The sequence below is a fragment of the Corylus avellana genome, chromosome 11, assembly GCF_965113065.1.
Source record: "Corylus avellana chromosome 11, dhCorAvel1.hap1.2, whole genome shotgun sequence".
In the NCBI taxonomy this organism is placed as follows: domain Eukaryota; kingdom Viridiplantae; phylum Streptophyta; class Magnoliopsida; order Fagales; family Betulaceae; genus Corylus; species Corylus avellana.
This window is the reverse complement of record NC_142500.1, coordinates 12,834,746-12,978,924: the sequence shown is the minus strand read 5'-3', so window position 1 is coordinate 12,978,924 and position 144,179 is coordinate 12,834,746. Positions and strand designations below refer to the sequence as shown.

The following is a 144,179-nucleotide window of genomic DNA, read 5'->3' as shown; positions in this document are numbered from 1 at the left end:
ATATGTTTAGTAAAAAATCTAAAGAGTAATTTTTTTGACTTTTTTTTTACTCTAAAAATAGCCAAAAGGAACTTTTAACAAAAACTTAAAAATAAAACATTTGCCAAAAATTACTTTTTAACTTAAAATCTCTATTTCTCAAAAACAATCTCAAGCATGCTCTTAAATCTTAACTCAAGTTTATGTAAGTCTTGATCAACCAAAACTTCCAATTTGGTTACATTTGACTACCTCAACACATGTGTAAGCTTTGCTTCATTTCTATTGGTTGGGTCACTACTTATTTTACAACTTTGGATAAACTTTAATAAAGTCAAAGGAAAATCTAAAACATAATAGCCAACCCAGCACTTGCACCATGCGATGGTCGATGCCATGCCTCTACAAATAATTGCTTGGATTTTATTTTTTTATTATTTTTTGAATGCATTATTTAACCAACAGTGAAGCTCTTTTTGTTTTTGTGACCTATTTTTACATTCTAAAACAAATTAAGCTTATAGAAAAATCATTAATTTGCAGACAATTCTCAAGACATCACCTGACTTGATTAAGCGCGTGTTTGGAATTGCGTTTGATAAATAGAGTTTTTAAGTCAAAAAACGTTTTTGAGTAAAAGCTTCATTTTTAAGCTTTTACCAAAAGTGTCTTTTAGTTATTTTTAAGCTTTTTGTACCATCAAAATCGCTTTTGGATAAAAGTTTCATTTTTAAACATTTGCCAAAAGTGCTTTTGGCCATTTTTAAGCTTTTTGTACCCTTGAAAACACTTTTAATTTTTTACCAAACGAGTACGTTTTTCTTCAAACGTACTTTTTTAGTGTTAAAAGCATTTTTAGGCCCTTCAAACGCAATCTTAAACAGACCCTAAGTGTATAATGTAATTATGACGAGATTAGAGTATAGTATTACCTCACTCTCTTGAGGGCAACCTCAAGATTCTCCTTCCTTAGCATTCCCTTCTCTCTCACTCTCTCTCTCTCTCTCTCCGATGGTTTCTGGACCAGAAGAGGAGAAGATGGAGTGCGTAACTAATGTTCTTCTTATAGGCAAGCTAGAGGGATAAGAAGCACTAAGGTGTCCAACATTTAAAAAAAAAAAATGTTGGCACACATTTGAATGTTCAATTTCAACTTCGATCATTGAAGGAAACTTCAAATGTTCCCCGTTAATCTTTCGAACTGGTAAAAGGCCAAAGTTTTACCTCCCACACTTGAAATCCATCTCAACACTTTCATATTAATCCAAGTAGGACACACTTAATGCTATAGCCACCAATTCTAGTTACCATTTTTAATGACAGTAGATAATTTAGCTTCTAGTTTGCTTTGTGCTTTAAGAATCACACAAGGACCCTATTGCTCATACAACATACCAGCAGGTGCCATGCAACAATCAAACCAAATATGAATATTTCTCCCATCACCCACCTCAAACTTCATAAAACCTTTGGCTACCTTTCTTTATTTGAGTAATTTTCCCAGCTCCATGAACAACTTTAGGGAATTTTCATATGTCAGAAAGTTTTACCCCTCAAAAGATTATCCTTCACCAGGCAACCCAAATAGAACTCTATTTGACTAAAAAGACTCCAAATGAGCCTTGTTGTTATAGTTTCCGGTATGGTGGACCCAAGGGCAAATCAACGATTCTCTCTTATTCGCTTTCCTTTGATCTTGTAAACAAGAACAGACGACAAGAGGATGCACCGGGTGGTGATCGGCGACTCCTCCTCTAATGCTTAAGTCAGTATCTGTGTAAACTCAGTATAAAGCTTAGTACGGTATCAAGTGTGTTCCTGTCTCTTTGGAGATGAGGTCTTTTATAGCTGATCATGTTGGTGCAGCTATGATGATCAGGCGGAGAATCTGAGATCTGGGCATAACGGCTGGAGGAGTTAATATTCATGTTCCCTATCAATTATAGTTGATATGAAACTGTTATTGCCATTAGTAGTATTCCGAGGATGGCGCATAACCGTTGAGTTCTTTAAGGGCAAAGTGAACCGTTCCGAGGATCTTGACATATGTGGGTTGTCCATATAGTCGGAGCGTGTTTTGACTGTAATGGACATATCTGGTCATTAAGTATAGAAGATTCGGTCCAATGTATTCTCGGATTTGAGTAAGTGGCCTGGGCATTCAGGAGACGACGTCGTATCTATGGACTTTGTGTTGGATCGCATCTACAAAGCCCACATAAGCGTCCTGGGTTTCCAGGGGATGTCGGATCCTTGGCCCATGGGTCTTAGTGGTGGATTTATGTGTAACAATTACCTCCCAAATTCCTTCTGCTGAGACTTTGAGAGAAGAGAATTCAAATCTTTGGCATTTTTGTGCCCCCTTTCCCTTTTTTTTTTTTTTTTTTTTTTTCAAGCGCGAACTGTTCGAGTATTCTGCTCGATTTCCTGTACCCATTGACTTTGGCTTCTTAACCACTTATGGGATCTGACATCTGTTCGCTCTGAATATCCGATGGGTAACTGCAATCTTTTGATTTTCCAAATTCTTTGTTTTTACCTGCATAAATGCGATGTTGCCTGTCCATGTGTCCTTCTGGGTGTGGCTTGTATCTGAGCGCAAGAACCAGCGAGACAGGTATTGGTCTGTGGGTGGCGCCTTTGGTTGCATCCTTTGAAAGGAAAAGACGGCTTGAGTTTCTTCGGTTCAGGCGTGACTGCAGGCTCATGATGTCTCTGCATTAAATGCTCTGTTGCTTCACCTGAGGTTTCTCATTCTATGAAGGTTTTATTGTTGGTATTCTTTGCTCAAACCTCCAGAACTTCTAAATTTTTGTTCCACTGAAGCTTAATGTGTTTTGGCTTTCTTTGTGGTCATGTCTTCTCAACAACTTCCACCTCTTGCAGGTAAGACCACCGATGAGCAGTCGCTGGAGGTTCCTCTGGTTCGTCGCTCAGGTGGCTCATCTACCAGAGTGCGTCTAGTTGGCGAAGCGTCTTCCTCCTCCTTGCGCTTGGATTTTCCCCGTCGGCGAAGATCGTATTTTTTGGTGGCATATGAGAAGGTACTCCACCATAACTATGATATTCCTTCATCAATTTCTCTACATTTTCCTGATGGCTCCATCGAGATGATTGACGGGCCTGGCGACATATGCGTTTATAAGCGTATGTTTATGGCGGGGTTTCATTTGCCTTTTTCTCCCATCATAAGGGAGATATTGTCTTTCTTGGGGGTAGCCCCTGGGCAACTAATGCCAAACGGTTGGCGGTATTTTCTAGCCACGTTCCTACTGTGGCCTTCCGAGTTTCCAGGGAAGACCTTGTCGATCTCCGAATTTCTAAACATATATGAGCCCCATTTTTATCCTACTTTCAAGACAGTAACTTTCATGGTTCACGGGAAAAACCAATTTATTGAGCTCGAGAGTACGTATTCCAACAATAAGCACTGGGCGGAGTAGTTTTTCTATGTTTCCAAAGCTTGGGAGGCGTCGGCATCCGAGGCCCTACCCTTGCAGCATTCCATTCCTTGAGAGTGGGGTGTTTCCCGAGAGAGCTGTGAGTGTTCTCAATTTTGTTCTCGAGTTCCTCGTGATTCTGACGCAGAGGTTGTAGGATTGCGCCTGTTACTAGAGACACGCGAGCAAAACCTGGTAGATCGTTCCAACCAAGTGGTGAAGTTGATGTCTGATATTGAGGTAAAGGACTATCAAATAGCATGGAAAGATTGACAACTGGAGTCACGAGACCGTCGGATTGCAGATCTTGAGGCCTATATTGTCTGTATTCATGAGAATAGGTGGAAGAAAGCCTTCGATGTTTATTCTGCCACCCGATTGTTTCTGAAGGAAGAGGAGAGGTGCATGAGACTTCGGAGAAAATATCGGCTATGGAAGGCCAGGACTCTTGAAAAACAATCTGCCACCCGATTGTTCTCGAGTTCCTTCGGACTATCAAATAGCATGGAAAGATCGACAACTGGAGTCACGAGACCGTCGGATTGCAGATCTTGAGGCCTATATTGTCTGTATTCATGAGAATAGGTGGAAGAAAGCCTTCGATGTTTATTCTGCCACCCAATTGTTTCTGAAGGAAGAGGAGAGGTGCATGAGACTTCGGAGAAAATATCGGCTATGGAAGGCCAGGACTCTTGAAAAACATGGTGCACCAAGTGAAGGTCATTAGGAGTAGCCCTTGATATAAATGGCAATGGCCCTTCTGTGGCCATATTTTTTTTTTTTTGTTCATCATATTCTTGGGTGCATACCCGAAAGTGATTCTTTGTACAACGTCCTCTCGAATGTGGAGTACCAAATCGAGTTCAAGCACGCCTTTCTGAGAGGGTGTCGATTCATGCTCTTTGTAATCGGTTGTAATGCTTGTGGGAGTTGTTCTTGAGTCCTCTTGTAATGAACTCATAATGACAGAGTATTTTGTAATGAAAATATAAGTCTACCTTTTCTCTTGTTGATCTGTTGAACGCTTGCACAGAATTCCGATTGCTTGACATGTTCATTTCCTTATGCTTATTGATATGCCAATTGATGTGTTCTCGGTGGTGTTGTCTCAGAATCCCCGATTGCCTGGTTGAATTCAGGGCTTGAATCTTTTTTTTTTTTTTTTTTTTTTTTTTTTTTAATGAAGGGTTTTCTCCCTCTCTTCCCTGCAATACATGGAAAGCGTTACCGGGCCCGTTGGTCGTTTGACCAAGGTCCTTTGACGCTCAAGTAAGGATTGATTCATGAATAAATACTTTATTGAAGAGAGACGAGTTATATAAATAAGTAAGGTTAATAACTTTTTTGGTACCTCAGTTTGACAGTTTTTATTTTTTCCCTCCTAAGTTTTAAAACAAGGCAAATCTAGTACCCAACCTATGAAAAAAGACAGAATCAATACGTCCGTTAATTTTCATTAGTCCCAACTAACGGAGTTTCCACATGTCACTCCCTTAATATGCCACGTGTCCTAAAAAAATAAAAAATAAAAAATAATAATAAAAATAAAAGTAATAAAATGATAATTAAAAATAATAATATAATGAAAAAAAAAAAAAAAAAAAAACCATTCTCTCTTTGGCTCTCCAATTAGCTTCTTTCGTTGGAAATTCCATGAATCCGGGTGTACATCGTAATCAAAGTCCCACAGATCTGACTGTAATTCTACGTTGCTGGTGGATCCGTATATCAAACTTCTTAGTCTTTCGATGACTTTTGTTGCTCCAAAATCTAATGAAGATCCGGCAATCTGCACAAAAAATAGCCTACAAATTACAAGGTTTCAATTGATTAATTTGGTATGGAATTGAAGGGGGATTTAGGGATTATATTATGGGCATTTGATGTAGATGGAGGACGGTTTGAGATCTGGTGGCCAGTCAGGGCTTGCGGTCAAGAATAAGAATTCTTTAGGTTGCTTAATTGTTAGAAAGAAAACTCTGGATGGAGTGGAAGGGGTTGGTTCGTCGAGTTCTCGGAACGTTTCCGAGTCGAAGAAGAAAAAGAGGTTGAGGTTGGTTATGAGTAATTCGGGCTCAAGTGAAGAGCTCTCGCTGGCACCTAGGAGAAGGCTTGGCCATGAAACTGTAAGGGTGTGTCGAAGGTAAGAGAATCACCTTCAATTCAAAATTAAGTCACTTGTGTTTACAGAATCACCCACTCCACCCAGAAGAAAATCTTGATCACAGTCACCTGGTGCAAGACAAATTCTGCTCAAGGCCTAAGCATAAGCTTCGGCGATGACCCATCGATGGTGGCCTTCCGGCTCAACTTGATGGAAGAAGAAAGGAAGCAAATCGATGGAATCCGGAAATTCGAACATCGAAGTTTTCTGGGATCTCTCTAATGCCAAGTACGAAGCAGGGCCTGAACCTGTCGAGGGATTCCATTTGCTGATCATGGTTGATTTAGAAATTGGCCGAATGCTATGTTGGGGGCATAAATTTTTTACTTTTTACATTTTTATTTTTATTTTTATTTTTTTCATAATTATATTATTATTTTTAATTATTATTTTATTATTTTATATATTTTTTTTTACTTTTTAGGAAACGTGTCGTATTATAGGAGTGACATGTGGAAATTCCGTTAAGTAGGACTAACGGAACTAACGGAGGTATTGATTTTGTCTTTTCCCATAGGTTGAGTACTAGATTTGTCATGTTTTAAAACTTAAGAAGGAAAAAATAAAAAAGTGAAAACTGAGGTACCAAAAAAGTTATTAACCCAAATAAGTATTACATAAATAAATTGTGGAAACTCAGAGGTTACTGATAATATCGTTTCAAATGCTCAGCATTCCAAGGTCTCTGTAATGGCTTCCCTTCCACATTTTGTAGGTAGTAGGCTCCTTGTCGATGGCTCTGAACAACTTTATATGGCCCTTCCCACATTGGTCCCAACTTACCTTCCGCTGGATCCTGAGTGGCTATGCTAACCTTCCGAAGAACCCAGTCCCCTATCTTGCACTGTCTCGGCTTGACCTTCTTGTTGAAATATCTAGCTATTCTTTGTTGATAGGAAGCCAGCAGTGCTTGTGCGTCATCCCTCTTTTCGTGGAGCAAATCTAGGCTTAACTTGATGCTTTCTTCATTCATTTCGGGATTGTAGTGCTTTACCCGGAAGCTGATCGAACCAACCTCTACAAGAATGACTGCCTCGAATCCGAACGCCAATAAGAACGGAGTTTCTCTCGTTGGTGTTTGGATTGTAGTTCTGTAAGACCAAAGTACCTCCGGAAGGAACTCTACCCATGATCCCTTCTTATCCTCGAGCTTTTTCTTCAATGTCTTTATCAGGGTTGTTAGTATTTTTGTTGGCTTAATTCGGTTCCAAAATGCAAAAGCTACTGTTTATAGGCTCTAACACTAATATAAAATGCTCAGAATCAAATCTCCACCATTCATAGTGTAGATTCATGTGTCATAAACGTCCCTGGAAAGTTTCAGCTCAATTGGACCACAAACACCCATCGATCGAAGCTGTTGATCAAGGACCGACGAAATTTCCAAATTGCAGATGATTTCTAATTTTCACCCTCGCAGTCCCTGTCTGGACTGGCCCTCCCCCTATCCGGAAAGCAGTTCCAGAAACTCTATTTCTGCTCCGCAAGGCCCTCTCCGGACAGCCCGTACCTATTATGCCAAAAACGTGTTTTTAGTGGGCCTAGTTCTAGGGTTTGATGTACTGATATATATACACCAGTATAGAAGCGAGAGACACGAATTTTAGAACCCTAGAATTCGTGTGAGGCTGTGCTTGAGTGATTATTTTGTTGTGAGCCAAATTGATTCTTCTTACAGGATTTTTGTTAGTTTTGATTGTGTGCTTAATTGAAGTCTATCGGAAGAGTCCGATAAAAGAGAATCACGTTGAACAAAATTGTAAGCGAGGAGACAAGTTGGAGGCTTGTCAATCTTACAGAGCCAAGGTCTTGCAAAGGGTTGTAAGTGTTCTTAGTGTTTGTAATCTTTGGATAATCTTTTGATAGTGATTTCCTGAATTTGGCTGCCTTGGAGAGGTTTTACTTTTATAACGTTTTCCAAAAGGTTTCTTCTTCGTCACCAAAATCTTTGTGTTTGATTTTACTTGTTTTTGGTGATTGTTTGCTTAGATTTAAGTATCCGTTAATTCTGCAGAAAATTATGATATTTTCTCTGTTAAGCGTCTTTCAATTGGTATCAGAGCAGGTTCACCCTATGAAGGATTAAATTCCTGAGTGTGATCTTTGTCTCTTGTTTAAGATGTCTCAAACCCTTAATACTGTGCCTAATTTTAATGGATCAAATTATGGCTATTGGAAGTTCCGTATGAGATTTTTCCTAAAATCTATTGACGTTTGGCATGTCATTGAATCTGGACTTAAAGCTATAGATAATTAGACAGCCGAATGATCTAATGTTGAAAAACAAACTCGTATAGGGAATGATAAAGCTATGAATGCTCTCTAGAATTTCAAATTATGAAAGTGCCAAGGATGCATGGGAGATCCTAGAAACTATGTATGAAGGAACTAATCTTGTTAAAGTTTCAAAACTTCAAATGTTAGTTTCTCAATTTGAGGATATTAAAATTAGAGGATGAGACATTCAATGATTTTTTTGGTAAATTTAACGAAATTAGAAATTCCATGATAAATCTAGGAAAGAAAGTTTCTGACACTAAACTTATTAGAAAAGTTATGAGTTCACTCCCTGAAAGATTCAAAATGAAGGTAACTGCTATTGAGTCATGCACTGATCTTAATACCATAAGGATAGAAGAGTTAGTTGGTGCTCTTCAAACTTATGAGTTTTCCTTGCTTCAACCTAGGAAAAATAAGGATATTTCCCTTAGAACTCTGATGAGTTATCTGATGAGGATTCACCAGATGAGGAGGAACTTGCCTTGATAGCTAGAAGGTATTTTAGGAATGAACATAAAATTTTCAAGAAATTTGGAAAACAAAAAGAGAGTACTCAGGATAGAAATGTAAGAGACCCACGTGGTCCAAAATGTTATGAGTGTTCTGGCTATGGTCATGTGCGAAAGGATTGTGCTAACCTCAAGAGTAATAAGCCAAAAGATCAAAAAGCCTTCAGTATTACCTTAAATGACATTGATGAGGAAGAAACTCCTAATTATGTGGCATTTGTTGCATCCTATGATTCTGATGATTCTAATCAATCAGATGTTTAGTCTACCTCTGATAATGAATCAAATAGGGTTAATGATTTTCAAAACTCCTTTAACAATTTAATGGAAAATTTTTCTATGCTTAGAAATACTAACTTGAAAATTGTTAAGGATGTTAAGAATCTTGAGCTTGAAAGGGATAGTTTGTTGAAATCTTTGAGTGATTCACATGCTGTTTGCAATACTCTCAAATCTGAAAATCATGTGTTAATTGCTAAAAATAAATCCCATCAAAATGATCTGATTGCATCTAAAAATCGCTTGAGTAAATTCTCTAGTGAAAAGCTTGATAAAATGTTGCATATTCAAAAGCATTCTAGTGACAGATCTGGCTTAGGGTTTGATAAAACTGCTTCTTTGTCTTTTAACCGTGCTTCTACTTCAAAGACTGTTTTTGTTAAACCAGCGAAAGTAGAAGAATCTTCAAGTGAAGAAAAGCAAGTAGTTGCTCTGACTCCTCAAGGTAAGAAAGGTAAGAAAATCTACATTGAACTTCATGCATCTTACCCTACACCTAGAGTCGTACATCATCCTAGGAAATTACCTTCTCAAATGTTTGTCCCTACATGTCATCATTGTGGAAAAGTGGGTTACATTCGACCTCACTGTTTTAATTTGAAACCTCATGTGCATATAAATGAAAATTTATATTCTAGGAAAAAAAGTGAGGGTTTGGTCATAATGATGAGAGAAGTGCTATCTAGGCTAGATAAGTTTGAGCAAAGTCATAAGTCTAAACCTAAGATTTCTCAAGTTTGGGTTAGGAAGGATGATACCATTTACCCCTTGAGGGGAAGTGGTGATGATCTCACCTTATGTTAGGTGAGTTACCCACATGCCTAGGATTGATTTTCTTACATATCTTTGCATATCTTAGAGCATGTTGTTTTTCGTTTTGCATTCCATTTTTGTTTTATTTGTTTTGAAATTGTCTTTTGTGTGTGTGCATTTCTTTTGTGAAAAATAACAAAAAGACAAAAATATTTTTCTTTGGTTGTTGTTCTTTTCTTTATTTTGTCTTATGCACCTAGATAATCTATTAATTTCTTATGTTGCTTCTATGGATTTAATTCCTTGTGTCTTGGAATGTTCTTAATATGCATGATGTGAAAATTTGTGTCAATGGACTTGTTTTTGTAGTTACCTAAAGCTTGAGCTTATGTGGTACATTTTGCTTATACTTTATCCCTTGCACACATTTAAGCTTAAATTGATATTTTGTTTCACTTTATTTGTGAGGTCTGTTAGGTAACCATATGAGATTTTTGACTAGTCATATTTTTCAAATTGACTATATGCTAGTTTAACCTCGAGCTTATAAATTCTCGTTTTCTCTTTTGTGATTAGCACCACAAGTTTAAGGACACTTTCTCATAGAGAAAAATAAACCAAATAGTGAAACAAAACAAATAAAATCAAAAGATCATATTCTAAAAGGAATTTGTTTCACTGTGTCAAACTTGTGCAAATTGTTTTACAAAGAGAAATGTATATGATGAGAGTGACTAGGCCCTAGTATGATAAAGTTTGACTTTTGATTTGAACTTGTCAAAACCCTCATGGTGGTGAAACTTTCTCCTCATTTTGTAAGTTGATCATTTTTCTCTTTGAATAGCTTACACACACACACAACACACAAGCATGGGTTGACTGAAATATTTTCTTTGCTTGGGTTAAGCAATATGAATTTCTTGTCATTTCTAGTTTCATATATATTTTGCATATTTGGAGCATGTTTGGGATATTCATTGTGCGATACATGAGTCATTGATGTATGTGTCATGTGGATTCATTGGACTTTCGAGGGGGAGAAGTCTTGTTCATTTCAAGTTTCTTATTGTTATTAAGTCATGCATTGAGGGAGAGTTTTGTTTATGTGTTTCATGATCTTGCATTTTATATTTTTTATATTTTTTTTTAAGTTTTGATCATGAATATTTTTGTGATGGTGACACTCTTATACCTGTTCTCCATATGTTTGATATGTTTTGTGAAGTGTTTCAGGAATCCTTTTGTCAATTTGTGACAAAAATGGGGAGAAAATTGAATTGACAACAACCATTTATCATGTATATCCTACATTTTGGTTGTCTTTGGATTCTGCTTGGTTTTGTCCCCAAATTGCCAAAGGGGGAGTTTGTTAGTATTTTTGTTGGCTCAATTCGGTTCCAAAATGCAGAGGATACTGTTTACGGGCTCAAACATTAATATAAAATGCTCGGAATCAAATCTCCACCAATCATAATGTATATTCATGTGCCATGAACGTCATTGAAAAGTTTCAGCTCAATCGGACCACAAACACCCATCCATCGAAGCTGTTGATCAAAGACCGACGAAATTTTCAAATTTCTAATGATTGCTGATTTTTACCCTCTGCAATCCCTGTCTGGACAGGTCCTCCCCCTGTTTGGACAACAGTTTCAGAAACTCTATTTTTGCTCCGCAAGGACCTGTTCAGATAGCCCATTAACCTGTGACACCCCGTACCTATTATGCTCAAAAACGTATTTTTAGTGGGCCCAAGTATAGGGTTTGATATATATATATATATATAGAAATAGAAGAGAGATGCACGAATTTTAGAACCCTAGAATTTGTGTGAGGCTGTGCTTGAGTGATTATTTTGTTGTGAGCCAAATTGATTCCTCCTAGAGGATTTTTGTTAGTTTTGATTGTGTGCTTAATTGAAATTTATTGAAAGGGTCCAATAAAGGAGAATCACGTTGAAGAAGATTGTGAGTGAAGAGACAAGTTGGAGGCTTGTAATCTCTGCATAATCTTTTGATAGTGATTTCCTATGTTTAGCTGCCCCGAAGAGGTTTTACTTTTAGAACATTTTTCAAAAAGTTTCCTCTTCATCACCAAAATCTTTGTGTTTGATTTTACCTGTTTTTGGTTATTGTTTGCTTAGATTTAAATAGCCGTGAATTCCGCATAAAATTATGATATTTTCTTTGTTAAGCGTCTTTCAAGGGTCTTATTCGTTGCTTTTACTTGACTGTTTGCTTGTGGATGTCCCGGGGATGAGAAGTAATTTCTGATGTGTAGATTTGCAGTCAAGTTGCTTGCCATTGTCGGTCACAAAGGCGTGAAGAATATCGTACCAACAAACGATCGATATTCAGAGAAAATTCCTTATGTCTCCGATAGTTATGGTAGCCAATGCTTCAGCTTCCACCCACTTTGTATAGTAATCAATGACGACCACGACAAACCTACATCCTCCCTTTCCCGCCAGAAGTGGCCCCACTAGGTCGACCCCACATTGCGCAAAAGGCCATGGTGCCGATAGAGGACATAGCTCCTTAGGTGGACTGGTTGTTGCTTTGTCAAATCGGTGGCATTTGTTATAGTGTTTGACCATTTCATGGGAGTCCTTGTTCATCCCGGACCAATAATTTCTTACTCGGACAACCTTATGGGCCAACATTCTTCCTCCGAGTGACTTCCACACACACTTTCGTGAATCTCTTTGAGTATGTAGGTGGCTTTGTCCTTTGACAGGCACTTGAATAGGGGACGAGTGAAGCCTCTTCGATAGAGGATTCCGTCTATAGCGGGCGGCCTGGATGCTATGACAATGAAGTACAATGAAGTACAAATCTTCAACGTATGATTGATGCTATGACAATGAAGTACAAATCTTCAAGCATAGGAAACTCCTGGCTACTTCAATTCATGTACTGGTCAATTTATTGTCTGTCTTGTTTTACATTTTCCTCAAATTTCTTGAACGTGTCAAGCAATCAGCAACACAACTTTTTGTCTCTATAGAAAAATGTGAGATGCCACAAAATAATACAATTCAACAAGTCAGTCTTTATCTAAAATTGTAGAACAAAAGATTTTAAAAATACAAAAAACAGTTTTGATTAAAATCAGCAAGAAACATCGACCGGGTCTCTATGGTAATTATCTATTCTCATTTCTCTTTTCCTAAGAAAAAATTGACATTTATTTCTATTTTATATCACATCAATTAATATTTTTGAAAAAATTTTACTTAACCTCAACGAATTGTTATCACTTTTAAAATATCCTCCTGAAAGTTCAATTTATTTTAATTTATTGTATCGAATTTTGAATTCTTTTCAATATCCTCCCGGTTAGAATTTTGCATTAAATCCCAACAAAATTCCTAAAATACTCCCCTTTGTTTTAGGAAAAAAAATTGCAAATATTAAAGCGTTGGTATAAATTTAACAGTATTTCTAAAAATACCAATGTCTCAATCTTTGCAAAACAATTTAAATATTTTTTTATTTAAAAAAAGGGTATTTTGATAATTTTGTTGAGATTTAACAGAAAATTCTAACGAAAAAAGACATTAAAAAAAATTAAAAGTTGAATACACTAAATTAAAAGGTTTTAAACTTTAAAAAATATTACAAAATGACTGACAATTTATGAGATAAGTTTTCCATAATTTTTTCTTTCTTTCTTGTATCAAAACTCTTTGTCAACCACACCCGCTCCTCGGCAAAGTTAAAGATCACAAATCTATAAAACATTAGTTTCTTCATGAAATAGAATTAATTTTCTAAAATATCAATGAATATTTTTTTGTTGCCAGCAAAAATATCTAATAGTTTCAAAAAATAAATTAAAAATGAACAAATCTTCTTCCCAATAATGTTTTTTACTCATTCAAAGCTAATAGATATTTTGAATAGTCACATCGTCTCATTCCCTAACTCAATTATTGCCAAAAATATAATAAAACATGTTTTTTCCACACATCCCCCCCGAATCGACAAGTGCCATTTTAGAACCTTCAAGGAACATCTTTGCCTTAAAAGGCAACTATCTAGAAGTATCTACCGTCGCAAAGATCTGTCTGGAACCAATTATTTCTGACCCAAAGTTAACGCACACTTTAATTTATATATATATATATATATATATACATTTATGATCTGATGCGGCACGTCACGATTAAATGTTATATGTCACGTTAAATTTGTTGGGCATAAATTCGTTCAATCCCGATGATATCACAAAGATATCCCAATATCATCTAGATGTGGTCGGCGGAGATGAGTGGGACCCTTATACAATGCCCAAATCACTGTCACGGTCAATACCCTGCCATGTATTCACTGACAATTAGGGTGGAATATTGGGATTTAGCTTACATATTGTTATTAAAATAACAGCATGTATGCTGTAGTTTAATCAACGGTTAAGATTCAATTTCTCAAAATCTCTTTTCATTTTCTCTCTCTTATTAAATGTTACTAAAACTAAGTCAACTTTAAAATTTAATCATGACCGTTGATTCAACTTCAGCATACATGCTGTTATTGCAATCAAATGCAATCTTTTACAACGAAGCTGCTGCCCACACTACAAAAATCAGGTGAATTTTATACTGATAGTTTTTGACGTGTCAATGGGTATTGACACGTCAAAAACCCCTTTTGACGTGCAGGTTTTGACGTTTTTCAACTGTTAAAACGGATGGTGTCAAAAATTACAGATTTTTGACGTGTCTATAGTGTCACGTCTGAATTTTTTGACGTGGCAGCACTGTCACGTCAAATTTAGCACATCAAAAACATTTTTGAAAAAATTTTGGCCATTTTTTTTTTCAATTAAAAATTTTATTAATTTAAATATTTTTCAATTATATATATATATATATATATATATTTTTTTTTTTTTCACCCCACGGTGGAGAGCTGGCCAGCTCTCCCTCTCTTCTTTTCTCCATTTTCTCCCCATGGCCCAGCTCTCTCCCTCTCTTCTTTTCTCTTTTCTCCATTTTCGTTACTCCCCCCCCCTCCCCCCCCCTTTTCTTACTCTCTCTCTCTTCTTTCCTTCATTTTCAAAAACTCAAACCCAAAAAATCAAAAACCAAATAAAAAAATCAACCTGAAAAATCAAAAACCCAAACGTGAAACTCAACAAATTTTCAAAAACCCAAAAAATCTTCTTATCTTCTTATCTCTTCTTCTTCTCTTTTCCTCCTTTTTTTTTTTTTTTTTTTTTTGGTGCAGATATGCTTCTCTTCTCCTTTTATTTTTCTTCTTCTTCTTCCTCTTCTTTTTCTTCTTTTTCTTCTTCCCTCTAGAGGGAGCTGACCGGCTGCAGAGAGAAGCTAGGGAGATTGAGAGAGGAGAGAGAGAGCTGAGTTTGAAAATGAGAGAAAAATGACCAAAGAAGTTGAATATATAAAAGAATTATAAAGGGAAAAGAAGAGGGAAAGAAGATAGGAAAAAGAGGGAAAAAGTTAAAAATCCCGCTTTTTTTTTTAGTGACGTGCCAACATTTAACACGTCAGAAATTTCTGACGTGCTAGTTTTAACACGTTAGAAAAAGTTTTTTTTTCCTATATTACTGCATTGAGAATAAAAGAATTTTTGAGCATAAATAATTTTTGACGTGCTGGTTTTATCTGACGTGCTAAAACTTGCACGTCAGAAATAAACCAGATTTAAAAAAATAAAAATAAAAATAAAAAATAAAAATAAATTTGAAACAGAAATAATTTTTGACGTGCTGGGTTTTGCACGTCAAAAATTTCTGACGTGCCAAAACCCAGCACGTCAGAAACTATATATATATATATTCAACACAGAAAATAAACCAGATTAAAAAAAAAGAAAAAAAAAAAAAAAGAAAAAAAAAAAAAAAGAAAAGAAATTTTGAAACAAAAATAATCGTCAGAAATTTCTGATGTGCCAAAACCCAGCACATCAGAAACTCTCTCTCTCTCTCTCTCTCTCTCTCTATATATATATATATATATATATATTATAACCATTCATAATTATAATACCTAATTATAATTATCATTCTAATAACAACAAAATATCATCACCCCACCTTTGTTAGCTAACTGTCTAATCTAACCACTTTTCCTGGCATACATTAATATATAGCATGATTATGTTTAATTAGTGTACATTAATTAATTATATAATATACATGTGATATTAATTGGCATGCATGTGATATATATATACATATACATATATACCAAGTAATTTATACTAATTAATATGATAAACTTAATTTTTCTATCCAATCAAAATTAATTTGGGGAAAGTCCACATAACCCCTTCAAACTACCACTCAATTGACAATGTCCTCCCCAAACATTCAATTGTGACAATGTCCCCCCCAAACTATCAAAAATTGTCAATGTTCTCTCCAATGACGAAATTACCCTTAGTAAAATTAAAAAAAAAAAAAAAAAAAAAAACACTAAAACTTCTAGAAAAAACCTAAAACTAACTAAAAAAAAAAAATCAAAAGGTTGGCCAATTTTTTTTTTTTTTTTTAAATCAATTTTATAAGAAAACAATTTAAAAAATTTCAATTTTTTTTTTTTATAAAAATTGAAAATTTTCGTTTTTTTTTTTTAAATTTTTTATTTTTGTTTTATAATTTTATTTAAATAAAAATTTACGTTTAATAAAATCTCATTTTTTTCTTTTTAAAACTAAATAAAAAAAATAGTTTTTTTTAAAATAAAAATTTCCGTTTTTTTTTTAAAAAAAAAAATTAAATTTTTTTTTGTTTTAAAAAAATTGTTTTTCTAAAAAATATTATTTTTAAATTAAATTTTTTCGTTTTTTTAAAAAAATCAATTTTTTTTGAATTTATAGGGGTATTTTTGTCTTGTTGAGAAGTCTATATGGGCATTTTTGTCTTATTGCTTGTTTTTTTGGGGGGAGGGGGGGGGAGGGACATTGACAATGTTTTGGTAATTTGGAGGGGGCATTGTCACAATTGAAAGTTTGGGGGGACATTATCAATTGGGTGGTAGTTTGAGGAGAGTACCTGGACTTTACCCAATTAATTTTTTATGCCAATTAAAATTAATTGTTTTTTAATACATATTTTTTATATCAATTATTTCCTAATTACAATAAAATGTTAATTTTTTTTTTGACGTGTTGGTTAGACACGTCAAAATGTTTTGACGTTTTAACTACAACACGTCAAAATATTTTTGACGTGCCACACATGGTACGTCAAAAACATATAATATAATATTTAATTATATTATATAATTTAAAATATAATAAATTATATTTATTTTAATTTTATTAAGATTATATATTAAATTATATTTGTATTAAAATTATATTTACTCTATCATATAATTTATTCTATTATATCATTTTTTTTTCTTCTTATATGTCCACATTATATATCCATAGAAGTATACAACACAATTACAATTAATTAGAGAATAAATAAATTAATATTCTAGATGTATAGATAATTAGATGTATTCACTCACCGACCACATATTTTGTGTTGGCCGAGTTCATGTGAGGTTTGCGAGTCTTATAAAATAAATGTATTCAGTATGTTTTATATATTTTTAAAAAATTAATATGGCTATCATATTAATATTACTATATATATATATATATATATATATATATATAATATCATGTTCAAATTAATATTAATGAAATGGTTGAATTAGATGCATGCATGTGATAATTATATTAATTGGTATACAGTATATAAAATGATTATACATGTGATATTAATTGGCATGCATGTGATATATATATATACGTATACATATATACCAAGTAATTTATACTAATTAATATGATAAACTTAATTTTCCTATCCAATCAAATTTAATTTTTTATGCCAATTAAAATTAATTGTTTTTTAATACATATTTTTTATATCAATTATTACCTAATTATTTACAAATGTTAATTTTTTGTTTTTTTTTTTACGTGCTGATTAGACACGTTAAAATGTTTTGACGTGTTAGGATGACACGTCAAAAACTTTTGATGTGTCAAAAAGGCACGTCAAAAACTTTTGACGTGTGAAAATGCAGCACGTCAATAATATTTTTTTTGACATGTCTACTTAGACATGTCAAAAGTTTTCGACGTGGTAAACATGAATTACTGTTTGCCACGTTAGAAAACATCAATTTTTTTATAGTGACAACTAAGTTCTTACACGTAGATAGGGCTGTTAAGTGAGCGAAGCGTCTCGCGAGCAAGCTCGGGCTCGGCTCGCATAAGATCGACTCGTGCTCGACTCGAATATTATATGAAGCACTTCGTGAACACAAATCCTAGCTCGAATATTAAACGAAACAAGCTCGGCTCGACTCGGCTAACTCGTGAGCAGCTCGTGAGCTCGGCTCGTATAAGGCTCGCCTCGCTTATTAAGCTCGGCTCGTATATTTTTTATTAAGTAACAAATAACAATATATAATCAACATTACTCATTTACTCAATAATAACAAATATATTATATACCTTTGTTTTTTTTTTTGTTATTTATGTATATGTGTGTATATATATTATATATATAATATATGTATATATTAATATAAAAACATATAAGAAATATATATATATATATATATATATATATATATATATATATATGATATTGTCATTAATCATTTTATCATATGATATAATCATATAGTACAACCGCACAAGTTATTGTGTCATTTAATACAAATATTATAATTAGATAGTTTATACTTTGGAAATTGGAATCGTATATATCACATAATCATTAATCATTATATAATCATATGGTATATCTGCATAAGTTATTGTGTTATTTAATCAATACATTATAATTATATACTTTATTCTTATAAAACATATATGATGTATCACATGATCTTAGATCTAAGATAATATTAATATTAATTGTGAGATAATATGATCATAAAATTTAAGTATGAGTATACGACCATTAGATCATATGAATTTATTACTTAGAGTTTGAGTATTTCGGTTTTCTTGCTTCTGTTTTGTAATAAGGCTTGGCCACTCGATCTGCCTACTTGGATGTGAACTGAAGTACTGAACTTTGATCTAGATCTTTTAGGTCGTAGATGTGAATTTTAGTCCAAACCTTCGAGTTGTGGACATGAACTTCATCCTGGCTTTTGGGTTGAAGAGGAATTTGCGCTACCTATGCATTGGATTAAGTCTGTCTTATGTTTGTTTAATGTTCTTTAACATTTTAGTTGATTTTGTATGGATGATTGTGATGTTGGGATTAATCTATTATATTTGTTTAATGTTCTTTAGCATTTTAGTTGATTTTGTTAGTTTTAATTATAAGGTTGACATTAATCTAATATGTTTGTTTAATATTCTTTAGTATTTTAAGGTGCAAATTATTCTGGATGATTTTTATAATCTAATACATCTAAATTACAAAAAAAAAAAAAAAAAAAAAAAAAAAACAAAGTCGAGCTCGAGCTCGAGCCTGGCTCGAGATCGAGCAAAATAGTCGAGCTCGAGCTCGAGCTCGAGCAGGGTACATAGCCTGTCGAGCCGAGCTCGAGCAGCATAGTCGGGCTCGAGTCGAGCTCGAGCTCGAGCTCGAGCCTGACTCCAAAATAAACGAGCCGAGCCTGGACAGCCAAAGCTCGCCCAAGCTCGGCTCGTTTACAGCCCTACACGTAGACGGTAGACCCCCAACAAAGAATCAGAGCATCAGCGATCTCAAGGGGACTTTCTACGTGGGTAGATCAGAACCGTCCGCGTGGCAGGACTTTCTACTCGGAGTCATAGCGTGTTGGGATTTTCTTGCCCTGCGGCCGCCCCTATTAAATTCCTGCCCAGTCCCAAAGTCTTTTCCCAAAGCGGCCCCTTGGTTGGAGAGCGGTGGCCAACACTTGCGCACGTGTGGTTTTCAAGTGTGTGGCCAGCTGTGCCGTGGTTGACACGTGAGTTTGGCTTTGCTGCACAAGTTTGACACATGTTAGAAAATGGGAAGGAAGTGACATGGTTGAGTACTAATGTAGGGAGGAGCATCTTGGCGAAGAAATCATTGGCATTCATGAAAATGCATGGGCATGTGTATCTGTGCATAAGCTGGGTGCGTGAACGTGGAAAGGAAACAAAAGGTGGGCAATGAAGTGATCAGTGCACGTGGGGGGCAACGCCTACTGCCTACAGGCTAACACCAGCAAAAAAGAGTTTTTGTGTGGGTTTTGCTTGAATAAAAAAGCACAAGAGGACGCAGGAAAACAAAGCTTCGTTTGGCAAGGGAAGGTCCAGCACTGTAGCTGGAACGGTACTGTTCCAGCTACAGTGCTGGCTGACACAGAACTGACTTTTTTAGATTAAATTTTTTTTTTTTTTTTTTTTAAGCAAAATAAAAAAAAAAAAAAAAAAAAAAAAAAGAGGAAAACGCTGGGGTGGCTGGAGCCACCCCCTGGCCGATCTGGGGGTGGTCGAACCACCCCCGTGGCCAAGGGGGTGGTCCGGCCACCCCCTTGGCCCCAAAAAAAAAAAAAAAAAAAAGGATCGGTGCATTTGGGGGTGGCCGGAGCACCCCCAAGGGGCTGGGGGTGGTTTCGGCCACCCCATACCGGCCGTATGGGGTGGCCGAAACCACCCCCAGCCCCTTGGGGGTGCTCCGGCCACCCCCAAATGCACCGATCCTTTTTTTTTTTTTTTTTTTTTTGGGGCCAAGGAGGTGGCCGGACCACCCCCTTGGCCACGGGGGTGGTTCGACCACCCCCAGATCGGCCAGGGGGTGGCTCCAGCCACCCCCTTGGCCAAAAATGGGGTGGTCCGGCCACCCCATTTTGGCCAAGGGGTGGCTGGAACCACCCCATCTCTTCCCCTCTGTTTTCTTCTTTTTTTTTTTTTTTTTTTTTTAATATTTTGCTTAAAAAAAAAAAAAAAAAAAACGAAAAAGCTGCCAAATGTCAGCCCCGCACTGTAGCTGGAACAGTGCCGTTCCAGCTACAGGGCGGGGCTTTCCTTTGCCAAACGAAGCTCAAGGCTCGAGAACAATAACATGGCTGCAGAATCTGAGAAAGAACTTGGTCGGGGGGCTAGCCCCAGGCGCACTGCTAACGTATACGTCCTAGGATTCTTACACGTACGTGTATTTTATTTTATTTTTTATTTTTTATGAGGTGCGGTGATTATTATTCCCCAGTCATACAGAAAGAGATAAGATTGGTCGCTTCCGTTGGGCTGGGTTCGGCGTGTTGAAAACTAAACAAATCAAAACGTGATAGTTTTTTTTTTAAAAAAAAATGATAGAAATTATGACTGTATTTGGCAAGGGCCGAACCAAATGTAAAAATTCAATTTGTTTTTTTTTTTAAATTAATTTTAATATTTTTATTTTTTACATCGCATCAATAATTTTTTATTATTATTTAAATAAAAAAATTACTACAAAATATTTTTTTTTTTTATAAAAAAAATCATTATTATTATTATTATTATTATTATTATTATTATTTTTTTTTCATTTCATTGCCAAACACAACCATTGATTTCTCCAAAAGTCAAAAGAGGTCATAATCTTAAAGTTATGTTTATCCAAAATCTTGATCAACCCAAAGTTCCAATTTGATTAGTCGTAGATTCCGAGATTCAAATAATCCTGTGTACGTTTGATTCCTACTCCAAATTAATGGAGAGGGGGCCATCTTAGTCGCACCCCGTATTGATTGGGTTATTGCTAGCTACTACATGGGCACGGCCTATTCTTTCAACTTCGACTACTACACAACTTTTTAAACTTTAATGAAAACAACTAGAAACATCAAATTATTATTTGATTTTTTTTTTTTTAAAAATAATAATTGAAAAAATAAAGAAAAAAAAGGTTACAAGGTGACCTAACTGTTTGTCACCTTGTGATTTTTTTTTTTTAATAATAAAATTTTAAATTTTATAAAAAAAAAGTCAAGTTTTAATGGCTATTTTATTACCTTTAATGTTTAAAAACGGACGAATGTGATACTTTGCATCAAATTAAAAATTTAAAGGATAAAATTAAAAGTTTTTAAAATTAAAGAATTTTCTCAAATACGTAAAAGTTTGTAAGTCTAGAGTTAAGGTTCTCCAAGGTTTTTTCTATGAGGTAGGTCAAAATAGATTGCATACCATTTCAAATATGATAAATGTTATTTGAGAAATAATAATAATAATAATTTAGGGGTGTCAAAAATTACCAGGAAACCGGAACCGGAACCGAGAAACCGAAGACCCGGTTCCGGTACCCGGTTTTTACCGAGAATATCGGAACCGGGTTTATATATATAATTTTTTTTACGCTTAGGTTTAGGTCTCTAGTTCTCACTTCTCCCCTAAGTCCCCTAATGTTTGTGAACTATTTTTATTGTGAGTGTATTTCTTTGGTTGGTAGATTATTTAAATACTTGTTTTATTTTTTATTTTTTTGGATTCTGAATTGTTGTAGTAAGGAAGTATTTATTTCTTGTGCATGTTGGTTTGTTTACATACTTGTTTTTACTTTTTATTGTTTTAATGTTTTATTTATGTACCTAATTTAAAATGATTTTTAGGGTATTTAAAAAAAATTGAATTTTTATTTTTTTTAGGATTTTTGGGCTTTTTTAGGTTATTTTTTAATTATTTCAAACAATCACAACAAAACCTCTTTAATTTAAACAAAAAGACTACTATTTTTTTTTTTTAAAATGAGCTAACTTATGGAAAAAAAAAAAAAAAAAAAGGGCTTATTTTAGGCCCAATACCTAAAATAAGCCAAAAAAACTAATTTTCTTCAAAAATTGGTTACCGAACCGGGTAAAACGGAACCGGCCGGTTAACCGGAGTTCCGGTTCTGGTTTCCCAAAATCGAGAATCGGGATACCCCGATTTCGATTATGATTTTGGCCAAAAACCGAAAAACCGGACCGAATTTACACTCCTGAGAAATATCATGTGTTTTCCTTATATATATTCTTTTGTTCTTTTAAGTGAATATTATTTTTTTTACTATAACATTCTTATTCAAAGCAAGGGTGCGGCGATAAATTTCTATCGTCACGACAATTCTTTTAACATGAGTGGATAATTCATATTCCTCGTGTCAGTAGGTCCCAGAGTGTGGTCATCACATCTTGTGGGTTATGTGGAACGTCAGAGATTTAAATTTTAATGCAGAGCCCAAATTTAATCCGACTGACACGACACGATGCAAGTGGACTGGACTGACGCACACGTAACCATCGCAGATCTCAGGTGGGCCCATATCTTTCTGTTTTTTTAGATAGGTCCGGCGATTATTCGTTCAAGTTTGGCAAAACCTTTTATAGATTATTTATTGTTCATGTTACTCTTTTCGGAAATAATATAAAAATTTACCCGATTTAAAATTAACTTTATAGGGTATTAAAATAAACATAGAAATCCTCGAGATATGTCCAAAAAATAAATAAAAAACAAAATTTTCCTTCAACCTAATAATGACATGTGAGAAATATGATTTTTTAATAACTCGTAAAATGCACGTATTTTTTTAATAAAATGTTTTTCAAGTTTGTCTCTACTATTAAAAAGTCATTTACAAGGTTGGAGAAAATTATTCTAATCCTAATTTGGAGAAAAATTCTATAAAAAAAATAAAAATAAAAAATAGTCTCTACAGTCAAATTTTGTTAACTGACTTAATCTATTATAATAGCATGAAATGTTAGAACCAATAAATTTGTGACATATATTATAAGATATGTAGCACTTCTCAAATATCAATATAAAAATCCCTTAACACTCCCATAAATCTTACACCCCAACCCCTCCCCCCCAAACTTTAAAACAAAACAAAACAAAATCAATATGCTAATTCAGTCCCTCAAAATAATTATATGAAACGGGTCTCTTACAATAATATAATTCATGAAACAAAAAAGTTTGTGGGATTTTTAAGCTCAAAAGCTCATGGGCGGGTGGATTAGGATCTCTAACAATATATATATATATATATATATATATAAAATAATAGATTCTTAAATTACGTAATTTATGTTGTTTATATATTAAAAATGTGGCATGTTATTAAGGTAATTAAAAAGAATTTTCCTCCAAAAATGTTTCCTCTTCACTTTTGTAGAGATACTTTTTCTTCATAAAATCAGAAAATAATTTTATAACATAGAGAATAAGAACTTGATAAAAATATACTTAATTTTCAATTGAAATATATCATATGTTTAATATTTAGCATTTCCCAAGAGTTTCAATATCTAAAAAAACCAAAAATACGTTTCAAGAAAAAATAAATTCCATAAGGAACCCCAAAAGTCCAAAAGACATAAATTTATATAAAAATGACATCTCAAAACTAACTCTTTCGGCGGAAAGCTAGCCGGATCCGGTCTAATGTGAATCTGATATCACCTACGGGCTACCGCCCATATATTGATTTGGCATTCAAACGTTAATACACAAACAATGTCCTCTTACCCTCCGGCAGGCAGCAAAAAGTTTGAAATAAATACATTTTTTTCATTGGCTGATCGAAACTGCTTGCTCTATTTGCACAAGTACTGTCTTGAAAAATGAAATGGATTGAAACTATAGCAGATTTGATTAATGTGAGATAAAAATAAAAATATTTTGTATGAAATGGTAAAAAAGTTTGTTCTGTAGTGAATTTTTTATTTGAATAATAATAGAAATTGAGTGATAAGATATAAAAATAAGAATATTAACATTAATTTGGAGAGAAATAATTGAGTTAAGTCCTTGACAAACACATCCTTTCAATTATTACCAGTTTACCACTCTAGATGTACGGCGGCACCGCCTGAAAAAAAAAAAATATATTATATGTCCCATTTGTCGTTTATTTAAATACTTACCAGATCCGTCTCTTCTTTCCTTGCAACGCATTTCTTCTTCTTCTTCTTCTTCAAATATTTCAATCGCTTTTTTCTTTTATTTATTTCTTATTTACCTTCTTAGAACATGGAATGGGAGAAACCCATTTTGGATTTCGAGCAACTCATGTCGAGAGAGGTTGTTTCTGCTGAAAAAGTCAACAAAAACAACAGCAAAGCATGTGCCAGCTGGAGCACCGATGCCGCAAACAGACCAAGGACTGCTCTACCATCCGACGACCGTTGCCGTCGCTCCGAATCCTACAGGACACTGGAAATGGGTGTGCCATGGAACTACTCCCCGGAGGAAAAACTAGCTTGGGTGCGCTCTCAAATCATTGGCGGCGATGCAGAAATCGATTCTCCTTTCGGGAAAAGAAGACTCACTTATGCTGATCACACCGCCTCCGGCCGGTCTCTTCTATATATAGAAAATTACGTCACCGACAACGTTCTTCCCTTTTATGGTAAGTCCTTTACAATCTCACTCTCCCTAATTAATCAAATTCTTTTTTACCCAAAAACATAATATTCAACTCTCAACGTTCAACTACTTCATTCATGTTTGACTTAAATTCTTGCCTACTACTATAAATGTTAAAGATAATGAGTGATTTTCAAGCATTATCAATTTTTTTTATTCAACTTTTGAATACCCAACTCTGCATACATAGGAAACACTCACACTTGCGACAATTACGTGGGGCATCGGACCACAAAATTGGTGCACGAAGCAACCAAGTACATCAAGAAATGCTTGGGTGGTGGCCATGATGATGCCCTCCTGTTCTGCGGCTCTGGCACGACTGCAGCTATTAAAAGGCTTCAAGAAGTAATGGGTATTGCCGTGCCATCAATTTTGAGAGACAGGGTACTAAAATGTCTCGGTAAGGAGGAAAGGTGGGTGGTTTTTGTTGGGCCTTATGAGCACCACTCAAACCTTCTTTCATGGCGGCAAAGCTTGGGTCAAGTAGTAGAGATTGGTTTGGATAATGACGGTTTGATAGACATGGAGGCTCTACAACTGCAACTTGAATCGTATAAACACGCCAACAGGCCTATTTTGGGTTCCTTTTCGGCTTGTAGCAACGTCACTGGAATTTATTCGCATACACGAGCAATTGCTACACTTCTTCACCAATATGGAGGTTTTGCATGCTTTGATTTTGCAGCAAGGTACAAATAGACATAAGGAGCCATGATATCTTACGTACACGTCATTCTTTTAATTATCTTTTAACAATTTTTTTTTTTTATTTGAAAATTCAATCAATTATGTTGGGGTTATCTCATATTGGTTGTGGAAAGGGCTAGTGATTACTTTATAAGTGTGAGAAAAACCTCACCTCTTGAACTAGCTTTTGGGGTTAAGATAGGCTCAAGACCACCTAACACTGGTATCAGAGCCCAGGTTTACCAACAAATCTCAGCTCAACAATCCACAGGAAAAACGGGTTGTCGCTGCTCCAACCCAAGGCCTGATGTGTGAGGGGAAAATTATTGAGATTATCCCACATCGGTTATGGAAGGGGCTAGTGGTCACTTTATAAGTATGAGGGAAAGCCTTATCCCATGAGCTAGCTTTTGAGGTTGAGAGAGGCCCAAGACCACCTAACACTGGTATCAAAGCCCAGGTTTACCAACAAGTCTCGGCCCAACAGTTTAAGGGAGAAACGAGTTGTCGTTGCTCCGACCTAGAGCCCGATGTGTGGGTTATCCCACATTAGTTGTGGAAGGTGTTGGTAGTTACTTTATTAGTGTGAGGAAAAGCCTTATCTCTTGAGGTAACTTTTAGGGTTGAGAAAGGCCTAAGACCACCTAATACTGGTATCAGAGCCCAAGTTTACCAACAAATCTCGGCCCGACAGTACAAGAGAAACGGGTTGTCGTTGCTCTGACCTCGAACCTAATGTGTGAGGGGGAGATTGTTGGGGTTATCCCACATCGGTTGTGGAGGGGGCCGGTTGTCACTTTATAAGTGTGAGGAAAAGTCTTACCTTTTGAGCTAACTTTTGGGGTTGAGATAGGCCCAAGACCACTCAACACTCTCTACATCGATTGTGGAAGGGGCTGGTGGTTACTTTATAAGTGTGAGGGAAAGTCTCACCTCTTGAGCTAGCTTTTGGGGTTGACATAGGCTCAAGACCACCCAACAAGTGGTATTAAAGCTCAGGTTCGAGAAATCAAATTGACAGCAAATATGACGAGTACCAAGTTTGAAGTTGAGAAGTTTAATGGGAAGAACAATTTCTCTCTTTGGTAGAGAAGAATGAAGGATTTACTAATTCAGCAAGGAGTTCATAATGTGGGCTGCTGTTTGAAGGGCAGCAGAGTAGTGTGCCGCACCTCTTGTATTTTCTTCTTGGTTTCATGAGTTAGAGACAAGAGAAAAAATAAAGGAGAGAAGACAAAGAGTGCTGATTGTTTTCTTCTTGATTTTGAAGGTGCCAAAATATGAGAGAAAAATAAAGGGTGCTACTACGGGAGAGAAAAAGAAATAGAGAGACCAACTACCATCGTATCCTAGCAAAAGAAGAAGAGTTTGTATTCCTGTCTTTTGTTTTCTCATTTGAGAATAATCTCTATTGTGTGATAGTGAGATTTGGGTGTATTGGAGTTTTGGGTCTGAGTGATTTTCTCTCTATTATATTTTTGTACTCCATCTTTCATAGTGAATTTCTTTGTGATCGCCTCCGCCAATGGACGTACCTCACATTGAGAGAACCACTTAAATCTTGGTGTTTGTGTGTGATTGTTCTTGCATTATTTAACCATAATTGTGATTGTGTGTTTTTTGCACAACAACTTATCCATTAAATTTGTAGGCTCACGTGGGTTCCGTACAAATTTAATGATAAATTTACCCAAATGAAAGATAATTGAAAGAAATGATTTTTATAATTTCAAGTTTACATTCGTAATTGAATCAAGGTGCTAGTGCATTTAATTACTTGGCTTGAAATTTTAATGTGTTTATAATTAGCGGTCCTTACGTGGAGATTGACATGAGGTCCGGAGAGATGGATGGCTATGATGCCATTTTCCTTAGCCCACATAAGTTTCTCGGTGGCCCTGGATCCCCTGGCATTCTTCTGATGAGTAATGCCCTTTATCTCCTAAAATCTTTTCCACCGTCAACTTGTGGAGGAGGAACTGTTAATTATGTCAACGGCTTTAATGAAAAGGTAAATTGATCCTCTTGTTTGGATAATTCTGTTGACTTGTCTGCTGGACCCAATTGCCTGAAAAGTTCCAAGCAGCATGTTTATCACATGTACGTTAATCTACCATGCTTCGTCAATTGCAGGAAACATTATATGTGGATGACATTGAAGAAAGGGAAAACGGTGGCACGCCACAAATAATCCAAACAGTTAGAGCAGCATTGGCTTTCTGGGTAAAGGAATACGTTGGCTACCAAGTGATTGAAAAACAAGAGCAAGCCTACATACGAAGAGCGCTTCAGAGGCTTCCCCCAAACAAGAACATCTGCATTTTAGGAAATACAACCACGAAACGACAAGCCATATTGTCTTTCCTCATTTATAGTACAACCAATTCCACCTTGTCTGGCCTCAAAAACAATAGCAGAGAGATAAGGGATGCGCTTAACATGTGGGGAGAGAGTGGGAACAAGAGAGATAAGCCTCTTCATGGACCATTGGTTGCATCACTCTTGAACGACTTGTTTGGCATCCAGGCTCGAGGTGGGTGCGCTTGTGCTGGACCCTATGGTCACATCCTGCTTAATGTCGATGGCGCCCATTCACTTGCCCTCAGAGCTACTATTTTAGAGGTAATTCCTGCATGCATGCCTTGAGACTATGAAAATTATCATGCGGAAAATCACAATGATTTTCTTACCTTTTTATAGGGCTACGTTGGAGCAAAACCCGGATGGACTAGAATCAGCTTTCCCTACTACATGTCAGAGGAGGAGTTTGAGTTTATTTTAGCTGCACTGGAATTTCTAGCTATTTATGGGCAACGATTCCTTCCTCTGTACTACTTCAATTTGAGAACAGGAAGCTGGACTTTTAAGAAAAAGGCACTTAAGGAGCTACTGATCAGGAAAGAAAATAATTACAATGTTCACGTCTTAAACTTAGAAGATTGCAATTCTAAAGCGTCTGACGACGATGAACAAAGAAATAAGATATGTAAACATAGAAACTATTTAGAAACGGCGAAGCACATTGCCAGTTTGCTTCCCAAGTTCCCTTCTCAGCCTAGACTTCAGGAGGATATGGATACCAACCTTCTTCAATTCAGAGTCTAGTTTAATTAATTCCAATTGTTGTTGTTGTTGTTGTTGTTTTGTTTTGTTTTTTTTTTTTTTTTTTTCATCTTCTTTTTGGTGGCCTTTTTTAAATTTTACTGCAAACTTATCATCTTCTCTTCCTAAGAGCAACTCTAACAGAATAGGTAAAAGAGCAATATTAGTTATATTTAATTATTATTGCTCCTTTTTCCGCTCCAACAAATTAGCTTCAAAAGAGTTAAACTAACCTTTTCGCTACAGTAATAGCAATTTCTTGTTATTTACTCTAGTACAATGTTCATATTTTTTTAAAAAAATTTTCCTCTCTTCTCTCTCCCTCTCCCTCTCCCTCCCCCTCTCTCTCTTCCTCTTCCTCACCGAGGCATTCTTAGTTTTCTGGACAAACCCATCCAACAACCCATCTTCTCATATTTCTTTCTAATATCAAATCATTCTTCTTCACTTACACCCCATGAGACTGACTCAATTCCTCAAGATCAAGCTTTTGATTTTCTCTTGTTTGTTGCAGTAGCTTTCAATTCCATATGGTTTGCGAGTAAGACAGTTGTCCATTACAGAGAAAGCACCCAAGCCATGAATTTCCCAGCATGAGCACCAAAACTAACAAAATATATGAAATCCAGCTCCTAACTTCATATTAACCACATTTTAAATCATCCGAAATTCAAACAAAAAATTTCCCAACATGAGCACCAAGCCCACCGTCGTAGTAGGTGTTCAGATCCACCATAGGCCGATCGTATCAAATCCTTTTTTCTTCTAGTATCAAATCCTTCTTCTGGTAGCGTTATTTAAGCTCCAAAAATTAAAGTTTTCTTGGGTTGTGGTGGTGTGGAGGGAGAGAGAGGAGTGGGAAGAGATAATTGCAGAGGTTGGCCACGGGGGTTTGGGTTAAGTCGGAGGGAGAGAAAGAGTGTGTGAGAGAGAGAGAAAAGTGAAAAAAATAAATAAATAAAAAAGATTAAATAATAATATTTAAAGAAAAGTAGAGATTGAAGTAAAGAATATGTTGGAGCTTATATAGAAAAATGAGTCGGTAAAATAAAGAATAGTGCTTTTTCACTAGGTAAAATATGTGCTGGAGATGGTCTAATACTACTTCTATATACAAAACTAACACCAAATGTCATAAAAAACTATTAAGAAAAAAAAAAAAGAAAAAAAGAAAGAAAGAAAGGAGACATATATATATAAAAGAAACCGACTTAGTAAATACTATGGCCAAGAAAGTACTGAATACTGGGAATCTTGGTCCGTAGCATGCTAGCATCCCTTTCCGGGATCAGGATCCCAAGCAATAGTTGGAGAATTGCCCATTAATTTTTTTTTGAAATTCTGGTCATTGAATCTCATCCAAGGGTCTACAAGCCGCCACATGTCCCAATAATTAAACAATAATATTTTGTTATTTAAATTGTAAAAATAAAATATAAAAAAAAATAAAAAAAAATATGGGGTGACCGGCCACCCTAGCTGAGCCCTGGGGGTGTGCAGGAACAACCCCCAAGGACTAGTTGGGGGTGGTCGAACCACCACCTGGGGCCCTGGGGGTGGCTCTGACCACCCCCAACCGGCCCTTAGCGGTGGCTGGAGCCACCCCCATGACTCAGCTGGGGTGGCCGACCACCCCAATTTTTTATTATTTATTTTATTTTATTTTTACAATTTAAATAATAAAATATTATTTTTTTAATTAGTGGGACACGTAACGGCTTATAGACCTTTGATGATATTCAATGACCAGGATTTCAAAAAAAAATGATGGGCAATTCCCCAGCTATTGCTGGGGATTCCAATCCCCTTTTCGGAGTTAAACTCCATCTTCAATGGGATTGAAGTATAACAATATCTATGATCCTATTGTCTCAGACTTTGTGACAACTTATGTCCCATATGCTCTTTTTGGTAAAAGGCATTATTTTTTTTCTCTTGTAATTTTTTGCAGTAAAAATTGATTGACGTCAAAAAAAAGGTAAGAATGTTTGATATGAAAGAGTTAAAAAAAAAAAAAAAATTGCTTTGTAGTTATTATTATTATTTATTTGAATAGGGCAAATGCTACACTTTTCAATTTTTATTTATTTATTTTTTCAAAAGTTAGTTTCCAAATAATGTGTCATCATCATATGAGATTTATTATTTTAAGAAATGTGTCACTAATTCATGAGATGGTAATTGGTAACACAGCATCTGTGAATCAACTTTTTAATTTTTTAATTTTTTAGAAATGTAACATTCTTCTTTGAGATAGTAATAAAAAGTAAAGGTAAATATATTATAAGTCTCTAAGTCAATACGCCAAAACTGTAAAATGCCTAAGTTGATTTTTTCAAATTTTTACTTGGTCTATCGAAACTACAATAAAATTCATACCATTAGATTTTTCCCCAAAGGGTTAACGTGCGTCAGTTTCATTGAAATGCACCGTTTTGCCACGTTAGTATATTAATTTTTTATTAATTAAATTTAAAAATTAAATCTAAAATATAAACAAAAAAAAAAATTTGAAGGGGTGGCCAGGGGTGGGGCTACTACCCTTAGCCACCCCCAACCGCTATGGGGTGGCTTCTAAGTGGTTTAGGGTGGCTGGACCACCCCCATTGGGCGATAGGGTGGCTTCGACCACCCCAGACCAATCGTAGGCCACCTCTAACCACCCATGGGTGACCGTGAGCCAAGGCCACCTCAAACCACCCATGGGGTGGTTGCGAGCTACCCCATAGGTGTTGGGGGGTGGCAGCCCCTGCCGCCCCATAGCTGGCCACCCCTTCAAATAAATTTTTTTTTTTTTAAAATTTATTTAATAAAAATTTAATATGCTAATGTGGAAAAATGGTGCGTTTCAATGAGATTGACACCCGTTAACCCTTTGGGAAAAAATCTAACGAAATTGATTTTATTCTAGTTTCGATTGACCAATGGAGTTAAAAATAAAAAAAGAAATAAAAAAAAGGGGGAAAAGTTCACATAACCCCCTCAAGTTACCACTCAATTGACAGTGTCCCTCCTAAACTTTCAACTGTAACAATGTCCCTCTCAAACTATCAAAAATTGTCAATGTTCCCCCAAATGACGAAACTAGCCTTAATAAATTAAAAACAAAAGAACACTAAAACTTCTAGAAAAAACCTAAAACTAAAAAAAAAAAATAGAAAAAAAAAATCTAAAGGGTGGCAAATTTTAATTTTTTTTTTTTAAAAAAATCCTTTTTATAAGAAAAAAATTAAAAATTTTCCAATTTTTTTGTTATAAAAATTGATTTTTTATTTATTTATTTATTTTATTTATTTTTATAACTTTAATAAATAAAAATTTTCATTTTTAAAAAATTAACAATTTTCGTTGAAGAAAATAAAAATTTTCGTTTTCTAAAACAAAATTAAAAAAAGGGAAAAATGCAGTTTACCCCCCTGAAGTTTCAGGAGTTTTGCAATTTTAACCCCGAAGTTCAAAAATTGGCAATCTAACCCCCTAAAGTTTCAAAATTTGGGCAATTTAAACCTTCCGTTTGATTTTTCCGTCTAAATGGACGAAACTCGGCCCACGTGCTCCTCACGTGACTTTTTCACTCAATACCTTCCAATTTTGCCCTCAATATTATTACATGCTGACTGACCCTCCCCTTTTGAACCCCACCCACACACTTGCTCGACATTTTCACTCCAACAAACCCACACACCCCACACACCCACATGCTGAAGCACGACAAGGTGAAGAAGAAAGTTCCAAAGGCGTGGTCCCCTCGTGTATTCAAGCAGCAAATCACGTGGTCTCCTTTGGTTTCTACCCCACCCACGCGACACATCACGACAACACCCAGCCGAAAATTTCGTGAAGTTGTTCGTGGTCCCCCGTTCGTGGTCCCATTGCGTGGAGAAAGGGGACAGTAGAAAGCAAACAACTTGTTCCCATAAATTTCGCTTGCTATCTAGGTATGCCCCAATTTTACAACTAATTGTCAACCATCTACTCTAGGGTTTTTTGTAAAATTGGGGGTTTTGGGGGTTTAGGGTTTAGGGTGTTGAATTGTTTTGGGGTTACAATGCCCCAATATTGTGAATTGTTGAATATTTTAGGGTTCATCATTTTTGTCGGTATGCTCGAATTTAGCAAGTAATTTTGGAGCATGTACTAGGGTTTTTTGTTAATTTGGGGTTTTGGGGTTATTTGTGAATTGTTGAATATTTTGGGTTCATCATTTTTGTCGGTATGCCCCAATTTTGCAATTAATTTTGGACCATCTACTAGGAGTTTTTTGGGGGAATTTTTTTTAGGGTTTAGGCTTCTTCCAATTGAGTTACAATTTTGAACCCCCATTTCTGAAAATGGCAATGGGAAATGTCAATTCTCTTTTGTGAATCAAACTTTCTTTGGAAGAGATGCACACACACACACACACACATATATATATATACTTGGAAGTTGGATGAGGGACAAATGTAAGCAACCACATATTGGATTTTGGTTGGAATTTAAAGTAAAAACTGTATTGGTGTTTGGCTATATATATCTCCCTGTTTTTATAATGAAGGTACAATCTTGATAGACTCGAAAAATGTGACTTACAAATCATCATCATATGCTCCATCTTCTTGTTGCACTTGTGATTATATTCACTTAGAATTGGATTTTTTTTTCTACTCCTTTCTATTGATTTACAATTTTGAACCCCCATTTCTGAAAATTGCAATGGGAAATGTCAATTCTCTTTTGTGAATCAAACTTTTCTTTGAAGAGATGCACACACACACATACACATATAAAATATGTACCAGATAAAATGAGGGCCACACACTAATATAATTCACGTTTGTTGCTGGCATGCACCCACTAGGTGGATGATTCGGAGAATCTTAGGGTTTCTGTTTTTTGGCAAACCACCATTTGAAGGAAACAAAAGAAATTAAGAAATATATATATATATATATTTCTTAATTTCTTTTGTTTCCTTCAAATGGTGGTTTGGGTTTGTTGGCTTTTGGATGGAATTAACCATGTCAATTTCTAATGCATCTCCTATATGTGACATGTTATTGAGTTTGAAATTAATTTCAAATTATTAGTTTAGGATGGCCAATTGAATCAAATTATTCACTAAAAAATGTTTATTTCACTTTGTAGGATAGCCAATTCAAGGTTATTGTTTGAGGTCCACCATGGTGGTAGATTCAACAAGACACTTAGATGTGAGTACGTGGGGGGTGATGTGGTAGTACATACAGAGAGTGTTGACCCTGATGAGTTGTCATACTTCGAATTGGAAGGCATATGTCGACAGCATGGGTACAGCTTGGGGGATTTAATCTTTTTTCAAGAACTTGGTAAAAGTCTAGTCAATGGCTTGCATTTGATTACATCTGACCATAATGTACTATTTATGGTTGCTACGCACACTGGTCATAGTGTAGTTCACTTATTTGTTGTTTCTTTCGAAGAGGGTGTAGTTGATAAAGAAGATGAGGAGGATGAAGATGAGGACGGACGGAGGGTTGACCTTAATGACCTTTGGTGGCGTGATAGGATTAGTGATGATGAAGATCTTTTTGATGTAATCTTGATGACATTGATAGTGGGGCTAGACCATCAAATACAAAACCAAATAGTCAGGAAGAGGAACAGGATGGGGATGAAAGAGGTGTTGAAGAGGGTGAGGATGCTATGGGTGATGAACATGATAATGACGAGGGTGAGGGTGATAGAGGGGATGAACATGATAATGATGAAGGTGAGGGTGATGATGATAGAAGTGATCATCGTGGTAATGATGGGGGAGATGCTGGTGTTAACGGATGTGAAGGGGATAACAATAGCCGTAAATTGAATACATCTTGTGACGGCGACGATGATGATGATGATGATGATGACAACTCCGAAATGGCTAGGGGTGATATACTTGAGTTGCCAGTCATCAGTGATGAAGATTGTGAAACACAATCTGCACGTGCAGTCGACTTTCATGCTATGGATCTAGTGGATCCAGTCATTAAACTCGAGATGAAATTTCCAAACATTCAAATGTTTAGGGAAGCTGTGAGGGTGTACAATGTGAAGAGGGGAAAGGATGTCAAATTTACGAAAAATGAAACAATGAGGTGTGTAGCGGTATACAGGGATGCCAAATGTAATTACAGGGTGTATGGAAGGAAGATGCCTGATGAAGAATCATTTCAGGTAAGATCAGTACACTCTAAACACATATGTGGTCAAAAATACCGAAACACCATTGTCAACTCTTCTTGGATAGCACAGAATCTAATTGAGAAGTTTAGGGTTCAGCCCAACATGCCGTTGGATGTAATCCAACATGAAGTGAAGGAGAAATGGCGTGTTGATGTGAACCCAAGTATGATGTACAGAGCTAGGAGGAAGGCCAAACAAAGATTGTATGGGAATCTTGAGGACCAATATGGGAGGTTGTGGGACAATTGTGAAACCTTGAGACATACTAATAGTGGAAGCTGTGTTGTTATGAAAGTTGACAGACCAAACCCAAATTTGCCTCCAAAATTTGGAAGACTATATGTTTGTTTGGCAGCCATGAAGAAAGGCATTTTGGAGGGTTGCCGGCCGATCATTGGGGTAGACGGGTGCTTCCTAAAAGGACCATTCAAGGGCCAACTCCTTTCTGTAGTTGGAAGGGATGGGAACAACAACATGTACCCAATTGCCTTTGCGGTTGTCGAAGCCGAGGTTAAAGATAGCTAGATCTGGTTCCTTGAAACCCTTCTCTCTGATCTTTGTACCCATGCCAGGCATGCTAGGCCTACATTCATTTCAGATCGACATAAGGTAAATTGTTTTCTTGTTCACAACTTAAATATTCATGCAATTTGTTTGACTACTGTTTTGCTAACATAATATATATATATATACATATATATATATACATATATATATATACATATATATATATACATATATATATATATATATATATATATATATATATTTTTGTAGGGTCTAATGCCAGCTTTTGAGGTTGTTATGCCCATGGTTGATCACAGAATATGTGTTAGGCATTTATATGCCAACTTTAGAGACATTGAGGAGCATCGAGGGTAGGCACTGAAAGAATAGTTGTGGTCTGTAGCATCTTTATACACAAAATATGAATTCAATGATCATATGGAAGAGTTGAAGAAGATGAATGAACCCGCATATGAATATTTGAGTAAGGTTGACCCTAGTACATGGTCTAGGGCATGGTTTAGTGACTACCCAAAGTGCGACCTCCTAGTCAACAACATCTGTGAGTGTTTCAACTCATATATTTTGAAGGCTCGTGACAAGCCCATCTTGACCATGTTGGAGATGATACGGAAGAAGCTGATGCGGAGATATCAAGCTAAGAGGGAAGGGATAGAGCAGTTGACTGGGAAGTTAACCCCCAGGATTGCTGCAAAGTTGAAAGAAATTGGGTTACAAGCAATTGACTGCATTGCACAGTATGCTGGTGATTCTATGTTTGAAGTTACTTGTCCGGATAATAGACAATATGTGGTAGACCTTGGTAGAAGGAGGTGTGATTGTAGGCAGTGGGAAATTACTGGAATCCCATGTCCCCATGCAATGGCTACTATACTCTATGATTGTGGGGACCCTGAAGACTATGTTGATGAGTGCTTTACTATTGAGGTCTACAAGAAGGCATATGCTCCAGTAATATACCCAATGCCCAGTGAGGAACAGTGGATAAAAACAAGTCATGATAAGTTGGAGCCTCCAAGAGGAAGAATTCCCCTGGGTAGGCCAAAGAAGCTAAGGAGAAGGGCACCCGATGAGAGCAGGGACCCGAGAAATCCATATAGGGTGAGGAAGTACGGAGCACGAATGAAATGTGGGAAGTGTAACGGCGTTGGACACAATAAAAGGGCATGTCCAACCAATAGAAGTGAAGCATCTAATAGCAAGAAGTTGGATACACCAAATGTAAGTTTCTCATACATATAGCTCATATTTAATAAAGATATGTTTTATAATATTTATAGTTCATTGTTATACATGATACTGAACTTGTCTTTGATGTTGTGTGTGCAGTCACGAAGTATTGGTTCAAAAACACCTAAAGCGACAAAAGGCAAAGGCAAACAAACAATTGTGCAAAAGGTAGTGGAAGGAGTTCCTATTTACTTATATACATGGTAATATTGTGATACTAAATCTAATTTCGTTTTTATGTGTGCAGTCACAAATGGTTGGTTCTAGTACACCTCAAGCGAGCAAAGGCAAACAAAAAGTTGTGGAGAAGGTACTTTAAGGACTCCCTATTTATTTACTTTTATACATGGTAATATTGTGATACTAAATATATTTTTGTTCTTATGTGTGTAGTCACAAAGGGATGGTTCCAGTACACCTAAAGGGACCAAAGGGAAAAAAAAAAAGTTACAGAGAAGATACTTTAATTATTTCGCACAATTGTCTTTATTTTGTTAAGTGTTTTGGTATTATTGTAGTCCATCGTTTAACAAGTTCAATATCATGCAATTGTGCTAAAACCAGTTTTGTATTTTAGCAGGAAATGTCTTTACTTAGGGCATTGTGTGGTGGACTACGTGGTCCACAGTCAGCTACTGTTTTTGAGGTAGCTCAAAACAGTACCTCGATCAAATGATTTCTTTTTTTTTTTTTTTTTTTTAACTCTCATAATTGTATTTTATGTAACTTATTTTTTGATTTGTTTTATTTATTTATTTATTTTTACATATAAAGAAGAAGGGCATATCAAACAGCAAAGCATCTACAAGTGTTGGTGCACATTCCAATAGAAAGGAAATCCACATCCCGCATCTTGTTGACGAGTGAGAGCACACACCCTCCCCCCTGGCTTTGCCCATGTATGCAGAGATTTCCCACCCCCCGGGGGTGATGTACAAGGAAGAGTATCACCCCCTGCAGTAGCTGATGAAGAGGGCGTATCACCTGCAACTGGAGTTGCTAATGATGGCAAAGGCTCATCTCCACGTAGACCAGCTATACTTGAACATGGATTTGGTGCAGGCATTGAACTACCTCCATCATGGGGTGAGCCACTTGGACCCTTAACAGATGATCTAGATGATATACTAGTTCCTAAGTTGTCCATAGGAGGGCTAGCAACAAGGACTCGCCATTCGGATCGAATACTTGGTATTTGTCAGAATGTTCCCAAAAAAACCACTGCCCCAATACACATTGACTTAACTAAAGATGACTGTGAAACTGGAACTGCTGTAAGAAGAGGGCCATTGACTAGGGGTGGCTGAAGTTCAGGATCTGCAAGAAAATGCCCATTAACAAGAGGTGGTTCAATTGTATCAACTGCAACTAGGGGTGGGGCAGCAAGGGGTGATGGAACGCCATCTGTGGCAGGTAGAGGTGGTGCAAATGCTTCTTCATTGTCAAACCAAGTGAAAGGCAAGCGCATTGTGACAACAGTCAAAGAAGGAATAGAAATTATGGAGGGCTAGAGAAAAAGAAAAAATCTAGATTGGAAGCCATAGGCAGAGAGGTTTTATACTTGTAAATTATTACGATGTTGGTTGTGGTATGTTAGGTGTTATGTATAATGACATGTAAATAGGTAGTTTTGGTTTGTTAGTTGCTAAGTTTAGTACAAGGATATGCTGTTTTGCTATGTTGGTTGCTAAGATTAGTACATTGACATGTTTTGGTGTGTTGGTTGCAAAGTTTAGTACAATGACATGTTGTTTTCGTATGTCGGTTGCTAAGTTTAGCACAATGACATGTTTTGCTATGTTGGTTGCTAAGTTTAGTACAATGACATGTTGTTTTTGTATGTTGGTTGCTAATTTTAGTACAATGGTTTAGTACAATGGTATGCTGTTTTAGTGTGTTGGTTGTTAAGTTTAGTACAATGGTATGCTGTTTTTACGTTGGTTGCTAACTTTAGCACAATGACATGTTTTGGTATGCGTATTGTTATTGTGTTAGTATGAGGAAATTTGGATGTAATTTACAGCAGGGGTATGCGTATTGTTATTGTTGGTATGAGGAAATTTGGATGTAATTTACAGCAGGGGTATGCGTATTGTTATTGTGTTGGTATGAGGAAATTTGAATGTAATTTACGACAAGGGTATTATTTTTGGTATGTTGTGTTGTTATGAGGATATGTGAATGTAATGTACATCTTTGGTATATTGTTTTCATATGAGGATATTGCAATGTAATGTACAGCTTGAGAATTTTGGGTATATTGTTTTGGTATGAGGATAGTTCAATGTAATGTAAAGCTTGAGAATTTTTGGTCTATTGTTTTGGTATGAGGATATTTCAATGTAATGTTTTGGGTCTACTGTTTTGGTATGAGGATATTTCAATGTAATGTAAAGCTTGAGAATTTTTGGTCTATTGTTTTCATATGAGGATATTGCAATGTAATGTACAGCTTGAGAATTTTGGGTGTATTGTTTTGGTATGAGGATAGTTCAATGTAATGTAAAGCTTGGGAATTTTGGTCTATTGTTTTGGTATGAGGATATTTCAATGTAATGTTTTGAGTCTACTGTTTTGGTATGAGGATATTTCAATGTAATGTAAAGCTTGAGAATTTTTGGTCTATTGTTTTGGTATGAGGATATTTCAATGTAATGCACAGCTTTGGTATTATTTTTGGTATATTGTTTTTGTATCAGTATCTTTAATCAAATTTATAGCTTTTGGTATTTTTCGTATGTTGTTTTGGTTTTAGGATCTTTATTGAAAGTTGTTGAACACAATAAGGTCTTCAACACTATCTTGCGTACTACATACTCGTTGGAAGGTCTTGAACACACCTCCCCCTGGTCTTCAACACAATAATGCAAGATAAATCGCACTTGGGACTAATGGAGTTAAACTAGGGTTGAGGTCCAATTTAGGGTTTACGGTTTAACCCTAAACCTTAAACCCTAAACCCTTAAACTAAACAAATCCCACATGGGACTAATGCATTTAAACTAAACAAATCTCACATGGGACTAATGGAATTGGCGAATTCATGATCCAACACAGAGTCTAATACTTATAAAACAAAATAACTCCGGTTAAATAAACCATGATTTATGGAAACCTACTAAGGTTTATCTTATATGTTTAGTAAGCAACGCGTGGCAACAACATATTGCTCATAACCCAAAAAATGAAAAATAACAAATAAAAAAAGGAAAAAAAAATCCTCTAAACAACACATATTGGCTAAGATTAGTGTCACAACACATGACACTAATGTATTTAAAGTAAACAAATCCCCATGGGACTACTAGATTCGTGATCCAACATATCGACTAATGTCTTTAACAAAGTAACTTCACATACAACTACATAGTTCTATCATACTACACATTGGTAAATATATTAACATATCATAAAACCACAACAAAAAACTACACCACGATCCACCAGCTCAACCATGACGACCAACCTTAGGATAACATCACACGACCTAATTTGCAGACGTGGTGACTGGTGTACAAATTTAATTGTACTCGCAAGTGCACGAGTCGTGTGCAATATAGCGTGTGTGCAAGTGCGAGGTCGATCCACAGGGATTTGTGTTGTGTAAACCAATTTCTATTTAAACCAACTCTATTTTAACCTAGTTCCGAATTTTGTGATTTTTGTCGTGCAAAATAAAACATAAACTAAAGAAAATAATGAAATAAAATGGTAAAGAACACTAAGGTTTTAGAATTCACTTCGCCAAATCTTAACTCTATATTCTCGTATTTGTTCCTACAATCGAAAAACTATATTCGATGTTTTACAAATATCAAGTTTAAATCATTCAATGAATCCACCCATTTTTACAAATCACAACAAATATCCGATTCGAAATTAAATCATTCTATGTATCCGTTTGGTTAACGAATCACAACGGATATCCGATTTCAATCGAATGATTTGATGTATCGGAAGGATGAAACACATCAAATATCCAACTCCAACACATAAGAGTTCATCACATTCAATTAAAAGATATAAATCAAGCAATTGAATGAAAATCTACAACATCCTTATTCGAAGTCAAAATTGTATAAACAAAATACGAGAATACATGAGTTTGTCAATGACGAAGCTTCATCTTCAACCTTAGTTGAAAGATTTAGCCTCTCATGATAACAAAAATAATCACCAATTGAATTGTCATCATTGAAAGAATAAAACTTACAATGGAAAACAAAGCAAAAGCTTCCCCACGGCAATACGTCGTAATTTAGCTTAAAACGGCCTCCTCCAATTGTGAGGCTTAGAGGTCTATTTATATGGCTTAGGAGAGCCCTAGAAGCCCTAGTAATCCTAGGAATTTCGGAGATTTAAGTCCAAGCCCAATTAGGATAAAGAAAACCTAAGCCCAAATCGGAATAGGATTCGCCCAGAATTGCAGTCCTATCTTGCGGCGCTCCGAATTGGGAAAATGCTATTTCATAATGAATTGTAGTATTTTGAGTTAGCTTTCCAATGCCGCTTGAATCACCTCAATCGGATATCTGAGATGAAAGTTATGGTCAAAATACCGAGACGTATTCAGAATCCAATTTTGCATCCAATCCGATTTGACTTCAAATTGAGAAATTTCGAATTAATCATTTCCTTTATTTGATTTAAACTTTAACCATGATTGGTTAAGCTTAACCATATCCTCTAGGTCTTCCCAATTTGCCCCTTTAAGCTTGGAATTTTTCCAGAAATGCTTTCTTTTCTTCCAAAAGCCTATAAAACAAAGAAAATACAAAAATGCAGTAAAATGTCCTAATTAACCAAAACCAAAGGATTAAAACATGCAAGTTAAGGGCTGAAAATATAAATATTTTAGCACTTATCACACCCCTAAACTTACATATTGCTAGTCCCTTAGCAATACAAAACTAAAAACAAGAATGGAAAAATAGAAAACAAAAGATAAATCCATCTTTCGTGGGATATACGATTGCATTTAGCGCATGCAACAAGCCTTTTAAACCCCTAGGTATCCCTAGAGGACGAGTGAAGTCTCGTGAGGGTTTAACAGGAATGATACCCACAAACATTTATGCACTATGTTATTTCATAAACAAGGACTTCCACACAAACACATGGTTTTTAACATCATGAGTAGGTTTATCATAATGAACACCACAATCACATCATCAAGATAAGCACAAATCATTCAACTCAAAGATGGAAATTTGAGACAACACATGTTCCAATAAGTGCAATGTGAGACTAGCATAAAATTCGGAGGCTTCAATTTATTCTCAAACTTGGGTGTACTTTAGATGTGATAGGAATTTGCTCAGATGAAACAACCAAGGCTTAATTTTTTTTATTTTTTTTTATTTTTATTTTTTTATTTTTTTTTTGTATAGGCTGTGCAATGCTTAGCTTCCTTAAGCTTTCTAATTGACCCATGTAATGAGTGTTGGGCCAAAGACTCTCAAACCAAGTGGTTTTAGGGCACTGGATGTAGAAACATCCCTAAGGGCTTAATTACTCAAGTCAACTAGGCTACGAAGCCAAACTAGCCATACAACCAACCAAGTTAGGTTTCTCATCTTTTTACGCAAACACTCAATGCTTTGTGAGGCATGAGGTCCAGTTACTCAATGAGAAGCTCAAACTGATTTGATTTTTTTTTTTTTTTTTTTTTTTTTTCAAGCCAGGGTTTCATCACACTTCATCCTACCTATCTCAAAATATACCCTAATCAAGTCAAATCTTATACATCACCGATTCTGTGCTAGTGTGCTCGTGGTGATAAACTCGAACATGTGAAATCTCTCTAATCCAACAATGAGTCAAAAGACTCAGATTCCTACTGACATGATGTGTTCAAAATGCTAAACAGACCAATGACATGCAAACCACAGAATAGGTGTTACCCTTGCTTAATCAATAACATAGCAGATATTTTTTTTGTTTTCTATTTTTTTATTATATATATATATATAACAAAACAACACGAATAATCAAGGAAAAAGACAGAGAAATGTCTACCCCACCCCCAAACTAAAATGACACATTGTCCCCAATGGGTCCAGAGATACAATACCAGGTGCGCGGCGCAAGTCGGGTGTAATGTAGGAGAATGCTCCCCCAAACTTGAATGGCAGAAACTTGCCCTGAAAAACACAACAGAAACAAACAAACAAGATAAAATGGTAAGGGAAAGAATGAGGGTTGCCTCCCACAAGCTCTAAGTTTTAAGTCTTCAGCCAGACTCTCCACAAAAGACGACAATCACTCAGAATAACTCGGATCCTCCAACAATGTCGTCTCAATCTCCTTACTCCTCAACTCTAAGAATGGTTTTAATCTCTGTCCATTTACCTTGAAGGTGTTACCGTTTTGAGGATCCTCAATCTCGATGGCCCCATGAGGAAAAACTGTCCGAATGATAAATGGGCCTGTCCACCAAGATTTCAACTTGCCTGGGAAAAGATGCATCTGTGAATTGTAAAGAAGGACTTTCTCACCAGGCTCAAAAGATCGTCTCAAAATGCTCTGGTCATGAGCCTTCTTCATCTGTGCCTTGTACAACCGCGCAGACTCATAAGCATCATTCCTCAGCTCCTCTAATTCATTGAGTTGGAGCTTCCTTTATGAGCCAGCCTTCAAAAGATTGAAGTTCAGCTGCTTGATGGCCCAATATGCTCTATGCTCCAACTCCACGGGAAGATGACATGCCTTCCCGTACACAAGCCGATAGGGTGACATCCCAATCGGGGTCTTGAAAGCTGTCCTATATGCCCACAGTGCGTCACTCAATCGGATAGACCAATCTTTTCGATTGGGGTTTACCGTCTTTTCCAAAATATGCTTGATCTCGCGATTGGAAACTTCAACTTGTCCACTCGTCTGTGGGTGATACGGGGTGGCAACCTTATGTGTGATGAAATACTTTTTCATCAACTGCTCAAAAATCCGATTGCAAAAATGCTTACCTCCATCACTTATAATTGTTCGAGGTGTACCAAAACGAGCAAAGATAGTGTCTCTAAAAAACTGGACCACAACTCTGTGGTCATTGGTCTTGCATGCAACCGCCTCCACCCATTTGGACACATAGTCCACAGCAACCAAGATATACAGATAGCCAAAGGAGTTCGGGAAAGGTCCCATGAAATCGATGCCCCATACGTCAAAAATCTCAACAATCAAAATGGGACTGAGGGGCATCATATTCCTTCTAGAGATACTCCCTAGCTTCTGACAACGCTCACAAGATATACAATAAGCGTGGGCGTCTCTGAAAAGGGTAGGCCAATAGAATCCACACTGCAAAATCTTGGCAGCGGTCTTCTTAGCACTGAAATGGCCTCCACAAGCATGATCATGACAAAAGGAGATGACATTGGATTGGTCATGCTCAGGTATACACCTCCTAATGATCTGATCGGGACAATACTTGAACAGGTAAGGATCGTCCCAGAAAAAATGTTTCATCACGGACAAAAATTTGGACCTATCTTGTCGCCCCCACTGCTGAGGCAGTTGGCCGGTGACAAGATAGTTCACTATGTCAGCAAACCATGGTGCGGGCTCATGAGCAATGTGCATCAATTGCTCATCAAGGAAAGTCTCCGAAATGGGGCTGGCGTCCTCAGTGTAATCCACAGTCAATCTAGACAAATGATCCGCCACCACATTTTCGGAACCCTTCTTGTCCCGAATTTCTATGTCGAACTCCTGAAGTAGCAAAATCCATCGGATCAGACGAGATTTAGCATCTTTTTTCAAAAAAAGATACTTCAATGCTGCGTGATCCGAAAAGATGATGACTTTAGATCCTAGCAAATAGGATCTGAACTTGTCTAGTGCAAAAACGACTGCCAACAACTCCTTCTCCGTGGTGGAGTAGTTGAGTTGTGCATCGTTCAAAGTCCTGCTCGCATAGTAAATGACATGGGCGAGTCTATCAATACGCTGCCCCAAAACAGCTCCAACGGCATAATCTGATGCGTCACACATGATCTCAAAAGGTACACCCCAATTGGGTGGCTGAATAATGGGTGTGGACGTCAGAATGCTCTTAAGGTCCCCAAATGCTCTCTTGCAATCCTCATCGAATACAAATGGGGCATCCTTCACCAACAACTTGCACAAAGGCCTGGCAATCTTGCTAAAGTCTTGAATAAACCGCCTGTAGAATCCTGCATGGCCCAGAAAAGAGCGAACCTCCTTCACTGTACGTGGGGGTGGAAGGTTGGAAATCAAATCCACCTTCGCTTTATCAACCTCAATCCCCCTCTGGGATATGACGTGCCCCAATACAATACCTTGCTTGACCATAAAATGGCACTTCTCCCAATTGAGCACCAGGTTCTTCTCCTTGCACCGTACTAATACCAAAGTCAGGCGGTGCAAACACTCATCAAAGGATGAACCAAAGACAGAGAAATCGTCCATAAAAATCTCTAAGAAACGCTCTACCATGTCAGAAAAAATACTAATCATGCACCGCTGAAAAGTAGTGGGTGCGTTGCATAACCCAAAGGGCATGCGACGGTAGGCGAAAGTCCCAAAAGGACAGGTAAATGTCGTCTTCTCCTGATCTTCGGGGTCCACAGGGACCTGGTTATATCTAGAATAACCATCCAAGAAGCAATAGTATGCGTGCCCAGCCAAACGTTCCACCATCTGATCAATGAATGGGAGTGGAAAATGATCCTTCCTTGTGGCGGCATTTAGCTTGCGGTAGTCTATGCAAACTCTCCATCCGGACTGAATACGAGTTGGGACCAACTCATCATCCTTGTTCTTTACTACCGGCAATCCAGCCTGCTTTGGCACAACATGAATTGGGCTTACCCACTTGCTATCCGAGATTGGATAAATGATCCCTGCATCCAACAACTTAATCACTTCAGCCCTCACAACCTCTTGCATAGTTGGGTTTAACCTTCTCTGTGGCTCCCTCGATGGCTTGGCATTCTCCTCTAAATGTATCTTGTGCATCACCACTGAGGGACTGATCTCCTTGATATCCTCAATGGTCCAACCGATAGCTTCCTTGTGCTGTCTTAACACCTCTAGCAATTTTTCCTCTTGAGCATCAACCAAATCCGAAGCTATAATGACAGACAAAGAATCTGCTGGACCTAGGAACTTATACTTAAGGTTATCCGGTAGAGGCTTAAGTTCCTTCTTTGGGGGATCAAGTGTTGTTGTCTCCTCCGTCTCACTGCTCACAAGAGGAGCAGTCTCCAAAATTGCATCTGCTTGCTCAAGCAACTTGTCCAAATCTAAATCCTCTCCGAACTGAGCAAAGCATGCCTCCAAGGGGTCTTCTATGCTTGATTCATTCACTGTCTCTTCCATAATCTCCTCTATCAAGCATACATTTCTCACTTCATCATACTCCAATGGTTGTTTGCTGATATCAAAGATATTCAGCTCCACTGTCATATTTCCGAAGGAAATCTTCATCACCCCTGTCCTACAATTAATCAGGGCGTTAGCCGTAGCTAAGAATAGTCGCCCTAGAATCACCGGTATTTGAATGCCAACATTCTTGACCGGCTCTGTGTCTAGCACAATGAAGTCCACGGGGAAGTAAAACTTATCCACCTTGATCAAAACATCCTCAATGATTCCCCGTGGTATCTTAACTGACCTATCAGCCAATTGAAGTGTCATGGACGTGGGCTTCAGGTCCCCTAACCCTAATTGTAGGTAAACTCAATAGGGTAGAAGATTCACGCTTGCCCCAAGATCTAAAAGAGCCTTCTCAATTCGACTGACTCCTATCGTGCAAGAGATGGTAGGACACCCAGGGTCCTTATACTTAATGGGCAACTTGCACTGAAGGATGGAGCTAACTTGCTCGGTCAGAAATGCTTTCTTTGGGACATTTGTTCTTCTCTTAACTGTGATCAAATCCTTCAAGAACTTCGCATAAGAAGGCACTTGTTGGATGGCATCCAAAAATGGAATATTGATTTGGACTTGCTTGAACACTTCTAGAATGTCCTCAAACTTCCCTCCTTTCTTGGGGGCTTGCAACCTTTCAGGGTAAGGTGCTTTCGGCATAAATGACCTAGGAGGGTCCTCAATAATGAGTGTGGCTGTAGATGGCTCGGCATCTCTCTTCTCTTTGTTGCCACTCTTTTCCTTTTCTTGCCCTGCAGGGTCTTCTTCTTTCTCAACCACCTGATTGTCCACTTGTCTTCCTGACCTCAGAGTGACAATTGCTTGCACATGTTCTTGTCCGTGTGCAGGATTTGAGAAATTCCCAACCATATATTGACCTTTTGGGTTGGGCACGGGCTGAATGGGCAATTTCCATTTTTCTCTCTCACCCAAGTGATTGGCTATCTGTCCAATCTGACTCTCCATCTTCGCAATTGCTTGGGTGTTAACCATGGTGGCATTCTTTACTTCATCTATTGCTTGGGGTATTTGCCATGGTAGAGTTTTTGAGCTCTTGTATGGTCTGGCTATTCGATTGTATGAATGCCTTCATCGTTTCCTCCAGCGATGATTGTGACGAAGATGCAGGATATTGCACTGGTTGAGTTGAACAACCATGATTCTGTGAGGGAAATCCTTGATTCATTGGTTGGCTCTGCTTCCATGAGAAATTAGGGTGGTTCCGCCACCCTGGATTGTATGTCTCTGAGTATGGTCCGCTTGCTTGCTTCCTAAAGTCATTAAAGGCGTTCACTTGTTCCATGGCGCACTCGGCAAAAGCCAGTGAAAATGGACAATTCTGTGCTAAGTGCATAGGATTAGCACAGATTGAACAGCCATCAACATTGAATGTGTTGGCGGCATTTACGGATTGACCCACTGCAAGGGCTTCAACCTTCTTGGTCAGAGCATCTATCTTTATCCTCAAATCAGTGTCCTCCTTAACCTCATAGATGCCACCTTTCTTGGGAATACGGGCAGATTTATCCCGACAACTCGAAAAATCCCACTGCTGTGAGCTGTCGGACAACTTGTCTAATGCCTTATATGCTGCATCCCCTGTCAAACTTAAGAATGCTCCCCCATTCATTGACTCGATCATTCTACGGTTGGATTGGGTCAATCCTTGGTAGAAAAATTGAACGAGTCTCCACTTCTCATATCCATGTGGGGGGCATCTTATCAACAACTCCTTAAACCTTTCCCAACACTCTGAAAATTTCTCATCCTCCTCTTGAGTGAAGGAGCTTATTTCCTTTCTGCATTCATTGACCTTTGACATTGGGAAATACTTGTTATAGAACTTGCTTAACAAGCTTTCCCAAGATGTAATGGATCCGGGCGTGTTGGAGTCCAACCATGCCCTAGCTTTCTCTTGTAGAGAGAAAGGAAATAGTGTGAGATGAACAGACTCTTCGGAGAAATTTTGAAATTTGAAAGTGGCGCATATGTCCTTGAATTTCTTTACATGACTATAAGGATTTTCAAGTTCTAGACCATGGAACGATGGTAGGAGTTGGATGACATGAGGTTTCAAATCAAAATGAGTAGCATTGGTTGGTGGCAACACTATATACGAATAGGATGTAGTGAAGTCCACAGGTGCGAACAACTCCCTAAGTGACGTAGTGAAGTCCACATTCCAAGCTCTAGCTTGCTCGGGATTTCCAGCTCTAGCATCCTCATGCTCAACCCTAGGTTCCTCTATGTTATCTTGTTGGTCTCCCATTTCACCTCTATCCTCACTCTCAACAGGTGCTCTCTGAGTTCTCCTAAGAGTTCTATCAATGTCGGGATCTAAAGGTGTCAAATCTAAGTTTAGGGATCTCCGACCAAGCATACACCAATCTCGAGTGTTCAAATAAACTGATTAAACAACAATGAATAATCACAGAAAGAACACAAACAACCAAAAAAATAAAAATAAAAAATAGAACTAACTATTCAACAACAATATGCAAAAGAAATTTCAAAACAAGAACAAAAAAAATTGTGCTTAGCTGCTTCTGGTGATGCACTCGATCGCAGATGTGCGTTCGCTGTGCGCTCGTGCGTACTTGCAGAATGGATCAGGCGCAGGCACACAGGCTGCTCACTGAAAAGGCTCGAGTGCGCTCGATCGCAGATGGAGTGCGATCGATCGTACTGACAAAAACTAAAATTCTCTGAAACTGCAGCAAGAAAAACAGAAACAACAAACCCCTTTTTCTTTTTCTTTTTCTGTTTTTTTTTTTTTTAGATCAAAATGGCAGAAACAACAACAAATACAAATACAATAAAATAAAATTGCAATAAAACAACTAGTAGAAAAATAAAACCAATTCAAATAAAAATCAATTTCACAAACAAACAAATCCCCAGCAACGGCGCCAAAATTTGGTGTACAAATTTAATTGTACTCGCAAGTGCACGAGTCGTGTGCAATATAGCGTGTGTGCAAGTGCGAGGTCGATCCACAGGGATTTGTGTTGTGTAAACCAATTTCTATTTAAACCAACTCTATTTTAACCTAGTTCCGAATTTTGTGATTTTTGTCGTGCAAAATAAAACATAAACTAAAGAAAATAATGAAATAAAATGGTAAAGAACACTAAGGTTTTAGAATTCACTTCGCCAAATCTTAACTCTATATTCTTGTATTTGTTCCTACAATCGAAAAATTATATTCGATGTTTTACAAATATCAAGTTTAAATCATTCAATGAATCCACCCATTTTTACAAATCACAACAAATATCCGATTCGAAATTAAATCATCCTATGTATCCGTTTGGTTAACGAATCACAACGGATATCCGATTTCAATCGAATGATTTGATGTATCTGAAGGATGAAACACATCAAATATCCAACTCCAACACATAATAGTTCATCACATTCAATTAAAAGATATAAATCAAGCAATTGAATGAAAATCTACAACATCCTTATTTGAAGTCAAAATTGTATAAACAAAATACGAGAATACATGAGTTTGTCAATGACGAAGCTTCATCTTCAACCTTAGTTGAAAGATTTAGCCTCTCATGATAACAAAAATAATCACCAATTGAATTGTCATCATTGAAAGAATAAAACTTACAATGGAAAACAAAGCAAAAGCTTCCCCACGGCAATACGTCGTAATTTAGCTTAACGGCCTCCTCCAATTGTGAGGCTTAGAGGTCTATTTATCTGGCTTAGGAGAGCCCTAGAAGCCCTAGTAATCCTAGGAATTTCGGAGATTTAAGTCCAAGCCCAATTAGGATAAAGAAAACCTAAGCCCAAATCGGAATAGGATTCGCCCAGAATTGCGGTCCTATCTTGCGGCGTGATTTTGGCCTTGCGGTGCTCCGAATTGGGAAAATGATATTTCATAATGAATTGTAGTAGTTTGAGTTAGCTTTCCAATGCCGCTTGAATCACCTCAATCGGATATCTGAGATGAAAGTTATGGTCAAAATACCGAGACGTATTCAGAATCCAATTTTGCATCCAATCCGATTTGACTTTCAAATTGAGAAATTCCGAATTAATCCTTTCCTTTATTTGATTTAAACTTTAACCATGATTGGTTAAGCTTAACCATATCCTCTAGGTCTTCCCAATTTGCCCCTTTAAGCTTGGAATTTTTCCAAAAATGCTTTCTTTTCTTCCAAAAGCCTATAAAACAAAGAAAATACAAAAATGCAGTAAAATGTCCTAATTAACCAAAACCAAAGGATTAAAACATGCAAGTTAAGGGCTGAAAATATAAATATTTTAGCACTTATCAGTGACCATTGGGAATGTATCGAAAGAACAACATGAATAATGCACACATCATTACGATACATGAACATACAATGATTGTAAGGTAATTCTTTTTCATTGCATTCATCTTTATGTCCACAATCTCGAGTTGTTTACGATACTGAGATATCTCATTCAGCAGTTGTTCCTTCATATGCCGAGCTTCACTCTCCATTTCTGCCTTCAGCTGCACAGTTTTTTTCTCATGTTCTGCTCTCACCTTCCCAACTTCAACTTCAACCAATGTTTCATATCGTTTTGCTTGAGCCTCCAAATATTCATGCCTTTGATGCAAACGATGTACCACCTTCTTACCAAAGGAGCACATTTTAGGATCAAGCAATTCAAAGAAACCACAGTCTTGGTTAATCTACAAAACACATTACAACTAACAATTATCAACCGAAATTAATTGAATAAACTAAACAAAAGCAGTAAACAATGACAGTTCATATATTGATTACATAAAATATCAAGTACTTCCCTTCCAGTTTTCGCAACTCACAAACCTACTTTCAAAGTTTTTCTCAGTGTTGGCTGTTTTGACAATAGTTGGCCGCTCGCAGAAGCAAACGCGTTGTACCGCAGATGAACCACTGCTATGAGCTGAACCAAAAGAGCTTGGACCTTTATTTGGGGTATCCATTCTACATGATATAGTAATACATAATTAGTCCACTTCCACATTTGTTTTATTGTTGATCACATTTCAAATGGGTAATAATGCATGCATGTGACCAACGTATTCTGAAACCTACGCTATTCTTTTTTTTGGGAAAATAATTAGAGAAGGAGAAGAGTGTGAAGAGTGCAGGAAGCTTATTTCAGCCTGAGCTTCGGGCTTACACTGTTCAGCGTTGTCTGCTCCTCTTCATATTTAATTAATCACGTAGCATTTTATTAACTACAACCTCAGACCATAGAAAATAACCACGGCCAACTAAGCTACAAGTGCTTACAACCGTTCATCCATTAATCGTTGTAGCATGAAAAAGTAATGTTTATTGGAAGCTAAACCATAATAAAGAAGAATAAATAAGAGGCATATAATATTCCCCTAAACAAAAACAACCCTGATCAATATTCCAACAAAACCCCCAATTTTTTCTCTACACAAAACCCTAAAACATTAGATGATCTAATATTTTGAAATTGGGGCATACCTTATAAGAAATGGCAAAGACGGGAGATGGCAAACTTTTGAACTTCGTTGCTGTCACTGGGCGAAACTTTTGGAGCACGAGATCCTGGAACTTTCTTCTTCACCTTGTCATGCTCCAGCGTGTGGGTGTGTGGGATTGTTGGAGTGAAAAGGACGAGCAAGTGTGGGTGGGGTTCAAAAGGGGAGGGTTGGTCAGCATGTAAAAATATTGAGGGCAAAATTGGAAGGTATTGAGTGAAAATGTCACGTGAGGAGCACGTGGGCCGAGTTCCATCCATTTAGACGGAAAAATCAAACGGAAGGTTTAAATTGCCAAATTTTGAAACTTTAGGGGGGTAGATTGCCAATTTTTGAATTTCGGGGTTAAAATTGCAAAACCGCTGAAACTTCAGGGGGGTAAACTGCATTTTCGCTTTAAAAAAAAAAAATTATCTTTTTTTTTTTATTATTTTTTAAATTCGTTCTTTTAAAATAAATTTTTTTTCCTTTCTTTATATATATATATAAATTTATAGGGGTATTTTGGTCTTATTGAGAAATATATTTTGAGGGGGACATTGTCAATTGGGTGGTAGTTTGAGGGGGATATGTGGGTATTTTACAGTTTTGGCGTGTTGATTGAGAGACTTATAATATATTTACCCAAAAAGTAATTGATGTGATGTAAAAAGTAAAAATGTTGAGTATTGAATTTTAATGAATAGTGTTTGGCCATTCCATCTTCATTGGAATTTGATTCAAAGTTTGCCTTGTTTGGCAATGGCATGCACAAGTCCTAAAAAAATCGTTTTGCAAAAGCCTTTTAAAGTTCACGATTTTTTTTTTTTTTTTTTACTCTCCAACATTTTTACTTTTTATATCACACAATTACTTTTTATTTCTATTCAAATAATTCTTTATTTTTTTAATTATTTTTTTCTTCAAATTTTCATTAAAAAAAGTCAAACTTTTATATACTTTATATTACATCGATCACTTCCAAACCACAACTCACCTACTAAGTCCATACCCAAACAAGCAAATCAAGCTCCCCGGCAATGGGGAAGAAATTGCCCACAAAATTCTTTTCAAATCCTAACCATTTAATGTCATCGAAGGGTCCATATTGAGCCATTTAAATAATAATTCATTAAGAAAATAATGAATTATTATTTAAATTTTAAAAAGAAATTATAAAGAAAATAATAAAATAAAATTATAAAAATTTTGGGAGGCTGACCACCCCATTTTTACCATAAGGGGTGGTCGGCCCTCACCGACTAAGGGTTGGTCTGCTGCCACGTTACCGGAAACAACCACTGCCCATCGCCAGTGACCTGGTGATGTAGCCTGACTAAGTGGAAGCGAGTAAAACAATACAAGAAGAAGGATAAATAATTCTTAGATCTTAAGTTTATCAAGGATTTGAGAATTTTTCTCAAAACTATAGAGTCTATCTAGGGTTTCAAGGAAAATATTAAGAAAACTCCTTTGAGTAATTCTTATTGAAGGAAAACTGATCAAATAAAATAAACTGTCTTTTCAAGAGGCTATAATCATGTATTTATAGCCCCATGACCCCTAGTACTAGTAAAGAACGGAATTAGGGCTCCCACAACCCTCATCCTTGTAAAATAAGTAAACTAAATCGGTTTAAAACAAACAACAGCGAAAAAAAATAACATAGAAGGCCCCAAGTGTGCTCGATCGCAGGTATAGTGCGATCGATCGCACTACCAAGGACTTATGCGCTCGATCTTGCGCTCGTTCGCAGGTTCGGTCGCAGTTCTAGGGGCTTGTGTGCTCGATCGCTGAAGCAGGGGGGTATCGGTCGCAGTTCCAGGGGCTTCCTTCTCCAAATCAGGTGCATTGCGCTCGATCGCAGTCAAGGTGCGATCGATCAGAGTTCCAGGGACTACCTCCTTTGCTGTGTGAGTCTGGGATCGTGTCACCATCTTCTGGGGCGTCTTCACACCTTTATCGATTTGGGTCTTCCTCATATACTCCTAGGCATTGTAGTCTACATCATCCTCCCCAGGTTGAACAAAATTCGCTGTCGAATTCGCATCCTCCTCCGATGAATCTTCCATAAAGGGCACAAGATGCTTGACATTGAAGACATCAGACATCTTGATATGGCTGGGAAATTTCAACTAATAAGCATTGGGGTTGATCTTCTTCACAATCTCCACTGGACCAATCTTGCGAGCCGCTAATTTATTGTACCCGCCAATAGGAAATCTATCTTTGGTAAGCACCACCCATACAAAATCACCTTCTTCAAATTCCAAAGCATGCCGCTTCTTGTCCGTATCCGCCTTGTACTTGGCCGTGGAGTCTTCGAGGTTTTTTATGGTTAACTTGTGGCCCTCTTGTATATGTGCAATTAGGTCCTCCGCCTTGGTGTGTATTCACTTTAAATCAGGGAGAGGTGCTAAATCCAGTGGTGGTTGTGGATTACTCCCATAGATAATGGTGAACGGATTAAGGCCGGTGCTCTGATTGACGGATCGGTTGTAGGCAAACTCAGCTTGGAACAACTGCTGGTCCCATGACTTGAGGTGTTCACCCACTAAGCTTCTAAGCAACACCCCCAATGACCGATGAACAACCTCCGTTTGTGGATGGTAAGCGTTACTGAAATCAAGTCTCGTCTGAGACAACTGCCACAAGCACCGTCAAAAGTGGCTAAGGAATCGCGTGTCACGGTCAGAAACTATGGACAAGGGAAGGCCGTGGAGGCGGTATACTTCTCGAAAATATAATTACGCTATGTTCACAGCATCGGCAGTCTTTTTGCATGCAATAAAATGAACCATCTTAGAGAAACGATCAACTACGACAAAGATGGAATCATTACCTTTTTGGGTCTGAGGTAAACCCAACACAAAGTCCATACTCACGTTAGTCCTTGGGCGCTCCGGAATAGGTAGTGGCATATATAAACCGACATTTGTTGCCGTTCCTTTTGATACTTGGAACACCCTACAGCAGCGCACCAACTTCTCCACCCCCTTTCTCATACTTGGCCAGTAAAACTTCTCCGCCACCAACTGGAAAGTTTTGTCGCCCTCCCCTCCCCCCATGTGCCATTCATTATGGCACTCTTGAATAATCCGCAACCGGAGACTACCCTCGGGGATGCATAGCTGAGTGCCCTTGAAGAGGAACCCATTATACAGCCCAAAATCACTCTGATTTCCCAACAACACATTATCAACAATTGGGCCAAAAAGAGGGCCAGTTGATAAAGAATCCTTTAAAAGGTCAAAACCAATTACCTCAATTGCCATGGTGGTCAAGAGTGTCGACGTCCGGCTAAGGGCGTTGCCTTATGATCGGAGTACAAGAGGGAGAGTGTTCTCCTGCCCAACCAGAACAAGAAAGAGGAGGAAAGAAAGAAAGAGAGGGGCGTACCGTGGTGGCCGGGTCACCGGCGATGGGCATTGGTTGTGTTTCTGGCGACGTGGCAGTAGATTGGCTCTCAGTTGGGGTGGGCCGGCCACCCCAAAATTTTTTATTATTTTATTAATTTTATTTTATAATTTTTTTAAAAATTTTAAATAATAATTTATTATTTTGTTAATAGTGGGGCATGTGGCTCAATATGGACCCTTAGATAACATTGAATGGTTAGGATTTGAAAAAAAATTTGTGGGCAATTTCTTCCCCATTGCCGGGGATCTTGATCCAAATCAAGCCCTTAAACTCTTAAACATTATACTTTTTAGGGGTAACTTCAGTTTATACTTCTGAATTATCACGCGATTTGAGAAGCCTCCGTCAAACTTCAAAACTTCTCAATTTGGACCCTTGAATTTTTAATTCCAGTAAATTTGAACCCCTCCGTCAGATTTAGCCGTAAACTTCCCTGATTTACCCTTGAAAAGACTAAAATATGTCTGATTTTTTTTTTTTTTTTTAAAACTTCATTTTTTTAATTTTTTTTTTTAATTTGGAATTAAGGGTAAATTTAGAATTTTATAAAACATTCAAGGGTATAAACGTCATTGTCTCACTTTTAATGTTTAAAATCTGATGGAGGGGTTCAAATTGATTGCAATTGAAAGTTCAAAGGAACCAAATTTAGAGGTTTTGAAGTTTGGAGGGTTTGTCAAAATCACGTAATAATTCAGGAGTTTAAAGTAAAGTTATACATACTTTTTATATCACATAAATCATCTTTTATTACTATTTAAATGAAAAACAAAATTCAAAAATTCCAAATCTTATATTACTAAAATCACTGTCTACTACAATAAAAAATGGCCAAAGCCTTTGCCAAACAAGGCCTTTGGACATGAGTTCGTTTGGCAATAGACTTCCCAAAGTCCAATTTTTGTTCAACTCTATAATATTTTTAGGGAAAAATACACTTTATCCCCTGGAGTATTCATACATTTGGAATTTTATCTAAGACAAATTGCATTTTGGATCTAATTACGCGTTTTGAATCGCACTGGAAATGAATCGATTAATCGAAGACAAATTCTAATTAACATATCATAAATGCAATTTTATCAAATCAATTAATTAACATATTATCAAATAATCATCTAATGATAATTTAATTGCATATCAATTATATATGAATCCATTAGTCTAAGACAAATTCTAATTAACATATCATAAATGCAATTTTGTCAAATCAATTAATTAATATATTATCAAATAATAATGATGAAAGTCTAAATACTTCCCTCAAACTATTACTCAATTAACAATGTCTCTCAAATTTTCAATTGTGATAATGTTCTCCCTTCAAACTACCAAAACATTGTCAATCTCCCCCTTAAGACTAGCAAAAAGATAAAAATGCATGCCCCTATAGATTTCTCAATGACAAAAATACCCCTATAAAGTCGAAAAAATAAAAAATAAAAGTTTTTTTTTTTTTTTAAAAAAAAACAAAATTTAAATTAAAAAAAAAAACGAATTTCTTTTAAACAAATTTTAAATGAAAATTTAATTTTTTTTAAACGGAAATTTTTATTTGGAAAAATGATTTTTTTTTATAATTATGTTTTAAAAAACGAAAATTTTATGTTTTTTAAACGAATTTTTTTTAAATGAAATTTTTATATAAAAAATTTAATATTATAAATATTTTTTTTTTTTTAAAAAAAAACATTTTCAATTTTTATTTAAAAAATCGATTTTTAATTTTTTTTTTCTTATAATAAAGATTTATTTATTTATTTTTTAATTTTTAAATGTGGCCATTGCTTGGATTATATATATTAGTTTTAGGTTTTTTCTAAGAGTTTTAGTATTTTTTGCGTTTATTTTACTAAGGGTAGTTTCGTCATTACAGAGACATTGACAATGTTTTGGTAGTTTGGAGGGGGACGTTGTCACAAAATTAAAAGTTTAGGGGGACATTGTTAATTGGGTGCGGTAGTTTGAGAAAAGTATATGGACTTTACCACTACGGCTCGGTATCGGTTGGTTCGGACCGGTTAATGGGCTTATTGGTCGAGTAACCAAATCCTAACCAATTACTGACCGATAAGAAGTGTTAACCGAAAATTATCAGTCATATCGGTAATTGGTAAACCGGTCGGTTAAATCAGTTTGGGCTTTTGTGGGCTTTTTATTAGGCTTTTACTGATTGCTAATTGGGCTAAAAATTAATTGTTTTGGAGGCCCAAATACATTTTGTTGAGCTAAAGCCTAAAATAGCTTATTAAAAATTAGTTATTTTATAGTATATTTTTGGCTAAAATAGCTTATTGAAGTTTTTTTTTTTTTTTTTAATTTTTTTTTTTTTATTGATCCGCTACATTAATAAATATAAAATTCTAAAAATTAAAAATTGAAATAGCTTATCGGTCATATCGGTTTTTCGATAAAAAAATTTTTAACTGACCGATTATGACCGATAAGCTAATCGGTATAAAATTTTTAACCGATTACCGACCGATAACTATCGGTTACAGTTAATATTGGTAATCGGTAATTGGTTAATCTGCCCACCCCTATTTACCACTACAAAAAAGTGATAGTTTTTGACGTGGTAAATAGTAACCCAACTTTTGCCACGTCAATAATTATTGACGTGGCAAAAGTGGCACATCAATAATTATTTTATTGACGTGTTGAATGCGCCACGTTAATATTTTGTGACGTGGCACATTCCACAAATCAAGAAATAGCAATGTGTCAATATTGACACGTTGCTAAATTTAAATTAAATTAAATTAAAAAAAATTATATTTAAATAATTTAATATAGTGATGTGCTAAACTATAACACGTCAATAAATATTAACGTGTTAAAATGACACGTCAATATTTATTGACGTGTAAAAAATGGCATGTCAATAAATATTGATGTGTTATTTTAACACGTCAATAAATATTGCCGTACCATTTTGACAATCAATAAATATTGATGTGCTATTTTAATACGTCAATAACTTATTGACGTGCCATTCCGCCACATCAGTAAATATTGACGTGTCATTTTCACACGTTAATATTTATTGACATGTCATTCTTTCATACGTTAAAAAAAATAATAAAAAATGATGTATTTTTTTAAAAAATTAACAATTAATAAAAATTAATAACAAAATAATTAATGATTAACAATTAATAACAAAAATTTGATAAAAAAAGTTATAATAAAAATTAATGATTAATAACAATTGGACATGCTTGCAGGTATTTAAATATCTTCCAACTGATATAAAATAGTGTTTATAAATATTTAAAAGGCACATTAAATTTAATCTAGATTTCCTCTATATCGGTTTGGAGAAAATTCTTGTCCATAACAATTAATAATTAATAACAAAATTTAATTGCAATGTGTATAATGATTATTGGAATTAATTTTATTGTTTCCTCCACATGCATTGATTATTTTTACTTCGAAATTAATCTTACTTGTTAAATTAGACCTTTCACACACACACACACACATATATATAAAACTTAACTACCAATTAAATAATTAAGTACTTATAATACCATATAGAATTAGCTGTGTTTTAATTATGGTAATTACTATAATTAAAAATCGGACTAATTATGGTAAGTTAACTAAATAATTAACTTACAGTAATTATAGTATCTTACCATAATTAATTAGCTAGGTTAAAAACATATATAGCTATTTATGGTAATAATTAAGTTAGGTAATGAGTTTAATTACTCAGCCATTTTCTGACGTGCCACATGTAACACGTCAGGAATTCTTGACGTGTCACATGTTGACACGTCAATAATTTAGATCTGGCCACGGATCCCCATGCCAGCTCATTTTCTTTCATTTTCCCTTTTCTTTCTTCCTCCTCTCGTGCGCAGCTTGCACAGTTCCTCCCTCTTCTCAACGATTTTTTCACCACCGGCCACCCATTCCTCTGCCATCATCACACATTTCCCCCTCTCCATCTCACAGTACTCACTCATTCTCTCACCCGCTCTGGCCAACTCATTCTCTCTCTCTAACGGCCAGACGCCATTCGTCCTTGCTGTTGCTATCTTCGTCTCCGGCGGTTCCTCAACCTCAGTTTATCCATCTTTGGCTGCAGCTTCTCCGCCGATCGATTGGGTATATATATATATATGTGTGTGTGTGTGTGTGTTTTGTAAATTTATTTTGTTTATGATAATTTGTACTGGATGTTATATATTTAGATGATACTTTTCGAAGATTGTTGACAGAATTCAGAGCCCATTTATGTAAAATTAAGTATATTGCAGTGGCGGAGTTAGACGTTTCAGAATGTAGGGGCTGTAAAAAAAAATTTCGTGTCCTAATTTTTTTTTTTTTTTGTGTCCTAAAAATTTTTTTCACACTGAAAATTTGGTAATTCACACAATATATCCATAAAAAAAAAATATCTATAAAAGTTCATAAATATGTGCTCAAATTGATATATTATAAATGTAACATGTTGGCACTACTACTTGTGACTGTGAGAGATTGAGAGTGAGAGAGAGAGAGCGATTGAGACAGTTTGCACTCTGCAGACTTGAGAAATGAGGGGAACTGAGTCACTGAGGGGGAGAGCCGGAGAGAGGGAGACCAGGAAGATGCATGAAATTGAGATTCTGAGAATGGGGGAAACAAAATTTTTTTAATAAATTATATCAGACTATGCAGCAGCCAAAGGCCCAAAAGAAACATAAACTATTATTATTATTTTTTTTTGTTAATATGGAGGGGCCAGCTACAGCGCATTGGGCCCTATTTAGAAAAAAACAAATGAGCTTTCAGGAGAATGGAGGGGCCTATTTAGGCTATTTAGAAAAAAAAAAAAAAAAAAAAAAAAATTCTCAATAAATTAATACTAATTCTATTTCTTTTTTTTTTTTCAAAAAAAATTTCTTGGGGCGGTCACGGTCACCTCTGGCCGACATGTGGCTCCGCCACTGGTATATTGGGTTCATTGTATAAATGGTTGTTTTAGGTCACGTGAAAATCACTAAAAAAGAAAAAAGAAAAAAGGAAAAAAAAAAAAAAAAAACCTTTTCTCAGCATTCACTAATTAAACAACAATAACTTAACAATTATTGTAGTGTTTCTATAAATTGACAATAAACACTAAAATTATTAATTTATACACGAAACATTATCACAAGCCAATAAATCATGTTTACTGTCAATTCATTATGCCCTATTTCTATTTCACTTGCTGCCAACAAGCATCCCCCCATGCCAACAACCTAAGCTGATGTGTTTGAAAAACAAAAGACAATGGCAATCAATATGCACATGTTACCTATTCCTTAATTGTTTTATGCTGTCTAAAGATGGAAGAAAGGCAAACTTTGGCATCCTTTGCAAAAGTTTATGAGTAATTACATAGATGATGCAGCCTAAAGAAACTCAAGGAAACAAAAAGAAAAAAAAATGCCACTTCAGCAAACCCGTACATATGTGTGAATGGGTTTGCTGAAGTGACATTTCTCTCTCTCTCTCTAGGTTTTGTATTTCTGACTAATGTAAGAGGTGCATTTTGGTAGTTTTGCATATAAAGAAAAGGATTTAAGGAAGGTAGAGTAATCACCATGTAGAGAAGCTGATTATATATATATATATATATATATATATATAAGGATACTATCTTCAATACTCTTTCCAATTTACAAGCAAGAAAAGAAAAACTAAGGTAAAACCTCTGTAAAAGCAATACTATTGGTGCATATATACACAAGTTGGATCGGATAATTAATAATTCCTGCACCTATCAACAAAATCATTAATGCTATACATAATATTTGCTAAAGTCAACAAAAACCAAATGCGACAAGGTTTATATACCTAATTGCAATTGTAAACCAGGCCAATGAGTTGATTTATTCCAAAAGCCTTGATTACCCAAATTATTAGCTTATTGACTGGTTCAATTCCCCCTCGTATTTGGTTGAATACTTCGTACGTTTATAGGGGTTTTTAGATATGAATGCAGCATCTTCAAGCCTAGAATATGGTAGTTGTTATCTCCACATACCAAGATTAATCTCTACATAGAAAAATTCAAAATGGCCTGAGTTTTCTGCGATATTGCAAAAACATTAATCAATTAATTCAAATGAGAAGCCACCAACTTCATCAATTATTTGCCACATGAATGAGAAACCTGGCAGAAACTTTTATGGTGATTGCCAATTAACATTTCCTTTGGTGATTATTGCTTGTCACAAAGATGAAGACATTTGGGATAATATATCAATAAATTCTTAACATTTTATTTTCACATTCAGAAAGTCAATAATCTGCATAATAGATTATAAATTTCCTCATGGCTTCTTAGACTAATTTTCTCTTAATCTTGTTTTATTTATGCATGATTGATTTATTTTTCTTGAAAGGGAAATGACTTTTACTAATGCCAAAGAATTTCATTTAACACAATTAATTAAGTTGTGCATTGGGTAAAATTTGGTATATATCTTATTTTTAATATGTGAGTCATTTACATATGGTAGTGAATATTTCATACATTGTACACGTAATTAATTGGGTGCGTGCTGTTTTAAGCAGGTTACCATGAGTAGTAGGGGGAAGACAAGAGCACGGAAGACCTCGTCTTCAGTGCGACAGTCTATGTCACATGGGTCTCCATCATACCACCTTGATGACAGTAAGCAACAAGATGTTGCTCAGCTTATGAGGCAGCAGGACGAGTATTGACCAGTACTGCTAAGTGATGTGGAAGGAGAGATCCCTGTCCATAATCCATACTGTCTGACAGGCTTCGCCCAGATGGGGTATCGGCCTGATTCGTCTTTGTACGACACGAATGCATTATTTCATCCAACTTGCTGGCCGACGTGCAGCGAGTCAGAGCTGAGTTCTCAAGGCCATTTGGAGCGGCTATACGGGTAGCATAACGCAGGTACGGACGAAAGTTTTTTTTAAAAGTTTGAAAGTTTTTGAAATTATCTCTTTGGTCTTTTGAAAGTTTTTTTATTATCAAAGCATTAGTTTCTAATATTATTGGTGCGATATAAATTATATTTTAATGCAACTAAAACTTCATAAAATTCTGAACATTCTAAAAAAATACAAAGCAGGTGGCGAGGACAGTGAGACATAGCCCCCAGAAGACATGGCTTGTGAGATAGGTGCCATGGATGACCCATAGCCCAGAGACCCTACTCCCGCTGGCCGGTTAGGCTCTCGACAGGTTCGGATGATAAATAAGTGTATATGCTCAAATTTCATGCATATAAGTCTTAATTACTTGTAATTAGTATTCAATTCGAAATAACTTGCATCGGTAATTTTTAATCTGTTAGGAATCGATCCAGATGGAAACACCATTCTTGAGGTGTTCACCATTCTTGACTCGCACGGGTTGCCGGGGGTCCCCGCTGGCAAAAGGATCGTACTTGAGTACAATACTTCATGGCAGCCCATCGGATTTAGCGCTATAAAGTTTAGACGAATGATCGGTAAGGTCATAAGGAGCAAAAATCATGTTTGAATACTGGACGATTGGACGAAGGTACTGGAGCGTACCAAAGAGGATATATAGGACGCCTTGATGGTATGTGTATTTTATTATGTCAAACACTCCTAACACATGTATATATACGCTCTAAGTTGTACATATATATGTGTGTTCATATGTATATACATATACTCATATATTTTTTATTTTTTTAATTTATCAATTTTGAACTTGTGCAAGTAGACTTTTTCGTCCCACCCGAGTACAACTTAGTTATTGTAAAGAAGGACGCGTTTCGAGATATGGGCACCAAGCTAAGGACTTGGAGGCACGAGTTAAAAAAAGATCTTGCCATTAAGACGGACGATACTCCGATGACCGTACGGGCGAGAGTGGGGCAAGAAGGGCTCTCCGAGTACAATGTCGTCAACTTAGAGATCTTGTTGGATAAATGGTGTAGCAAGAAGAACCAGGTTGATCATTAGTTATACTATAATTTGTGTAGTTTCGTTAATTATAATTGTGTTAGTATTAACATATTAAGAATATTAATTGTGTAGGAGTATGCGGTGTATATGCAGAGCTTGCAAGCATTGAACAATACGCCACATTGCACCGGGTCGAAGAGCTATGCCAAGGTGATACATGAAGAGGTATGTGTATAATTTACCCTATATATATATATATATATATATATATATATATATATATTCTATTTTTTCGGCGGACCGTACGTGTGGGCACTCCTCCTACACGAGCATAGTCTTACATCCATACACATAGGAAGAAGGATGGTCGATATCCGAATGACATAGTCAAGGAGAGATGTGTATGCTACTCACCTTTCATATGTTGTTTTGCTTATATATGTGATAATTTATTTGTGATTAATAGTTGTATGACCCACTGACCCAATAATTAATGTAACATACAGGAGAGGATGGATGAGCTTATACCCACTAACCCTACAGCATTGTCGAGCGTGACAGAGGGGACGGTTAGGTGGGTGCCGAACGACGTGTACGCCCAAGCGCTTGGAAATAAGCCCGAGTACGCTAGTAGGGTTCGGCAGGTTGGACCGAATATTCTGCCTGTGCGGGGCTACATACATTTATACTATATACCGTCACAAACACCAGGCACTCCGCGGTCTCACAAGAACTCCTTGATAGAGCGCTTGAGGCGAAGAAGGCACAGCGTGCACAAGGCAGAGATGGATGCCTTGTTGGCCGTAGAGCAGGAGTAAATAGCTGCGCAAGTAGCTCCTCAAGTGGCAGAGCAGGTGGCTGCGCAAATGGCTGCGAAAGATGTGTAGTTGGCTGAAAAGGAGGCTCAAATGGCGGCGCATCTCGCGGAAAAGGAAGCTAAGATGACAACACTATTTGAGGCCCGTTTTCGCCAGCTCGAGGAAATGATGCAGTCGAGCTCCGCGCCCGAGGTGACTCAATACAAGGGAGCGCCAGATAGAGCTTCCCCACCCTTTGTAATTGTGAGATCGTCGGTCGATAATGGATCAGGTAATGACATTTTTTAATGGTCAATGTGGTTTTAGAACTATCCCTATATATATATGTGCACTTCTAAATTTAGAGTTTGGATATGTTGTAGTGATTCTTATTAATGATGTTGTAAATCTTGTTGAATTTGGTTTATATCATGGTTGGTTTGCTGGTGGATGTGGGTTAGAGCTTTGCATTTGAAGTGTTTGGTATTGTGAGATGGACCACTATGGTCCTTGTAGAATATTGTTTGGTGCATTTGATTTGATCACGAAAATATGTTAGGGGTGTAGATATAAGTCTGAATTTGTTGACTATGATGACCTTTGTTTACACAGTGACGCTGTTCAATGATTAAGACTTGATAATATTCTAGAATATTGTTTGGATATTGTTTGTTTTATCATTTGCAGCTAGTGGCTATCATGGAGAGGATGCTATTGATATCGATGATGACTTGGATTGAACAAATGGTTTGCCATTCGCACTTGGTGTACATAAGTTATTTTGTTGATGTAATTGTATTTGTGATAGTTTTTTTGATGTACGTAGTTAGATATATATGATAACAGAGATAGTTTTATTGGTGTATTGGTATTTATTTGTGGTTGGTGTATAGTTTTATTGGTGTATAGTTTTTGTGGTTGGCCATTCGCACTTGGTGTATATGTCTTTATTTGTGTCTTGAAACTGGTTTTGGTTGATAGTCTGTGATCAACGTTGATGGATATGAATTATGTTATTTGAATGGATCGATGGATATATATATTATGTTATTTGCATGGATCGATGTATAAATTGCATATCAGGTTAATTATAATCCAAAATTTGGGTACAACCCCTAAAAAATTCAAAAAATATATAGGGGGAGGAAAAAAAAACAAATTTTAAAACTGACCAATTTTTTTGATGTGTCATGTTATGACACGTCACAATTTTCTGACGTGTCATAACGTTTGACACGTCAAAATTTTTTTTTGACGTGGTAAGAGTGGCACGTCAAGAAATGTTTTGACGTGTTAAATTTGACACGTAAAAAAAAATTTTGACATGGCAATTTAACACTTCAAAAAAAATTTTGACGTGCCTCTCCTGCCATGTCAAAAAAAATTTCTAATGTGTCAGAAAATGACGCGTCAGAAAAATTTTTTGACATGTCAAATTTTTTTTTTTACGTGCCATTTTTTGACACATCAAAAATTATTGGCATGTTAAAAGTGACACGTCAAAAAATCATCTTTTTTGACACCCATAATTTTGACGCCTGACTCACGTCAGTGAATTTTACTAACGTGTTAGGCCACCTAACACGTCAAAAACTATCTGTCAGGAAAAAACCATTTTTTGTAGTGTACCCTCATCTAATAATAATTTAATTGCATATCAATTATATATGAATCGATTACTCTAAAACAAATTCTAATTAACATATCATAAATGCAATTTTGTCAAATCAATTAATTAACATATTATCAAATAATCATTTAATTAAATTTAATTGTTTAATATATATATTTAATGAGAGAGAGGAGAGAGAGAGTTCTAGAGATGCGCCAGAGAGAGGGAGAGAGGTGCACTGGATTGGAGGAGCAGCGCCGCCAAAGGTGAGAGAGCTGCTGGGTTGAGGGAGATTTCACGAGTGATCAGAAAGAGAAAGAGAGAGGGAGAGGGAACTGATCAGCGTGAGAGGGAGAGCTGAGAGTGATCGTGAGAGAGAACTGGCAGAGTGAGCTTAGTGATGAGATCAAGAGGGGCTTAGGCATCAAGGGAGTGGGGACGTGCACGATAGGGGACGTGCACTGTTGCGACGTCTCAATTATATAATTGGGAGCGTTGCTACAGTAAAAAGACCTCTCTTTCTTAAAGGAATCATTTTATTATTAAAATAATCCTTAGTCGGGCCGTTTTATTAAAAAGACCCTGTCAAAAAATGTCCATAAACCATTATTTTTTTTTGTAGTGAGGTTTGCAGATAGATGACGCTATAGTGAGTCCTGGCCCAGTAGATCACAAAGCACTCCTGGTATATATATATGCAGCAAAAACACTCACAGACAACTTTAACGACCCATGGTATTTGTTCAAAGTTAATGGACATGACAAGAGTTTATTAGTTGGCGTTCATGAGTCAAAAAGTCCAAGTCAACGTTAAAGAAGGGCAAAAAGTCCTAGCCAACGGCAATATAGATGGTGCAGGAGATGCCCATGTAATAAATCCCATGTAATAAACGAAACAATGTCCCAATCAACGGCAAAAAGTCCAAATACATCATCGCAACTGGCTGCAGGTTTATCTGAAAAAGCGCAAGTATTATATTACCACTACAGAGGAAGGGCAGCGCCGGCGCCGCCACTTGAATAAATAAACAATATACGACATGTTGTGTGAACCGTTGATTTCACACTACCTCATGCATTTGAACCCATTATACAACATGTTGTGTGAACCGTTGATTTCATACTACCTCATGCATTAGAACCCATCGGAAATACCATCAGTTTCTATTCTTTTTTTAAATACCATCCATCTCTTCCTTCCTTGCAATCCATATCTTCTTCTTCTTCTTCAATTATTTCATCCTCTTAATATATGGAATTGGAGCAACCCATTTTGGATTTCGAGCAACTCGTGTTGAGAGAGGCTGTTTCTGTTTCTGCTCAAAAAGTTAACCAAAACCACAGCAAAGCAAGTGCTAAGAGCACCAATGCAGATAGACTAAACACTTCTCGACCTTCCGACCACCGTTGCCGTCGCTCCGAATCCTCCAGGACACTGGAAATGGGTGTGCCATGGAACTACTCCCCGGAGGAAAAACTATCTTGGGTGCGCTCTCAAATCATTGGTGGCGAAGCAGAAATCGATTCTCCTTCCGGGAAAAGAAGACTCACCTATGCTGATCACACCGCCACCGGCCGGTCTCTTCTATATATCGAAAATTTCATCACCCACAACGTTCTTCCCTTTTATGGTCCGTAGTCTATCAATCATGTTCTTTACAATCTTGAGTGGCCAATCAAATCAAATTCATTTGACTGAAAAAATAATCAAATCCGTACTTCTCTACTACTTTATTCCATCATCATTGGTTCAAATGAGAGAATATTCAACTAGTTATAGTGGATGAATATTTTTGTCATTTTATTACAAAAATACTCGTCCACTATAATTAATTAGATATTTTGCTAAACTGGATGATCCTAATTGAATTAATTCCTGTCAAAGAAAATGTTGGCAGGATTTTCAGTTATTATAAATTTTGTTTTGTTGTTGTTTTATATTATTTGGTCAAATATTTTTCAACATATATAGGGAATACTCACACGTGTGACAGCTACGTGGGGGACCGGACAACAAAATTGGTGCATGAAGCATCCAACTACATCAAGAAATGCTTGGGTGGTGGAAATGATGATTCCCTCTTGTTCTGCGGTTCCGGCTCCACCAGAGCCATTAAAAAGCTTCAAGAAATAATCGGCGTTGCCGTGACACCAATCTTGTGGGAGAGGGTAATAAAATGCCTCACTAAGGAGGAAAGGTGGGTGGTTTTTGTTGGGCCTTATGAGCACCACTCGAACCTTCTTTCATGGCGGAATAGCTTGGCTCAAGTGGTAGAGATTGGTTTCGATGATGATGGTTTGATTGACATGGAGGCTCTACGACTACAACTTGAATCGTATAAACATGCCAACAGGCCTATTTTGGGTTCTTTTTCGGCTTGTAGCAATGTGACTGGAATTTATTCGGATACACGAGCAATTGCTAGACTTCTTCACCAATATGGAGGCTTTGCATGCTTTGATTTTGCAGCAAGGTACGTTAAAAGATAAGAACTTCACTTTATACAATTAAATTGCCGCGTATTTTGAGAACACCGTTTCGATAATTTTTAAACGTTAAAAGTGATACAATGACTATTATACCCCAGACTTTTTTATAAAATTCTAAATTTATCCTTAATTTCAAATTAAAAATAAATAAATAAATAAATTATTATATATATAAAAAAAAAAAAAAAAATCACAAGATAACCCATGGTTGGTAGAGGTGTAAATCAATAACCGCTTACCGTAACCGCCTTAGCGGTTAGTAGATTTCAGTAACTGCAACCGCTAACAACTAGGCGCTTAGCGGTTAGCTACTAATCGCCGGTTAGCAGTTAGTGAAATAGATAACCGCCCACCAACCGCCTTTTCAAAATTGGGCTTTTTGTGCTTTTTTGGGCTTTTTTTTTTATTTATTATTATTATTTTTTTTTTATTGCTGTAGCATTTTTTACCCTCATTTGTTTTTTTTTTGTCTTCTTAGGCCCAATTCCTAAAAAAAAATTCAACACAACATATAAAAGAATTTCAAATAAAACATATGATATATATATGATTATATGTCATATTATATATGATTATGTGTATTATTTGTTATTGTATAATCATATGATTTAATGATCAATTCATTATGAGATATAATCATATAAATTATAGTGATAATATTACTAAAATTAGAATGATAATATATTAATAGTTCAATTGTGTTTATAAGTAACACATTGTTTAATTGAATGTCAATTACTTAATTTGATATTATATGAATCACATTATCATTGTGCATTAATAATATGATTCACTTGAATAATGTATTTGAATGGTCATTGAATCATATGATTAAGTATTGATATTATACATTTATATTATTCATATGCATATATTTATAATTATAATTTATAACACCTATAGACTTATAAGTTTATAACATATATTGGAATTAAGTCTCTAGGTACTTAATTGTTGTATTAGTATGAATTGGTATACTTATGACTTATGTCATATTATATATGTATAATTTATTATTATATAATTATATAAATTAGAATGATAATACATTAATATTTCAATTGTGGTTATAAGTAACACATTATTGAATCTAATGCCAATTACTTAAGTTGATGTTATACGAATCACATTATCATTGTACATTAATAATATGATTAACTTGAATAAAATATTTGAATTGTCATTGAATTATATGATTAAGTGTTGATCTTATACATTTATATTATTCATATGCATATACGTATAATTATAATTTATAATATATATAGACTTATAAGTTTATAACATACATTGGAACTAAGTCTTTAGATACTTAATTGTTGTATTAATACGAATTGGTATACTTATGAGTTATGCCATATTATATATGTATAATTTATTATTATATGATCAAATGATTTAATGATCAATTGATCATGTGATATAATCATATCAATTATAGTGATAATATATTAATACTTAAATTGTGATTTCATTATCTAAAAAAAATGTGATTTAATGATTAAGTGATTATGTTATATGTATAAATATTATTATAGTTATAATTATAAAAATATATTATATAAAAAGGCGGTTAGCGGTTACAGTTAGTAAACCCAATAACCTCTAACCACTAACCACTAGGTGGTTATAGCGATTAGGCGGTTAGCGTTTAATACGATTAAGCGGTTAAGTAGTTAGCGATTAGCAGTTATAGCGATTAACGGTTAGCAGGCGATTTCTAATCGCCCGCATTGACACCCTATGGTTGGGCCAATTTGTAACCATTTGTTTTCAATTTTTTTTTTTTTTTTTGTAAAAAAAAAAAAAAAAAAAAAAAAAGCGAGAGGTAATTTTGTCTTTTTAGTGGCTTTAATGGCAAAAATTGATGGAGCGGTAAATTGCATCAAATTGAAAGTTCGAGGGGTGAAATTAAGAGTTTTTAAAATTTATAGGAGTCTTCTCAAAACGTGCAGTAGTTTAGGGGTTCTTTGTTAAGTTTCCCCTAAAAGATATGTTCTCATTTATTTACAAGTTTATGTTCATTATTTTCTTGGCCTGAAATATTAATGTGTTTCATTAGCGGTCCATATGTGGAGATTGACATGAGGTCCGGCGAGATGGACGGCTATGATGCCGTTTTCCTTAGCCCGCATAAGTTTCTCGGTGGCCCCGGATTGCCGGGCATTCTTCTGATGAGCAATGTCCTTTATCTCTTAAAATCTTATCCACCATCAACTTGTGGAGGTGGAACTGTTAATTATGTCAACGGCTTAAGTGAAAAGGTAATAATTGGGCCTTGAGTCTTGATCCTCGCTCTTATTTGGATAATTTTGTTGATTTTTTTTTTTTTTTTTTTGGATCAAATGAATTAATGTGGATTGCAGCACACGGTATATAAAGAGGAAATTGAAGAAAGGGAAAATGCTGGGACTCCTCAAATAATCCAGACAATTAGAGCATCATTGGCCTTCTGGGTAAAGGAATATATTGGCTACCAAGTGATTGAAAATAAGGAGCAAGCCTACATACACAGAGCACTTCAGAGGCTTCTCCCAAACAAGAACATTTGGATTTTAGGAAATACAACCACCAAACGACAAGCCATATTGTCTTTCCTCATTTATAGTACGACCAATAATTCCTCCTTGTCTGGCCTCAAAAACAATAAGCCACTTCATGGACAATTGGTTGCGTCACTCTTGAATGACTTGTTTGGCATCCAGGCTCGAGGTGGGTGCGCTTGTGCTGGACCCTATGGCCACGTCTTGCTTGGTGTCGATGACACCTATTTAGTTGCCATCAGAGATGCTGTTGCAAAGGTAAAATACTCGCTTAATTCTTGCTTTGAAGCTTTGAAAACTATCACCCAATTAAGATTTTGAGCAAGATTTTCTTCACCTTTATTTTTTATAGGGGTATGTGGGAACAAAACCCGGATGGGCTAGAATCAGCTTTCCCTACTACATGTCTGAGGAGGAGTTTGAGTTTATTTTAGATGCAGTGGAGTTTTTAGCTATTTATGGGCAACGGTTCATTCCTTTGTACCACTACAATTTTGGAACAGGAGCCTGGACTTTTAAGAAGGCGGCATTTCAGGAGCTTCTCAACAAGGAAAACAACTTGGAAGATTACAATTCTAAGGCGTGTGGCGATGAAAAGCGAAAGAAGATGAGTAAATATAGAGGTTATTTAGAAGCTGCAAAGTACATTGCTAGTTTGCTTCCCAAGTTCCCTTCTCAGCGTAGACTTCCGGAGCAGATTGATCCCAACATTTTCCATTTCAGAATCTAGTTAACTACTTCCAATTTATTGTTTCTTTTTGGTGGTCTTGTTTAAATTTTACTTTAAATAACATGGTGCTAATCTTTTCTTTCTGATACTACTTTTGTATATGAAAATCTTGTTTTAAAATAATTTATAATATGTTCCCAAAGGATAGTTCAATCGGTTGAAAACCACGCCTCATGAAGCGAAGATTACTAGTTCGAATCTCCCTCCCCCTATTGTACAAACATGTCAATAATAATAATAATAATAATAATAACAATTTATAATAAAAGTATCTCTATTTAACTCTTTAAATAAAAGTTAAATTTGAAGAGAAAAACTTACTTTTATAAATTTAATAGCCACTTTTAAAATGAACAAAATATCAAACTCACTATATCTTCTTCTACTTTATTTAAATATTATTATTTTCTTATTTTTTAATTCTTTTTTCGTTCTTGGTAGATGAGAGAGAAGGAAAATGAATATATAATAAGATTAAAAAACTAAAACTTTCATTTTTTGGCACTTTTGGTATTTGGAGAACCTTATTGATCAAAGTTAAATTTAAAATAGATTAGAGAGCTTGTTAAAGAGTAGTGATAATCATAACACCAGCATGAGTGAACAGTCACTCACGCCGATGTATTTAATAATAATATTTTTTTTAATATTACTGTTCAATTTTTTTTAATAATATAATAATACTATAATACACTAAGTGACTGTTCACTCACGTTGGTGTTATGATTATCACTTCTCCTTGTTAAATGATTCTTTTTGTGAGTTTTTCAAATTTTTAAAGAAAAATCAAATATAAAGAGTTCAATATGAATGCTCTAACACCAAAATTTACATAAAGAGATTAAAAAGGAAAAAGAAAAATACAAAAAAGCGACTACTTAAATACTAGTTGCTGAAATAGATGTTTTCCTTTATATCTCATCTATAAACTTGTTCGCTTCAAACTCATCACCCAAAATATTGAAATTCTTGTTCCCCCTTTTAAAACTCTCTCTCATAGCTCACAGGATCGTAGAGTTATAACCATAGTGAACAACAGTGGACTCCAACTCGAATCCTTCTTTCATGGCAGCAAAGCTTCGGTCAAGTAGTAGAGATTGGTTTGGATGATGACAGTTTGATAGACATTTAGGCTCTACAACTACAACTTGAATCGTATAAACACGCCAAGAGGCCTATTTTGGGTTCCTTTTCGGCTTGTAGCAACGTCACTGGAATTTATTCGCATACACGAGCAATTGCTACACTTCTTCACCAATATGGAGGCTTTGCATGCTTTGATTTTACAGCAAGGTACGTAAATAGACATAAGGAGCCATGATATCTTAGGTACACGTCATTCTTTTAACTATCTTTTAACCATTTTCTTTTTATTTGAAAATTCAATTAATTATGTTGGGGTTATCCCACATCGGTTGTGGAATGAGCTAGTGGTTACTTTATAAGTATGAGGGAAAACCTCACCTCTTGAGTTAGCTTTTGGGGTTGAGATATGCTCAAGACCACCTAACACTGGTATCAGAGCCCAGGTTTACCAATAAATCTCAGCCCAACAGTCCAGGGGAGAAACGGGTTGTCGTTGCTCCGACTTAAGGCCTAATGTGAGGGAAAGATTGTTGGGGTTATCCCACATCGGTTATAAAAGGGGTTGGTGGCCATTTTATAAGTGTAAGAGAAAGCCTTATCTCTTGAGCTAGCTTTTGAGGTTGAGAGAGGCTCAAGACCACCTAATTGGTATCGAAGCCCAGGTTTTTCAACAAGTCTCGACCCAACAGTCCACGGGATAAACGGGTTGTCGCTACTCCGACCTAGGGCCCGATGTGTGAGGAAAAATTGTGTGGGTTATCCCACATCCCTTATGGATGGGGCTGGTGATTACTTTATAAGTGTGAGGGAAAGCCTCACCTCTTGAGCTAGCTTTTGGGGTTGAGAGAGGCCCAAGACCACCTAACACTGGTATCATAGCCCAAGTTTACCAACAAATCTTAGCCCAACAGTCCAGGAGAAACGGGTTGTCGTTGCTCCGACCTAGGACCCGATGTGTGAGGGGGAGATTGTTGGGGTTATCCACATCGGTTGTGGAAAGGTCATGTGGTATTTTTGTATCCAAAAATGTCAATAATAAAAAGAACCACTAGTAATAGTACGAATCCTGTAGGATAGGGCTATATTGAGGGTGTCAAACCTCAAGGACTGCAGAGATTTAATTATCAAAATTTAAAAGATTAAAGTTAACTTAATTTAAAAGAGAATGATTTATTGTGTAATTTCAAAGTGCATGAAAATAAAGAGAGTAAATATATGAGAGAGAGAGAGAGTATGGTATTGATTTCACCACGATCCGCACATTAATGGTTAACAATATGTAATTCTAGCAATTCATTCTATGCATGTTATAATTTAAACAAGAAAACATGTGAAAATAATTTCATACAATCAACGGAATAGCATAACCCATCTTCGGTTGGCACGGATCGTCTACCTAAATTACACTAAACTATGGTGTAGTACGATCCGTCTTTCTTAGGTATGGTCTATCTAACCCTATTGATTGCATGCCAATTAAGAACCATTGTATAACCATCATTCTTATAATCACAGAAAATAAGAATGATTTGAATTCAATAATAGTAAAATAATTTTAAAGACAAGATAAGAATTTTACTAATATTGAATTGGAATTAGAGATCAATTGCATTTAATATGAAGAACAGAAAACAATTGTAGCGATCCTCGGAGTTATACAATCAACATGCATAAATTGAAAAACTAAAAATTAAATACAATCAAACCATTGTGCTTGGAAACGCTTACATCAATACCCCATAATTGGGTTTAGCCGCTCATGATCTTCTAAGCTTCACAGACAATTTACTAAAATTTAAACTCTAGAAAGTGGTGTGTCTGTTTACAATGTTTAGAGCCCTATTTATAGGGCTTAGGAAAACCCTATAAACCCTACAAATCCTCAGAAAACCGGAGGTTAGTCTCCCAGTCCAATTGGGAGACTGAAAACCAAATCCACACTGCAAAAGCATTTTTACCGTGCAATACACACTCGAGTGCGCTCGATCCGAAGTCTTGTGCGCTCGAGCTTAACTGTTGTGCGCATGAGCGCATGCATGCGCTCGATCCCTAGCCGCAGACGCTCGAGTGCAGGTGCGCTCGATCTCAGAAGTGCTGCGCTCGATCCCAGATCCAGAATGCTCAGCTTTTTGCCCTTTTAAGCCCAATTTTCAATGGTTTGTCAAATAAGACCTGAAACACAAAAACAAAAGAAAATCAAACAAATAACAATGTTAAGAAATTAACATATGTAAATTAAGGGGCTTGAATGTGCAACATTCGGCGCTTATCACACCCCCCAACTTACATATTGCTAGTCCCTTAGCAATACAAAACAGAAAATAAAGTGAAAACTAAAAAGATAAATCAAGCTTTCGTGGGATGTACGGTTGCATTTGGCGTATGTAACAAGCATTTTAAACCCCTAGGAGTTCCCTAGTGGACAAGTGACGTCTCGTGAGGGTTTTCCAAAAATGATACCCATAAACATTTTTTAACCCTGTATTTCCTAAGAAGGCAATATCATGACCATCATGGTTTTCAGTCATTAACAGGCATAATAAAACAAACATCATCTTCACAATTTCAGGAAATCACAAATTAGCTCAAATCATGGCAATTATGAGGCATTACAGGATTCAACTAGTGTATGTGAACTCAACACATAGTCATGGGATTTCAAAACTAATCTCAATCATGCAGGGATCAATACTCAAAATTCATTGGACTTCCCATCGGATAAACAACCAAGGCAAATTTTTTTTTTTTTTTTTTTTTTTTCACTTAGCTCCCTTAAGCTTTCTAATAGACCCATGTATCAAGCATCAGGCCAATGACTCCCAAACCAGATGGTTTTAGGGCATAAGCTTTCTAAGGACTTACTAACTCGGGTAAAAAAGGCTATAAAGCTAAGCTACTTTTTTTTTTTTTTTTAGTCAATCCAAACTTCTCACTTTTTGATGCGAACACTCACTGCTTAATGAGGCAAGAGGTCCGGTTACTTGGTGAAAATTTTTAAAATGATCGCCTTTCTTTATTTTTTTATTTTTTTATTTTTTTATTTTTATGAATGGATGCCAAGGTTATTGTCCCGATAAGTTACCCAACTACATTCCAATTATTGAAACCAAACATCACTGATTTTAGATTTTATGCCCCACCGACTACATGCTAGTGTGCTTGTGAAAATCACATTGAAACAAGTAATATCTCATGCTGCCAATGAAAGTAACACAATTTGAATTGCTTGATCAAGTGATCATGTGTTTGTCATATTAAGCCCATCAATGAATTTCAAATCACAACAGGAAAATTAATTGCATGCTCAGAACTAACATGTATGCCCACACCCCCAACTTAAAACGCATAATGTCCTCAGTGTGTAGAAAACAACAGTAAAACAGTGCAAGTGATAGAAGTACCTGACCTATCATTGCGGCACAGAAGAGGATGCCCCCGAATCAGGTGGCAGCCGTGCTAAAATGGCGTGCAGCAGTTCTTGCTGGGCTTCAAATCTTTCATCTACCAGGCACTTATCCTCCGCCCTCTGGGTAGCAAGCTTAGATCGGAGCTCCTGCAGTTCTTTGTGGAGGGACTCATATTGTGACATGCTTATAGTAACGGTCTCCGCCGCTCCCTCTCTCTCTATCGTCTCAGCTGCAGGTGGCTCATTGTGTATAGGCCCAGCAGCCTCCCTGATAACCTCAGCTGCTACGGGCTCTTGTCGTCGTCGCGGCATGTGGGAACAACTCTGGTTCCATTGGAGCAGGCCGAACTGAGGGTGAGCCGATATTGGCCCACCAGCGGGTGTACCTTAAATGCCTCTAGTCTGAAAGATATGGTTGAGGAGAAAAGGGAAGGGAAGTCCCCATGAAGACGAACCCTGAGTGCACCGTACAATTGCCCCGTCCCAAAACTTGTGTAGTTGGTCCCAAATGAGCTGAGGAATGGAAATCCAAAAGCCTCTCTGAAACGCATATAGTGCTGCTAGGAAGGGACCGCGCCTCCGAGTTTTGTGTCCAAATGGACACACATTCCGCTACAAAATGAAGTCCACGAACCAAAGTCAGGAAGGCAGCAGGTCTTTGCTTATACAATTGCTGAGATCATCAGTATAACGGCTGCGGCAGATGTCGTCTACAATATGCTGTAGTGTAAGATCGGGCGGTAGGTCGGAGTACCGAGAGGAGCCATCCCGAGCCAAAATATTAGATGGGCAAGCATGCGAACATTGCAAAGCAGCAGCAATGTCGTCGGTGGTCAACTCAATGTCCATGCCCGCTACCAAAGAAGAGAGGATGCCCAGCCGAGTACAATTGAATGTGAGATGTTGATAGAATTCTCGGTCCAGGCCTTTGTAAGCAACGGTGCTGACGGGCTGGAACAGTGCAGTGAGGCCACGGCGTTTGCATTCTTTGACCGCCCACTTGGTGGCTTGAAGGCTCTTGAAAATGGAGTCAATGGCAAACGACATCTCCAAGATGAGCTTCTGTTGCTTCCCACGGCGTGGTAAAGGCTAGGTCGAGGCTTCAGGGGTGGTATCCCGAGCGGGGGAAGACTGGGAGATAGAAGCGGGGGCTTGAAGCATGATGTTGCTTCGTTGAGGCTTTTTGTCGAACACCTGGTGGGCACCTCAAAAGGGAAGTGGTAGAGAACCACTTTACTCGGCTGCCCAACCCCCTGGAAATAGAAGAAAAACCCAACACAGAGCAGTCCGTGTGTGATGGAGCACCCACAGACTGCCGTATCCACACAAAAATGGGGGAAAATGGGTACGATGGAGTGTTTGGGAGAATGGGAACTGGGGGAGAGAATAATGGTCGGAGAGGGAGAAAGAGAGTGGGGGAGGGAAGGTGGTGGAGGCGTTGGGTGAGTCGGTGGCCGTAAGGTGTGTGGTGGTGATGGGGTGGTGTTTGGTGGCGGTGAGTAGGTGGCGTTGGGTGAGCGCTGTGGTGTGGGGGAGAGAAGTGGGGCTGCGGGGGTGGGGGAAGAAATGGGGGAGAAAAAAAAGGGTCGTGACCTAAAAAGTTCATGTGAGACCTCTGAACGAGTGCGCTTGAGTGGCACTAGCGTGCGCTCGATCGCACTTGCGCAGAAGGTTGAATGGATGGGCGGGGGTACGCTCAAGCGCTCCTGAAGGTGCGCTAGAGCGCATTCGTGCAAGTGTGTGTCAGTGTAGAGCTCCTACACTCGATCCCACTCAGGGTGGGCTCGAGCGCAGGCCAGTGTTCTGGGATCGAGCACACCCACTGTGCGCTCGATCCCAGAGTGCTAGTGTCTCAATCAAAAGGAATAGACGGGGTTCGTCAAATTGACGGATTCCACATCTGTACCTGGCTCGAGGTTCTAGATGCAGGGCTTCAACCTCTGACCCTTGACCTTGAACAGAGAGCCATCCTTTGGGTCCCGCAATTCGACGGCGCCATGCGGCGACACCGAGGTGACTATGAAGGGGCCGTCCCATCTAGAGCGGAGCTTCCCAGGAAAAGACGGAGTTTGGAATTGAAGAGCCATACTTTCTGGTCTGGCACAAATGTCTTGGGTAAGATGTGTTTGTCATGAAAAGCCTTAGTCTGCTCCTTATAAAGGCGAGCACTATCATATGCATCTCGCCGCAGCTCCTCCAACTCTGTCGACTAAAGTTTCCGGTGGGGGCCGGTTGCTTGCATGTTGAAATTGAACTGCTTAATTGCCCACAGAGCCTTGTGTTCTAATTCCACAGGGAGGTGACACGCCTTGCCATATACCAGCCTATAGGGAGACATTCCAATGGGGGTTTTGTAAGGTGTGCGGTAGGCCCAAAATGCATCATTGAGGCGCAAGGACCAATCATTTCAATCTGGCCTAACCATCTTCTCCAGAATATGCTTAATCTCCCGGTTAGAAACTTCCACTTGGCCACTTGTTTGAGGATGGTACGGAGTGGCTACTTTATGTGTGACGGAGTACTTGAGAAGCAAGGCTTTGAAAAACCGGGTGCAAAAGTGTCTACCTCCATCACTGATGATAGCCCGAGGAGTACCAAATCTACTGAAAATGTTGGCTTGGAGAAACTTTACCACAACCTTGTGATCATTGGTCTCTTTGTGGCAATGGCTTCTACCCACTTAGAGACATAATCCACTCCTACCAAAATGTACTCATGTCCACAAGATGGTGGGAAGGGTCCCATGAAGTCGATACCCCAAACATAAAAAATCTCGACAAGGAGGATGGGGTTCAATTGCATCATGTCCCTCCGAGACATTGCTCCTAGGCGTTGACATCTCTCACAAGCTCGGGAAAAATTATAGGCATCTTTGAACAAGGTGGACTATGTTGATAAGTGCTAAAATATTTATATTTTCAGCCCTTAACTTGCATGTTTTAATCCTTTGGTTTTGGTTAATTAGGACATTTTACTGCCTTTTTGTATTTTCTTTGTTTTATAGGCTTTTTGAAGAAAAGAAAGCATTTCTGGAAAAATTCCAAGCTTAAAGGGGCAAATTGGGAAGACCTAGAGGATATGGTTAAGCTTAACCAATCATGGTTAAAGTTTAATCAAATAAAGGAAAGGATTAATTCGGAATTTCTCAATTTGAAGTCAAATCGGATTGGATGCAAAATTGGATTCTGAATACGTCTCGGTATTTTGATCATAACTTTCATCTCAGATATCCGATTGAGGTGATTCAAGCGGCATTGGAAAGCTAACTCAAACTACTACAATTCATTGTGAAATATCATTTTCCCAATTCGGAGCGCCGCAAGGCCAAAATCATGCCGCAAGATAGGACCGCAATTCTGGGCGAATCCTATTCCGATTTGGGCTTAGGTTTTCTTTATCCTAATTGGGCTTGGACTTAAATCTCCGAAATTCTTAGGATTACTAGGGCTTCTAGGACTCTCCTAAGCCCTATAAATAGACCTCTAAGCCTCACAATTGAGGGGGGTCAGACGAAGACGCGCCGGAGGCGCCGTTCTTAGTCGCTTTCCGTGTTTTCTGGGTTTTTGTAGCTTGGAACTCGAATTATTTTGTAAGTTTTTAATTTTAATGAAGTAATTTAGTTTCTTTATGATTTCTTTTGTCATGAGAGGCTAATTCTTCAACTAAGGTTGAAGATGAAGCCTCACCATTGATTAGTTTTATATTTTTATGTTTCGTTCGTACAAATCCGTCGTCTAATGTAATGTATGTTCGTTTCAGTTCAATTGTGTGACAAAATTGTGATTGATTGTTGTTTATAAATCGTAAAAATGTTGGATATTCGTTGTGTTTCATCCAACGGATACATCGAATGATTTGATTGAGACTTATATCCATTGTGATTTACGGATACAATGGATGATTTGATCTCAATTGGATATTCGTTGTGATTTGTAATAGAGATGGATTCATCGAATGATTCAATTGGTTTATAAAAAAACAATAGAACATATATAGGGTTTAATTGTTTGTCGGATGCATGAATGAAAACATAAGAATGTATGCTTTGATTTGGTGAGGTGAATTCTAAAACCTTAGTCGTTTATCTTTTGATTATTTTTATTTTATTTAGTTTATGTTAGCTTATTTTCAAAATCAAAATCATTCGGAACTAGGTTAAGATATAATTGATTTAGATAGAAATTAAATTTCACAAACACAATTCCCTGTGGATCGACCTCGCACTTGCACACACACTATATTGCACACGACTCGTGCGCTTGCGAGTACAATTAAATTTGTACATCAAATTTTGGCGCCGTTGCCGGGGATTTGTTTGTTTGTGAAATTGATTTTTATTTGAATTGGTTTTATTTTTCTACTAGTTGTTTTATTTTTGCAATTTTATTTTATTGTATTTGTATTTGTTGTTGTTTCTGCCATTCTGATCTAAAAAAAAAAAAAAAAACAGAAAAAAGAAAAAGAAAAAGGGGTTTGTTGTTTCTGTTTTTCTTGCTGCAGTTTCAGAGAATTTTAGTTTCTGTCAGTACGATCGATCGCACTCCATCTGCGATCGAGCGCACTCGAGCCTTTTCGGTGAGCAGCCTGCGTGCCTGCGCCTGATCCATTCTGCAAGTACACACGAGCGCACAGCGAACGCACATCTGCGATCGAGTGCATCACCAGAAGCAGCTAAGCACAATTTTTTTTTGTTGTTGTTTTGAAATTTCTTTTGTATATTGTTGTTGAATAGTTAGTTCTATTTTTTTTTTTTTTTTTTTTTTTTTTGGTTGTTTGTGTTCTTTCTGTGATTATTCATTGTTGTTTAATCAGTTTATTTGAACACTCGAGATTGGTGTATGCTTGGTCAGAGATCCCTAAACTTAGATTTGACACCTTTAGATCCCGACATTGATAGAACTCTTAGGAGAACTCGGAGAGCACCTGTTGAGAGTGAGGATAGAGGTGAAATGGGAGACCAACAAGATAACTTAGAGGAACCTAGGGTTGAGCATGAGGATGCTAGAGCTGGAAATCCCGAGCAAGCTAGAGCTTGGAATGTGGACTTCACTACGTCACTTAGGGAGTTGTTCGCACCTGTGGACTTCACTACATCCCATTCGTGTATAGTGTTGCCACCAACCAATGCTACTCATTTTGATTTGAAACCTCATGTCATCCAACTCCTACCATCGTTCCATGGTCTAGAACTTGAAAATCCTTATAGTCATGTAAAGAAATTCAAGGACATATGCGCCACTTTCAAATTTCAAAATTTCTCCGAAGAGTCTGTTCATCTCAGACTATTTCCTTTCTCTCTACAAGACAAAGCTAGGGCATGGTTGGACTCCAACACGCCCGGATCCATTACATCTTGGGAAAGCTTGTTAAGCAAGTTCTATAACAAGTATTTCCCAATGTCAAAGGTCAATGAATGCAGAAAGGAAATAAGCTCCTTCACTCAAGAGGAGGATGAGAAATTTTCAGAGTGTTGGGAAAGGTTTAAGGAGTTGTTGATAAGATGCCCCCCACATGGATATGAGAAGTGGAGACTCGTTCAATTTTTCTACCAAGGATTGACCCAATCCAACCGTAGTATGATCGAGTCAATGAATGGGGGAGCATTCTTAAGTTTGACAGGGGATGCAGCATATAAGGCATTAGACAAGTTGTCCGACAGCTCACAGCAGTGGGATTTTTCGAGTTGTCGGGATAAATCTGCCCGTATTCCCAAGAAAGGTGGCATCTATGAGGTTAAGGAGGACACTGATTTGAGGATAAAGATAGATGCTCTGACCAAGAAGGTTGAAGCCCTTGCAGTGGGTCAATCCGTAAATGCCGCCAACACTTTCAATGTTGATGGTTGTTCAATTTGTGCTAATCCTATGCACTTAGCACAGAATTGTCCATTTTCACCGGCTTTTGCCGAGTGCGCCATGGAACAAGTGAACGCCTTTAATGACTTTAGGAAGCAAGCAAGCGGACCATACTCAGAGACATACAATCCAGGGTGGCGGAACCACCCTAATTTCTCATGGAAGCAGAGCCAACCAATGAATCAAGGATTTCCCTCACAGAATCATGGTCGTTCAACTCAACCAGTGCAACATCCTGCATCTTCGTCACAATCATCGCTGGAGGAAACGATGAAGGCATTCATACAATCGAATAGCCAGACCATACAAGAGCTCAAAAACTCTACCATGGCAAATACCCAAGCAATAGATGAAGTAAAGAATGCCACCATGGTTAACACCCAAGCAATTGCGAAGATGGAGAGTCAGATTGGACAGATAGCCAATCACTTGGGTGAGAGAGAAAAAGGGAAATTGCCCAGTCAGCCCGTGCCCAACCCAAAAGGTCAATATATGGTTGGGAATTCCTCAAATCCTGCACACGGACAAGAACATGTGCAAGCAATTGTCACTCTGAGGTCAGGAAGACAAGTGGACAATCAGGTGGTTGAGAAAGAAGAAGACCCTGTAGGGCAAGAAAAGGAAAAGAGTGGCAACAAAGAGAAGAGAGATGCCGAGCCATCTACAGCCACACCCATTATTGAGGACCCTCCTAGGTCATTTATGCCGAAAGCACCTTACCCTGAAAGGTTGCAAGCCCCCAAGAAAGGAGGGAAGTTTGAGGACATTTTAGAAGTGTTCAAGCAAGTCCAAATCAATATTCCATTTTTGGACGCCATCCAACAAGTGCCTTCTTATGCGAAGTTCTTGAAGGATTTGATCACAGTTAAGAGAAGAACAAATGTCCCAAAGAAAGCATTTCTGACCGAGCAAGTTAGCTCCATCCTTCAGTGCAAGTTGCCCATTAAGTATAAGGACCCTGGGTGTCCTACCATCTCTTGCACGATAGGAGTCAGTCGAATTGAGAAGGCTCTTTTAGATCTTGGGGCGAGCGTGAATCTCCTACCCTATTCAGTTTACCTACAATTAGGGTTAGGGGAACTGAAGCCCACGTCCATGACACTTCAATTGGCTGATAGGTCAGTTAAGATACCACGGGGAATCATTGAGGATGTTTTGATCAAGGTGGATAAGTTTTACTTCCCCGTGGACTTCATTGTGCTAGACACAGAGCCGGTCAAGAATGTTGGCATTCAAATACCGGTGATTCTAGGGCGACCATTCTTAGCTACGGCTAACGCCCTGATTAATTGTAGGACAGGGGTGATGAAGATTTCCTTCGGAAATATGACAGTGGAGCTGAATATCTTTGATATCAGCAAACAACCATTGGAGTATGATGAAGTGAGAAATGTATGCTTGATAGAGGAGATTATGGAAGAGACAGCGAATGAATCAAGCATAGAAGACCCCTTGGAGGCATGCTTTGCTCAGTTCGGAGAGGATTTAGATTTGGACAAGTTGCTTGAGCAAGCAGATGCAATTTTGGAGACTGCTCCTCTGGTGAGCAGTGAGACGGAGGAGACAACAACACTTGATCCCCCAAAGAAGGAACTTAAGCCTCTACCAGATAACCTTAAGTATAAGTTCCTAGGTCCAGCAGATTCTTTGCCTGTGATTATAGCTTCGGATTTGGTTGATGCTCAAGAGGAAAAATTGCTAGAGGTGTTAAGACAGCACAAGGAAGCTATCGGTTGGACCATTGAGGATATCAAGGGGATCAGTCCCTCGGTGGTGATGCACAAGATACATTTAGAGGAGAATGCCAAGCCATCGAGGGAGCCACAGAGAAGGTTAAACCCAACTATGCAAGAGGTTGTGAGGGCTGAAGTGATTAAGTTGTTGGATGCAGGGATCATTTATCCAATCTCGGATAGCAAGTGGGTAAGCCCAATTCATGTTGTGCCAAAGCGGGCTGGATTGACGGTAGTAAAGAACAAGGATGATGAGTTGGTCCCAACTCATATTCAGTCCGGATGGAGAGTTTGCATAGACTACCGCAAGCTAAATGCCGCCACAAGGAAGGATCATTTTCCACTCCCATTCATTGATCAGATGGTGGAACGTTTGGCTGGGCACGCATACTATTGCTTCTTGGATGGTTATTCTGGATATAACCAGGTCCCTGTGGACCCCGAAGATCAGGAGAAGACAACATTTACCTGTCCTTTTGGGACTTTCGCCTACCGTCGCATGCCCTTTGGGTTATGCAACGCACCTGCTACTTTTCAGCGGTGCATGATTAGTATTTTTTCAGACATGGTAGAGCGTTTCTTAGAGATTTTCATGGACTATTTCTCTGTCTTTGGTTCATCCTTTGATGAGTGTTTGCACCGCCTGACTTTGGTATTAGTACGGTGCAAGGAGAAGAACCTGGTGCTCAATTGGGAGAAGTGCCATTTTATGGTCAAGCAAGGTATTGTATTGGGGCACGTCATATCTCAGAGGGGGATTGAGGTTGATAAAGCGAAGGTGGATTTGATTTCCAACCTTCCACCCCCACGTACAATGAAGGAGGTTCGCTCTTTTCTGGGCCATGCAGGATTCTACAGGCGGTTTATCCAAGACTTTAGCAAGATTGCCAGGCCTTTGTGCAAGTTGTTGGTGAAGGATGCCCCATTTGTATTTGATGAGGATTGCCAGAGAGCATTTGGGGACCTTAAGAGCATTCTGACGTCCACACCCATTATTCAGCCACCCAATTGGGGTGTACCTTTTGAGATCATGTGTGACGCATCGGATTATGCCGTTGGAGCTGTTTTGGGGCAGCGTATTGATAGACTCCCCCATGTCATTTACTATGCGAGCAGAACTCTGAACGATGCACAACTCAACTACTCCACCACGGAGAAGGAGTTGTTGGCAGTCGTTTTTGCGCTAGACAAGTTCAGATCCTATTTGCTAGGATCTAAAGTCATCATCTTTTCGGATCACGCAGCATTGAAGTATCTTTTTTCCAAAAAAGATGCTAAATCTCGTCTGATCCGATGGATTTTGCTACTTCAGGAGTTTGACATAGAAATTCGGGACAAGAAGGGTTCCGAAAATGTGGTGGCGGATCATTTGTCTAGATTGACTGTGGATTACACTGAGGACGCCAGCCCCATTTCGGAGACTTTCCCTGATGAGCAATTGATGCATATTGCTCATGAGCCCGCACCATGGTTTGCTGACATAGTGAACTATCTTGTCACCGGCCAACTACCTCAGCAGTGGGGGCGACAAGATAGGTCCAAATTTTTGTCCGTGGTGAAACATTTTTTCTGGGACGATCCTTACCTGTTCAAGTATTGTCCCGATCAGATCATTAGGAGGTGTATACCTGAGCATGACCAATCCAATGTCATCTCCTTTTGTCATGATCATGCTTGTGGAGGCCATTTCAGTGCTAAGAAGACCGCTGCCAAGATTTTGCAGTGTGGATTCTATTGGCCTACCCTTTTCAGAGACGCCCACGCTTATTGTATATCTTGTGAGCGTTGTCAGAAGCTAGGGAGTATCACTAGAAGGAATATGATGCCCCTCAGTCCCATTCTGATTGTGGAGATTTTTGACGTAAGGGGCATCGATTTCATGGGACCTTTCCCGAACTCCTTTGGCTATCTGTACATCTTGGTTGCTGTGGACTATGTGTCCAAATGGGTGGAGGCGGTTGCATGCAAGACCAATGACCACAGAGTTGTGGTCCAGTTTTTGAGAGACACTATCTTTGCTCGTTTTGGTACGCCTCGAGCAATTATAAGTGATGGAGGTAAGCATTTTTGCAATCGGATTTTTGAGCAGTTGATGAAGAAGTATTTCATCACACATAAGGTTGCCACCCCGTATCACCCACAGACGAGTGGACAGGTTGAAGTTTCCAATCGCGAGATCAAGCATATTTTGGAAAAGACGGTAAACCCCAATCGAAAAGATTGGTCTATGCGATTGAGTGACGCACTGTGGGCATATAGGACAGCTTTCAAGACCCCGATTGGGATGTCACCCTATCGGCTTGTGTACGGGAAGGCATGTCATCTTCCCGTGGAGTTGGAGCATAGAGCATATTGGGTTATCAAGCAGCTGAACTTCAATCTTTTGAAGGCTGGCTCACAAAGGAAGCTCCAACTCAATGAATTAGAGGAGCTGAGGAATGATGCTTATGAATCTGCACGGTTGTACAAGGCACAGATGAGGAAGGCTCATGACCAGAGCATTTTGAGACGATCTTTTGAGCCTGGTGAGAAAGTCCTTCTTTACAATTCACGGCTGCATCTTTTTCCAGGCAAGTTGAAATCTCGGTGGACAGGCCCATTTATCATTCGGACAGTTTTTCCTCATGGGGCCATCGAGATTGAGGATCCTCAGAATGGTAACACCTTCAAGGTAAATGGACAGAGATTAAAACCATTCTTAGAGTTGAGGAGTAAGGAGATTGAGACGACATTGTTGGAGGATCCGAGTTATTCTGAGTGATTGTCGTCTTTTGTGGAGAGTCTGGCTGAAGACTTAAAACTTAGCGCTTGTGGGAGGCAACCCTCATTCTTTCCCTTACCATTTTATCTTGTTTGTTTGTTTCTGTTGTGTTTTTCAGGGCAAGTGTCTGCCATTCAAGTTTGGGGGAGCATTCTCCTATGTTACACCCGACTTGCGCCGCGCACCTGGTATTGTATCTCTGGACCCATTGGGGACAATGTGTCATTTTAGTTTGGGGGTGGGGTAGACATTTCTCTGTCTTTTTCCTTAATTATTCGTGTTGTTTTGTTATATATATATATATATATATATATATATATATATATATATATATATATATATATATATAATAAAAAATAAAAAATAAAAAAAATCTGCTATGTTATTGATTAAGCAAGGATAACACATATTCTGTGGTTTGCATGTCATTGGTCTGTTTAGCATTTTGAACACAGCATGTCAGTAGGAATCTGAGTCTTTTGACTCGTTGTTGGATTAGAGAGATTTCACATGTTCGAGTTTATCACCACGAGCACACTAGCACAGAATCGGTGGGGTATAAGATTTGACTTGATTAGGGTATATTGTAAGATAGGTAGGATGAAGTGTGATGAAACCATGGCTTGAAAAACAAAAAAAAAAAAAAAATCAAATCAGTTTGAGCTTCTCATTGAGTAACCGGACCTCATGCCTCACAAAGCATTGAGTGTTCGCGTAAAAAGATGAGAAACCTAACTTGGTTGGTTGTATGGCTAGTTTGGCTTCGTAGCCTAGTTGACTTGAGTAATTAAGCCCTTAGGGATGTTTCTACATCTAGTGCCCTAAAACCATTTGGTTTGGGAGTCTCTGGCCCAACACTCGTTACATGGGTCAATTAGAAAGCTTAAGGAAGCTAAGCATTGCACAGCCTATACAAAAAAAAAAAAAAAAAAAAAAAAAAAAAAAAAAAAATTTAAGCCTTGGTTGTTTCATCTGAGCAAATTCCTATCACATCTAAAGTACACCCAAGTTTGAGAATAAATTGAAGCCTCCGGATTTTATGTTAGTCTCACATTGCACTTATTGGAACATGTGTTGTCTCAAATTTCCATCTTTGAGTTGAATGATTTGTGCTTATCTTGATGATGTGATTGTGGTGTTCATTATGATAAACCTACTCATGATGTTAAAAACCATGTGTTTGTGTGGAAGTCCTTGTTTATGAAATAACATAGTGCATAAATGTTTGTGGGTATCATTCCTGTTAAACCCTCACGAGACTTCACTCGTCCTCTAGGGATACCTAGGGGTTTAAAAGGCTTGTTGCATGCGCTAAATGCAATCGTATATCCCACGAAAGATGGATTTATCTTTTGTTTTCTGTTTTTCCATTCTTGTTTTTAGTTTTGTATTGCTAAGGGACTAGCAATATGTAAGTTTGGGGGTGTGATAAGTGCTAAAATATTTATATTTTCAGCCCTTAACTTGCATGTTTTAATCCTTTGGTTTTGGTTAATTAGGACATTTTACTGCCTTTTTGTATTTTCTTTGTTTTATAGGCTTTTTGAAGAAAAGAAAGCATTTCTGGAAAAATTCCAAGCTTAAAGGGGCAAATTGGGAAGACCTAGAGGATATGGTTAAGCTTAACCAATCATGGTTAAAGTTTAATCAAATAAAGGAAAGGATTAATTCGGAATTTCTCAATTTGAAGTCAAATCGGATTGGATGCAAAATTGGATTCTGAATACGTCTCGGTATTTTGATCATAACTTTCATCTCAGATATCCGATTGAGGTGATTCAAGCGGCATTGGAAAGCTAACTCAAACTACTACAATTCATTGTGAAATATCATTTTCCCAATTCGGAGCGCCGCAAGGCCAAAATCATGCCGCAAGATAGGACCGCAATTCTGGGCGAATCCTATTCCGATTTGGGCTTAGGTTTTCTTTATCCTAATTGGGCTTGGACTTAAATCTCCGAAATTCCTAGGATTACTAGGGCTTCTAGGACTCTCCTAAGCCCTATAAATAGACCTCTAAGCCTCACAATTGAGGGGGGTCAGACGAAGACGCGCCGGAGGCGCCGTTCTTAGTCGCTTTCCGTGTTTTCTGGGTTTTTGTAGCTTGGAACTCGAATTATTTTGTAAGTTTTTAATTTTAATGAAGTAATTTAGTTTCTTTATGATTTCTTTTGTCATGAGAGGCTAATTCTTCAACTAAGGTTGAAGATGAAGCCTCACCATTGATTAGTTTTATATTTTTATGTTTCGTTCGTACAAATCCGTCGTCTAATGTAATGTATGTTCGTTTCAGTTCAATTGTGTGACAAAATTGTGATTGATTGTTGTTTATAAATCGTAAAAATGTTGGATATTCGTTGTGTTTCATCCAACGGATACATCGAATGATTTGATTGAGACTTATATCCATTGTGATTTACGGATACAATGGATGATTTGATCTCAATTGGATATTCGTTGTGATTTGTAATAGAGATGGATTCATCGAATGATTCAATTGGTTTATAAAAAAACAATAGAACATATATAGGGTTTAATTGTTTGTCGGATGCATGAATGAAAACATAAGAATGTATGCTTTGATTTGGTGAGGTGAATTCTAAAACCTTAGTCGTTTATCTTTTGATTATTTTTATTTTATTTAGTTTATGTTAGCTTATTTTCAAAATCAAAATCATTCGGAACTAGGTTAAGATATAATTGATTTAGATAGAAATTAAATTTCACAAACACAATTCCCTGTGGATCGACCTCGCACTTGCACACACACTATATTGCACACGACTCGTGCGCTTGCGAGTACAATTAAATTTGTACATCATATGTGAATCCGCATTGGAGAACCTTGGCTGCTATCTTCTTAGCACTGAAATGACTACCGCAAGCTAAAGAATGACAAAAAGTGAGAATGCTGGAAAATTCACTCTCAGGGACACAGCGTCGGATGATCTGATCAGCACAATATTTGAACAACTCTAGATCTTCCCAAAAATAGAATCGAACTTGCTTGAAGAAGCGGTCCTTATCTTGCTTAGACCAATGAAAAGGAATCCGTCCTGTAGCTAAATAATTGACAATATCGACATACCATGGCGGATTTTTCGGAGTGATTTTAAATAATTGCTCATCTGGGAACGAGTCATGAACAGGAACAGACTGGGGTGTCTTAAATAAAATTCGTGACAGATGGTCGGCAACAACATTCTCAGTACCCTTCTTGTCCCAAATCTCAATATCAAATTCTTGCAGAACTAGTATCCAGCGGATCAATTTTGGCTTTGTTTCCTTCTTGGCCAGCAAATGTCGTAGAGCAGCATGATCAGAAAAAATGATAACCTTTGATCCCAAAAGATATGAGCGTAATTTATCCAGAACAAAGACCACAGGTAGCAATTCTTTCTCGGTGGTTGTGTAATTTACTTGAGCATCCATTAGAGTCTTGCTAGTATAATAAATGACATGAGGAAGCTTGCCTACCCGTTGTCCCGAAACTGCACCCACAGCATAGTCAGACACATCACACATGATTTCAAAGGGCAAAGACCAGTCAGGAGGCTGCATGATGGGGTAAAAAATAACAGAGACCGGAACTTCTGGAATGCCTTGTGACATGCTTCATCAAAGTGAAAAGGGGCATCCTTAGCAAGCAAGTTACATAAGGGCCTTGCAATTTTACTGAAGTCCTTGATGAAACGGCGATAGAAGTCGGCATGCCCTAGGAAAGAACGGATCTGCTTCACTGAAGTGGGCGGCAGTAGATTTTCAATTAGCTCAACTTTAGCCTGGTCCACCTCAATACCTCTTTTGGACACTATATAGCCCAAAACTATATCTTCCTGCACCATGAAGTGGCTCTTCTCCCAACTTAGAATCAGGTTAGTTTCTTTGCAACGTTGAAGCACAAATGAAAGATTATGGAGACATTTATCAAATGAAGATCAAAAAACAGAAAAGTCATCCATAAATACCTTCAAAAATTTCTCCACCATGTCCGAGAAGATAGACATCATACATCTTTGGAATGTGGCAGGTGCATTGCATAAGCCAAAAGGCATGCGTCGGTAAGCAAAGGTGCCAAATGGACATGTGAATGTCGTGTTCTCTTGGTCTTAGGGATCAACTGCAACCCTATTATACCCGGAATAGCCGTCTAAGAAGCAATAGTAGCTTTGGCCAGCAAGACGCTCCTAAATTTGATCAATGAATGAAAGCGGGAAGTGATCCTTCCGAGTATAGGAATTGAGCTTCCGGTAGTCGATGTAGACACGCCATCCCATGGTTGTGCGCTGTGGAACCAACTCTCCACCAGAATTCTCCACGACGGTGATGCCGGATTTCTTTGGAACTACTTGAGTGGGGCTCACCCATTTGCTATCTGAGATAGGGTAGATGATGCCTATATCAAGTAACTTACTACCTCTTTCATCACTACCTCTTTCATGTTGGGATTCAGCCGGCGCTATGCCTCACGGGAAGGTCGAGCATCTTCTCCCAAATGAATCTGGTTAACACAGATAAAGGGGTCGATGCCTTTCAAATTTACCACGGTCCATCCAATGGCCTCTTTATATTCCTTTAATACTACTAACAGACTATCCTCTTGGCCCTTTTGAAGGTCGGAACCAATGATGATCGGCAGAGTGTTGTTAGATCCAAGAAATGCATACTTGAGCTTTGCTAGCAGGGACTTCAACTCAAGTTTCGGTGGAGACAGCAGAGAACGAACAGGAGGAGTGCTCGATGTCACAGGTAGGGGCTCCTTTACTACTCTCCATGGATGGAAATTTGCACTTGCGGTTGTTTCTAACAAATCCCGGACCTCTTTGATGTACTGGTCAGTGGTGAACTCTTCAAAGTTGAAGTAATTCAAGCAGGCTTCCACTGGATCCTTTGTCAGGAGACTGGGTAATGAATCTTCTACATATTCTTCAATGTTGTCCAAAAAGAAACACTCATTCTGATCAGGAGCATGCTGAAATGCAGTAAAGATATTCAACAGAACCTTCATATTGCCAAATGATATCTCCATAACTCCAGTTCGACAATTGATACATGCATTTGCTGTGGCTAAGAAAGGGCGCCCAAGGATGACAGGAACCAACTTATCAAGATTGGGCACAGGCTCGGTATCAAGCACTATAAAGTTGACTGGGAAGAAAAATTTATCCACCTAGATGATCACATCTTCTACAATCCCTCTAGGCTTCTTAATCGACGGATCAGCTAGTTGCAGAATCACTGTGGTGGGCTTCAGCTCCCCTAGGCCGAACTGCTGATATACTGAATAGGGAAGTAAATTCACACTAGCTCCCAGATCTAAGAATGCCTTATCAATTTCCCTTTTTCCGATGATGTATGAAATTGTAGGGGCCCCGGGGTCCTTGAACTTTGGAGGAGTGTTGTGCTTAATCAGGGAACTCACTTGCTCAGTCAGAAGGACTTTCTTGGGGATGTTATTCCTGGTCTTCCTCTTTTGAGTACACAAGTCTTTAAGGAACTTGGCATAGGCAGGCACTTGTGCGATGGCGTCAAGAAGAGGGAGATTGATTTTTACCTGTTTGAACATCTCCATCATTCCTTGTATTTTCTCTCCTTGTTTCCCAAAGTGGGACAGCGTCTTGAGACATTCTGGGAAGGGGGCTCGTGGCTCATATGGAATCTCTAGAGTGGGAGCTACTGATGATGAAGCCTCATTGCTTACTTGGTTGCATTTATCCTTCTGCAGATTCTGTGCAACCTCCGTGTGCTCATCCTTCTTCTCCTCCACATGATTGTTAACTATTCTTCCGCTTCTCAAGGTGGTGATGGCTTGAACTTGCTGATGGCATTAGGTGCCCTCATCTACCATGTAGTGCCCCTTAGGATTTACCACCGACTGACTCGGAAGCTTTCCTTCGTCCTTTCTATTGATGGTGTTGGCAAGTTGTCTGACTTGAGCTTCTAGCTTGGCAATGGATTGGGAGTGTGAGTTTACTATTTCCTCTTGAGATTTGACCATCTGCTTTATCTCGCCTGCCAGCTCACCCATTATTTTGAGCACCCGATCCTCAAAATTAGAATATGTGGCCTGGTATTGCTACTATGGAGGTCAGTAAGTGGAATGATGTTGATAAGGCTACCTGTTGGATTTAGCTTGATTGTGTGGCCTTGGGGCTGAGTTGCCCGAATTTGGATTCTGCCATGAGAAATTTGGATGATTTCACCTGGGGTTGTAAGAATTTGAGTACGGATCATTACCAGGTCTGGAGAAAGCTGCATTAACCTGCTCATTAGCAATATTAGTATAATTTCAGTAACAGGACAGTTATTTACATGATGCATAGGACTGGAACAAAATGAACATGGTTCAGGTAATGTATGCGTGTGAGCAGCATTAGGAGCAAAACCAGCAATCATCCATTGGTCTAGCTTCTTGGTGATAGCCTCAACTACTTGGTTAGCCATGTTTGGGGAATGGCCTGCTTCATACAAACTCTTTGTCTTGAGTGCTTTAGGTGCTGGTGCCCTTCGTTTGGTGGAAACCTGTTGAAGAGAATTGTTACTCAAATTTTCAAACATAGCCCATGCTTCATCTTTGCTTTTTAACATGAAAGTTCTCCCACATGATGCATCCACCATTTTTCTATTGGGCTCGGTCAGGCCATCATAGAAACACTGCACGATCTGCCATTTCGGGACAGCGTGGTGTGGACATGATCTAAGCAAGCCCTGCAGCCTATCCTAAGTCTCATGGAAATCTTCTCCCTCATATTGGGAGAAGGTAGTGATAGCTCTCCTAGTGTCATTGGTCATTCCTATGGGATAATAGTTCTTAAGAAATTCTTGCTGCAATTGAGGCCAAGAAGTGATAGAGTTGGGTGTTAAGGACTGGAACCAATGTTTGGCTTTTTCCTTGAGGGAGAAAGGAAAAAGACGCATCCTTAGGGCATCCTCAGTGAATCCATTCATTTTAGTGGTATCACAGATTGCTTCGAAATCACTGAGGAAGTCATAAGGATTTTCAGTGCTAAGCCCTAGGAAATAAGGTAAACTTCGTGTAGTGCTCGGCTTAATTTCATAATGGGTTGCCGTAATTTCCGGCAGCCGGAGACATGTGAGAGTAGTGTAAGTGGTAGGAAGATAGTGATCTTGCAAAGCTACGTGGTTACCGTCTCCCATGGTCTCCGTGGAACGCTCTTTTAGCAAATTAGGATTCTTTTGGGATCTAATTTGTCTAAGAGTGCATTCAATTTCAAGGTTGCAAGAAATTAATGGAAAAGACAAATAACGACGACCTAGCATAAACTAAATAGAAAATAAAAAGAACAGACAAAATAAGCTTTAAAAAAAAAAAAAAACAACTCACAAATGGCCTTAGATGCACTTAAGGTCCTAGATGAAGGTTGCCGCAAGTGCGCTCGATCGCATTGCAGGGTACGCTCGAGCGTACTGCCGCAGATGGGTGCGAGCGCAGGAGAAGAAGGCTCGAGTGCTGCTGGCTTGGGTCCTGCTGGAATGCGTCTGTGCGCTCGATAGCACGCGACCTGCGCTCGATCGCAGTCACAAAGAAGGCAGCTACGGACCTGTTTGCAATTTCTTAAATAAAACAAAAATAAAACACAAAACAGAATTAAAGTTAGCAACTTAAAGTAGAAAAATAAATTATTAAGCTAAAATCAATCCTTAAATTTAGATAATGAAACCGTTAAGCAATCCCCGACAACGGCGCCAAAAATTGATGTGGTATTTTTGTCTAAAAAAATATCAATAATAAAAATAACCACTCACAATAGTACGAATCCGGTAGGATAGGGCTATATTGAGGGTGTTGAACCTCAAGGACTACAAGGGTTTAATTATCAAAATTTAAAAGATTAAAGTTAACTTAATTTAAAAGAGAATGATTTCTTGTGTAGTTTCAAAGTGCATGAAAATAAAGAGAGTAAATATATGAGAGAGAGAGAGAGTAGGGTATTGATTTCACCACGATCCGCACCTCAATGGTTGACCATATGTAATTCTAGCAATTCATTCTATGCATGTTATAATTTAAACAAGAAAACATATGAAAATAATTTCATACAATCAACGGAATAGCGTAACCCATCTTTGGTTGGCACGGATCGTCCACCTAAATTACACTAAACTAGGATGTAGTACGATCCGTCTTTCCTAGGTATGGTCTATCTAACCCTATTAATTGCATGCCAATTAAGAACCATTGTATAACCATCATTCTTATAATTACAGAAAATTGAGTTCAATAATAGTAAAATAATTTCTATGACAAGATAAGAATTTTACTAATATTGAATTGGAATTAAAGATCAATTGCATTTAATATGAAGAACATAAATCAATTGTAGCAATCCTCAGAGTTATACAATCAACATGCATAAATTGAAAAGCTAAAAATTAAATACAATCAAACCATTGTGCTTGGAAAGGGTTACATCAATACCCCACAATTGGGTTTAGCTGCTCATGATCTTCTAAGCTTCACAGACAATTTACTGAAATTTAAACATTAGAAAACGGTGTGTCTGTTGACAATGTTTAGAGTCTTATTTATAGGGCTTAGGAAAATGCTAAAAACCCTAGAAATCCTCAGAAAACCAGAGGTCAGTCTCCCAGTCCAATTGGGAGACTGAAAACCAAATCCACGCTAGAAAACGGTTTCTACCGTGCAATACACGCCCGAGTGCGCTCGATCCGAAGTCTTGTGCACTCGAGCTTAACTGTTGTGCGCACGAGCACATGCATGCTCTCAATCCCTGGCCGCAGACGCTTGAGCGCAGGTGCTCTCGATCTCAAGATTGCTACGCTCGATCCTAGATCCAGAATGCTCAATTTTTTGCCCTTTTAAGCTCAATTTTCAATGGTTTGTCAAATAAGACCTGATACACAAAAACAAAACAAAATCAAACAAATAAAAATGCTAAGGAATTAACATATGTAAATTAAGGGACTTGAATGTGCAACATTCGACACTTATCAAAAGGGCTGGTGGTCAGTTTATAAGTGTGAGAAAAATTCTTACCTCTTAAGCTAACTTTTGGGGTTGAGATAGGCCCAAGACCACCCAACACTCCCCAAATCGGTTGTAGAAGGGGCTGGTGGTTACTTTATAAGTGTGAGGAAAAGCCTCACCTCTTAAGCTAGCTTTTGGGGTTGAGATAGGCCCAAGACCACCAACAAGTGGTATCAGAGCTCAGGTTCGAAAAATCAAATTGACGGCAAATATGGCGAGTACCAAGTTTGAAGTGGAGAAGTTTAATGGGAAGAACAATTTCTCTCTTTGGCAGAGAAAGATGAAGGATTTACTGATTCAACAAGGAGTTCATAATGTGGGTTGCTATTTGAAGGGCAGCAGAGTAGTGCGCCGCACCTCTTGTATTTTCTTCTTGGTTTCATGAGTTAGAGACGAGAGAAAATAAAGGAGAGAAGACAAAGAGTGTTGACTGTTTTCTTCTTGATTTTGCAGGAGCCAAAATAAGAGAAAAAAGAAAGGGTGCTATAGTGGAAAAGAAAAAGAAATAGAGAGACCAACCACCATCGTATCCTAGCAAAAGAAGAAGAGTTTGTATTCCTGTCTTTTGTTTTCTCCTTTGAGAATAATTTCTATTATGTGATAGTGAGATTTGAGTGCATTGGGGTTTTGGGTCTGAGTGATTTTCTCTCTACTATATTTTTGTACTCCATCTTTCATAGTGAATTTCTTCGTGATCGCCTCCGCCAGTGAATGTACCTCACATTGAGAGAACCACTTAAATCTTGATGTTATTTTATGTGTGATTGTTCTCGCATTATTTAACCGTAATTGTGATCATGTGTTTTTTGCACAACAACTTATCCATTAAATTTGTAGCTAGGCTCACGTGGGTTCCGTACAAATTTAATGATAAATTTACCCAGATGAAAGATAATTGAAAGAATGATTTTTATAATTTCAAGTGTACATTCGTAATTGAACCAAGGTGCTAATGCATTTAATTACTTGGCTTGATATTTTAATGTGTTTATAATTAGCGGTCCTTACGTGGAGATTGACATGAGGTCCGGAGAGATGGATGGCCATGATGCCATTTTCCTTAGCCCACATAAGTTTCTCGGTGGCCCTGGATCCCCTGGCAGTCTTCTGATGAGTAATGCCCTTTATCTCCTAAAATCTTTTCCACCGTCAACTTGTGGAGAAGGAACTGTTAATTACGTCAACGGCTTTAATGGAAAGGTAAATTGATCCTCTTGTTTGGATAATTCTGTTGACTTGTCTGCTGGACCCAATTGCCTGAAAAGTTCCAAGCAGCATGTTTATCACATGTACGTTAATCTACCATGCATCGTCAATTGCAGGAAACATTATATGTGGATGACATTGAAGAAAGGGAAAACGGTGGCACTCCACAAATAATCCAAACAGTTAGAGCAGCATTGGCTTTCTGGGTAAAGGAATACGTTGGCTACCAAGTGATTGAAAAACAAGAGCAAGCCTACATACGAAGAGCGCTTCAGAGGCTTCTCCCAAACAAGAACATCTGCATTTTAGGAAATACAACCACGAAACGACAAGCCATATTGTCTTTCCTCATTTATAGTACAACCAATTCCACCTTGTCTGGCCTCAAAAACAATAGCAGAGAGATAAGGGATGCGCTTAACATGTGGGGAGAGAGTGGGAACAAGAGAGATAAGCCTCTTCATGGACCATTGGTTGCATCACTCTTGAACGACTTGTTTGGCATCCAGGCTCGAGGTGGGTGCGCTTGTGCTTGACCCTATGGTCACATCCTGCTTAATGTCGATGGCACCCATTCACTTGCCCTCAGAGCTGCTATGTTAGAGGTAATTCCTGCATGCATGCCTTGAGACTATGAAAATTATCATGCGGAAAATCATCATGATTTTCTTACCTTTTTATAGGGCTACGTTGGAGCAAAACCCGGATGGGCTAGAATCAGCTTTCCCTACTACATGTCAGAGGAGGAGTTTGAGTTTATTTTAGCTGCACTGGAATTTCTAGCTATTTATGGGCAACGATTCCTTCCTCTGTACTACTTCAATTTGAGAACAGGAAGCTGGACTTTTAAGAAGAAGGCACTTAAGGAGCTACTGATCAGGAAAGAAAATAATTACAATGTTCACGTCTTAAACTTAGAAGATTGCAATTCTAAAGCGTCTGACGACGATGAACAAAGAAAAAAGATATGTAAATATAGAAACTATTTAGAAACGGCGAAGCACATTGCCAGTTTGCTTCCCAAGTTCCCTTCTCAGCCTAGACTTCCGGAGAATATGGATACCAACCTTCTTCAATTCAGAGTCTAGTTTAATTAATTCCAATTGTTGTTGTTGTTTTTATTTTATTTTTTTCATCTTCTTTTTTGTAGCCTTTTTTAAATTTTACTGCAAACTTATCATCTTCTCTTCCTAAGAGCAACTCAAACAGATTAGGTAAAAGAGCAATATTAGTTACATTTTACTATTATTGCTCATTTTTCATCTCCAACAAATTAGCTTCAAAAGAGGTAAACTAACCTTTTTGCTACAGTAATGGCAATTTCTTGTTATTCACTGTAGTACAATGTTCATGTTTTTTTAATATTTTTTTTTCTCTCTTCTCTCTCCCTCTCCCTCTTCCTCTTCCTCTTCCTCACCAAGGCATTCTTAGTTTTCTGGACAAACCCACCCAACAATCCCTCCTCTCATATTTCCCTTTAGGTATCAAATCATTCTTCCTCACCTACACCCCATGAGACTGACCCAATCCCTCAAGACCAAGCCTTTGATTTTCTCTTGTTTGTTGCAGTAGCTTTCAATTCCATAAGGTTTGCGAGTAAGAGAGTTGTCCATTCCAGAGAAAGCACCCAAGCCATGAATTTCCTAGCATGAGCACCAAAACAAACAAAATATATGAAATCCAGCTCCTAACTTCACATTAACCACATCTTAAATCATCCGAAATCCAAACAAAAAATTTCCCAGCATGAGCACCAAACCCACCGTCGTTGATGGGGTTCAGATCCACCATAGGCCGATCATATCAAATCCTTTTTTCTTCTAGTATCAAATCTTTTTTCTGGCAGCATTGTTTAAGCTCCAAAAATTAAAGTTTTCTTGGGTTGTGGTGGTGTGGAGGGAGAGAGAGGAGAGGGAAGAGATAATTGCAAAGGTTGGCCATGGGGGTTCGGGTTGAGTCGGAGGGAGAGACAAAGTGAGAGAGAGAAAGAGAGAGAGAAGTGAAAAAATAAAAATAAATAAAAAAGATTAAATAATAATATTTAAAGAAAAGTAGAGATTGAAGTAAAGAATATGTTGGAGCTTGTATAGAAAAATGAGTCGGTAAAATAAAGAATATATAGTGTTTTTTCACTAGGTAAAATACGTTTGCTGCCTTGCTGGAGATGGTCTAATACTACTTCTATATACAAAACTAACACCAAATGTCATAAAAAACTATTAAGAAAAAAAAAATAAAAAGAAAGAAAGGAGACGTATACATATAAGAAACCGACGTAGTAAATACTGTGGCCAAGAAAGTACTGAATACTGGGAATCCTGGTCCGTAGCATGCTAGCATCCCTTTCCAAGATCGGGATCCCCAGCAATAGCTGGGGAATTGCCCATTATTTTTTTTTTTATTTTTTTTTTTTGAAATCTTGGCCATTAAATCTCATCCAAGAATTTACAAGCCGCCACATGTCCCATTAATTAAAAAAATATATTTTATTATTTAAATTGTAAAAATAAAATAAAAAACAAAATAAAAAAATATATGGTGGCCGGGTTGAGCCATGGGGGTGGGCCGAAACAACCCCCAAGGGCCAGTTGGGGGTGGTCGAACCACCCCCTGGGGCCATGGGGGTGGCTTCGGCCAGCCCCAAGGACCAATTGGGGGTGGCCGAACCACCCCCTAGGGCCATGGGGGTGGTTCCGGCCACCCCCAACCGGCCCTTGGGGGTGGCTCCCATGGCTTAGCTGGGGTGGCCAGCCACCTCATTTTTTTTTTTTAATTATTTTTTATTTTGTTTTTATATTTTATTTTTACAATTTAAATAATAAAATATTATTTTTTTAATTAGTGGGACACGTGACTACTTGTAGACCTTTGGATGATATTAAATGACTAGAATTTCAAAAAAAAAAATTGATGGGCAATTCCCTAGCTTTTGATAGGGATCCCAATCCCCCTTTCGGAGTTAAACTCCATTTTCAATGGGATTGGAGTATAATAATATCTATGATCCTACTGTCTCAGACTTTGTGACAACTTATGACCCATATGCTCTTTTTGGTAAAAGCATTATTTTTATTATTATTATTATTATTTTGTATGTAAAAATTGATTGACGTAAAAAAAAAGTACAAATGTTTTATATGAAAAAGTTAAAAAAAAAAATTGTTTTGTAGTTATTATTATTTTTTATTTGAATAGGAGAAATGCTACACTTTTCAATTTTTATTTATTTATTTTTTTAAAAGTTAGTTCACAAATAATGTGTCACCATCATATGAGATTTATTATTTTGAGAAATATGTTTCCAACTCATGAGATGGTAATTGGTAACACAACATTTGTGAATCAACTTTTAATGTTTTTTTTTTCTTTTTTTTTAAAAAAATGTTACATTTTTCTTTGAGATAGTAATGAAAAGTAAAGGTAAATATATTATAAGTCTCTGAGTCAATACGCCAAAACTGTAAAATGCCTAAGTTTATTTTTTTGAATTTTTACTCACTTGGTCTATCGAAACTGCAATAAAATCCATACCATTAGATTTTTTCCCAAAGGGTTAACAAGCATCAGTCTCATTGAAATGCACCGTTTCGCCACGTCTACATATTAATTTTTTATTAATTAAATTTAAAAATTAAATCTAAAAAAAAAAAAAATTGAATGGGTGGCCAACGGTGGGACTGCCATCCTTAGCCACCCCCAACCCCTGTGGGGTGGCTTCTAAGTGGTTAGGGATGGCCTGCAGGCCACCCTAACCACCCATGGGTGACCGCGAGCCACCCCAAGCCACTCATGGGTTGGCTGCGAGCTACCCCATAAGTGTTGGGGGGTGGCAACCCCTACCTCCCCACAGCTGGCCACCCCTTCAAAATAAATAAAAAAAATTATTTAATATTTAATAAAAAATTAATATGCTAACGTAGAAAAACAATGTGTTTCAATGAGATTAACGCCCGTTAACCCTTTGGGAAAAAATCTAACGGTAGGGATTTTATTCTAGTTTGATTGACCAAGGGAATAAAAAAAAAATTTTAAAAAAAAAAACGTCTACATACTCCCCTCAAACTACTACCAAATTGACAATGCTCCTCCCAAACTTTCAATTGTGATAATGTCTCCCCCAAACTACCAAAAATTGTAAATATTCCCCCAATGACGAAACTACCCTTAATAAATTAAAAATAGAAAAACACTAAAACTTCTAGAAAAAACCTAAAACTAAAATATATATACATAAAGGGTCGCAAATTAAAAAGAAAAAAAAATCCCTTATATAAGAAAAAAATTAAAAAAAAAAAATTCCATTTTTTTTGTTTTGTTTTATAACTTCAATAAATAAAAATTTTCATTTTTAAAAAATTAACAATTTTCGTTTAAGAAAATAAAAATTTTCGTTTTCTATAACAAAATTTAAAAAAAAAAAAAAAAAAAAAGGTTTTTTTTATTTTAAATAAAAATTTCTGTTTGAAAAAAAAATCGTTTAAAAAAATTTTTAAAAAAATCGTTCTTTTTAAAATAATTTTTTTTCCTTTTTAAAAAAAAATAATTTTTTTTTTAATTTATAGGGGTATTTTAGTCTTATTGTGAAATATATTTTGAGGGAGACATTGTCGGAATTGAAAGTTTGGAAAGGGAGAGGGGACATTGTCAATTGGATAGTAGTTTAAGGGAGGTATGTGCGCATTTTACAGTTTTGGTGCGTTGACTGTAAGACTTATAATATATTTACCCAAAAAAGTAATTGATGTGATGTAAAAAGTAAAAATGTGTTAAGTGTTTAATTTTAATGAATAGTGTTTGGCCATTCCATCTTCATTGGAATTTGATTCAAAGTTTGTCTTGTTTGGCAATGGCATGCACAAGTCCCAAAAAAATTGTTTAGCAAAACCCTTTTAAAGTTCTTTTTTTTTTTTTTTTTTTTTTTTTTCAATTCTCCAACATTTTAACTTTTTATATCACAACAATTACTTTTTATTATTATTCAAAGAAAAAAAACATTATAAAACCTTTTTTTTTTCTTTTCTTTTTTTTTAATTTTTCATTTAAAAAGTCAAACTTTTATATCTTTTATATTACATCAATCACTTCCAAACCACAACTCACCTGCTAAGTCCATACCCAAATGAGCCCTTAAACTCTTAAACATTCTACTTTTTAGGGTAACTTCACTTTATACTTTTAAATTACCACGTGATTTGAGAAACCTCCCTCAAACTTCAAAATCTCTCAATTTGGACCCCTAAACTTTCAATTTCAGTAAATTTGAACCCCTCCGTCAGATTTAGCTGTAAACTTCCCTGATTTACCCTTAAAAAGACTAAAATATGTCTGATTTTTTTTTTTCTAACTTTATTTTTTAAAAAATTTTTATTTGGAATTAAAGGTAAATTTAGAATTTTATAAAAAATTCAAGGGTATAAACATCATTGTCTCACATTTAATGTTTTAAATCTGATGTAGCAGTTCAAATTGATTGCAATTGAAAATTCAGAAGAACCAAACTGAGAGGTTTTAAAGTTTGGAGGGCTTCTCAAATTACGTAATAATTTAGGAATCTAAAATGAAGATACACATACTTTTTATATCACATCAATCATCTTTTATTACTATTTAAATGAAAAACAAAATTCAAAATCTTATATCACGAAAATCACTTTCTACTACAATAAAAAAGGCCCAAAGCCTTTTCCAAACAAGGCCTTTGGACATGAGTTCGTTTGGCAATAGATTTTCCAAAGTCCAATTTTTGTTCAACTCTATAATATTTTTAGGGGAAATACAGTTTACCCCTCTGAAGTATCCACGTATTTACAATTTTATCTAAGACAAATTGCATTTTGGATCTAATTATGCATTTTGGATTGCACTGGAAATGAATCGATTAATCTAAGACAAACTCTAATTAACATATCATAAATGCAATTTTATCAAATCAATTAATTAACATATTATCAAATAATCATCTAATAATAATTTAATTGCATATCAATTATATATGAATCCATTAGTCTAAGACAAATTCTAATTAACATATCATAAATGCAATTTTGTCAAATTAATTAATTAACATATTATCAAATAATCATTGCAAAAGTCTAAATACCATCGTTAAACTATTACCCAATTGACAAAATCTTCCAAACTTTCAATTGTGACAATATCCCTCCTCTAAATTACTAAAACATTGTCAATCTCCCCCCCTAAGACTAGCAAAAAGATAAAAATGCATGCCCCTATAGATTTCTCAATAAGACAAAAATACTCCTATAAATTCGAAAAAAAATTAATTAATTTTATTTTTTAAAAAATTTAATTTAATAAAACAAATTTCTTTTTAAAAAAATATTTTAATGAAAATTTTGAATTTTTTTAAACAGAAATTTTTATTGGGAAAAATAATTTTTTTATAATTATCTTTTAAAAAAGGAAAAATTTTATGTTTTTTAAACGAAATGTTTTATTTTTTGGAAATGAAAAAATTTTAGTTTTTTTTTTTTTAAAAAAATTTATGAAAAAAAAAAATTAATATTATAAATTAAAAAAAAAAAAAAAACATTTTCAATTTTTATTTAAAAAATCGAATTTTTTTTAAAAATTTTTTTCTTATAAAAAGGATTTTTTTTTTTGTTTTAATTTTTAAATGATATATATATATATATATATATATATATATATATTAGTTTTAGGTTTTTTCTAAAAGTTTTAGTATTTTTTGTGTTTATTTTGTTAAGAGTAGTTTCGTCATTAGGAGGACATTGACAATGTTTTAGTAGTTTAGAAGGACATTGTCAATTTGGTACGATAATTTGAGGGAAGTATGCGAACTTTACTCTCATCTAATAATAATTTAATTGCATATCAATTATATATGAATGAATTGAATAAATTGTATATATATATATTCAATGAGAGAGAGGAGAGAGAGAGTTCTAGAGATGCGCCGGAGAGAGGGAGAGAGGTGCACTGGATTGGAGGAGCAGCACCGCGGGAGGTGAGAGAGCTGCCGGGGTGACAGAGATTTCACGAGTGAGAAAGAGAGAGAGAGGGAGAGAGGGAGAGAGGGAGTTGATCAGCGTGAGAGGGACAGCTGAGTGATCGTGAGAGAGAGCTGATAGAGAGTGAGCTTAGTGATGAGATCAAGAGGGGCTTAGGCATCAAGGGAGTGGGGACGTGCACGATAGGGGATGTGCCCTGTTGCGATGTCCCAATTATATAATTAAGGGCATTGCTACAGTAAAAAGACCTCTCTTTCTTTAAGGAATCGTTTTACTATTAAAATATCCTTAGTGGGCCGTTTTATTGAAAAGACCCTATCAAAAAATGTTCATAAACCATTTTTTTTTTTTTTTTTGTAGTGAGGTTTGCAGATAGATGATGCTATAGTGAGTCCTGGCCCAGTGGACCAGAATCAAAGCACTCCTGGTATATGCAGCAAAAACACTCACAGACAACTTACGACCCATGGTATTTGTTCAAAGTTAATGGACATGACAAGAGTTTATTAGTTGGCGTTCATGAGTCAAAAAGTTCAAGTCAACGTTAATAGAAGGGCAAAAAGTCCTAGCCAACGGCAATATAGATGATGCAGGAGATGCCCATGTAATAAACGAAACAATGTCCCAGTCAACAGCAAAAGTCCAAATACATCATCGCAACTGGCTGCAGGTTTATCTGCAAAAGCGCAAGGATTATTAATAAACAATTCCGCCACTTGAATAAATAAACAATGTACAACATGTTGTGTGTGCCGTTGATTTCATACTAACTCCTGCATTAGAACCCATCGGAAATACCATCAGTTTCTATTCTTTTTTTAAATACCATCCATCTCTTCCTTCCTTGCAATCCATTTCTTCTTCTTCTTCTTCAATTATTTCATCCTCTTAATATATGGAATTGGAGCAACCCATTTTGGATTTCGAGCAACTCGTGTTGAGAGAGGCTGTTTCTGTTTCTGCTAAAAAAGTTAACCAAAACCACAGCAAAGCAAGTGCTAAGACCACCAATGCATATAGACCAAACACTTCTCAACCTTCCGACCACCGTTGCCGTCGCTCCGAATCCTCCAGGACACTGGAAATGGGTGTGCCATGGAACTACTCCCCGGAGGAAAAACTATCTTGGGTACGTTCTCAAATCATTGGTGGCGAAGCAGAAATCGATTCTCCTTCCGGGAAAAGAAGACTCACCTATGCTGATCACACCGCCACCGGCCGGTCTCTTCTGTATATTGAAAATTTCATCACCCACAACGTTCTTCCCTTTTATGGTACGTAATCTATCAATCATGTTCTTTACAATCTTGAGTGGCCAATCAAATCAAATTCATTTGACTGAAAAAATAATCAAATCTGTACTTCTCTACTACTTTATTTCATCCAATGGACAAAAATACTCTTCCACTATAATGGGATATTCAGCTGAACTGGAGATGAATTCATTTTATTCATGTCAAAGAAAATGTTTGCATGATTTTATTTTGTTTTGTTGTTTTATATTAATTAGTCAAATATTTTTCAACATATATAGGGAATACTCACACGTGTGACAGCTACGTGGGGGACCGGACAACAAAATTGGTGCGTGAAGCATCCAACTACATCAAGAAATGCTTGGGTGGTGGAAATGATGATTCCCTCTTGTTCTGCGGCTCCGGCTCCACCGGAGCCATTAAAAAGCTTCAAGAAATAATCGGCGTTGCCGTGACACCAATCTTAAGGGAGAGGGTACTCAAATGCCTCACTAAGGAGGAAAGGTGGGTGGTTTTTGTTGGGCCTTATGAGCACCACTCGAACCTTCTTTCATGGCGGAATAGCTTGGCTCAAGTGGTAGAGATTGGTTTGGATGATGATGGTTTGATTGACATGGAGGCTCTACGGCTACAACTTGAATCGTATAAACATGCCAACAGGCCTATTTTGGGTTCTTTTTCGGCTTGTAGCAATGTGACTGGAATTTATTCGGATACACGAGCAATTGCTAGACTTCTTCACCAATATGGAGGCGTTGCATGCTTTGATTTTGCAGCAAGGTACGAAACTTCATTTTAAATACTTGAATTGTCGCGCGTTTTGAGAAGACTCCTCTATTAGTTTTTAAACGTTAAAAGGGAAACAATGACCATTATACCTCAGACTTTTTTATAAAATTCTAAATTTACCCTTAATTTCAAATTAAAAATTAAAAAAAATTCACAAGATGACCCATGGTTGGGCCCACTTTGTGACCATTTTTTTAAAAAAAAAAAAAAAAAAAAAATTGAAAAAAAAAGGAAATTTGAGGGGTAATTTTGTCTTTTTAGGGGCTTTAACGGCAAAATTGACGAAGGGTAAATTGCATCATATTGAAAATTCAAGGGGTGAAATTGAGAGTTTTTGAAATTTATGGGGGTCTTCTCAAAACGCTCAGTAGTTCAGAGGTCCTTTGTTAAGTTTCCCCTAAAAGATATGTTCTCATTTATTTTTAAGTTTATGTTTGTTATTTTCTTGGCCTGAAATATTAATGTGTTTCATTAGCGGTCCATACGTGGAGATTGACATGAGGTCCGGGGAGATGGAAGGCTACGATGCCATTTTCCTTAGCCCACATAAGTTTCTCGGTGGCCCCGGATCGCCGGGCATTCTTCTGATGAGCAATGCCCTTTATCTCCTAAAATCTTCTCCACCATCGACTTGTGGAGGTGGAACTGTTAATTATGTCAACGGCTTTAGTGAAAAGGTAATAATTGGGCCTTGAGTCTTATTCCTCGCTCTTATTTGGATAATTTTGTTGATTTTCTCATTTTTTTTGGATCAAATGAATTAATGTGGATTGCAGCACACGGTATATAAAGAGGAAATTGAAGAAAGGGAAAATGCTGGGACTCCTCAAATAATCCAGACAATTAGAGCATCATTGGCCTTCAGGGTAAAGGAATATATTGGCTACCAAGTGATTGAAAATAAGGAGCAAGCCTACATACACAGAGCACTTCAGAGGCTTCTCCCAAACAAGAACATTTGGATTTTAGGAAATACAACCACCAAACGACAAGCCATATTGTCTTTCCTCATTTATAGTACAACCAATTCCACCTTGGGTGGCCTCAAAAACAATAGCAGAGAGATAAGGGATGTGCTTAACATGTGGGGAGAGAGTGGGAACAAGAGAGATAAGCCTCTTCATGGACCATTGGTTGCATCACTCTTGAACGACTTGTTTGGCATCCAGGCTCGAGGTGGGTGCGCTTGTGCTGGACCCTATGGCCACGTCTTGCTTGGTGTCGATGACACCTATTTACTTGCCTTCAGCGATGCTGTTGCAAAGGTAAAATACTCGCTTAATTCTTGCTTTGAAGCTTTGAAAACTATCACCCAATTAAGATTTTCTTCACCTTTTTTTTTATAGGGGTATGTAGGAACAAAACCAGGATGGGCTAGAATCAGCTTTCCCTACTACATGTCTGAGGAGGAGTTTGAGTTTATTTTAGATGCATTGGAGTTTTTAGCTATTTATGGGCAACGGTTCATTCCTTTGTACCACTACAATTTTGAAACAGGCGCCTGGACTTTTAAGAAGAAGGCACTTCAGGAGCTTCTCAACAAGGAAAACATCTTGGAAGATTACAATTCTAAGGCGTGTGGCGACGAAAAGAGAAAGATGAGTAAATATAGAGGTTATTTAGAAGCTGCAGAGTACATTGCCAGTCTGCTTCCCAAGTTCCCTTCTCAGCGTAGACTTCCGGAGCAGATTGATCCCAACCTTTTCCATTTCAGAATCTAATTAATTACTTCCAATTTATTGTTTCTTTTTGGTGGTCTTGTTTAAATTTTACTCTAAATAATATGGTGCTAATCTTTTCTTTATGATACTACTTTTTTAATTCTTTTTTTGTGCTTGGTAGATGAGAGAGAAGGAAAATAAATATATAATAAGATTAAAAAACTAAAACTTTCACTTTTTGGCACTTACGGTATTTGGAGAACCTTGTTAATCAAAGTTAAATTTAAAATAGATTAAAGAGCTTGTTAAAGAGTAGTGATAATTATAACACCAGCGTGAGTGAACAGTCACTCACGATGGTATTTTATAATATTATTTTCATAATATTATGTTCAAATTTTTTTTAATAATATAATAATATTATAATACACCAGCGTGAGTGACTGTTCACTCACACTGGTATTATAATTATCACTACTCCTTGTTAAATGACTCTTTTTGTGAGTTTTTTTTTTTCAATTTTTTAAAGAAAAATCAAATATAAAGAGCTCAATTGGAATGCTCTAACACCAAAATTTACATAAAGAGATTAGAAAGAAAAAAGAAAAATACAAAAAAGCGACTACTTAAATACTAGTTGCTGAAATAGATGTTTTCCTTTGATATCTCATCTATAAACTTGTTCGCTTCAAACTCGTCAGCCAAAATATTGAAATTCTTGTTCACCCTTTTAAAACTCTCTCATAGCTCACAGGATCGTAGAGTTATAACGAGAGTGAACAACAGTGGACTCCAGCTCGAATCCTTGAGGATGAATCAAACTTCAAGCCCTTCTCTCAGGTCTGGCATACCCTCGTTGAATAACAAAAAACACCAGCCAAACACTGCCCATCAACAGTAAAGACATAATTATAAGCTCAGAAATCATAGGGTACGTTTGCTACACGGAATGGCTATTCCATAGAAAATTGAATATTTATATTCCACCTTGCATTCTTAATAAAAGCTTCTCTTTTTTTGCCTAACGGAATAGACATTCTGCGTACCAAACGTACCCTTAGTATACAAAAGCTTGTCATTAGCTTAAACTAGAGATACCAGTAAGGGGTTAAAAAATAAGAATTAAAGGAAAAGAAAGGATGAGGAAACGCAGTCCCAACTACCTCAAATTATAACATACTCTCCCAATTGGAGTGATGTAGGCTGGTCACCCCCTGATCACAGCAGAAGCTGGGAACCTATGCTATAGCCTTTGAAATCACCAACTGACCCTATCCAAAGCAAGCAATAAATCCAAGGCATAGTTATATTCCAACATATTTAAAAATCTTAAAGCATTGTGCAACAACTGCTTTCAATTTGAAAGAAACTCCCGTTTTTTTTTTTGTTCAAAAAAGTGTTTTTTATTTTTGAATTAAAAAAAAAAAAAAAAAAAAAGTTTTGGTTATTGGGGTTGAAAACTGGTTTGGTATATATTCTAAAAGTGTAGGCGTGTAATGGTGAAAAACCATTGTGGGCATATAGGGCCAATATGATACAAGAGCCATTTGTACTTTACCCTATTATGATAGTAATACCTCCAATAAAAAATTGAAATAATTGGTAAAAAGGAAATAAATACAAGAGGAAAAAAAATAAAAGAATATTGAATAAAATATTAAAAAAAAATAGCCCCAATCACGCCCAACTACGGTGACTAGGTAATCCAGCCATGGTGGCTCTCAGTAACACCGCGGTGGCTGGGCATTGTGACTAGATTACCCAGCCACCGGGCCATACAGGTTAGACAATGGCTAATCTTATAGACTAAAGTTTGCAAAGAGAACAAGGGGTTACAGTGTTCTTTAAATGGTCAAAAAATTAGCAGACAACAAGACTTCTCACACACTTCTCATAGGAGAAAACGCTTCTTGGGAAAGAGTTTCTGAAAACTGTGTGCTTGAACACTTTACCAAAGATTTATGCTTTCCGATTGTGTTCTTAAAAACGAAAAACTGTTCTAAAAAACGTTAGCAAACATACCCGCAAATTTCTTGGAGGTAGTTCAAAAAGAGCTTCAGAAGGCTGGCCTAAGAGTATTTTGGCAAAATAAAGCTCCATTGTATGGTGGAATAGGCACAAAGTGTGAATGGACGTAGTCAAGGTTGAAAAAATAGTAAAGAGGAGGATATTACACAAAAGAATGAAGGTACCTAGACATTGCAACTCGACTTTCCTTTATATGCCAGGCATGATATAGGGTTCATGCATTACTCTGATGATTAAGATCTATAAAAGTGAGGAAGAAGCTTTATCTTTTTTTTTTTCTTTTACATATCCTCTTAAGGAAAAAGACTCTCAGGCTCTATTACGCTCTAGCAGGTGGTAGCTGCCCCATGCCTTCAGAGTAACTCAAAAATAAAAATGTGGTATTGCACCCCTCCCCTCTTTAAAAAATAAAAAATAATAATACTTCCTCCGTCCAATTTATTTTTTGGTTAGAAATGACTCGTTTATCAATAAAGACGTCAAAATATAGTGATTTTTGTAAAATATCTTTTACTTCATTTGAGTGGCACAATTTTTAATAAAAATTTTGTTTACCTTCTAAGAGAAAATAGAGGTAATATAGAAGTTCCACTTTTAGAAAGTAGAGATTTGGGACACCCCAGGGAGGAAAACAAGATAATTGAGAAGGGGTATAATGATTAACAAAAGTAAAATTTGCATGAGAAGAAGCTGTATACAAACCAGGAAGAAAAACATGATGTACCTTCAGAGGAAATGGCTGGCCATTAAAAGTTGTGGTTTTTCTTTGTCTTCTTCGACATCCATTGAAGCTTCAGTTCTTATTTCCTCAACCCTTTTATCCCATATACCATCTATTAGCTTCCAAGTTTCATCACTTATGATTTGGGTCTGTGCAAAAGAGTAGGAAAGAAAGAATTACTTTGCAGTATGATGAAGTATGAAGGCATAGCAGAGCTCAACCGTAATACTTTTTTCACATACCTCCATTGGGCGGGGTGCACCAAAGGTTGAAAATCCAACATTTCCAGGTGAAAATGTAACCCTTCCAGGAAGTGTAATCCCATGGATTCCCCATCGCCCAGCATAAATTAGGGCGCCATATTCATCAACCTGATTTACAGCTGGCTGAATACGGAGAAAAGGGGTTATGGCCTCAGAACTTTCACATCACTTCACACAGAAAGAAAATATAATATGCATTATGGCCATAGCAACTATTGCAGATGCTTCCACAGTAGTCCTAAAGAATCAATATGCAAATGGAAGCAACAATCATTGCTCTGGGTAATATCATTGCCCTAATCTGAAAAGAACTACAATCATGTCATTTGATGAATATCTGCCTATAACCTTGTAACCTGGTGGATTAAGGAGGGAATAATGGTCCTCTAGGTGGCTGGGTCAAGTGTTTAGGGATAGGTATGGTCCTCAATGCAATGTCATTTATGCATGATCTTAAGAAGATGTACTTAAAAAAATATAATTTTTGTGCGTATGTCTCTAATTTAGGTTGAAATCATGGTTGTTATCCTTAACTTTTTCCACCAAAAAAACAAATATCCAAATTTCACTCACTACCTGATACTAGTCACCGACTATCAAACCATGAATTATACCTGAATTTTAAAGAGAAAAAAATTCTACAAAAAAGAAATGGTTATTGTTATTCTTTTCACATTAATAATATGCTAGCCTTGACCATGAGATGCTATAGGAAAAACCCAATAATAGAAGTTCCCCCAAAAACTGGAGAGTTTTAAAAATCCTAGGATCCTAATGCAACAGACTTACCCCTCCATCTTATATCATTTGTTAGGCATAAGGTGGAAGATGGATCTACAGTGCAGTTTTGGCATGATTTATGGTATGAGAAGCAGCCTTTGAAGTTTTCTTATCTGGAATCATTTTGTATCCCACGTTGTAAGGATGGGAGGGTGGTAGATCATATACAGTTTCGGAATGGAAATATCCATTGGAAATATTTTCTTTACAAGACCTGTGCATGATTGGAAGGTGGAAGTGGTCTCTGCTTTCTTTAAGTTGTTGTATTCTCAAAGAGTATGGTAAGGAAGTGAGGATAAAATTTGCTAGATTCCTTCTGGAAGGAAATTGTTGGAAGTGAAGTCTTACTATCATGTGTTATCTACTATAAGTTCCCATTTTCTTTAAAAGAATATTTGGAAAGTTACAGCTTTGGGGAAAATCTTGACTTTGAATAATTTACGAAAAAGGAATGTTGCTATAGTGGATTGGTGCTATATGTGTAAGAAAAGTGGGAAATCCATTGATTACCTCCTTCTTCATTGTGAGATTGCAAGAGAATATCGAGTTCACTTTTCTAGTTGTTCGGTGTTACATGAGTAAGAGAATTGTTGGTGAGTTAGAGAGGACAATTGGGACATCGTATTGCTTTGGAAGTGTTGAGGTTAGCTCTTTTGTATTTAATGTGATGTATTTAGAGAGAGCAGAACACAAGAAGCTTTAAAGATTGTGAGAGCGAGATCTTAGAGTTAAAGATGTTGTTCCAATCCTTTTACACATGGATAGTAGCGTTCAATAGCTTGCCCGTATCTAATTTATTTGAGTTTTTGGAGTTTTGTTCTTCTTTTTCTATACATTAGGGATTCTCTTGTATACATCATGTGTATTAGGTTTGTGACCCTCTGTTCTTTTAATGGATTTGAATTACATGTCAAAAAATCATGTTATGCAAAAGAGTCTACAGAATAGAAACAAACCCTAGATGTTCCCAAAAAGTCAATGCTCATAATCAATTCCCCAGACCTCACAAAATGTCTTTCCAAATCCCACAACCAGGCCACCCTCTCACTTAAGTAAACTGATCCCTACTTCTACAAAATTCCAGCTGCCTTCCACAGTGTACCTCTACAATCAAAACTATGTAAAGACCATAGTACGGAAACTGTAAAAAAATCACCAAAATAGTAGAACATACATTGTCTGACAAAGCCAACCAGCCTTCACATTGTTAAGTAACCAACTCCTTACATCACCTAAGCTTTGAACTGGGGTCACATATACTCCCAAGAGAATAAGACTGGCCTCCCTCCTCACAATGTCGATTTGAAGCCAACAGATTAAAACTCCTTATGTCACCAAAACCAACTAACATTACTCCAAATTGTTTTAGGCCTAATAGTTGCAAAACAATGAAGACCACATCATAGGGATATCTACAGATTAAGGTCTAGATAAGGTCTCAGAAAACATAAATATCTATGAAACTAAATTGGAGGGCATGACATATATCAGATTGAAATCGGTCATTTTCTAGTGTGTCTCTCATTCTTACCTCTCTCTTTTTTCTTAATTATTTCCCAGCTCTCCCACCTTCTATTTTTATGCTTTATCAGTCCAATCAAATTCCATTCTAAGAACCAGAACCTCCACCAGCAAGTTTTTTACCCAAACTATTGGCTTCGTCTTGCTTATTAAAAAAATGACTTGCAAAGTTTGAGGTTATTGATCACTTCTAAGCATGACATCATTCCTCTATGAAAGTCTGCCACATTCATGAAAGCTTTCTCATTTCTTTCTTTTTTTCTGGGAAGTTAGGCCAGTTGCCTGCAGGTGAGGAACCTGATGCTTTATGCTACAGTAACCCAACCCAATGAAAACTAGTGCAGGTTTAGGCAATTTAAGAATTTAGGTTATTCCCTGCCACTGCCGCATTCATTATACAATCATCACCAATGACATTAATCCCTTAATAATAAATCTTCCAAAACCTGGAACTGGGAATTGCGGGCAACAATTTTATTTTCTTTATACCTATAAATGGAAATGACCTCTATTTCTTTATAATCCACTCCGTAACTTTTCCATGTGATTACTCATTTTGTCATTTTGTTATACAAAACAAGACTACAAGTAAAAAAATTAGACTTTATTTTTGTGAAAGTACAGTATAGTTAATTTCATCAAACATGCTTTCTGCTCTTGCTTTGATGTGTTTGAGGTCCTGTACTTTTTGTGCACTTGGATTTTGCTCCCTTGGCATCCTTTCAATAATTTTTTTGATAAGTAAATAAAAGTTCATGGAAAAATAAACAAGAAAGGAGGAACTAAAGTACGATTTTATGAATTCTTATTGCACATGACATGAAAAATGATCAGAAAACAGGTAGGGAAGGTGCAGGTAAGGATGATTGCCTAGACTTGTCTTCATGCCTTGAAGAAATTTTTTTTTTTTTTTTTCCCCTTTTTGGTAAGTAATGTGCATTGAACACCACAAGAGGAGAAAGACTGGTTTTTCTTTGGAAATTGTAAGTAGGAGAAACTCTTACACTCTGTTTCATAAGAGTAAACACACACACAGAATTTGTCTTGATGCAATCTTTAGCTTGGGGGGAGGACATTGCAAATTGAGTGTTAGTTTAAGAGAGGGGGGGGGGGGGGGGGGGGTGTACTTTTCTAATAAATTCCCGTGTCAAGAACTGAAAATACACCGCATATAATAGACAGAAATTTTACTTAGATGCAATAGCAACCACCGTACCTAAAGGGAAGTCATTAATCTTTTCCTAAATTCAAGAAATACCTGCTGTATTCGTGGAGCCTTATTATATATGTCCCAAATTTCTGCAGCTGTTATCTCTCCCTTATCAAGTAAAATATCTGCACAAGTGTGCAGCCTGTCAATATCAACTGTATGTAAACTGCAAATTGTTTTATGATGTGAATTTATAACACCAAATTGAAATTTCACTCGAACATTTAAGCTTAACAACTAAGATGACCAAAGTTCAACTGACAACCACATGCAAGGGATTGCTCAATTTAATAACTAAATGAATCAAAATTAACATGACCTGTGATTCTCTCTACTGCTGAATGGTATTCTCTCAATACTGATGAGCATTTGTCCACGGCATAACGCATGTATTCGTCTCTAAGTGCTTCAAGCTTGGCTGCAAGCTGTTATCATAATTACAAGTTACAGAACTATATACAAGCAGTGCAGAAAATCTCTTCTTCAAAATTAATACATATAAAATTGGAGCTTTATGAGCCAGATTCCTCAAACGTACATTTGGCACAAGATCACCTTGCTTCCTGTAGTATGCCTTCCCAAATGCTGTCATTCCTGTCTGCAGAACCAAGAATTCTGCAAGCTTTGAAGCTTCTAATGTAGCCTTTGAAGCGATCCAGCACATGTTATCAACCCCAAACATCTCCTCCTCAATGACTCTTGCTACAAATTGGGACAACAGTGAGACATAATCACATTTACCAGAAACAAAATAGAAATAAACATATACGTAACATATCCGGCAAAGCACCATTCCTCACTAATCAGGATTGGTTAAATCACATAGAAATACTTGATAAGACTATGATCTTACAGCTAACCATCAAAGGAAGCCACAAAATGAACTGGACACGAGGTTACTTTTTCTGCACATTATGCAATAACAGACATAATGTCACAATTCTTTCCTCCTAAGTACAGAATACAAGTGTTAAACTACCAGTTATCCGAAAAGCTTAAGCTTTTACGAAAAGGTAAATTTAATCACTTAATTATTTCTTTAACAATCTCCCTCACTTGTGGGCTCAAACTCCCTTTTTTAATAGGCGAGGTCCAACACGTGAAATATTTAATTTTAAATAAGGAGTGATTTGATGAAGTCAAGGTTCGATGTCAGGACCTTTGGCTCTGATACCATGTTAAATTACAAGTTATCCCAAAAACTTAAACTTTTAGAAAGCGGTAAATTTAATCACATAATCATTACTTTAACAACAGGTGCCATAAATCTGCTGGACCCATTAGTAAACCAATACATACTCAATCATCAATCATGAAGCTAAAGCTTCTTCCAATCTCAATGGTAAAATGTTTTCAGTATGGTACCAATCAGGAGACTTTGTACCATACTTTGAAGTTAAAGAACCTCCCCTTGGCTTATCAATCCAGGCATAGTCAACAGGGGGTGTTAAGCTCAGAGTTACATAACAATGAATGTGAATTATAATGAGAATAAATAAAACACAACTGAGCTATATGGAGCATCCAAAAACAATTGACTCGGTATTCTGATGCATTATCCTAAACAACCAAATCCAACCCAACCATTATCACCCAATTACAACTACCGTATTTGAAAGCCTCAAATGCATTGAAACCGAAAAGGGACATTTCATGCAGGAAATTGACAATCAACAAATTGCCAAAGATTTATATAGCTTCTGGAAACAAAGTTTAAATGAATGGATTTATCTGTCCAATACAAGTTCAATCTTCTTCGAACTCAGCTAAAGATTCTCCAGGGACTACATCTATTCTATTACATAAAAGTGAAAAGCATGCATCAGATTCTAAACAAAAACACAGAAATAATGCGCAAGAAAAACAAAAGCTCCAGGAAGCTATCAAAGATTATTTAGAAAACTTTCATAACTTACGAGCACATGCACGCACAATTGAGTTCACATAATCTGACTTTCTGGAGAAAACTCTTCCTGGATTTTCAGTATACTGCATATTTGGCTGGCTACGGATGGAATTTATATCAGTCTGCAAAAGCTATGTACAAGCATGAGTTTAACATGTTTCCAGGTCAGGAAAATACGTTGAACCAAATGAGATAACATGACAATTGACCTTGCTGAAAGGGCGGTAGGGATCTGGGAAATAGCATGCAAGAACGGCAACTGCTGCTTCTCTGTATGCCAATCTCAGTTTTAATTCATCTGGAATTTCTTTACTATCTTCTTGGCCAGTTTCAAATGTGCCCTTTTGCTGCAAATTGTTCAATATACAGTGGACTGAAAATGAGAATGCATTATGCCAAACTCAACACTAACTACACATGTAAGGAAAAGGGCTTAATTCCCAGTACTAAAAAGAGGGAAGGAAAGGCACACAACAGACCCTTTTCAAAGCCTCTAGCAGCTCTTCTCGTCCAATGTTGTCCAAATCCTTCCGGGCAGTCAAAATTCCAGCTTCATTCCTGTCATTCAATGGAAGAAAGCGTCAGGCTCTAACTTCTGATGTTGAGTTGACAAATGATAAGTGGAGTAACAATTAATTACAGTATATTCTGCAACTCTGCCCCAGTAAAATCTTCTGTAAGCTCCGCAATTTCCTGAAGGAGAGCCTCCTTTTCTTCCTCGGAATTAAAATACTTATTTCTAGCATGCACCTGTTTCACACAAACAAAGATTAGAAAAATTAAATTTCCACAAAGGACTTTGAGACAATGTTGTCAATACTGTACCAGACAGCATCTTGATTTATCTATTGGCTTGTGATATACTGGGCACCGGACCATTCTAGTGAAACATTCCAGTTTGACAGCATAAAATATTCTTATTTGTTAAACTATTACATACAAAAAATAAATTAAACCAGCGGTAAAATTACACTCATAAAAGATAACTCGTTTTTTGATAAGTATAAAAGTTAACTCTTTCAAATATATAAAACAAGAAAATTTATCAAGTCATCCTCATAGATCAAGGCTTTTTGATCGTATGCTTTTTATTTATCAATTTTATTCTTCACTTATTTATATTTACAAGCTCACATATATAGAATAGAGTTTAAGATATAAACGAGGCATTGCTGATACAAGGAAATCTTAGCTAGTTTTCTTAGAAACAGTTTAAAACTGGCTGGTACAGACAGTTATGGGATGGAATTGACAACACTCCTATAAAACCTAAAGAAAGCTAGAATGATTTTCTCCTTTTGTTTTTCTTTTGTGTTTAAAATTCCGGTTTTTGCAACAGCTGTATTCTTTGCTTTAGCCATGGGAAACAGGTAAGCAAAGCAGCAAGGAATGGGATAATGATAAACACGTGAAGCAAAATACCTTTAATATGGCCAATCTACCATCTTTTGATGGCAAACCAACTCTTATGATCTTGTCAAAACGACCCTTCCTCAGGAGAGCAGGATCAAGAATATCCAGTCTATTTGTTGCGCCTATGATCAGCACCTGGAAAGGCCAAGTATGGCAGTCAAACCAGATAGTCTCTACTTTCCATCCCAGTAGAAGATAAAAGCATACCTGTGATGTGGAAACTTTAAATCCATCCAATTCAGTCAGTATTTGAAGCAGACCTTGCTCCCTTTCTGCACCACCCTATATATAAAGCAATTACACATTAGAAAATTATATCTATTGCAAATGTGGACCAGGCCATCCATAGGCCTAGATATCAACTGTTAAAAGCATATTTATACGGTATAAAATTCAGTACATTACATATTGCGGATGTATATCAGGCCCTCCAAGGGCCCAAAGATTAACTGTCAAAAATGTTACAATACCATTTTCAATAATAAACATGTCTCAAGCCCAACCATTCCCCCACAATTGCAAGAACAGAGAAGATTATGCATATAAAATAAAAATGTAAAGAAAATATATTCACAGAAGCAAGTCACCATTTAGTTTAATTGTTTCAGCATTGATATAAAACATGGAAGAAAAATCAAGCACAAAGTCATGATATCAGTAACCATGTACTTAAAGTACATAATTTTATAAATCATGGAGTTAAATTATCTTACCCCACCAATGTCAGGCCCACCACGCTTGCTACCAATAGCATCTATCTCATCAATAAAAATAATGGAAGGTGCAAATGATCTGGCACTAGCAAAAAGATCCTTAACACGAGATGCTGCCACACCTACAAACATCTGGAAAAACTATTCAGTCAGCATACTCTCCTTTAAATTCCAATAGTCCAAAATAACTCGAACCAAAATAATATTAATAAGAGCAGTTAGTATCCAAGTAGGTAAATACAGAGATATACCTAAACAAATCATTTCATTGACCATCCAACAAAAAAACAACAGAGAGAGAATGAGATGACTGTTGCAATGTGGCCGGCCAAATGGTTTACGTGAAGGCTCTAAGGATGGCAATAATATACAGAAGACTGAAGCAAAATCTAACAATGGCGGAAGACAAACTATGTTTAATTGAGAAAGAATATTAACCAATCAAAGCAACATAGGATATATTTTGGAGCATTGCAGACTAACAACTTAAGATGAGACTCAAAAGTGTATGCCTAGTGTTTTAGAAATGGACCAGACCAGCTGATCAGACTGGTTCGACTGTGAAACAGTCCCTAAAATGATCTGATAATCCTCAGTAACAGTTCCTTTTCAAAAACTGTACAAAATCATTGGCCTGCTGGATCAACCATGGTGGCTGGTATTCATCAGTCAGGCAGCTACGACCTCTGCCACCAAGTCCCACACAGTTTTTCCCTTTTTCAAGTTTTATTTGGTCCATTTCATCATTTAGGACTTTTATAAGTAAAATGATCTGAGTAAAGTTCTCCTACGTTATCAAAAAAAAAAAAAAAAAAAAAAAGAAGTAAAATGACATGCATTTTTCATGGAGTGTGTGATTCTCCATGCATTTTGAATACATGTCAATTTTTTTTTTTTTTCATAAGTGAACGAAAGATTATTGAAAGCGCAAAAGGTGTAACCCAAATACACAATTAGTATACAAGAGAAACACCTAACTAGGAAGAGAAAACAAGTTGAGAAAATCATGAAAAATAGGCATATAAAAATCTAATGCAATTGTTCAGAGGAAATGGGTTTTGAAAAAGAAATACTTTAGATCTACTACTGTCCTCTCACAATCTTCAAAATATCTATAATTTCTTTCCCTTCAAACACAACACAAAAGGTAGGCAGGAACCAACTTCCACACCACTACATTCTAAGGACTACCTCTCACCCCTCTTCAACAGGCAAAAATGTCTTCTACTCTTCTAAGCATAACCCAAACTAATCCAAGGCGATTAAAGATAGCACTCCTCAAAGCATTTGTGGTCTCGCAATGGAGAAGAAGATGATCCAAAGTCTCCCCACTTCTTTTGCACATACAACATCAATCAACCACATTGACACTTTATTTCCTTAGGTTATCCATAGTTAGAATTTTCCCTAAGGCAGATGTCCCAGCAAAATATGCCACTCTCAAAGGAACCTTATGCCACCAAATAATCTTCCAAATGAAAGGGGCGCTCTCATGAGGTACAAGGACATTATAGAAAGATCTTACATCAAACATCTCTCTCTTGGAAGGAGCTCACGTAGCTTGTCTTCACCTCCCTGTCACAATTTAAGAGAATACAACAAATGAAAAAACAAAGTAAAGACATCAACTTTCCAATCACGATCCACCCTAGTAAAGCTTATATTCCACTAAAGAGAACCACTAGATAACTCCACGCAATCTGCTACTGAAGCATCTTTTGCGTGGGCAATACTTAAAAAACGGGAAAAGATTCCTAGAGTTTCTAATCTCTACACCACAAGTCATGCCAGAATCTATCTTGGAACCATCACCCACCTCAGACCCATAAACCTCATTAGAACCCCCCCCCCCCCCCCCCCCAAGAAACGAAAATACTTAGTGGCCACTACGCTTCTCTATAAGGAATCTCTCTCATGCATAAAAGCACCAAAGCCACTTTTGCATGGCCAGACAAAAGCAAGTTTTGGACTCCCAACCCTCCCTTAGAAATCAGGAAACAAACTTTGGACTAACTAACAAGGTGAAATTTGAACTCATCCCCTAGTATACTCCACAAGAAATCTCGTTGTAGCTTTTCTATGCAATTGGCAACACCGGCATGAAGGGGAAAGAGAGACAGAAACTATGTGGGTAAATTGGAGAGGGTACTTTTGATTAAAGTAATCCTTCAACCCTAAACAAGAACATCCTTTTCCACCCTGCCAAACGGCACTCAATCTTCTCAATAACACCATCCATATCAACTTGGCCTTAAAAGAAGCTCCCAAAGGAAGGCCAAGATACTTCAAAGACAAAGAAGACACCCCACAACCCAAAACACAAGCCAACCCATCAACATTATGGACATTATCCACAAGAACCAACTCTAATTTGGCCAGATTAACTTTCAAATCAAATACAGCTTCAAAGCAAAAGAATAAGGCACGCAAACAACGAATGTGATTTGGGTTAGCCCCGCAGAAAATCAAAGTGCCATCTGCAAATAGGAGATGAGAGATATAACACACATCAAAATTCCTAGCCCCTCAAAAAAGCATTAAAGAAGGCCCCCATTAACAGTAGCAGAAATCATTTTACTAAGAGCCTCCATAATAATGACAAAGAGCATAGGACATAGAGGATCTCTATAACACCCCGATTTTAATTAGAGTCAAGTATGCTCTAATTATTGCCTAAGTATGTTAGGGTTGGTTCTAAGAACCTAAGTGAGAGAAAGTTGGATTTTTGGACTATAGAGAATTTCTGCGAGGATCAAACAATCGATGCTAATGAACGATGGATGGTTGTTACATGCAATAAAAATTGGACACCTCAGCCTTTTGTACATGCATGGGACAGCTATAAATGCATCCTCTAGAAAACCTTAGAGAGCGTGAAAGAGAGTGAGAGGAAAGAGAAGGTGAATCTTGAATTTTACCTTCAAGAAAGGTAACCGCCTATTCTAATATTTTCTCCATTATTTTATAAGCATGTTTTCTTTATGGATTAACTACTTTTTTGGTTATAAAATCGTAGTTTACATATGGATTAGTAGTTTTAAGTTTATAATATGATTATTATAGGTTTGATGTTAGTTAATAACTAGGTAGATAATAGTTTTCTATAAGCACGTGATATCTCGTTATCTCTTCATGATGAACTTATTTATTAAGAGAATAAATGTAGATCTATTTGTCTTGATATTGTTTTTCAGTAGATTTAATGATGAGTGAGATGTATGATGAATATGGTTATACTTTGACCTGTATGAAGGTTGGATTTATGTTTACGACCGTGATAGAGGTTATACTAGGGCCTCAAGTCGTGTTAGAATGGGTGCAGTAGGACTTTTCAAAAAAATAGGTATTATGCCAGACCATCGAATGATCGACACGAGCATCAATCGATCGATGCTCGAATCAAATGATTATGCTCGGATTAAAAGACTATTTTGCCTAAAAATTAGGTTTAAGGGTATTTCAAGCTTAGAGGCTTATAATAAACCATTTCACAGATTTCGAGGTTGGTTAAAACCAAGAGGATTACTAAAGATTTCATACGACCAAGATGAATAAAACTCACATGGATACTTCTTATTAAGATTCTTACTAATTCACATGAAATACATTTTAGAATGATGTGAACTCCATTTTTGTATACGACATATTCTCTTTAAATATCATATACTACATTTATAATGAATAATCATGATATTCTTGTCATTTAACAGAGGACTTCAGTTTATATTACTACCTGTGATTTATAAATTTTTTTCGAAACAATTGAGTTCACCATATAATAACATGTTTCCCCCGTGTATTCTTACACGCTAAGTCGTGAACTTACAATTTATCTTTTCTACTTGTAAAACATGAATTGTTTTATAGTTGGTTTTTATTGTGATGTTGGAATTGAGGAAGAAGGAACCATTGTTCCCGAAGGCTTTGAAGGACCTAGCCAAGTTGATCTTTGCGGAGTTGGACCCGGATTTGTCAAATTTCTTGATGTCCAGTAAGATGGGAAAGGCAAACGAATTCATAGAGTTGCTGTTATTGGTATACCATATTCAATGCAAGGATTATAAGGATACAATCAATTATGAACATGTCTTTGATGTTATTCAGGATCACGATCTAACTTATGATGACATTTATTATTTAACATTTTGGGCTAGTTTTGCTATTTTCAGGGCACTATGGTATGCTATTTTCAGCCGTTTTGGATTGAATTGGGTTATGTCTAATAGGGTGGTGGATCTGTTTGCCTGTTGGTGGACGGGAGGTGATTCTCGGAGTGCTACAGTGTGGAAGACGGTCCCTCTTTGCCTTTTGTGGTGTTTGTGGAGGAAAAGAAATGCGAGATGTTTTGAGGATCTTGAAAGGTCTTTGGAGGAGCTTAAGTCTTTTTTTTTTCTTCTCCCTGTTCACTTGGACAGCTACTTATTTAGCTCCTTTAGTGATTAACATTTCCGATTTTCTTGTTCTTTTTACGTCTTCTTCTTAGGCGTTCTCTCGTATACGTCATGTGTACTTGGGATGCGCCCCTCTACTCTTTTTGGTATATACAACATTACTTATCAAAAAAAAAAAACATTTTGAGCTAGTAAGTTTAGACTTAATCTATTTGGAAGTTTCTAAGACTTGGCTTGTAATATTTATATATTCATACTTGATGACCGGTCTTAGACAAAGACACTGGATTATTATGTTTAGTTATGTTATGATGTTTTTAGCATGCTATGGTTGTTATTCATTTATGGAATTGTAGAATTGGCTATCTTACTATGCAAATGATAAAATCTTCTCCTGTTGGCTCTCTAATGAGGGTCTTAAGATCCCCTAGTCTTATTTATTTGATAAGTAACAGGAAAGAGAATCGTGAAATTAATTACCAGTTAATTAATTTATTGAGACGTTACAATCTCCTTGTCTCAAACCAAGAAACCAAAAGGGGTACCATTCACCAAAACAAAAAGCGCGCCAAAAAAATTTTATGCGTTATCCAATTACACAATTTCTCCCTAAAACCACATCTCCTCAACAATTACAAAAGAAACTCCCAATTGACATGATTATAAAACTTCTCGATTTCGAGTTTGCAAAGTACACCAGGAAAACCAGATCTTATCCTACTATCCAAGCATTCATTAGCAATGAGGATGGCATCTAGAATTTGCCTACCATTGACAAACGCATTCTAAGGCTTTGAAATAATCTTGTTTACAACCCTTTTCAATCTATTGGCTAGGACTTGGGCAATAATCCTATAAATCCACTAACAAGATTGATAGGTCTAAAATCTCTTCACGTAAAGGAAAATTTGAGGTTAGATCTTACTATAGGATCCTTGCCTCTAAAGATCCTTCCCCTTTCCTTTGGAAGAGTTTATGGCGCACCAAGATTCCTTCGAAAGTGGCTTTTTTTGCTTGGACAGCCGTGCTTGGGAAGACTCTAACCTTGGATAATGTTCGGAAGAGAGGTATTGTTGTGATAAATCGTTGTTGCATGTGTGAGTCGGATGGGGAGTCAGTCGACCATCTCTTTCTTCATTGTGGGGTTGCGGGGATGTTGTGGAATGTTGTCTTCGCTCGTTTTGGCTTGTGTTGGGTGATGCCTGGTAGCATCAGGGGGTTGTATGCTTCTTGGTGGGCGAGAGGCAATTCTCGTAGCGCCGTTGTGTGGAAGATGTTTCCTGTTTGCCTTATGTGGTACATTTGGATTGAGAGAAATGCTAAATGTTTCGAGGACTCGTCTAGGAACATTGACGACCTTATACATTTTTTCTTGTACACCCTTTTTACTTGGACTGCTGGTTGGCTAACGCCCTTAGTGTTCAGCTTCCCTGACTTTCTTTTTATGTTTTCTTCTTCTTTTTCTCCCTCTTAGTCGCTCCTTTGTATACCCCCTATGTACTAGGGTTGCGCCCCTCTGCGCTTTTTTTAATACATCTTTTTTACTTATCAAAAAAAAAAAAGATTGATAGGTCTAAAATCTTTAACATCAACAGTCCCAGGCTATTTCGGAATAAGAACAATAAAAGTAGCATTAATGCTTTTTCAAACTTACATCTAGCATGAAAAATCATGGACAACACTCATGATATCATTTAATCACATTCCAACATGTTTAGAAGAAGGACATGGTAAAACCGTTAGGGTTCGGCGCTTATCACCATTCATATCTTTCACCATTTCCAACACCTCAGATTCCTCAAACTCTCTCTCTAACCAATTCGCTTCCTCCTTATTAGAAGAGTTATTAGGATTTGTGAGTCATTAGGGTTTGGGGATATTTTGGTCATTGTTATATTTCCCTAAACCTATATAACAAGATGTGTTTAGTAGGCTAAGTAACAAGTTGAATAGCATCCACCTTTTGTGTTTAAACTGTTTGTGCAAACTACAACACTCCTCAACAATGAAGTAAAAAGCAAGGCCATCCATCTTGGGCGCCAATTAAATTGTTCAAAAGTTAGATAGTTATAGAAAAGCACAATGTGTTCCACGATCTTAGATTGATCAGAAGACACTGATCCATTAACTAACAGCAATTCGATGAAAATGTTTCGCCTATTCAAGTTAGCCACTTGATGGAAAAACTTCGTGCACTCGCCTTTTGCCTCCAACGTATCTCCTCCAACAAGGTTGCCCTCTCCAACTCACCACTAACTATGTCTTTCCTCTGTTTCTCTTCATCACATAACCCTCTCTCTTCCTCCAAACCATCAAGAACATTTACTGCACCAAGAGATTCTTTTTCTGATACTCCACAAACACCTACTCATTCCAAACTTTTAGATCAACATTCAAGGCTTTAAGTTTGTGAGCCCAAATGATGCATGGGGAGACTTGTAAATGATATAATACTAACACTGTTTCACTTTGTCCACAAAGCCTTCTGCCTTCAACCATATATTCTCGAACTTGAAATATCTTCTACTGCTCTGAATTCCTCCACAATCAAGGAGGATGAAAAAATGGTTCGAGCAAAGTCTAGGCATCCGCTTATGAGAAATGTCAATTTAATAGACTGGATTGGAGGAAATTCCTCCAACCCAGTATAGAGGAAAACATTGTTCTTTCCCAAAATAAGTTTTTTTTTTTTTTAATATAATTTATTTTCCCAAAATAAGTAAACCCACAATATCTAGTTCAAGTTATACTTTTTGTCAGGTAAGTTTAAATTATGCCACCAAGGTGGAATGTGAAAATTGCAATCAACATCATATACCAATGTTTGCTCAAAAATGCTTAGCAGATTCGAGAAAAGATTAAGAAAATGAAGAAAGAATAATTGCAGTTTCCTGTTAACTTTCATAATTTTTAAACTTTTAATTCAATTCATGTCAGCTTCTAAGATCCTCAATAGGACAAATATACACTTATGATGACAGACATATTGGTATATATGTACTTATTTTCATACTATTTTAAAACTACTTATTGCCTGTTCAGATCTCTTGTTGACCATGTTTTTGGCTGCGAAATCAAATTTTACAGTGAAAAGTTTTTTGTTAATTACTGCTTTACTGCAATATTTCGAATTTTCATATTGCCAGTTATGAGTTAGTCCAAGCATCGTGCTTATAGGATCATCCACACTGATGGTTCCACATTTTCAGCCACTATATTCTATTGAAAAGACCTGTGCCTGGAATGAACTAAGAAGCTATGGCATATGAATGAAATGATTTTATTTCAATAAGATTTCCAAACATAGTTTGTATTATTTGAGGCTATGATAGTTGTTCAAGAAGAGCTATGGTGGTCCAGTTTATAAAACCCTTGATGTTAAGAAAATCAGGCCTCACCTCGACAAAATCAGTGCCATTTGCAGCAAAGAAAGGAAGTCCTGCTTCACCAGCAATAGCTTTAGCCAACAGAGTTTTACCAGTTCCAGGAGGTCCATAGAGAAGTACACCTTTTGGGCTATAAATGCCCTTGTCTTGGAACTCTTCATCATTTTTTAAAATTCGCACAATCTCCTGCAGTTCCCTCTTTATATATTCCTGGCCAGCAAAATCATCAAATGTAACTCCTGTAGATTCTTCTGCTGATATAAATTTTGCCCTGGTGGAAAGGTAGTTGAAAGTTAGATCCATGGCTCTGTTGCAATAATCATTTCTCCATTACGTTCACGTATGGTTGTCACTTATCAAACAAAAAATAATACTTATGCAAAGTTTTCATTATCTAATTGCAAGAACTTCCATGCACACAGCACACAAAAGGCAGTGACCTATCAAAGAAATACCCTTTGCTACATGAACCTGAAAAACTTTTTGAAGAATGGTAGAACAACTTGAAGTCCAGTTTGCAAAGACACAACAATAGAGATGTAAAAATTCTGGAATGTTATACTTCCATGTTCAACATCTTATCAATACCTATATTCTCAGTTAAAAGAAAAAGTACTTTTAGAGAACCAGAGATCCCAACAAGAATTTTTGTGGGCTTCGATCCATGGTTTAGAGTAACAAAGCATCCCAAAGAAATCAAGATACAAAGAAACGCATAATGGTAAGCTGTACATACAATAAATCTCAGCTCCCTATCTTTCAAAGTAATCGAAAACAGCAAGGCTACACCATATTCCAGCATAAAATTTGTCTTGCTGAGCCACCTCTTCCTTCAATTCCTAAAATATGACACTAATTTTAACCAATTCACTACTACAACAACCACCCCAACACCCCCCCCCCCCCCCCCCCCCCCCCCCCTACATCCAAAAAGAAACTTTTCAATCAATTTTGTCCAAAGCTTTGGCTTTTGACAAACAGTTGCAACTAAGTGACTAATTCGATGCTGCAAAGCAAACAAATGACTCTGAAATTATTAGTGCAGATGTAACTAAGGAAGATGCATAAACATTTCTCAACAACTCTCGAGTACATTAAAGATATTATTCTATTGAACTACTATGCATGGCTAAGAGAGAAAAATATAGTGTGAAGGTCTCAAACATAAATAAATTTTACAGGTAAAAGACAATTAATAAACCTCATAAAAGAATAAAAACAATTAAGAAATGATATTAATGAATCAAATAGTAGTGTTATGGGGCCTTACTTAAAGCTTTTGGAATCAAAAGTTTTTGAAGGATAAAAAAAGAAAAGAAAAATACCGTTTGGCATTATTGGAAAGGGAAAAGGACCGAAAGGGAGGAACATAAATTGTGTGCTTTAGGAGTCCACTTCCATTGCAGCTCTGGAAGCATGTTCAGCACACTTTTTTATACATATATGTATCTATGTATGCATGTATGTATACACATATCCATACACAGATACATGTATAAATAAATTTTATATAATATATATAATTACCTATTCATTTACTAATCTTCAAAATGGGATGGAGAAGCACAGTTCACCCTCCATCTAAGAATTTGCATAACATCCATTTCAAAAAGATTAGAACCCAAAATAAAAGTAAATGATTAAAATTGTAATGAAACCTCAACTTCAATTACACACTTGTCAATGTGATAGGGAACCACACTTCACCCGTCCTCTTTAGCATTTGCATAACTGCTGTTTGGCAGTGACTAAAATTCAAAATAGAAGTACATGTTTGAAAGCACATCACAAGCATCAAACAAGCCTCATGACATATGGAATGAGCACGAACTCAAGAAGTTTGCACATCCAAGGGTATGCCTCAAGGCTTCACTTTTTGATGCAAGCCTTTTAAAACCATGGATGGACCTACAAGGCTACAACTAAGCCAGTGCTGCACAATGCATCCTTGTCAACATCAAGTTAGTGAGGTGTGAAAGCTGTCCAATGGCAGATTTTTGCCAATCTATTTTGTGATTCCTATAAGATACAAACATTTAAAAGCTTAGGCATAAAATTTTCTAAGACTATCAAAGCAGGTAGCAACCTAAGCAAACATAAGCAGTTCTACTAAAGGGCCAGGCAATAATGACTGGATAAGAGCAATCAGATTTTCCACAAATTTTTATGATATCTCGATTATTTATCAAAAATAAATATATCAACCAGCTACTCATATATGGAAAAAAAAAAAAAAAAAAAAAGCACTATCCAACAACCAAGTTACCAAGAAATCACTTGCACTTACCGACTCTTGCCTAATGATCCAAGTGCCCGGCGCCTGAGTGGCTGCCTGGTTTTTTTGCTAGGAGTTCCCAAATCACAAGGTATTAACCTTGCATAAATTGGTCTCATTATGCTATCAATCCAGAGATACAATGCGATTGATAGGGCAAGCCTCATAGACCATATGACCGTGGTTGCAACAGTTGAGTAAACTTCTGCTGGTACTGTGTCCACATTAAAAACATCAACATTTACTATTTGCTGATGCAACTTGTGCCAAACATCATTCCAACAGTCAATTGGCATACGGTCCACCACATGACGCCGAAAAACAATATCTTTCTTTGAATTCCCTTCTGTTCCTTCCATTTTTCCATCTTTGTAGTATGGTAGAATCACTGTCGAAACAGGTAAATTATCAGTGGAGGATTTCAAAGAAACAAAGATGACACATGAACTGGCAACTAAGTTCTAGGCAATCTGCTGGCATTTACAGATATCATTAGAGACAGAAGAATAACATATATGTTTCTAGAGGTTGAGCTTGCCAAAACACTATAATGACAAATGAACTGCTCAGAGCACACATTTAGATTAGATGTGCCACTTGGCCAATGCAATTGAACTTCTGAAAGTAAAATTGGCATGGGCACTAGAACTTTAAGGCATACTAGTCCCATGCACATCAAATAACCAAAAGGAAAAAAGGAAACATGAAATTTTGGATGTGGTGGCATTTATGGAAACTATATGAAAAAGACTAATGTTGAATTTGAAGTTTCACAAATCAATGGCACTATTCCTAAGACTACGTAACCCTTCTTTGACAAGTCTAAGTACTCCCAGATGATTTGGTCTTGTCCGTAACTTTAACCTGCTAATTCATTCTAGCTGTTACCCCAGCTACAGTTCATTTATTGATAGGTTGCTACGTCTTCGAGTCCTGTTGTTCTCTACAAACTACAACTTGATGTGCAGAGTCAGACTTACATGCTTCAAATTGAACAGCTGGACCAATTACCTAAAAAGCACAAGTATGCAGCTGACCTTCTCTAATATAAGTTTATCCAGTTAATCCTACCTAAGTAAGTTCATCTGTACAGCAATCATCTGGTTGAAGCAACTCTTTAATCAGGAAGACTCCATGCCCAATCCACAGATCAAAACTATTGAAAGCATCACCAGAGGCATTTTTTAGGTACATTCTTCCTCAAATAGTTATATAAACCCTCTGCAAATAATTCACAACATTCTTGAACACAAGTATAAAAATTCAACTACTCACCATGGCCACTGCCAGTTTGTTTTTATTAGTGAATTGGTTTTTACCTAACCCTATTAGTTGGGATTATCACTTAGTTGTGTTGAATTGCGTAGAGTTGAGTTGAGTTTGGTAATTCTCTTATGCCTACATCCAATACAACCATTTATGAACCCAAATGAATTATTCACAAATATGGGTAATATTTACAAAGAGTAGATAGATACATGAACAAATGCACACTAACAAATGCAGTCTATAGATGCTTTCTACCTAATAATATTTGGAAATTGATATTCTTGTGCTCTTACCCCCACATTGACCCACTACTAGATTCCAAAAATAACATGAATTATCATGACCTTTTGCAAATTTAATCACCTAACTACTGTGAGAAGCTTGCAAAACCTTGTAAGCCAACAACCATAAGAACAAAGCCCTCATGTAGCAAAGTATTACCCCATAAAATGGCCAGCAAAAGAATCTAAGATTAAGAGTCTGTTTGGCACTGGGATGTTGCAAGTCAAAAGTGTGTTTTTAAACAATTTGGGATTACATTTGAAAAAAAATGAAGGTTTAAAAACATGAAAAAATCCACATTTTCAAATCGCATGAAAGGGGGTGCACTTTTAAAAACGCAAAATTTTAAAGACCGAATCGCGATTTTAAAGATCAAACCACAATTTTATCAAAAGCTTACCTACACTTTTAAAAATCGCATTTTTATTAATTGTGTCTTGAAATTGCTATTTTTCAAACCACAAGTTTTAAAACCGCTAAACAAAACGGACCCTAAATGTAAAGAATAATAAATGAACTTTAGAAAGAACTTGCAACCTGACATTGTTTGACCATAATTTGAATACTCCACAAACTGGACGTTGTTAGAGTTAAGAAGTCTCCAGAAATCACTAAAGTCAATCTTGTGTGAGTTCTCAGGATCCCACTCTGTTCCTTTCAACTTCCCACGCATAGTCAGCAAGGCCCTGCTCCAATCTGAAGCCATGACAAGCTGTCTCTCAAGCTGCATATTGGCCTTGGTCTCAAGTTCTTCCAGCTTATTTATCCGTTGTCTCTCTGCATCCTTCAATTTCTGAAGCATTACCAAGACTGAAAAGTTTTAGAAACTGAGAAATCCAAATGAGTTGCATATATTGCCAAATGAGTCTCAAGATTTTTCTCACACTATAAACTAAGAAATAGCAGGGACTACAAATTCTGAAATTATTATTTTCCCTAAATTAGCATGTTACAAAAAAGCTAATAATGAAGAAATGAATATAATTCACCCATTTTTTGCCATCCCCTTTGCATTGATACATGCATAGCGCAGTGGACCTAAATTACAGACATTAAAAGGTTGCAGTATTGGAGAGAGGATGACATGCATTAAAACTTATATTTCCTTATGCATGACAAACTCTGACAATCCACAGGCTCTAGCAAACTATTGTTAATAACAAACTTGGAATATTAAAGATCAACAAACTTCATCCTGCTCTAAACTACTGAATTTGATGGCATTCAAACCCCTGCCATTTTTTACATGTATACCCAAAAATGAATCATAAACTTACAGAAAAGAATCTCCAATAAGACCCATTATCATAAATTGGACCTTACATATATCACGAATTGGCTTCAATAAATAGGCACAGTTGTACACCCTTCACGTAGGATATTTTATCAAAGAATCATAAATTTGCCAATCCAAATGACACCATTTTACTGATGACCAAGCAAAGACATCGTTACGTAATCAGACACAAACGCAGTAAACGTAATTTATTAGGAAAAAGAAACACTAAATTTCATAACCCAGTCAGTTCAACAAAGGCTAATGCTACTTAGCTTGGTATTAGTAATTTTCCCATCACTCAATAACCCCATAAAAGCAAGAAAAAGCAAATGGCCAAAAAAACTAAACACTTTTCACTTTCTTTTTTTCCTTCCGTCCATTTTCTCAGTAACCAAATGACAACTTAACTCAAAAGGTAACAAAATTTAATAACAAAACCTCGAATAGCTGAGTAGGCTCAGCGTCTTCCTCTGCCTTTGTGGATGCTACAACTGAGTCCGAACCGGAACCTGAAGCGCTACAAGCACTAATTCTGAGCTTCCTGTGCTTGCCCAAAAGGACTGAGAGATTCTTGGAGCGTAATTTGGTTCTAAAAACATGGGTTTTATAAGGTGAGTGATAGGATAAGAAATGTGGGCAGTGGGCGAGAAGGGTTTTAGAGGGGTATAAGGGTTTTGGGAGTCTAATGGAATCGATGGCATTTGAGAGGTGGGGTTTCATATTCTACCATGAAAAATGTGGGTCTCGTCTCTCTGGCTCTTTTCTCAATTTCTTGCTCTTTCTTGCAGTTTCCTGGGTGGGAAAATAGAAGAGAAAATGTTGGGATTTTATCTGGCACAGCCTCACAAGCTTCTAAGAGAGGAGAAACGGTGCGTTTAGCCTGCTGAGAGAAAAGGTCAGAAGCTTTTATCGATAGGGTCAAAACTAATGTAAAGTTTTAGCTTAATTCGGCTTTCAATCTTACCGGTGTTTGGCTTAGGGAATGAATATTCCATTAAGAAATGAAATAGTTATTATTAGAAATAGAAGAGAGTTGAATAAAATAATTATTCATATTACATAGTTCGATAACAACACTGTCAACACACATGTTTTAAATGGAATTGAATCAAAATTACTAAAAATCTCATCACTCTTTTTTTTTTTTCCAACTTAATTCAAACAAAACAAATATAAAAAATTAAATGGGTGGCCAACCACCCACTAAGTTGGTAGTCGGCCACCCAGAGAGCGGCCGAGGGTGGCTACACTACCCTTGGAGTGCCTAGGGGACCACCATGCTGCACTCCAGGGGTGGTAGCGCCACCCCAGCCTCTTTTTGGGGTGGTCGGTCACCCACTTTATTTTTCTGTTTTTTTTTATTATTATTATTTTTGTAAGTTGGAATAAGAAGAAAAAAAATAGGGGTATTATTTTGGAAAATTCAGTCAATTTTTTCAGGAATAGCTATTCTTCTAATTTTTTAGAGGAATGACTATTCTTGTGTGTAAGGGATTAGTGATTCCCACGGAATAACCATTTGTAGGAATACCAAACAAAATAATGGATATTCCATAGGAATAGTTATTCCATTCCAAGGGTCTAGTACGCAAACCAAACAAACCCTACATGTAATTACTTTTATCACTTAAGGAGTGTTTGGGTGGTTTATGGATGTTCTCTTCAAAACCTGTCTTGATGGGAATGTGACATAAGGTCACAGAAAAATCTCGGCCTTCTCCTATTCAAAGCACGTCACGATGGAGACATGATGCAAAACTATAGAGAAGTCTCGGCCTTCTCTCATTCAAACCCCATCATAACGGAGACGGGAGACATAATGCAAAGTCACATAAAGTTTATGTCTTGTCTCGTGCAAAGCCCGTCTCAACATGACCTTTGAAAAAAGCTGTCAATTGTCAAAGAATTAGTGATGAAACCAATCGAATATGGCATGTGAAATTAAAAGCCTATTTGTAATTGCATTAAGGAGTTTTAAAAAGCACTTTTAATACATAAAAAAGTTGTACCAAACAAAGGCTGGTCAGTTTGGTTAAAAAACTCAGAAAGTACTTATTTAACTTTTTTGTTTTAAAAAATATCAAAATGCATTTTTGGAAAAAGCTTAAAAATGAAGTTTTGTTTTCCTAAAAAGCTTTTTCTAGTTTTAAAAACTCTATTTCCCAAAGCAATCATAAACATGCTCTAAGTTATATTAATTATGATTAAGTTCAACACATGGTTAAATTAGGTTTGTTGTCATCTAATTTACATGATGATAGAAACAAGTGTGAAATTGTGTTAAAAGTAAGTTAATTAGAAATGATTTCCAAATGTTAATAGATCTTCCTCAAAATCTCTTGAATTAATTCATTATGATGTTTGTGATTTAAATGGTAAATGAACAAGATGAGGTGAGCGATACTTTATCACTTTTATAAATGATTTGTCAAAATATGTCTACATTTATTTGCTTAGAATTCAAGATGAAGCTTTGGATAAGTTTAAGGTTTATAAAGCAAAAGTGGAAAATCTACTTGATCGCAAAACTAAAACATTAAGAAGTGATAAAGGTGTAAAATATTTTAACAAACATTTTGACAATTTTTTATAATGGTATTGTATGTCAACACAATATACCTTATACACCACAACAAAATAGCGTAACTGAAAGGAAAAATAGAACATTAATAGCTATGGTTAATGTTATGCTTGATCATTCACGTTTGCCTGATGATCTTTAGGACGAAACCTGTTATGAGAGGAGGTATTGGAAAGTGAGAAGGAGTCTTGCATGCTGGATTCATTAGTTAGAGTCTTTTAATTAAGATATAGCATCCTTAGGTTTATGCTTTGCTTTATCTTATTATTAGTTGGAGTCTTTTATTTAAATTGAGTTAGGATATGTATTGCACTAGATAATAGTGCAGCACTTATCAAGTTATCTTGTTTTCAAATCTTAGGTTATCTCTATTAGTTTAAATTACAAATAATCCTCACTGGATTGAATTCCACGTGAATGAGTAAGTGTCATTGTAGGAGTTGAATTCTAAGTTCTGGAAACTCAATTCCAAGAAGATTTAGTTTCCTCTATTTAAAGAGGAGATCTTTTAATAAGAAGGCATGCAAATTATATTCTCAAATTCTATTGTTTGAAAGAGGCCCAGGAACCTCCAATTTCCTACGCTAATTTTCCCAAGTTAGCACCATAGGTAAAAATAAGAAGCAAGATCCTGCTTCTTATCCTGTCGAAGCTCGAGTTACTCGGTCAATTACGCAATCACGTAACAAAGTGGTATCAGAGCCAAGATCTTGTCAATGGCGAATCCAAGGCTGGATCGACTTGAGCAGCAGCTAGGAAACCTCATGACTATGGTTGAAGGCTTTATGAAGAAGATGGAAGAAAATAATGAGATGATTCAAGAAAAATTGTCTGCCAAATTCGATGATGGTTTAGTTGATAACAACGATGAACTTCATTGCTATGAGCAGCCACAAATGGTGCTACTACCGTATCCCATGCCATCACTGGATTTCCAGCCAACTGAAGACATCAACAACCTTGTTAACCCACAAGATCCATTTCACCATGTTGAAATCTCACCACCAACAATAAAGTCCTCATGCCGCAACCACCTGAAACCAGCAGAACGACTTCCATGGATGCAAACAAAGATGATGGATCAAAAAGACAAGACCTGTGTGTTGAGAATCGATACACACCGGTTACAGTTCTGGTTGTGTTTGATAACCACCATGCTTGCAAAAATGGAAGTGCATTAGCCGTGAGAACGACCACCTAGGAAGAGGATGAAAGGCCAAAGACGAAAAAATGCAAAAATGGGGGGCAACATTGGAAGAAAAGAATTTCTAGACCTTGAGGACAAGGTCTCCTTAAGGGGGAAGGATTGTTATGGAAGTAACATAGGGATAAAGTAGACATTATATTATAATGATTTATATTTAAAATGAATTAGATTTCATTTAGATTAGTTTTGTTATCAGTATTTTTAGATTAGAGATAGACATGTGTCTATTTGTATTTCAATTATCTAGTTATTTATTTTAGAGTCAGGATTGCATTAGTTATCTTTCTAGGTTTATCTCCAGTGTAGGAGTTTTACTCAAAGTCTAAGTCATTGTAATCTTCCTATTTAAAGGATGATATTTTAATAAAAAGGGATCAGAAAATTAATCTCAAACCTTAAGTTTGAAAAGGGTTTTTCAGGTTTCCTCAAAATCTAAAAGGTCTAGGTTCCCTTTGAATCTAAAGTCTGGAAGTAACATAGGGATAAAGTAGACATTATATTATAGTGATTTATATTTAAAATGAATTAGATTTCATTTAGATTAGTTTTGTTATCAGTATTTTTAGATTAGAGATAGACATGTGTCTATTTGTATTTCAATTATCTAGTTATTTATTTTAGAGTCAGGATTGCATTAGTTATCTTTCTAGGTTTATCTCCAGTGTAGGAGTTTTACTCCAAGTCTAAGTCATTGTAATCTTCCTATTTAAAGGATGATATTTTAATGGATCAGAAAATTAATCCCAAACCTTGAGTTTGAAAAGGGTTTTTTAGGTTTCCTCAAAATCTAAAAGGTCTAGGTTCCCTTTGAATCTAAGGTCTAGGTTCCCTCAGAACCTATAATCTATCCCGTTACGTATTCACGTAACATTTGGTATCAAAGCGTAGTTCGATCCCGATGGCCGATCCACGTATGGAGCGGATGGAAAAACAACTCGCCAACCTTCAAACCATGTTCGAAGGAATGATAAAGAAGAATAATGAAACTGCCAGAGTGCAAGCCGAGAACTCCAAGAAATCTGCCAAAATGCTATCCGAGAACTCCAGGGAAATAATGGAGATCAACAGAAGGTTGTCCAAAGAAGAAAAAAATTATGGGGAAAATTCTACAGCAAGAACTCGTGACAAGCCACACCATGGAAACCAAAATTCCATGGCACCGAAATTAGCCAAGCTGGATTTCCCAAAGTATAATGGGATGGACGATCCTACAAGTTGGATTTCCCAAAGTATAATGGGATGGACGATCCTACAAGTTGGATTTGCCGAGTGGAGCAATTCTTTGAATTTCAAAGAACAGCTAAAGAAGAGAGGTTACCAATGGCAGCCTATCACCTAGAAAAGGAGGCTCAATTGTGGTATCAATTGTGGAAGGAAGATGAGGAGATACCAACCTGAAATTCTTTAAAAAAAGCACTCCACATACGCTACGGCCCAACCATATTCGAAGATCATTTTGGCGACCTTACAAAATTGCAGCAGACCGGATCTGTGAGGGAATACAATCCCAATTTAAGCAACTTCTTAGTCGCGTTGGGAAGTTATCAAACTCGCACCAATTAGGGTGCTTTATCAGCGGCCTTAAAGGAATAGTGAGGACGGAGGTGCAAGCAGGTAGACCCAATTCATTAACCGAAGCCATCGGTCTGGCCAGATTGTATGAAGCAAGGAATTGGAGTTTGAAGAAACCTCCAATATCAGACGAGAAGCGCATGACACCAAAGGAGACAACTCCTCCGTTGCCTCCCTCAAATCTGGACAAGGGAGAAATTATTCCAACACGTCGCCTATCTACCTCCGAGATGCAAGTATGAAGAACCCGAGGTTTGTGTTTCAATTGCGATGAAAAGTTTTTTCCGGGGCATCGTTGTAAAAAATTATTTGTCATCGAAGGAGTATACCTGAGTGACGATGAAAACGAAGAGGAAAAGGTCCACGATGATGCAAACGTGATGGGGGTGGAACCAATTATTTCAATACATGCACTAACAGGAACACCCGACCCACAAACAATGCGTGTGAGAGGGTATCTAGGAAAAATGGGAGTGGTCGTTTTGATGGATTCGGGAAGTACTCATAACTTTCTCAATCCACAAATAGCCAACAGATTGGGATTGAAACCAAAACCCATTGGAAAGATGCACGTTATAGTAGCTAGTGGAGACAAAATTAGTTGCACAGGTCTGTGTGCAGGGATAACGTTGTGGCTGCAAGGAGAGCCATTCACAGTGGATTTTTTCATATTACCCATGGATGTATGTGAGGTGGTTTTGGGTACTCAGTGGTTACGCATGCTTGGACCAATATTTTGGGATTTTGCAAAACTCTTGATGAAGTTTTCATGGAAGAACCGAGAGGTGGAGTTAAGAGGCCTCAAACATCTTGTGCACCATTTGGAGGAAGAGAAGAGGATGGAGAGAGAGGCAAAAAGAAGGAAGATCGGGTGGGTCCATCATAAATGGACACATCAACCAAACCTATCATGTAGCAACAACTTCTAGAGAATTGTCCTTGAGGACAAGGACAGTTCAAAGGGGGGAGGAATGTTATGAGAGGAGGTATTGGAAAGTGAGAAGGAGTCTTGCATGCTGGATTCGTTAGTTAGTGTCTTTTAATTAAGATATAGCATCCTTAGGTTTATGCTTTGCTTTATCTTATTATTAGTTGGAGTCTTTTATTTAAATTGAGTTAGGATATGTATTGCACTAGATAATAGTGCAGCACTTATCAAGTTATCTTGTTTTCAAATCTTAGGTTATCTCTATTAGTTTAAATTACAAATAATCCTCACTGGATTGAATTCCACGTGAATGAGTAAGTGTCATTGTAGGAGTTGAATTCTAAGTTCTAGAACTCAATTCCAAGAAGATTTAGTTTCCTTTATTAGAGGAGATCTTTTAATAAGAAGGCATGCAAATTATATTCTCAAATTCTATTGTTTGAAAGAGGCCCAGGAGCCTCCAATTTCCAACGCTAATTTTCCCAAGTTAGCACCATAGGTAAGAATAAGAAGCAAGATCTTGCTTCTTATCCCGTCGAAGCTCGAGTTACTCGGTCAGTTACGCAATCATGTAACAAAACCATTTTTTCAGCTACCCATATTTTGAATAGAATACCTTCTAAAAAGAATCATACGTCACCTTATGAGTTATGTTTTAAATGTAAGCCGAACTTGAGTTATTTTAATTTGTGGGGGGTGTCTAGCTTATGTTATACTAAGTGACCTTAAGAAGTCTAAATTAGGACCAATAACAACTGAATGTGTTTTAGTGATTATGCATGCCTCAAATTCAATAAATGATGAGTTTTTTGAATCCTTTTCTGTTAAAAAATTTAAGTTCTTTTGAAGCAAGTGCTTCTAACAATGAAAATTCTTTAGAAAATGTTATTTTTGAAAATGAAGCGGATTTTGAAATTAGAAAATCCAAAGGAATAAGAAAAAAGAGTTTTGGTTGTGATTTTTTTTTACTTACTTTATAGAAAGTAGTTCTAACATGATATTGCATGAATTTGGTATTTGTTTACAACTTGGAAAATAAACCTTCTACTTTTGAAGAGGCAATGAAAAGCTAGGGATTTCATATTCCGAAAGGAAGCTATTGATGATAAGATTGAATTCATTATATTCAGGGTCAAGTCCCCATACCCCTCTCAAACTACCATATAATTGACAATGTCTCTCCCAAACTACTAAAACATTGTCAATGTCCTCAATGATGAAACTACCCTTAGTAAAATAAAAACAAAAAATACAAAAACTTTTAGAAAAACCTAAAACTAAAAAAGAAAATATAAAATCCAAAGGGTGGCCAAATTAATATATATATCCTTTTTATAAGAAAAAAAATTTTAAAAAATGATTTTTTTTTTAAATTTTTTTATAAAAATTGAAAACTTTCATTTTTTTTTTTATAATTTTTTTAAATTTCTGCTTTTAAAAAATTAAAAATTTTCGTTTAAAACAATAAAAATTTTCGTTTTTTAAAACATAATTTAAAAAAAAATAGTTTTTTAAATAAAAATTTCTGTTTTCAAAAAAAAATTAAACATTTCATTTTTAAAAATTAATATTTTTTTTTTTGAATTTATAGGGGTATTTTCATCTTATCGAGAAATCTATAAGGACATTTTTATCTTTTTGCTAGCCTTGAGGGAGACATTGGCAATGTTTTGGTAGTTTGGAAGGGACATTATCAATTGGATGGTAGTTTGAGGGGGGTATGTGGACTTTTTCCTTATCATATATATATATATATATATCCGAAACCCTCTCAGAAATGCATTAATATTGCGACATGTGATGTAAACCATTTTTTAAAAAAGAAAACCAGTTTTATAAGGCATACTTTTTGAACTGGTTTTTTAATAGTGAACCGGTTTTTACTTAAAAAATTGGTCATTAAATTTGTGTAATTAAGGGCATTTAATTATATTTCAAGAGTTTTCCATATATAAATTATTCAATAAATTAAGTATTATTAATGTCCAAATCCAATAAGAAAACAAATAATACAAATCTTTTTTTTTTTTTTCTTCTCTTCACGTTTTCATGTTTGTTAGGTAGTGAATTGGTCCTTAAAGTAAATTGAAGCGGTTAATACATGTATTAATACCTTACTTAAAAAAACTATAATTAAAATCCAATATATGCGATTTAAAAATAAAAAATAAAAAACCATAAATATCATAGTGTATATATATATATATATATATATATATATATATATATAATTTCCTCCAAACAAATATCATCCAACCTATTTAAAATAGTACCAAATGTCTATAAACATTTAAAACGTACATTAAATTCTTAAAATCATTAATAGCAGTTTACTAACTTAGACTAAAGTTTTAAATGTTTTTTAATTCTAGCTAGTCCTTTTGATCCGTCTTTCCCCCTCCCCTCTCTGCTAGGTTTTCATCTCTAACAGAGAGCGCCGTCGAAGGGGGAGAACCTTTGTTCTCCCCCTCCAACTCTCCTCCCCTCTCCCTCTTCTGCCTCCCCCCTCCTCTTCCATCCCCCTCTTTCTCTTAACGAGCTAACGTATTTACCTGATGCCCCTAGCTCTTTGGGCGATTTTTTCCTTTCCCTTCCTCTCCGCCTCTTCCCCCTCCTTTGGTCCCTTTTTTTGCTTTAAGCTTTTGGATCGGCCGTTCTGTGCCTGATCTACTGTCCTTGCCGAACCCACGTCCTCGCTCACCCCTTCGCTTGTCCTCTTCGATTATGTCTGGGTTCTTCTTGTTCCGGCCATTTTCCCTCAACAACATTCCTCCTCGACGTGGTTTCTATTTTGGGTTTCTTGTTTCTTTGTTTTATTTTCTTGTATTCTCTCCTTTTCCTATTTTTTGCTAGAGTTTTTTTTGTTTTTTGTTTTTTTGTTTTTTTTTGTTTTTGCTTTTGCTGTTTCTGCTTGTTTACGTACTCTTTGTGGGTGATGCTCATGGGGTTTCACTCAAACTTCCCCCTTCGTTTGAGTGCTCTGCCGATCTCCTCCGTGCCTGCTCCGCCACCCACTGTCCTCTGCTGGGTCTTTTTCTCTAGCCCCCCACCGTGATGAGCTTTCAACACCCCCTTCCGTTTTTGGTTCCTGGCGAGCGCACGATTGGCTCTTCTTTCTAGCTATTGTCATCCTCTTAATGTGCTTTTTTCTGTTGGTTATTTCCCTATAATTTTGTCTGGCTTTCCTTTTTTTTGTTCTTTCTGTCTTGTTTCGTTTCCCTATATCGGTTTTGTTTTTGCTTGTGATAATGCTCGGTCCTCTCTCTCGATCTGCCCGCCTAATGCCCTTTGAGGTAGTTGCTTTGGTCCAGACCTTTGGGTTGTAGATGTGAATGTTATCCTTGCTTTCGGGTCGAGGAGATTAAGTTTTGGCTTAGGGTTCTCTGCCCTCAATACCGATGAATAAGAGCTACCTATGCATTGCTTTGAGTCTGTTTGACACAGATTTGCTATTTAATTTGAAAATTAATCATAGGTTAGCGGATTTTGTATGAGTTTAGAATGTAATATGTCATCTTTGACGCTTGTAACCTCATACCTTCGGCTATGATTGTTTTAGAGCTTTGCTCTATGTTATTTGAGCTTTATACTCGTTTATCAATGATTGAGATTAAACTGTTTCAAAAAAAAAAAAAAAAGTTTTTGAACACTTGTCACTATTTTAAATAGGTTGGAGAATATTTCTTCCAGATGGGTTTGGAGGAAATTTTTGCCATATATATATATATATATATGAGGAATGATAAAGACACAACTTTTTGACATAATTTTGGCCCAATTTTTCTCTTATGTGGTCATTTTGTAAAAAAACCAAATAAAAAATTCTGAAATAATAACATCCTACGGGGTCTTTTTTTTTTAAAAAGAAAAAATAGTCTTTTTTTCGGAATAATGACCATTTTTTTTAAATGACCATTTTTCGGAAGAAAAATGCAATTTTTATTTTTTTTTAATTTTATAAAAAAATACCGAATAAAAAGAGGACCACATATGATGTTATTACTTCAGATTTATTTTTTATTTTGTTCTTTTTTTTAAAAAAAAAATGACCTCATAAGAGAAAAGTTGGGCCAAAGTTATGTCAAAAATTTGTGCCTTTATCCTTTCTCTCTCTCTCTCTCTCTCTCTCTCTCTATATATATATATATATATATATATAGAAAAAAACATATATTGGATTTTTTTTTAAAAAAAAAAAGAAAGGAAAAAGAAAAAATTGTTTTTGTGATAATCGCAGTGGTTCAATTCTTACAAAAGTGGATGATTTTTTTTTTTTTTTTTTTGAGAAAAACATAATATTTCATTCAATAATACCACAAGCATAACGCTCTAACATCACAGAGCAAAGTTCTGAAGCAACCATAGCATAAAGCTACAAGATTACCAGGTTTAGTACAAGATTCGAGACCAATCCGCTAACCTATGACTAAAATTCGATTTAGTATTAGATCTGTGACAGACAGACTCAACCAAATGTATAGATAGCAATTATTCCTCGACCCTGAGAGCGGAAAGACTCTCATGCCGAAACTCTTCCTCCTCGACCCGAAGGCCAGGATAATGATCACATCCACAACCCAAAGGTCTGGACCAAAACTAATTAATCCGAAGGCAACATAGATCGAGTGAGAGAGGAAATAACCTTATTACAAGCCTAACAAAACAGGGAAAAAACACACGCCAAAACAATACAGCACCAAAAGTGGTGGATTTGGTGCTCGGAAAAGTATACTATTTTTTATCTAATATATTATTGTTTTTTAGAGTGGGTTTTAGATTTAAATTTTTCTACTCAATCTCTCTTATTTTCTTATTTATTGTCTTTCATATCATATATTCTCTCTCTAAAACTCTCCATACACCCTGAAAATACTACAAATTCACATAATCCAATGAACTAACAATTTATGAATTTCATTGAAGGGAAAGAAAGTATACAAAAAAATAGCTATTTTTTATTATATGAATATTTTTCTTTTTTCGTTTGTTTGTTTTTATTTCTTAAGGTTTTGTTCTTCCGTTTCAAATTTTTTGTTCATAGTTACATATATTATATTTTATTTTTACTCTAATAGTAGTTTTTTTTTTTTTTTTTTTTTTAACGTATATATGCAAATTAAGGTGGTTGAAAGAAAAATGTGTTTAAATCTTGAAATTAAACTATAATGATTTACTCAAATAATTTTTTGAATATTTTTGCTTTTGAAAGCAAAGTAAGACACAAATTTATTTGATTATTGTCCAGAAAATGAATAGAAACTCTTTAAAAACACCAAAAAGATAATTAAGCATTGAACATGACATGAAATGATTTATTTGATTGCATTAAATATTGAGGGAAAAATTTTGTTATTTTTGTATCCATAAAAAAATATATTTGTTATTTTACTTTATATTATTTTTTAAATGTCCAGAATTATATGAGTTTTATTTGTATTGAAATATAATTGGTATTATACAAATACCATCACAATTAATTTCTTCTAATTTTCTATTAATGCTTTAATAATCAGAATCCAGATTTTCCTCTTGCTATTTTTTTTTCTATATAATTCTTTTCGTTATAACATGTTTAAATTTTTATGGATTAAAATAAAATTAAGTGTCTTATGAGAGTCAATTTTTATTTTTATTTTATTTTATTTTTTATGATTTATACATTCATGCAATATTTTGTGTAACTTTGTGTCACTATGTTTAGTAATGTACTGATGCACGACTTTAAATATATATTTTTTTATATAAAGATGTGAGATATATTTTTATACGTATTTTTCTAACATATAATAAAATGCGTTTAAATTTTAAAATTAAACTATAATGAAGAATCTCGTGCATAGCGCGGGTTATGAGCTAGTAATAATAATAATAATTAAATCAATAATAATAATACTAATAAAATCAATGCGAATTTACATTTAGTTAAATGGTACCAGAAATAAAAAATAAAATTAAAGTTGTTTCACCCTAAAGATCTTACAATGTGAAGGAATCATTGTAACGCCCCCAAAACTGGCCTTGGCCAACCTGCCAAGATTACTGGTAATTACCCCAGTTTAACCAACTAGTGGCTAAATGGGGAACCGCCTCTCTGAGTATTATCAAAGTTAATGCATAGGAAGATGAAATAAATCTGAGAAATCTATAAATCATTACAAGTGCAAGTATAATCCTCAAATTAAAGACTTGAAGCAACTAACAATAATATAAAGCAAACCTGATAACAACATGAAAATCTTAAAGCAAAGTCTGTAATGGCAACCATACTACTCTTAGGTTCTAAAAATAGGCTTCCTATAAAAATAATAACCGCGTAAGTCTAACGACTTAGTAACTAAACCACATGATGGAGTATGATATGAGTCCATTATTATTAAGCAAAAATAAATGTGCAATTTTGGTAAACATTGAAAAGAGGTGTTATCACCGTTAATAAACTGTAAAAGTATTGTTTGGTTAACAAAAGGGTAGTGTACTCCCGACGGCAATCGCCTAGATGTTTTAATGTCGAAAACTAATGCTTTATAGGTCATAACTATCATATATGGTCTATCCGAGATATTACTCATTCTCAGTAGGGTTGGCGTTGTCCCGAATGACCTTGTAATACAATGTTGGTGCCCCGATCGTTGTCCACTACCGTCCATAACACTAGCAGTCCAACCGAGTTCGACCTCGACTGGTTCACGCTACTAATAATGTACGTCTTGTAGTGACTGCCTGTTAAGGCTGCACCGATCACGAAACAACCATTGGATTTAAGGCCCATATAACAACAGATACACATTTGACTATAGAATCAAGTCTATATAGTAAGCTCATGACCATTATTCCGCACGTACCAGTGTACCATGTCATATAATGCATCTTATCAACTACTTATTAAAGTATTTACCAAGTTATTACAAAAATGTAAACATGCTCAAATTATACGCGTGGCCAACTGACCATATTCCACGTTTTTAAGAAAAATGTTCGCAAGTGTTTACTTACCTCGTTCACCCGCTCGAGTCCTCCGACATCACAAATCCCTGTTATAACGAAACACGACTCATCGTTATAAGCAGTATTAGAGAACTCTACGAGGTCCCATCTAACAAAAATGACTGCTAAAACCTTTGGACCACATTTTGGGGCTAAGGGGAGTGTGACCTGCTTTCTGGGCGAGCGCTCGTTCCGGCCAGGGGCTACGATTTGGCCAGAAATCTCCAAAAATACTTCTAGGCTTCTATCTAAGGCTATATATTGGTATTTTCCTTCCTAGGCTCAAAATAAACACAAGCATCATAAGAAAACACAACACAAAGAATCAAAGACGTGTTTAAAAGCCTGTTGAAAACATTCTTGGTTTTATTAAGAAATAGGCATATCTAAGTGAAAAATATATTATCATGCAACTTTTTAAAGAGAATAATGGTGGGTTGAAAACCTTTCGAAATCGTTCTTGGCTTTACAAGAAAACATGGTATAAGAACTTGTTATGACATCTTTAAAACTTGTAACATTAAGAGAGTAGTAACAACAATTAGAAAAGCATGAAAGAAGGATTAAGAAGTCACCTTAGAAGATAGCTAGAGATGCTAGTATACCTCACAATCCTGAGTGTCTGGCGTATTCAGCAAAAATCACATTATCCGTTTGCAACATCACATAACAATAAACATTAAGAATATCCAACGAAATTTGACTTGGCCATCTTAAATTTACTAAACAATTGTCTCACATAGAGTTTTCACAAAATTGTTTACTTTCCAAAATTATATAGTTTGTCATAAAATATTTTAATTTAATATAATTCCTAAAATTAAAACCTTTTAATCGGGGAATAAAATTTGGGGTATTACACTTATTGATTAAAAAATATTTG

The 144,179-nt window shown here is 36.7% G+C and overlaps 6 protein-coding genes and 2 pseudogenes across 7 annotated transcripts; 5 read left to right on the top strand and 3 right to left on the bottom strand.

Annotated features, from left to right (window-relative positions):
- Positions 1-6,226: 6,226 nt before the first annotated feature.
- Positions 6,227-11,103, bottom strand: LOC148583112 (uncharacterized). The gene is made up of 2 exons (XM_088511563.1): positions 11,007-11,103; positions 6,227-6,807 (listed from the first exon to the last, which is right to left on the bottom strand). Exons 1-2 carry the CDS (start codon positions 11,101-11,103, stop codon positions 6,227-6,229), a joined length of 678 nt encoding a protein of 225 aa, XP_088367689.1.
- Positions 11,104-24,346: 13,243 nt separating this feature from the next.
- On the top strand, positions 24,347-28,537 carry LOC132190737 (uncharacterized). The gene is made up of 5 exons (XM_088511922.1): positions 24,347-24,725; positions 24,933-25,434; positions 27,242-27,443; positions 27,566-28,054; positions 28,133-28,537. Exons 1-5 carry the CDS (start codon positions 24,347-24,349, stop codon positions 28,535-28,537), a joined length of 1,977 nt encoding a protein of 658 aa, XP_088368048.1.
- Positions 28,538-35,008: 6,471 nt separating this feature from the next.
- Positions 35,009-37,154, top strand: LOC148583111 (uncharacterized). Its single transcript, XM_088511562.1, has 5 exons — positions 35,009-35,329; positions 35,498-36,469; positions 36,578-36,646; positions 36,726-36,788; positions 37,059-37,154. Exons 2-5 carry the CDS (start codon positions 35,666-35,668, stop codon positions 37,152-37,154), a joined length of 1,032 nt encoding a protein of 343 aa, XP_088367688.1. The 5' UTR covers positions 35,009-35,329; positions 35,498-35,665.
- Positions 37,155-37,280: 126 nt separating this feature from the next.
- On the bottom strand, positions 37,281-46,741 carry LOC148583110 (uncharacterized; annotated as a pseudogene).
- A 24,837-nt stretch (positions 46,742-71,578) lies between these two features.
- Positions 71,579-96,977, top strand: LOC132165006 (uncharacterized; annotated as a pseudogene).
- LOC148583109 (uncharacterized) lies at positions 81,672-85,905 on the top strand. The gene is made up of 3 exons (XM_088511747.1): positions 81,672-82,253; positions 84,414-84,550; positions 84,686-85,905. Exons 1-3 carry the CDS (start codon positions 81,672-81,674, stop codon positions 85,671-85,673), a joined length of 1,707 nt encoding a protein of 568 aa, XP_088367873.1. The 3' UTR covers positions 85,674-85,905.
- Positions 96,978-103,776: 6,799 nt separating the features above from the next.
- LOC132165001 (uncharacterized) lies at positions 103,777-106,647 on the top strand. Its single transcript, XM_059575516.2, has 5 exons — positions 103,777-104,155; positions 104,416-104,917; positions 105,402-105,603; positions 105,703-106,191; positions 106,273-106,647. Exons 1-5 carry the CDS (start codon positions 103,777-103,779, stop codon positions 106,645-106,647), a joined length of 1,947 nt encoding a protein of 648 aa, XP_059431499.2.
- Positions 106,648-107,123: 476 nt separating this feature from the next.
- On the bottom strand, positions 107,124-130,875 carry EMB3144 (AAA-type ATPase family protein). Of its 2 annotated transcripts, XM_059576973.2 has the most exons (18): positions 130,463-130,872; positions 129,283-129,538; positions 127,207-127,582; positions 124,932-125,190; positions 117,143-117,274; positions 116,637-116,711; positions 116,439-116,564; positions 115,657-115,766; positions 115,496-115,574; positions 115,226-115,363; positions 115,027-115,138; positions 113,649-113,812; positions 113,430-113,535; positions 113,159-113,235; positions 109,579-109,722; positions 109,340-109,485; positions 107,751-107,858; positions 107,124-107,471 (listed from the first exon to the last, which is right to left on the bottom strand). In XM_059576973.2, the coding sequence occupies exons 1-16, from the start codon at positions 130,742-130,744 to the stop codon at positions 109,342-109,344; spliced, it is 2,580 nt and encodes an 859-aa protein (XP_059432956.2). In that variant the 5' UTR covers positions 130,745-130,872; the 3' UTR covers positions 107,124-107,471; positions 107,751-107,858; positions 109,340-109,341. The 2 variants fall into 2 exon arrangements, with proteins under 2 accessions (XP_059432956.2, XP_059432957.2); XM_059576974.2 differs by lacking the exons at positions 107,124-107,471; positions 107,751-107,858; positions 109,340-109,485 and having other exon boundaries at positions 109,680-109,767; positions 130,463-130,875.
- Positions 130,876-144,179: the final 13,304 nt, after the last annotated feature.

Excerpts from the sequence above, each read along its gene's own strand:
- LOC148583112 (XM_088511563.1), bottom strand. The coding sequence starts at position 11,103 with ATGGGCTATCTGAACAGGTCCTTGCGGAGCAAAAATAGAGTTTCTGAA. Across the intron at positions 6,808-11,006 it reads CCAGACAGGGATTGCAGAGG|TAGCTTTTGCATTTTGGAAC; the intron begins GTAAAAATCAGC and ends GCCTATAAACAG.
- LOC132190737 (XM_088511922.1), top strand. The coding sequence starts at position 24,347 with ATGGAATGGGAGAAACCCATTTTGGATTTCGAGCAACTCATGTCGAGA. Across the intron at positions 25,435-27,241 it reads TGCTTTGATTTTGCAGCAAG|CGGTCCTTACGTGGAGATTG; the intron begins GTACAAATAGAC and ends GTTTATAATTAG. Across the intron at positions 28,055-28,132 it reads TCAGAGCTACTATTTTAGAG|GGCTACGTTGGAGCAAAACC; the intron begins GTAATTCCTGCA and ends ACCTTTTTATAG.
- LOC148583111 (XM_088511562.1), top strand. The coding sequence starts at position 35,666 with ATGGAAGAGTTGAAGAAGATGAATGAACCCGCATATGAATATTTGAGT. Across the intron at positions 36,470-36,577 it reads AGAAGTTGGATACACCAAAT|TCACGAAGTATTGGTTCAAA; the intron begins GTAAGTTTCTCA and ends TTGTGTGTGCAG. Across the intron at positions 36,789-37,058 it reads AACAAAAAGTTGTGGAGAAG|GAAATGTCTTTACTTAGGGC; the intron begins GTACTTTAAGGA and ends GTATTTTAGCAG.
- LOC148583109 (XM_088511747.1), top strand. The coding sequence starts at position 81,672 with ATGGTTGGGAATTCCTCAAATCCTGCACACGGACAAGAACATGTGCAA. Across the intron at positions 82,254-84,413 it reads TTTACCTACAATTAGGGTTA|GGCCAACTACCTCAGCAGTG; the intron begins GGGGAACTGAAG and ends TATCTTGTCACC. Across the intron at positions 84,551-84,685 it reads AGGTGTATACCTGAGCATGA|ATCTTGTGAGCGTTGTCAGA; the intron begins CCAATCCAATGT and ends CGCTTATTGTAT.
- LOC132165001 (XM_059575516.2), top strand. The coding sequence starts at position 103,777 with ATGGAATTGGAGCAACCCATTTTGGATTTCGAGCAACTCGTGTTGAGA. Across the intron at positions 104,918-105,401 it reads TGCTTTGATTTTGCAGCAAG|CGGTCCATACGTGGAGATTG; the intron begins GTACGAAACTTC and ends GTGTTTCATTAG. Across the intron at positions 105,604-105,702 it reads TCAACGGCTTTAGTGAAAAG|CACACGGTATATAAAGAGGA; the intron begins GTAATAATTGGG and ends TGTGGATTGCAG.
- EMB3144 (XM_059576973.2), bottom strand. The coding sequence starts at position 130,744 with ATGAAACCCCACCTCTCAAATGCCATCGATTCCATTAGACTCCCAAAA. Across the intron at positions 115,364-115,495 it reads TGCTAGAGGCTTTGAAAAGG|CAAAAGGGCACATTTGAAAC; the intron begins GTCTGTTGTGTG and ends AACAATTTGCAG. Across the intron at positions 113,813-115,026 it reads AATTGTGCGTGCATGTGCTC|CAAGAGTCATTGAGGAGGAG; the intron begins GTAAGTTATGAA and ends CCCAATTTGTAG.